Genomic DNA, 114,345 nt, shown 5'->3' on the forward strand with positions numbered 1-114,345 from the left:
TCCCAACTGGGCAGGGGGAGGCTAAGCTTTCCTGAGTGTGGCTACCAATTGTCACTGGCCGCTCACCAGCTTCCACCTGTCAGGATCCAGTACTGTATTACTCACCAGGCTATACAGACCAGTTGGTTATTAATAAATTGTTCAACTAGATGAGCTAGGCAATGCTTGGCCCCAAACCTATAATTTTTCAAGATAAAAAGAGGAGGAATCCAAGAGTCACAGCATTTGCAGGCAGGGAGAAGAGACGATGCCGGGATGGGGAGATAACCCAACAAAATGTGGCGCACTTTGCAGCTGAAATCCTCTGGTGTGTCAAATCCCGAAAGGTTCAAGTCAGCAAAAGGAACATAATGAGGAGGGAAAGAGCGGGGCTGAGCTCATGCTACCTGCTACCCCTCGTCTGGGGGGGGGGGAACCTCAACCCACAGTGTCCGTACCACGCATCTTTAAAACGGGTCCACATGCAGCAAAGAAAGTACAAAAGTGCAAGTTGTTATGTTGTCGTGGGATCTCCCAGGAGAGACTCTGGCTGACTTGAGACAATTTCAATCAAGAGAGCAGCAGAGGATCCTTGACTGGTTACGGAGGATGGAAAAAATGTTGAAATCTTGCTTCACAAGTGCTGCTTGTGAATAAGCTCTTCCCCCTGCTGCCTATTTTACTCAAGCTTTTCGGTCCTCCTAGCCCCCTACGACATCTAGGGGTGGGGGGCACAAAAGAGCAGAGTGGCCGAAAACCCAACGCACACATACATTTGGAAGTTCTTTAAATCCTGTTGCCTTTGAAGGTGCATTAGCCTTTAATCTGCCCCACCCATTTCCCCCAGAGGATGTTAAAACAATGATTTTCAGTGAGGCTGCAAGGAGGATGACAGAGCCACCTGGCTGTGTTAAAAGGAAATTAGAAGCTCTCCTCCCCAGTGCTTAATGAACTATCTCTACGGCCATGCCAGACAGGCCCGTAAACAAGAGCTGATCGTCCGGGGATTGGAGCAGAGTGGTTTCATATGGGGAAACTGATTACGTGCCTTTCCAGGCACACTGAAGCGCTAAAGGACATGGGCCGTTCCCAGCCGCCAGCCCACCCTCAACTGCCTGATGCTTGCTCCTGCTCTTCCTCCTTGGCAAAGAAGCTTTCCAGGTCTGTCAGTTTCTGGATCAAGAGAACGTCTAGTTCTCTTCCACCCAAGGCGGCCTTCTGAGCCCGGGTGGAACCGCCCATCATTTTGACTCGGCTGCGTGCTCTCCTCTTCCGGGGAATGGTGAAATCTTGGAACTCCAAAATCCGCTTCCTCTTTTGCTGGCTGACGGAGATCAAGGACCCGTTCTTCTCCTTTGGCTCCTCAAAGATGGTCTCCAGACACCTAGGAAGGCCAAAAGAAGTAAGCTTAGAATGTCACTAACTGCATGACATCTCACGGACCACAGGAGTGTCAGGAACAGCCCTGCTCTGAGAGAGAAGGCAACTAGAATGACTAAACAGTGACCTCCTGTGATATCTGTGATTCTAAAAACCTCATATATCTGCCACACAGAGCTAAGCTGTACCTTAAGAGTTTCTAACCACAAACCAACCCTTTTTTAGAAATCCAATTGCCACCATCCCGTTGCTAGGACACTTCCCAGATGGTTTCCTGCTGGCATCTAGATATCCAAGCAGAATATCTTCCAAGCCTCTCCCTTTGCTCTAAAAGTGCAGCCAAAGATCAAAGTTACAGCAGGGAGGAGGGGTTGGGAAGGGGCTGAACAGAAGCTAAATCTAGTATATTTCCTCATATCAGTGTACTGTATATTTAGACATATTTTTCAGCGTGAAAGTGGGTATGAATACACTTCTGCACATCACAAAAAAGGCAATGTAACTGGTTCTCATTAGCTCACTACTTTATGACTACCCCCAACAACACAGCTCATGAACAAATGAGAGCTATTCAGTTTTCTGTGAATTCTCTTTGTACAGCAGATTAACATCCTGGAACTCAGCTATGGAGGCTTGCTATTCTGTCCCAGGATGGGTCCAGAGAGAGAGCCCTTCCACTGGTATATGTTGGGTGTAGTGAAGGGTTAACCTTCTGTGCCTCGAGCCTGAGAGGAGGCGCTTACAAGGGAAGTAAGCCAGGACGTGATGAAAGCAGCTTTGAATGCTGTGAGCTGAGTGGAGCTGCTAACAGAGGGAGAAGATGCAGCTTGAATCCGATGGTTTTTATGAACTGTAAATATGCTACTTTTGAGCAAATAAAGAGATATTAGGACAGAGGAAACGTGTGGGACTATTTTACTGCCCTTTCCAACACACGACCGCTGTGCAACTTTGCTATCTGCTAATTGCTTTACGACCTGCAGAGACTGGCAGGGGAGCGTGCCTGGACGCCAAACAATAAAGCAATAAATCTACCTAACAATATATGTAAACCAACCTGGTTGTAGGGGGAGATTTGTAGTTCTTGTTGGTGTATATTTCTTCCAAACTGAATTCTGTCTTCTTCAATCTGGAAGAATGATAATCGAGATACATCAGAAACAGCTGTAATCCATCAGATCTAGTTACTGCTGCGTTTGGTCAGAAGAAGAAAAAAGGAGTTTAAGAGGCACACCAAAACGTTAAGAGATTTGGGATACAGGTTAAGCACACAAGAAGAGCCCTGCTGGATTCAGGCCAAGTGGCCCATCTAGTCTGACATGCTGAGCAGAAGAACATACATTCCTACCTTTTCGGTCGGGGAAGTCCCATGGGGGTGAGGTTGGGATCTGGTTTAGGGATAGTCTTTCGAATCCGGATCTGAGATACTTTCTTTGGCCTCTTCTCCAGTTCAGCCTGGTGAAAAGAAGAGGATTATGCAATTACAACATGGCTTCAGATGCTACAAGCTCCAAAGGGAGGCATTCCACCAAGCTGGCCTCTGGCTCAGGGGTGATTATCCCATTTTATCCTCACAGAAATTATGGGACAGGTTGGGGCAGGGGGAGAGAAAGGAGACGCACACGTAATTTGCCCAGAGATATCCTCTGAGATGCACAGCCTGAGGGTGATCTGACTCACTGCCAAACCTGGCTCCCTGTGGCAGCTACTGACAGTCGCTCTTTACAATGGCTCACCTATAGACCAGCCTTCTCCCAACCTGGTGCCCTCCAGATATTTCAGACCACAATTTGCATCAGCCCCAGACAGCACAACCGTATGATGCCGGGGCTGATGTGTGGTGGTCAAGGCCGATGGAAGCTGGAGCCCAAAACATCTGGAGGGCACCAGGTTAGGGAAAGTTGCTGCACACATTGAAAAGTAGCATACAGTGGTACTTCTGGATACGATTTTAATTCATTCCGGGGGTCCGTTCTTATCCCGAAACATTTGCATCCAGAGGCGCGCTGTTCTGTGCAGGTGGCGGTAGCCCGCTTCTGCGCAGGTGGAAACCTTTCCTTTACTTCCGGGTTTGCCGTGTGCATAGCCCAAAGCATTCATATCCAGAGCGGTTTGTATCCAGAGGCACCACTGTATTAATTCTTACAAACAACCCTACAAAGTAGATCGGCACTACCTCCCATATTATGACAGGTGTGAGGAGATAACAGAGCTGAAAGGTAGAGTGGTCTGTTAGAGCCTCTCATTCTTTCCCCACTAGGGTAAATCGAAGATTATTTGATGTCAAAACGATAAACAACTACCTGACATTCAGAAGACATCTTAAGGCAGCCCTGTTCAGGGAAGTTTTTAATGTATGATATTTTAGTGTTTTCTGGTTTCTATGGAAGCTGCCCAGAGTGGCTGGGGAAACCCAGCCAGATGGGCGGGGTACAAATAATAAATTATTATTATTATTATTATTATTATTATTATTATTATTATTATTATTATTTGCTTCCATTCCCTCCCACTACTAAACATGCTTTCACCCACACACATCTGAAACCAAGATATATACCCGTCAAGCAATGGGAAGCACCATTCACCCTCCTTCCAACTTGTGTACCCGCCTTTCCTCAGGACATCACTCACCTTTTCAAGCCGGCTACCAGTCTTGGGCAACACAGGGACAGGAACGTCCAGTTCGTCCAAGGGAATGACCGGAAATGCAGGCACTGGAATTCCGAGAGGAGGTGGTGCTGGCTCCAGAAGTGAGCAAGATGCACGTAATGACGCAGAAAATGAAGGTTCCAGCCTAGGAGGAGGACAAAAGAGGCAGTGAGTGTGTGAGGGAAGAACAAGCATGCTGATTAAGGCCAGGGATTGATGATGGAGACAGCATCAAGATTGGTTCTGGTGGGACAAGTCAGAGGGCCAAAGCCAGTGGGGAGCTGGGGATCGTGGTTATGGCCGTAGCTTAGCGGTAGATCATCTGCTCTGCATGCAGAAGGGATGTTTGTGTGTGTGTATTCTTAATTTATATAATGCTTAATGCTAAAATAGGCTTCTCAACAGCTTCAGAAATATAAACTCAATTGCACAACATTATAACATGAACAACCACCACAATAAAACAATCCCAATGAAACATCAAAATATAAAACATCCATGATTAAAATATGCAACGAAAGAGTTGGGTGGTATATAAATACCAACAATAAATAAATTTGAAAAAGAGGGCCAACTGGGAGAGCAGAGGCCAAGGATTGAAGAGGCAACAGTTATATATGCACTGAGCGCCCTCCAGAGTGTTTTAGACTACAACTCCCATCAGCCCTGCCTGCACAGCTAGGAGCCGCAGTCCAAAACAAGCTCAAGGGTGCCAGGGTAGCAAAAAGTAATGCTGGGCAGGCATAAAGACATAGGAAGAGTCCTCCTGCATCACGCCAACACTCAACACTTCTAGGGGAGAATCCAATGACTCCTAGTCAGAGACAGACACAGTTTCAGGCAAGGTGTAAAATTGACCTCGAAAGGGGAGATCCTCAAGGCAAAGGCTCCTTTGTGTGATGGGGGTGAGGGGTGGGAATGCCCCACTTACCTCACAGCATCAGCGACCGTGCTGGGGTCATCCACACACTGGTCAGGCACCTGAGGCAACATGGCGGAGCTGGTTCAGATAGGAGAGAAAGCCACAGAAAAGCTAAAGTTAGAGCTGCATCAGCACAAGTTACCGTATTTTTCGCACCATAGGGCGCACCGGACCATAGGGCGCACCCAGTTTTTTTGGGGGGAAATAAAGGGGAAAAAATTATTTCCCCCCCAGGTGCGGGGCTGGGGCGGGGGAAGCTAGAGCTTCCCCCGACCCCAGCCCTCAAACAGGCAGCTCTCCGCAAGCAGCGGGAGCGTTCCCGCTGCTTGCGGAGAGGTCCGCGAAGCCTGGACGCGCTGAGCTCAGCGCGCCCAGGCTTCGGCATGCAGGCACCTCTCCGCAAGCAGCGGGAACGCTCCCGCTGCTTGCGGAGAGGTCCGCGAAGCCTGGACGCGCTGAGCTCAGCGCGCCCAGGCTTCGGCATGCAGGCACCTCTCCGCAAGCAGCGGGAACGCTCCCGCTGCTTGCGGAGAGGTCCGCGAAGCCTGGACGCGCTGAGCTCAGCGCGCCCAGGCTTCGGCATGCAGGCACCTCTCCGCAAGCAGCGGGAACGCTCCCGCTGCTTGCGGAGAGGTCCGCGAAGCCTGGACGCGCTGAGCTCAGCGCGCCCAGGCTTCGGCATGCAGGCACCTCTCCGCAAGCAGCGGGAACGCTCCCGCTGCTTGCGGAGAGGTCCGCGAAGCCTGGACGCGCTGAGCTCAGCGCGCCCAGGCTTCGGCATGCAGGCACCTCTCCGCAAGCAGCGGGAACGCTCCCGCTGCTTGCGGAGAGGTCCGCGAAGCCTGGACGCGCTGAGCTCAGCGCGCCCAGGCTTCGGCATGCAGGCACCTCTCCGCAAGCAGCGGGAACGCTCCCGCTGCTTGCGGAGAGGTCCGCGAAGCCTGGACCCGCTGAGCTCAGCGCGCCCAGGCTTCGCGGACCTCTCCGCAAGCAGCGGGAGCCCAGCGCTGGGCTCCTGCTGCTTGCGGAGAGGTGTGCGAAGCCTGGAGAGCATGAGGGGTTGGTGCGCACCGACCCCTCTCACTCTCCAGGCTTCAGCGAAAGCCTGCATTCGCACCATAGGACGCACACACATTTCCCCTTCATTTTTGGAGGGGAAAAAGTGCGTCCTATGGTGCGAAAAATACGGTACATTCCAGGCAAGAGGGGAGAAAACATTGGGCTCTCTCTCTGCGCTTCCTGGGGCCACGTGTTTCGGAGACCCCTTGACTAGGAGGAAGGGTTTCGGCCTGAGAGGCAGAAGCCAAGAAAATATGAAACAGGAGGGTGCTAGGTTTAGCCTGAGAGGCTGGAAATCATTTAAAGAAGATCCTGATGGTTTCAAAGTTACTTCTTTTTTAAAAAAAGAGCAAGTTCAGAACATCAGCCTTCCTCAACCTCGTGCCCTCCAGCCTACAACTTCCACCAGCCCCAGTAGGCAGAGCTGTTGCTGGCAGAGGCTGGTGGGTTGTAGTCCAAAGTACTTGGAAGGCAGCCGGTTGTGGAAGGCTGAAGGAAGTTGCAAAGGAAGCCGAGCACTAGGGGCATCTAAGGCTTCCAATCAAGGCTGCGACCTTTCATTCCCTCACCTCATCTTACTGGAGCACTTAATTGGAACAGCCACAGCAGGAGAAAGTGAGAAAAACCAGGGGCAGCAAACCTGAAAGCCTTTGAATGGAGCAGCCACCGTACATGGACTTAAGAAGCCATCTAAAGAGATACTGGAGAGCTGGACAGGGTTTGAAACTGCAGGAGAACTTTTGCAGTTTTGAAATACTGCATCCATTTGGATTGTGGGTACCCTGGGGATCCGGAGGAGGTTTGGGGTGCAGGAGAATGGAAGACAGGAGCAGAGCTTCACCATTCAGGACTCGGAGCAGCCCATGCTTGGTGTGCAGGATGGCCAGAAAGGCTGAGACTGGCCTCTGCCAAAATGTGCCAGTAGAACTGGATGAGGATTGATGACGTGTCCTAAGCTGGAAACCTCAGCTGATCCACAGCTGTGGATAACACTGTCTCACAAAACTGCATGTGAAATGGATTCCCAATTTTTGCCATTTGTCCTTAAGTTATCATTTTAAACTGTGGCACAGTGACAATAGTTGTACATTGTGTCTTTTCTACAAGTTGCAGAACCACCCTCAGGAAGGCAGCATACAAATTAAAGACCAGAGCCTCACACCAGCATCTTTTCCAAGCCTGGAAATAAGGTCAGGGAGGCCCCAATGCGTTAAGGGAGATTCCCTCACAGCATCTATGGAATGCTCTCCACAAAGAGGCCCTCCAGGTACCAACCTTGTCCAGGCACAGAGGTGTCCGTTTTCCTTGGCATTTGGACATATCCAGTGATATTATATTGTTTAAAATGGGGTGGCTTTTTTAAAAACAACAAACAAACCACATTGTTATGCAATTTTATTACTTGCATGCCAACCGCTTCAGGACATTTTAGTGGGAAGCAATATAAAGGTAAGGTAAAGGGACCCCTGACCATTAGGTCCAGTCGTGACCGATTTTGGGGTTGCAGTGCTCATCTTGCTTTATTGGCCGAGGGAGCCGGCGTACAGCTTCCGGGTCATGTGGCCAGCATGACTAAGCCGCTTCTGGCGAACCACAGCAGTGCACGGAAACGCCATTTACCTTCCCACTGGAGCAGTACCTATTTATCTACTTGCACTTTGACGTGCTTTCGAACTGCTAGGTTGGCAGGAACAGGGACCGAGCAACGGGAGCTCACCCCGTCGCGGGGATTCAAACCGCCAACCTTCTGATCGGCAAGTCCTAGGCTCTGTGGTTTAACCCACAGCGCCACCCGCATCCCTGGGAAGCAATATATGGATTTAATAAACCTTAAAGCCGAACTAATTACTGCAGAGCTAGGGGAAAGGGGTGGGAAGCCTCATTAACAGAGGCTCTTTTGCGCTCTGACCTGCCCCAAACAGACACTCACTGCATGGTGAAGTGTTGTTTTTTAAATGAATGGTTCTGGTGTGACTTTCCCTCGGATATAGCCATAAGAAGCTCAGGAAGCGATCAAATGCCTTCAATGCCTGGGTGTTCCTTCTAAGCCTTGGCTTGACCACTGTGAGGTTCAGCCGGGGTGGGGCGATTCCCTCTGCCAACCTGCTTCGGTGAGGTAAAGCAGTAGAGCAGATCTCGGTCTTAAAAGGGGCTGTCTCTTTCCAAGACACCAAAAAGGGGGGGGGCAACCCACGGTACCTTGCTTTTAGCAAAAGGATGTGCAGGAAACTGCTCCACAATCTCCACCATAAGGTCAAGAATTTGGGAGGTGGGGAAGTCAGAAGAGTGACAACACACAGTTAAATCTAGCACTCTCTGCCCCTCCAAAGCGGTACATTTCTCAAGATGGCCTCACAATGATTCTGTATTTTGTTAGAATTGTATTTTATCAGCTCAGGCAGCATTCCTTCAGAGCATGACACAAGCACCTTCATTTGATAGTAAGAGAGTTACAGATAAAACTCACTTTTTACGTTGATCCTCCCAACTTGCTTTCTATATGCTGAATATTGTCAAAATCTTGAGATTAAATACTTGTGGAAGGACACAGTTTGGTGGCAAAAGCTCGTTTTGTATGTAGAAACACCGGGATATCATCCCAGAAACCTGGCTCTTATGTAGGACTACTTAAAAATATGCTTTAATAATCTCCCAAACCTTACAGCAGCCTGGTGCCTTCTAGATGCTTGGACCGCAGCTCCCATCTGCCCCAGCCAGCACAGGAGTGCTGGGAGTTGGAGGGTACCCAGAAGGCAGAGGCTGCTGCCTTAGAATCACAGCAGATCGCATCAGAAAATGCTGTGCTTGAGAGTTCCACTCGGTATTAAACAGCTTCTTCACATGTTCTGCTAAACCCATTTTCAAAACAGGTCAAGGAAGGCAAAAATACCTATTTTTAGAGCTTGGTTAGTTCTTAAAGTTCCTCTTTTGCAAACCAACAGGTAACTGAAATTGTCTCACAGCTGAGCCACATGCAAAAGGTTTATTTCCTCCCAGTAGGCATAGCAATCAACTGCTTTATCCATTTTTATTTCTGGCCACTGAAAGCACAGAATCGGCATTCTGTTAAGCAAACCTACAAGCTATTTCCTTTGCTTGACAGACAGATGCAGCGAGTAAGCCCCTAAAGGGCGAGGAGGTGAAGTGAATTATTTAATTTTTCTCAGAGGAGTGGGACAAAAACCCAACTTAATAATTTTAGATCACACCCCACTGCCTTAGAATTACAAAAGCCACAAGTTGAAGAGAGAATACTACTTCAACTTCCTCTGCTTAATTCTGTTTTTAATTCAGGTAGTCAACATTTCCTGCTGACTTTTGGTGATGCCCATGGAGCAACATTTACTTACAAATTCCCCATGCTATCCTGCTCAAAGCTCTATCTCTGAGGCGCATGTAGGTTGTTTTCAGTGAGGGCAAACACTCTCCATTTTTCATTCAGAAGCAGAACCTAGGCCAGCCTCTTTCCCTACCTGGTGCTCTCTAGTTGCTTCAGACTACAACTCTCATCAGCCTCAGCCAGCCGAGGTGAGATGGGAGTTGTAGTCCAGGGCAGCTGGAAGGCAGCGGGCTGGGAAAGTCTGGCCTGCAGGACCCATTATGGAAGTCCAAAGTCTGTGCTCTGTAGTTCCAGACTCTGAAACCTCTCCTACCTCACACCTCCGGGAGCTCTGCCACCAGATTCTCACCTTTCCGACATATATATTCTGGCACGTGGTGTGGGGTGTGTGGCCGGGAGGGGAGAAAAATGAGAGTTAGTGGAGCAAATAAACCAACCAAGCCTGGCTCCGCTCCAGCTGACAAGATGGCGCTCTGCAGGGGAGGCATCTTGAGTGAGCAGGTCTCGCCAACGGCAGGCACACACACATGCAAGGTGGAATGTGAGCCCCCCTCTCAACCTCCTACAGTTCCTAACGCTGCGCTCCCCTCCCTCTGCAAGAGACAGAAAAGTACATAGAATCCTAAGAGTTGAAAGTGACCCAACGGGCCTTCTAGTGCAACCCCCTGCAATGCAGGAATACACACACACAGCCGCACAAGATGGGAGTCTCGGAAATAAGGGGGAGGGAGCTTTACCTGTTCCCGAAGCCCAGCCTGGTGGTGGCAAAAGTGGCTGGCTGCCACTTGCAGCGCTTGGAATGGAGAGGAGTGAATTCGGAGGGACGGCTGGGGGGAGGACCGTGCTGGCTCCATATGGACAGAACTCGACCCAGCGAATAGGGCAAAGAAGAGAAGAGGTCAGCTGACGCAGAAGCGGAATGTCTTAACCCCTTCAAGCCCTGGGCGAGCTGAAGTGCAGCCAGATTCTGGACCGCTGGGAGGTGGCTGGTGAGGCTCCTTCTTCTGGTCCAGATCCGATAGCAGCCGGGGGAATAGAGGGCCAAGACGGTGTGGAGGCCGAGTGGGGGGCAGCCTGCCCTCCTCCGCTGAGTCGTGATGGCCTCGCTTCGCCAGCTCTTTGCTGCGCTGAGAGAGGCCAGCGGTGCGGTGGTGTGCGATTCAGCAGGGACCCAAGCATCTCTCTGGACTGGTGCGACGCCGAGGCAGCTTTGAGGCAGGAGGAGAGAAAAGGTCCACTTGGAAGGCTGGAAGCTGTGGGCCTCCCCCAGAGCCAACCGGTGGCTGTTGCTAGGGTTGTTGTGCGGTGCTGTCAGCCCCGGGAGGTTCCTCGCTGGGCTAGAGTCCAATTTTATATGGAAAGTCACAGGGAAAACAGGGGCACTGAAGGCCAGGGGGGAGTTATTATTGCCCAGTTCCAAAAAGAACAGGTTGGTCAACTCCAGGGGATAAAGTGCCAAAGATTGAGAGGTGAACATCTTGAAGCTGCAGCTGCTGCCATTAAACCATGGAGAGTTGAGCTTCAAGTCCACGCAGGAGAAAACTTCCAAGAGCTTCTTATGTTTGAAGTGGCTGTAGTTTTCAGGGACAGAGAGAAGCTCTGTAGAACCGAAGAGCTGGTTGCGGTTTTGAGGGTTTCCCGGCAGTGCAAGCAATTTGTTAGCCAACGCTGACAGCTTCCTCAAGAGTGCCGGGTCTTTGGTAAATTTGCTAAGCCTGGGGCTGTCCAGCAAGCTACTTTGGCTGCCTTGTTGCTTTGGCATTTGGTCCCTGACGGTGCCTTCTCCTTTGTTTCCTGTGACAGTGAGCTTTGGGGCAAAACAGACAGAATCTGTGAGCTGGCACTCAGGCTTTAGAACAATCGCAGAGGAATTCCTGAAGGAAACAGAACTTGCCATTAGGTGACGTTTTCTTGCTGTTCTGAGCTGGTCCGGCCTAGAAATCTTGACCCAGGCTTTTCCCAGCTGCCTCCTGAATGGATGAGATGATCTTATTCTGCGAGTGCATCTGAGGGAACTCCTGCTTCCATCGTAACTAAAGTGAAAGGCTTGTGGCAACATGCAAAAGACTACAAGGACAGGACTGTCATTGGTGGCTGATGGCCGGCTTTGGCTCCTGAAAGGCCCTAGGCTTTGGCTTTTGGCCTCTAGGTAGTCCAACCCATCAAAGTCCTTGGCTCTCTTTGGCCTTTTCCATCCCCTGAAAGTGCTGCCAGGACTTCCATTCTCACTGACCTCAACTCCGCTCCCTGAAGCAAAAGCATGTGGCTTCACCACCATCTCATGGTAAGAACGGCTTAAAGGTGGTGAAAGGCAGAAGAATCTCCGTTTCAAGAGGTTTCTGGATTTCACCTTCACTTTAGCTCTTCTGTCTTGAACAACTGCACCACAGGAGGCAACAGGCAGAGCTGGAACTTCCTCAGCCTCCTCTTGCAAAGGTTTCTGGGTAAGCATCAGACAAACACCTGATTCTGAATCTCTCGCCTTCTCAACAGGTATTTCAATGACCAAGCGATCTTCCAATGGCTTCTTTCCGTCTCCTGCTGGCTCCTGGGTGACCTCTGCAGCCTGCCAGCTTCTTCCTTGAGTGCTGAGGCATTTGGGGGAAGCTTCTAACCTATGACCACCTGAAGAAGGACAAGGCAGGATGCTGCTGCAAAAGATTTCCGGAGACAGTCTTGTGGAAAGTAAGCATTTAGTTTGCAAAGCATAGTGTACGTTCTTTAAACGCTGTCGAGCAACAACAGTTGGCTTTGAAGGATCTCTGATTCTGCGAAACTTGGGGTTGTGCAGCAATTTGTTAAGTTGCAAAATGTGCTCAGGTAGGGGGACAAAAGAAGGCTGTGTGGGAATCTTGAATGGGAACACAATTTCTTCTCGCCCTTCAGAAAACCTCAAGCCTTGCAAGAGAGCTCCGGAAGAATCTTTAATGCCTAGAGGGTAAACTGTTACCTCCGTTTTCTCAGTGGGCAGATTGAGTGCTCTCTGGTTACCTTCCAAAGACTGTTTCATCTTTTTTGAGGGGTTAGGACTGTCAGAAATAATTGATATGATGTCTTTTACTACTTCCGCTCTTCGCTTCATACCTACTGCACATACGGATGTTTCCTTGCTATCTAGAGGAGAATCTCTGGGTGTATTTTCTTTAACAGAACAGCTTGCCTCTTCATTCTCTGAATTTAACAGGTTAACATGTTGATAACAGAGTCTACTGAGAGAGAAGCTGATTGTTCCAGGGTGTTCTTTGGGGAAAGGACAACAGCAACTACATGGAGGAAAAGACGGAGATGTCCATGGATCATCTTTCTGAGACAAGCAGATGGCTGGATTCTGAGCAAGCTGCACTCCGAAACATATACTTGCCAAAGTAGGCACTTCTTTGTTCTCCAGCGGCTTTGAACACACTCCCTCCATACTTTTCTGACAGATTACAGAGTTTCGCTGGAAAAACATTTGACTAGGAGATGAGGCAGGCCCACTGTTACCCTGTAAGAATGCTTTTTCATCTAGTACTTCGGAAGGACTCCTGCTGACTGCCCCAGAGGCAGATTCATCAGTTGTTGCTTGAGAGGCCTGATCATTAACAAACCCTATTGACCTCAGAAGTTCAGAACATTCTGAATGTGAGTCAACACTTTTCAGTTCTATGGACTCTTCTTTCAATGGATTGCCAAGAGATTCTGACACCATTTTAACAGATAAGCAACTGCCTAATGTAGTTCGCTGAAATGTTTCTTGAACACTCTTTTCTTCTATTAAAAGCAACGGAACTGGAGCTTTGCCGTGGCCCCTCTCCCAGCACAGAGAGTTGTTCCGATTACAGTCAACAGATTTTTCAGTGTCTTCACTAGAGGTCACAGCCTGCAGAGCGTGATCCACCTTTTGCTTCTCTGAGGACATCAAGGGAGGCTGCTGGCATTCTGAATCATCTTTTTCTGGGGATTCATTTTTCTGATTCAACAAAACCAGTCTATTAAAAGGAGGATTCTGATGTGGAAAGGGCTGGACTTTTGCCTGACAGATTATTTCCCCTGGCTGACCTGGATTGTCAGCACATAAATCCTCCAAGGGCAAAAAATCAGGCTGTTGCTCTGTGTGACCTGGGAAGCCGGAGTGCATGGCAGTCTTCATACTGGAGGGTTCAGGTGCAAAGGAGGAAGAGGAGTGGTGGTCTTGATGCTGCCTTTGTTCTTCCTCACCTTTGTCTTTTACAAGTTTGCCAAGTACAAGGCAGTTTGTTTTGCCAAAATCTCTGTAATCTGCCAGTTTCTCATTTCTCCAACTCTCACCACATGTTTTTACACTTTCAGCTGCTCCCATTCCATCAGATTCAGCCACCAGCGAAGCTTTACCTAATTCTGGGTTTGAATCTGCAGGGAAAACACTGGCGTCAACTTCCAACGCAATGTGTGATTTCACAGAAGTATCATTGCCGTCAGACCTCTGATTTCCAGCTGCCACATCTGACACTTCTGAAGCTTCAGGAGAAGCTGCATCCCAGATTCTTCCAGCATCATCTGAGTCATCACAGGGATGATGGTCCCCTGCCTTAACAACACTTCCAGGCTCCTCGGGAGGGACACCTTCCCCGGCAGATGCAGAAGAGTGACTTGCTTTCAGTCCATCAGATTCTTCACTTCTGCTTTTGAGAACACTGTTGCCGTCAACATCATCATTAGCAGCTAAGCAAATACCTCCCAATGAGGTGAAGCAAGTCTCAATGGCAGAAGAGAGGTCATTCATGCATGGGTTCCCAGGACTATATGCTTCGATTTGTGCCATTTCCTGATCAGCTGGCTTCTGCTCTGTATCCTTCAGCATAAGGCCTGTGCTTTTCACGGATGCTTCCCTTGTTGTAATACAACTCCCAGCATTCTGACTTGGCGAAGGTGACTCTTTCTTGGTGTGAAGTACGAAGCTGGTGCTCTGCAGCTTCAGCTCTGCAGGGAATTCTTCTCTGGGCAAGCTGTCTAGTAACCCGCTGCAATTTAAAGTCCTCTCGGTTTGCTGGGCAGAGGAGTAATTGTCACAGAGTTGAGCTGTTGAGGGTTTTTCTTCTGAGTCAACATCTGCTATGGTGGTAGAACACAGGTGTGTAGCTGAAGGATTCTTTCGGATTTCTGTCTTTGGACCACTGTGGGATCCCATCTGTGGTACATGTTCACCTAATCTGGAGCCACAATCCAAAGAGTCACAACTGGTGGGATTTGAATCATTGCTTGTGCTGCAGCTGTTCTGAATGCACCCAATGTTTCCCACTTCCGCCATGAGAGACCTGTTTTCTTCTCCCCCAACAGCCATGCTTATGTCACTAGAAGCACATTGATGATGCTTATCCTTTTGGATGCTGTCAACCTCTATAGAGGCCAGTCTTAATCCATCTTCTGGATGTGCAGGTGAAGAGGGAAACGTGTTCTTGGCCACTGAAGATGATTCTGCAAAGCTGTTTTCCTGTGGCTGAGAATTTTCTTGAATGTCTTTCCAGTAACATTGAACAGCACCCCTTTTCTGGATTTCAATAGCTCCCTCACAGGCCAAACTGTAAGCGTGGTCCGTATTTTGAGCATCCACCTCCTGTTCTTGGTTGCTTTCGATGGACATCTCTTCACTGCTGCACGCTGGGGACAAAGTTTCATCCATATCCGGCTCAGAGGCCCATTCTTCCAGCAGCTCAATTTTTTCACAGCTCCTCAAGTCTTCCTCCTGCATTTCACAGACAATTTCAAAAGCATCCATGTTCTCTTCCCAGAGTATGTTTCCAAACTCCAAATTGTCTTCCAAGTGATGTCCTGAAGCTTCAAGGGCTGAGTTTGACAGCTGAGCAGCAGTGGTAGTCCCACTTTGCAAAACTGGAGAAGAGCTACTGTCATTAGGCACGTTTGTCTTATCTTGCACGGAAGCTGGATCACTGTCAAGGATTGGGTTCGCTTCCACATCTCGATTGAGGGACTTTTCTCCCGCAGCTCCTGAGCTAAGAAGGATACACTTCGTTGCTGACAAAGCAACATGGCAGATCAGAGCTTGACAATTCTCCTCCACTTCTTCGTCTTCCTGCAGCAGCTCTCTTGCTGAAGCATCATTCTTGGCGCTCACAGGTTCTAGAGAGACTAAAGTGTTGCTTCCTGAAACCTCAACTTTGGCCATGACTGTGTCTACCTCTGAGGACTCACTGCTCTCAGGTGGGACACCTGCAACCTCTCTGGCACTGCGCTCGCCTGCATGACTAAACAGCCCATCAGTCCCCTTCGCCTTCATACCTTGTGCTTCTTGCAGGAGGTTTGACAGATTTTCAGGGGTCACCTGCACATTTGCTTGGCTTTCTTCTGCACAAAAGAGAAACGGGGAGGGGAGGAGTTAATGTGCTACATGCCTTATTCATCCATTTCTTTAGTACTGGAAGAATAAGGTTATAAGCAAACTTAGTTATAAGCAGGGTGGATAAAAATCAATGATTTTTTTTAAAGCGGCTTTTTATATTTAAATCGGCTTTTTTATTTACATTTGATCTGTCTAAAGATAGTTTTCTATTAAGTTAAATTATAGTCCAAAGGCTATTCATCAGAAAATAAGGATTTGTTTTAAGTTTTTCATGTGTGCTAAAACTCAGTCTAAGGTTTTTTTAAAAAATAAATTGTTTAACCACATCAGTTACCAAACATGGATACATATGCTATAATGTTATTGTTTAGTTAAATAAGTAGTTTAAATTGTTATTAAGGAAATGATTATTTTTCTCTTTTCAATAAAGTACAGCAGAAAAGTTGTCCAAATATAAACAGTTAACTTATGAATCCACACAATAATTTCATAATTATCTGCCTATGTATTTCCAATAGTATTACCAAATCAATATTTTTTTATATAACTGTAGAAACCACTCTGAAAATTTTTTATTCCAAAAATGAAACCTTCCTCTGGTTGTAAATATTAAGATGATTACCAGCAAGAACGAGTCTTTCTGTAAAAAAACGATTTAAATCAAGGGGGATGTAAATGCAATAAATAATTAAGAAGTAAATAATACTCAGCGGGTGACCTGAGAGGCAACAAGAGCAAGATAGCAAAGGAAGCAAATAACTAGTTCGCAAGTAACTAATAGCCAGACCAGATCAACCCATTTTCTTGACTTCTTAACCCTGGCCTAACTAGTTCACACAGAAAGGACTGCAGGGTCCTTTCCTCTGCTCAGTCCTTTCCCTGAGCAACAGTATTCGCTCCAATTTACTCCAAGATACCCACATGTTAATTCTGACAATGAAAGTCAAAAGCCTGCCAGCACAACTACTCAGGCCTTGTAGAGACAAAGGCGATCTCAGCTGGGGTTGGCCCACGGTCTCTCTGTTAGGGCTAGAACTCTGAGGAGGTTCTAGAATTCTGAAGGCCCCACTTTGTTTGTGACGAGGATACGGGTGAAACCATCTCCAATCTCTCTCACCTGGTGTTAACATCATAGAAGAGATCCTGCCTTTTGCAGATTAAACAAAGCGGGACCCCACAAAAGGGTTACGGAGCTGAAATCTCTAGTGGGTACATTTATGAGCCCCTGCTCCATTGTTTGGCCTCAACAGGTATTAATAAAGTTATACTGGCTTTGAACACAGAAGTTCTCCATTTAGCCAGAGAAATGGGTAAATTGAAGCTTTCTCTCAGCAGGGAAAAAGAAGCCAAGTTACTCTACTTTATCATGTAAAACAAAATGATGATTAAGACAGTGACCTGAATGGTGGATGGTATTTCTGGAAAGCATTGGAATACACTGCTTTCCTTGTCAGGGAGATGGAAAACCATACACAGGTATGCTGTAAAGGTAAAGGTACCCCTGCCCGTATGGGCCAGTCGTGTCCGACTCTAGGGTTTTGCGCCCATCTCACTTAAGAGGCCGGGGGCCAGCGCTGTCTGGAGACACTTCCGGGTCACGTGGCCAGCGTGACAAAGTTGCATCTGGCGAGCCAGCGCAGCACACGGAAACGCCGTTTACCTTCCCGCCAGTAAGCGGTCCCTATTTATCTACTTGCACCCAGGGGTGCTTTCAAACTGCTAGGTTGGCAGGCGCTGGGACCGAGCAACGGGAGCGCACCCCGCCGCGGGGATTCGAACCACCGACCTTTCGATCGGCAAGTCCTAGGCACTGAGGCTTTTACCCACAGCGCCACCCGCGTCCCTCAGGTATGTCGTAGGTGACCATAAAGAAGCACTCTCTGCCCCGGTCAATGAGGCCAATGGTCAAACACCCTCTCATGCTCTGTTCGCAAAGCAAAAACCGTGGCAATCTGTAAACACGGTTTTAAAGCAGACATTCCTGGGCTCACACTGTTTCGTTTTATTAGTTACTGATAGTCAAACTGATTCAATCCCAAATGGACTATCCAGGCAGGGAGAAGCAGCTTGGCCAAACAAATTACCTGGGTTCTTCTGCAAGCCTGCTGCTTCAACAATGGAAGGGCTTGGAAGAAATCCTCTTCCCATGTGGGTTAGCCAAGGTTCCTTCTGAAACAAAAACACACACAATGCCAGCCATCAAAGCAGTAGCAGCAGCAGAGACAGAAGGGATTAATTATTACTTCCACAAACCTTCCCCAAGCAGTGCAGGTGTTAGGTCTGTGGAGAAAATCTGTCTCTGGATATTCTTCATTAAATGTGCTAGATTTGTTTCTAAAAAGATACTTTTTCGCCACACTTATTTTGTGCTACCAATCTGCTGGCACCTCACACAGGAGCAAGGTGTCAAAACCAACCTGACAAGGATAACCCTGCTTTACCTTTTATTCTACTAATAATCGTATTACTGATTTTTACGAAATATTTGCACCAATGTTTACACTCACCGCTTGGATATTTTGACAACAACAAAGAGCTAAATGAATTATTTCCTCCCAGTGTGCGTACAGACTCAAACAACTGCCTGCTCTTTTGAAGGAAGGGCTGTGACTGAGTGGTAGAGCAGTTTCTTTGCATGCAGAAGGTCCCCGGTTCAGCCTTCAGCACCTCCAGGTAGGGCTAAAAACATTCCCTGCCTGAAACACTGGAGAGCTGCTGCCAGTCAGTGTAGACCAGGAGTGTCCAAACTTTTTCCAAAGAGGCCAGATTTGATGAACTGAACATACGTGAGGGCCGACCAAAGTTGCTGACCCTTTTTTTTAGGAATGTTGAGTTGTTGAGGTTTTTATTGGATTGCAGTTGTTGAGCTTTTTTTTAGGATTTTAGCCTTGGAAATAAACTGCCACAGGGGCTGGATTAAACCGATGAGCAGGCCACATTGGGCCCCCGAAACGGACTTTGGACATGCCTGGTGTAGACAGTACTGAACCAGATGCATTTATTATAAGGCAGGTTCCTATATTCATAAAACATAGAATTAAAATATCCACCACAATGGAAAATTTAACTACCACAACACCACCAAATAGATTCCAAGGAGGAGGTGCCATTTCCTTCGGAGCAGTATGTTTGCACGGGGGACAAGATACAACAATTCCCTCATCTAAACCCTTCTGTTCTCTAAGCTGTTGTTTCCTTGACCGGTCTACTGCATTTGAGTTAATTTAATTTGTTTTTAAGAAGCCAGTTCCCATTTAACATACAGAGTGGTCCTCGGATGAAGTATAACACTAGCTTCATGCCTTAGAATATTTTAAAAAGTAACTTGTTATGAATTTTAAACAGACATTATGAGCAAGGCTAGTTCACAAGGCTAGTACAAAGAAACAAGAATTCTGAAAGGAAAATGGGAAAGAGAATGTGCTGTTTTATACAACAATGAATCATAACAAAACACAGTTCTCCACTAGCTGTAGATTTTATATTTCAAGACATTCCATTAATAGTGGCAAGCAATATAACTTCATGATTTAATTGAAGAGGACACCCAGTAATTCTCACAGGCTGCAATCCTCACTAACTACACCCACTGACCTAGGAGTTATTCCCATTGAACTCAAGTGGGCAGAGGTGGGTTATTCTGACAGGTATAGGATTGCACAGTCAACATTTGATTAAATACATGCAGCAATTCTTAATCTGATATCAGCCTGTACAACATCTCCAGTATTTGGAACCGTTCCATTTCTAAATCCTCTGTATCTTGTTGGGGGCCGATCTAACGCAATTGCTATGTTAACGGTTTTCTTCTAACACTGACACAACAGGCAGATCCCAATATCTTTCCCCATCTTAACTTAAAGATATTTCCCCCCACATCTCTTTTCCAGAGAAGTGTCATGTTAACCTCTTATGAAATAAGTGAAATAGAGGCTAACAAATTTATTACGGTCTTCAAACCAACACCAAATGGCGCGGATTCTTACCTCTCTTAAGCAACATATTTCCTTTGAGGCTAGATAAGACTGTGCAAGGCCTTCCTCGTCGGCAACACTCCCCAATTCCTTTGTCCCTCCCGTGTCTTCCCTTGAATGTTGGTGACAAGGGTCCAACTCCATCACATCCTTTTTTGGGGTATCAGCATCCTCAGCCAGATCTCTGGCTTCTGCAGGCTCTTGAGGAAGCAGATCCATCAGCCCAGGGCAAGAGGCTTTGCCTGTGCAATCCAGCCTTTCAGCAGAGTCCTGAGAACAGGTTTTCAACCCATGAGTCCGGTGGGGCTTGGATGGCAAACTGCTACATGACAGCACAAAGGTAGATGCTTCAGGTTTAGCATCAAGTACAATGGTGGGATCCGACAGAGCTGCAAGGTCAGTGGAGAGGGTGACTGGCAGACTCGTGTAGAGTTCTTGCACCACAGCAGACATGGAGGAGCTGAGAAGGTCAAAATGGCTTTTTTCCAGGGACTCCACACCGGCAGTGAGCATCAGGACAGTTGGACCAGCCACCTTTCACAACGGAAAAAGACAAGTGAGCAGAAATAATATTAGAAGAGCCCCCTGGATCAGGCCAACCACCAATCTAGTCGAGCACCCTGTTCTCACAGTGGCTAACCAGATATCTATGGGAAACCCACAAGCAAGACCCAAGCACAAGAGCACTTTCCCATCTTGTGGCTTCCAGCAACTGGTATTCAGAATAATTGCTCCCTCTGACCATGGAGGAAGAGCACAACCATCACAGCTAGTAGCCATTGTCTAACCCTCTTTTAAAGCCATCTAGGTTGGTGGTATCCATCACTGCCTCCTTTGGGAACAAGTTTTATAGTTCAAATATGTGCTTCGTGAAGAAGTATTGTATTTTTGGCTCTATGAGACTCACTTTTTCCCTCCTAAAAAGTAAGGGGAAATGTGTGTGCGTCTTATGGAGCGAATGCAGGCTGCGCAGCTATCCCAGAAGCCAGAACAGCAAGAGGGATTGCTGCTTTCGCTGCACAGTGATCCCTCTTGCTGTTCTGGCTTCTGAGATTCAGAATATTTTTTTTCTTAGTTTTCTTCCTCCAAAAACTAGGTGTGTCTTGTGGTCTGGTGCGTCTTATAGAGCAAAAAATACGGTACTTTCTTTTACCTGTCCTGAATCATCCTACATTCAGCTTCATGTCCACAAGTTCTAATGTTATGAGAGGAAGAAAAACTTTTCTCTATCCTCTTTCTTTCATGCAAGGCAAGGTGAACCATCCTACTATGCCTTCTTCCAACGTCTGTTTTTCCAGGCTGCTAATGATCAAGGCCTTCATTATGGCACAAAGTTCTCACCCCTGCCTCCACCTTGTCTTCTGTGCTCCAATTGCTGATCCCCTCCTCTAGAAGCAGCTCCTTCCTCACATTCCATCCTGAAATTCCCACCTCACTTCACCCAGTTTGGGGAATTTTATCTACTAGAGGAGGAGGAGCGGTGGGGAAAGAAAAAGAGAAGGATTTGGGGTGGAAATGTTAGGGTTCTGATCCAAAGGTCTCTGGAGTTCTAAGGCACTCAGGATTCCCTACTCACTTCAAGATTGGGGGAGGCTCAAGAGGTGATGGACCTGAACCACCTTCATGGAGGCACCATAGCACAATAGTAGAGCCATAAAGGCCATAATGAATATACTCCATCTCCATGGTAAGAGGCCAAAATGCTTCTGAATGCTAGTTACTGGAAACCATAGGATGGGCGTTTGGGTCCTGCTTGCTGGTTTTCCTTTGGGGCATCTAGTTGTTAACTGTAAAAACAGGAGGAGGGACCAATCCTTTGTCCCAATCCATCACCATCTTCTTATGTCCTTATCCCTGGCAGGTGCAAAACGCCCCCACCTGAAACCTTGCACAGCCACCAGCCAGTGTCAACAATACTAAGCTAGACAGACCAAGGCTCTGACTTTGTATAACTCAGCTTCCTATGTTCCTTTTAAATTCAGCCCTTCAGAACTATGAGGACAAGAATATATTTTTGTATACGCACCCGTAAGTTCCGTGGCAGAGCATTTACCCGGCAAACGAAAGTTCTCAGCTTTAATCCCCAACAGCACCTCCGGTCTGGGTTTCAAGAGACCTCCTACCCGTCCCAAGAAACCCCATAGCTGTCAATGTTTCCCTTTTTTAAAGGGAAATTCCCTTATTCCGAATAGGATTCCTCGCAAGAAAAGGGAAAAGATGACAGCTATGAAGAAACCCCGGAGAGCCACTGCTGCCAGTCCGTGCCAACAATAATGAGGTAAACGGACCAATGCTCTGCCTCTGCAGAAAGCAGCTTGGTATAATCCTGTTGAAATCTCTTCTCCGCAACACTTGCGAGCCTTGTCGGATTTTCTACCTGGTTGCCCTTAGCTGACTAAGCCCTCCTCCGCCTGGGGGCCCACGCCAAGGCCCAGAAAGCTGCCCTGGAAAAGCTCCCTTTCCCTGGGAGGCTTGCCAAAGCACTTTCGGTGGGCGAGTTCAGGATGGGACCCTCAGAGGATCCTCATCGTCATCACAATATTCAGTCATTTCTTACCCAAGGGTTTCCTAGCCACCTTCCATACATTTAAAAACATATATATAAATAAATTACATCATAAAAAAGAAACAAAACATTCTCCACAGGAGGAGCCTGAGTGGGGGGATGACCCCAAAAGTCTTATTAGCTAATTAACTAATTAAGCGCCCCCCCCCGCCTCGAGCTGGAGCGAAGGCGGGGTATTGGGGGCGCCTCCTAACTCCCCCCCCCCCGTTTTACTCTTCCGGGGCCTCCACTCGCCCTCGCCCCCCTCGGGTGGGGGGGGCTCCGCCCCGGCGTCTTCCCCCCCCCCCTTCTTCACCTGAGCGCTGCTCCGCAGGCCGCAGCCGTCTCCGCTCCCTCCGTCATCGCGCCGCTCTCCCCCCTGCGTCTCTATGGGCAGCGCCGCTTCCTCATCCGGGAAACCAACCTGCGCCACCATAGAGAGGGAGGCGGGCGGAAAAGCGCGCGCGAGGCTCCCGGATGAGGAAATCAAAAGGGGAGCCCAGGCGCGTGCGCTTCGTGCGGGGAGCGGGTGCGCCACGCCCCCCTCTCCGGTGCTGTGGGTAAGTGTAGCACGAGAGCCGTCGGTTCCCCTCAGCCCAAGAGCACGGTCGGTCGCGGGTAGGCATGAGTTAATCTACCTCTCTCCCCCCCCCCTTTTGGGGGGTTGAGTGCGCTCGCCCTCCTTCTTTCGCCATTGGGTTGGAGGCTGAGTGGACTGTACTATTCCGGACCACGGGGGACGGCCAGAAATGTAGTGTTAATGGGTCTCGCATGGTTGTTGTGGAGATTAAGTGAGGACGAGGAGAGCCACGAGCTCCTTGGAGCAAAGGGTGGGATATATATGCAACAATAAATAGATGATAAATGACATATTCCCTGCAAGTAACAAACTAGTACGCCAGGAAATATTATCTCATATGCTGAATTTCTGTTAGATTTTTTTTTTAAGTAGGGTAGCCTTCACAAAAGAGATTCCCACCCCCAAAACAACAAAAACACCCACCACCACATGAAATCTGAAGGGGGTATAGATGAAACGGCCACTCCAGTAATTTGCACAACACACCCCATTTCTTGCTCTGGGGTAGAGGTGAAAGTGCCCCTGAGTACAGTTTGTGGAATTTGCTGGTACAAAATGTGACGATGGCCTTATTTTGAAGCTGGGCTGTGGTGTTATTTTCCTTGAAATGTAGAATGGAAGGCAAGTGGTTTTGAATGCTTTGCTTGCTTATTTTGCAGAAATGCAAGACCTTGTAAAAATGCCTGGTGTCTAATAACCGAGAAGAGCAAGAATTCAGGATGAAGACCAGCAAAGTCTACAAGCTCGTCATTCACAAGAAAGGCTTTGGAAGCAGTGGTCAGTAGCCATGGAGGTGGTGGAAATGCCCTCAGGGCTCTTTGTGTAAAATGTGCAATAGAATAATCTCTATTGAAATAAATTCTTTGCTATCTGGAAATGCTGCAGGTACTTCTAAATAGTAAAACAGCCTTACAGATTTATAACCCCACCTCCCTAATTTCTTCCCCCTTTCAGATGATGAGCTTGTGGTGAACCCCAAAGTATTTCTTCAGATCAAGCTGGGAGACATTGTGGAAATTGCACACCCTAATGATGAATACAGGTGAATCCTTTTGTATTGGGGCTTTTGCATGCAGCAATTTGGGGGCATGATGCAGGAAAAGGGGCCATCTTTGCAGACTCCGCCAAATGGTTGGCAGCTTTGACGTAGGTTTGATAAAGGCCTCTAGCTTGACAAAACTAAAGTTGACATTTGTGAAGGAGTACCGCATATGTGTGTGTACAGTTGTGAACGGGATCTGTTTCAGAGGTCTGGCCGGATCCCGAGGTTTTCACAACCTGAGGGTCACTGTTCCGTGCATGCATGTGGCGAAACCTGGTCTGATACTTCCGGGTTTGGCGCTTTCGTAACGTGAAGTTTACGTAACCAGAGGGTTACGTAACCCTAGGTGCTACTGTATTTAGTTGGTTACAAATGTTACTCTGCTGTGTTTGGCATTGAGGTAAGAAGCTCCAACTCCATTGGGCAGGATGGTATGTTAGCTATTACTCCAAGACTACTAGGACACATTCGGGTGGACAATACATGTTAGAATTAGTCTTTCCACCTCTTGGTCATTTCTTTCACTATACAGTGAAGTATTTGAATGTTGATCTATGTCTCTTGCTGGCTCAATGGGAAACGTGTACTTGGAGGGGGGTTGTTTTGTATGACCACCTTTAGCTGCTGTTGTATGTTTTTAATATTTGTTTATTATGTAAGTTGCCTTGATGCCTTTGTGTAGAAGGTAATACATAAAGTTATTCTATATTTTTTAAAGTTATGCTGTGCTTTGTAAGTGCACAGAAGACATCATGCACCAGCTCCTTTAAACTCCTAACCACTAGAGGTTCTGGCTTCATAAAGAACCTTGTCCACATCTCCTAAACCACAAAGGACCGAGCGTTGAAAGCATGGTCTTGCTTGGGTGGAGGTTCATGGAGGTTGGTTGTTGTTTTCCCCGGGAGGGACAGGCCTTTGACTGCTGCCCTAACCCTGTGCAATAAAAGAATGTCCCACTTCTAATCCAGGAGGTCACCAGGCCTATGGAGACATAAAGAGTGTTCAAGCCAACTACCTCTTGTGGTTTTGGCATTCTTACTACTTCCTAGCCTCCTCCTTCCCAAATCAGTTCAGCTTCTGGTTGCACAATGCGAATCTTGAATTAAAAGTGTAAGGGAGATGCTGATCTCTTGAAGCAACTATGATGCCCTCCTTGGATGTCAGTGTGGTCGGGTTAGGGGATACATTAGAACATCTCAGCTTCTTAGAGTATGTTGTAAAGGCCCAATTCATGCAGCTGTTTATCTCTCTTGTGTTCCAGCCCTTTGCTCCTGCAAGTGAAGTCACTTAAGGAGGATTTACAGAAAGGTAGGGATTTTCTGATCTTTATTTGGGTGCTCCTTAATGAGTGCAGTATAATCAGCCAATAGTGTTGTCTGCTGTCAATCAGCTCTCCATCTAGGGATTGACAAGGTCTCTGTGAGATCTTTGCTGGGGTGACACAGCTGGAAGCCACCTTCTCTCAATCACCTAATATTTCCTTCTTTTCACAGAAACCATAAGTGTAGATCAGACTGTGGCACAGGTGTTCCGACTGAGACCTTACCAGGATGTCCATGTGAACGTTGTTGACCCAAAGGTATTTGTGGAACTGCAGCCTTTGCCCTGAGGCATTTCCACCTGGTCTGGTTTCTAAGCATGTGGGGATTGTCTCCCAGCCCAAGTTGCAAAAGCAGGTTAATCTGCTCTGTGGTGGCATTGAAACACTTTTGCAAAGTTGTATTCAGCAATTCTAGCAGGAGAGTACGAGATCTTGGACTATGGCTGTTATACTCCTTGCTGTAGGGCAGCCTGCCTTAGATGGATGCCTTTACATGCTCTGAGTACTTTAACAAGCTGCCTACTCAATTACAGGTGGTTTATATAAAATATGATCCAAAATATAGACTATACAAATAGCAGGCATAATAAAGTCATCAAAATGCAGTCAAAACTAACTGTTTTAAAAACTAGTATACCTAAGCTTAGCAGTTCTGCAATGGGGATCATATATGCAGGTGTTTATCTGTCATAAAGCTTATTTTCTTTCATTTTTTTTTTTTGTGTAAACTGCTTTGAGGTTGTTGGAGTTTTTTAATCAAGCGCTGTATAATAAATTTTCTGAAATAAATAATAATAAATATTTTTTTTGTCGAGAAATGAAAAGTTCTCTCCAGCTAAGTGGGGAGATCAGGGAAGCTTGTGCTTGTGATCAGGAGCCTACAGATTTCAGCGCCAGGCCTCCACAGGAGCAGAATGGGGCTCTCAAACACCTAAGCCATCAAGCTTCTCTGCTCCCCTCCTCTTTAGGAAGTGACCCTTGATCTGGTGGAGCTGACGTTCAAGGATCAGTACATCGGGCGTGGGGACATGTGGCGACTGAAGAAGAGTTTGGTGAGGGCCCTGCGTCTGATCTGGGAGGGAAAGTGCTCTTTGTTCATTCTCAGTTAGATTGTGATGGACTCGACTTGGGAATCTGAGGCTGCTGCTCTGTGCATAAAGTGGACAAATACTGACATTCGAATTTGTTACAGGACTGGGGCAATGGGAGACAACTGTGAGGGTCAAACGGGGTGGGGAATATGGCCCCCTGAGTTCTTTGTCTGGCCCTCAGAACCCCACCCTAGCCACACCATTTTCCCAAGCCGCACACTTCACCAGCCCTGCCTGGCTTGAATGTGTCATTGAACTGTTATAATGTGCTTTCCTTGCCTAGATGGAGAGGTGTGGCTGTAAAAGCCTCCGGATTTGGCATGGCAGAAATGTGGCCTGCTGTACGAATGAGAGAATCGCAACTATTGCTCTGCCTACTTTTGTATTTGGCCCCACTCTACTCCCAACCACTGGCATGTAGCCCACAGGCATTAAAAGGTTCTCACCACTAGTGTAGAACATGGGATATTTTTTGGTCAGGGTATGAGAGGATGGCAAAGAGAGGTGGGTTCTGGGCTGAAATAAGACGTGGTAGGAATAGAGGGCAAGGAGATGAGGTGATAGCGGATGAGAGCTTTTGGGCCGTTCATAAGCATGTTTACAAATGCAGCCATGAGTGCTAGAAACCAGTTCCACCCCCCTCTCTGATGTGCTCAGGGATAAGAGGTATGAAGAGCAGTTGTCTCCTGCAAATTCACACTGCCTTGAGTTCTCATTCCCCCTCTTTTTCTCTTTTAAACCAAATGCCTGCTAGGTTGGCACGTGTGCCTATGTCACTCAGAAGGTGGAATTTGCAGGTATTCGGTGAGTATCCAGCCACACCCCACACATACCCTTTGCTCCCTCTCCACATCTCTCTCTCTCGCTCTCTCGGAAGTGCTTTCTTTAGAAATCTGTCTGTGCAGGCAATGGTTATGTTGCCCCCAAAGTAATAACACAGAACCATAGAATTCTAGAGTTCAAAGGGACTTCTGGAGGTCCTCTGTCCCAACTCCCTGCTTGATGCAGGAGCCTTGCAAATACAGCATGTGCGGGGAACTTCTGGTCCTCCAGAGTTTGTTGAACTACAATTCCCATCAGCCCCAGCAAGTGATGACAGAGGACCTCCAACATCTCTTCCAGCTCTAGAATTTTGTGGTTCCAGTTTTGAGGTTTTAATAATAAGCAGAGCCGTTTGTATGCACCAGATAAATTGATTAATTGAAATTGAAATAATTGAAATATTTTATTGTCACTTGTACAACTTGTATACAGTGAGATTACACGAGCACCCCCCACTCAGCTCTCTTAGTCTTAATTCGCCTTGTTTACTGATGCACACCCACCAAACCTGAAAGTCAGTTGCCCTGTTGTTATCTTTTCATTCAGCAGCCTAACAGCCCGCAGATAGAAGCTGTTCTTTATGCTGTTGGTGTGACTAATCATGCTTCTATGTCTCCTGCTTTAATCAGGCTGATGATACCATCAAGTTAAACATTGAGCTGCAGCTCTAGTAACAGTATTTTGGAAATCAATGCCCTTGAGGAGCTCTTGAGACTCATGCATGTTCCAGGAAGTTTTTAGTGTTTGATGTTCTATTGGGTTTTTACTATTTTTTGTTGGGAGCTGCCCAGAGTGGCTGGGGCAACCCTGTCAGATGAGTGGCATATAAATAATAACCTATGATGGTGTTGCACCTAAAAAGGCATTTCCTTTTTGTTAACCCAAAGCCCAGGGACAGGGATCAGTCCTGGTACTTTCACCTCCCGCCAATACAGCCCAGCCAGTAGCAACCCCAGTTTTCATGTCCACTGTTTCGGAATGTGATAACGGATTCTCTTTGACTTTCTTCCAGGGCTCAAGCAGGTGAACTTTGGGTCAAAAGTGAGAAGGTCACGTGTGGCTACATCAGTGAAGACACCCGGGTAGGCCTCTTTATTCCCCACCCCAGAGTTTTCTCTCTCCCTTTTTCAAGTGTTTGTTCTACGCTATCAAGCAGCAGCTAGAGCAGTAGTTTTTACTGTTTGTGTGTCTCTCTTGCAGGTTGTCTTCCGCTCAACCTCCGCCATGGTATATATCTTCATCCAGATGAGCTGTGAAATGTGGGATTTTGACATCTACGGTATGGAGAAATAGGAGCCTTTGTGGAGATCTGCCTGTCCCACACCTGCTGTTAGCACTGTGCCTCCATGAGAGCTCATCCCACTCCCACATGGCTTGTTCTAACCTTGATTGGGTCGACAAGCAATGGGTTGTCTCTTGTGACCGGTCAACCATGGTTTGTTACTGCAAACCTTGGTTTGTTTTCCAGTTGCCTTGTGACCCAAGCATCTTGGGTGGGTGTGTCCAAACAACTCTTGTGGTTGGTAAAGCTGAGCTCCATTTGCTCTGATGAACTGCAAACACGGCCCCTCCCCTGTTGAACAAACACCTGGTGGGAGGAGCGCAGGTTGCAGTATCAATGCTCCTTTGAACAGAAATCACTCTTAGTCTATCTCTTCCCTCCCCCCCCCGCCCCCGTTTTATTACTCTTCCCTTTGCAGGGGATCTTTACTTTGAGAAAGCTGTGAATGGTTTCCTTGCTGATCTCTTCACCAAGTGGAAGGTAACTTTCTGTGTCTTCGGCTGCAGCAATGGAATAAGAGTGTGCTTTTTACTTTGTGACCCTGGCTCATATTCAGGCCTGCTTGCAACTGGGGCAAGGAGGTGTTCCTACACTTCCTTACCCTCAATAGATATTTGAGCTTCCCCAAATGTAAATAAAACATAATCCAGATAGGAGGTTCCTTGGTGGAAGTTGCTGCCTGGTTATGGGACAATTGGATCCAAAGGAGGGAAGGGAAAGGAACCTGGGGAGTCCACAGGATGCTGTAATGCAGGGAACTCCAATGTGAAGCTTACCTAGACATGATGTACTTCCAGCTCCCATCAGCTGCAGCCAGTGACTAAGGATGATGGGAGTTGTAGTTCCCAATCATCTGGGTGGCTCCAGGTTGGCAACCTCAGCTTGCAGGACCTTGGAGGTACATAGCATAGCAAAATATGTTTGTCCACTTGCTTAATTTTTTTTTTTACGGAGAATTGTAGCAGTTCTTCCAAAGAGACTTTGGATAAGTGACTTTCAAGTAAACGAAGAGCCATAACCTTAGAAGGTAAAGAGAAGTCCAGTCCTGTCTTGACATTTGTCAGGTTTCTGAATAGATACTGAATAGACTGAGTTTTTATTGCATGTTCATTGCTGGATTTCCACTGTAAATCAAATATTAAAGAGCCTCATTTAGTGGCTGTAATGCTTTTACATTTTTCAGGCATGAGATCAGGGTTGCCTTCCATTCAGCTTTCTAGAGAAGAAGCTGTAATTGTTGTTTGGGGGCGAGAGTTGTCCTGTGTGTGCTTGGAAATGCCCTTGCCCTGGTAACATTCTCCTCAAAAAGTTATTCATAAGGTTATGTCAGGAGGTGTTAGACTCTAACATGGTGTCAGATTCCTCCGACGTGGAGCCTGTCCTCATGGTCAGGTCATTCTTCATTGAGACCAAGACCGAAGCAGCATCGCCATTGATTGAAGCAGCTGTTTGTGTCTATGTCCATGCGCATGCAAGGGGGTCCCATGAGGGCTGTGACTGAGGCTTTGTGCAGAACATTCACCTCCTCCCTTTCCTCTTGGTCAGGAGAAGAACTGCAGCCATGAAGTGACTGTGGTCCTGTTTTCTAGAACGTTCTATGATGCAAAATCCTTGAGTGAGTAGCTACAAGATAAATGTTTCTCTTCCTCCTTGCTTGTAAGGGTGCTGACATCTTCCTGCCTCTATTTCTCTCTGGAACTTCCCTCTGTGTCTCCCACGCCCTCCGAGCTTTGAGCTGTTGCCTCAGTCACTACTCTGCATAGAGGAAAGGGATGGTTGCCCTTGGTGGGTGTCTAGGGCAAGTGCTTTTGCAAGGAGTTGTATTACCGTACTTTTCCGTGTATAAGATGCCCCCATGTATAAGACACCCCCTATTTTGAGGGACTCACATTTAAGAAAATGTGGGGAGATGGCTCAGATTTGCTGAGCTTTTTTTAGGAGGGGTTGCCGAAAATCCGCCTCTCATTTGTCCCCTTGCCGGCAGAAGCTGCCAATCGCCTACCCAATTGCCACAGCGTCAGCCAATCAACACCAGCCCTTGACACAGCAACCAATAACACACCCAATAGCCACTGACAGCAACCAATCAAAAGTCCACCCTATGCACTATCCATGTATAAGACGGCCACCATTTTTTAGCATAATTTTAAAATAAAAAAACCCAAGTCTTATACATGGAAAAGTATGGCACTTTGAATATTGCTGGTCTGCAGAGAGAGGGGCTTGGGACAGATGCCTTTTGGGTGCTTTGGGGATGGTCTTTACATCTTGCTGCTGTCTCTTGTAGATGAATTTCCAGAGACACAGCGTGCCTCAATTCAGCAAGATCATGAAGGAAGATTCTATGAAGATTTTTACAAGTAGGTTTCCCATGTGGTCCTTTCATTGAGTATCTGTGGTCCATTTCCAGTCGTGTGTGTGTGTGTGTGTGTGTGTGTGTGTGAGAGAGAGAGAGAGAGAGAGATGCACAAACACATACATATCACCCCTCATAATTGTTCTAGTAACCTATATGGGGAAAACATGGCAGGTGCTAAAGAACTGGAAGAATTCCATTCCTTTTCAACAATTGTTTTTTCTAAGCTAAAACCTGATGTGTTTATGTTCATGCAGGGAGTAACTGTTATGTCTTACTCTACAGTATCCCAGAAGTTTTGTAAGCATCCTAAGAAATCTGTATTTTGCAACTGAAATGTTTAATTTGGAAACTGGCGGTTGGCTACAAAATAGACAACTTTTGCAGTATTTTGGAGGGCGAGGAGGATATAGATTGAGGTCCTTGAGGGACAGCAAAAGCTCCATGACTGAACGTTTTTGCTGAAATATTTCTTAAATTTTAGTAGAAACTGCAGGTGCTTGGGTTTTTTTGCCTCATAACCTTGAGGACTAGCAACTTGCCGCTATCCTGGGGAATTTCCCCTGTATTGCAAGATGCTGAATTTGTGTTTGCAGATGTCTTTAATGTTTGGGTTATATGTTAGTACCTTGTAAAGCAGCATTTGGATAAGTCCCCGCCAGAAAGTCCATTTCCCTAACTCTAAGCTCCCACAGGGAGGAGAGGGCTATCGATGGTTATTTGCCATGATGGCTGTGTTTCTGAGTACCAGTCACTGAAATCCACAGGCAGGGAGAGGGCTGGATTAGGTGGGCCTTTGGCCTGATCCAGCAAGCTCTCCTTGCTCCCTTCCCTTTCCATCCTTAAGTCCTTACATTATCTGTAAAGGATTGTGCTGGTTCCATTTCTCTCCTACTCAGTCCCAGTGCTTCCTTACAGGGTGGTGGTTCAGAACGAAAGACGAGAGGAGTGGACATCGTTGCTTGTGACCATTAAGAAACTTTTCATCCAGTACCCTATCCTCGTGCGTTTGGAGCAGGCAGGTAGGGCATTCTTACTATTTTTACTATATTATTCCTGATGGTGGTTATTAGAATTTCAAAAAAGGTAGTATTCTAGATCCGGCGTTAGTCAGAGCAATGAAAATAATATAATAATAATAATAATAATTTATTATTTATACCCCGCCCATCTGGCTGAGTTTCCCCAGCCACTCTGGGCGACTTCCAATCAAGTGTTAAAAACAATACAGCATTAAATATTAAAAACTTCCCTAAACAGGGCTGCCTTAGATGTCTTTTAAAGAGAAGATAGCTGCTTATTTCCTTCACATTTGAAGGGAGGGCGTTCCACAGGGCGGGCGCTACTACCGAGAAGGCCCTCTGTCTGGTTCCCTGTAACCTCACTTCTCGCAATGAGGGACCCGCCAGAAGGCCCTCGGTGCTCGATCTCAGTGTCCGGGCTTAATGATGGGGGTGGAGACGCTCCTTCAGGTATACAGGACCAAGGCCGTTTAGGGCTTTAAAGGTCAGCACCAACACTTTGAATTGTGCTCGGAAACGTACTGGGAGCCAATGCAGATCTCTCAGGACCGGTGTTATGTGGTCTCACTGGCCACTCCCACTCACCAGTCTAGCTGCCGCATTCTGGATTAGTTGTAGTTTCCAGGTCACCTTCAAAGGTAGCCCCACGTAGAGCGCATTGCAGTAGTCCAAGCAGGAGATAACTAGAGCATGCACCACTCTGGCAAGACAGTCCGTGGGCAGGTAGGGTCTCAGCCTGCGTACCAGATGGAGCTGGTAGACAGCCGCCCTGGACACAGAATTAACCTGCGCCTCCATGGACAGCTGTGAGTCCAAAATGACTCCAATACTCTTGGAACTTGTCACAAGGCAGCCTTCCCCAAACTTTGGGCCCTCCAGGTATTGTGAACTGCAATTCCCATCAGCCCCAGCCGCCACAGAGATTCTTTTATCAGCCATGGCAAAATACAGCAATGCTGTCTTGGGTTGATGGGAGTTGTAGTCCAAATGTCGCAATAGGCCTTGAGGGGGGCCACATAGGTGTGCAGCATGCACCAGGGTTGTTGTTTTTTTAATTCTTCTACTGTGTATCGACATGGTCATTCAATTTTGTAGTTTTTAAACTGTGTCTGTACTTGACTAGGAGCTCTAGGAAAAGGAATGCTGAAGGGTGGGGTGGAAAGGGGGAGCTGGAAACCTGCAGAGATGCCCCCCCCCAACTTGGATGGCTTTATCACATATTTATTTATTTTTATTAAAATATTTATAAATTGCACTTGGGCTGTAAAATATCACAAGGTGGCGTGCAACCTAAAAAACCCTGGTGAAAGCAGTTATAAAATATCAAAAAACCCCCAGCAAAAGCTGAGATTAGACAAATCCCTTCCGGTGTCGAAAGCAGCATGGCTGTCTGAATATCAGCTGCTGAGAATCACTGCTGGGAAGAGCACTGTTGCTGCTGCTGTGCTTATGGGCTTCCCAGAAGAGACATCTGGTCTTCCGCAGTGAGAACAGGATGCTAGACTATATGGGCCCCCTTTGGCCTGTTCCAGTTCTCCTTACGCTCCTCATTCATCAGGCAAATAAATAATAAAAATGGGCTTCAAATATTATAGCTGAAATATGACGATCTCTTTCTCCTTTTCTCCTTTCTCCTTTGTAATTGACCCTCTAGAGGGCTTTCCTCCGGGGTGCAATTCTACCTCTGCTCAAGGAAATTATTTGGAAGCCATAAACCTCTCCTTCAATGGTGAGTAGAGGGAAAAACATCTTGTACCACTCTAGCACGAAGGAGCCATCCCTACACAGGCAGTGACTGGGTTCCTCCTCACACAAATGTCATCTGTTCTTACAGGATAGATTGGATTGGAAAGGCCAGTAACTAGCACAGTTCTAACTTAGGGGATAATTCAGTGGCATTCAAAGTTTCTGTCTTCAGGTGGATTTCTACCTTGTTGATTTATCTGCCAAGAAACTTCTGAGCATTTGGAATGGAATTCCTTTCATGCTGCTGAGGACTCTTGTTTAATTTCTAGTGCGCATGCTCTGTGACTGTGGGACGCTAGCCTAGCCTGGTGGGTTGTGAACTGAGAGTGACCAATAGGAGGCACCCAGTACTTACCTGAGTCTACACCAACCTTCCCCAATCTGGTGCCCTCTGGGCTACAGCTTTCATCAGCCCCAGCCAGCGTGGCAACTTTGCCTGTGTCTCACAAACAGCCCCCAATCCTCTTCTGTACATAAACACACACACACACACACACACACATATACACTATTTTGGGTTGGTGGTGAATGACCTTGGAAATGCAGGAGGGGATTTTTTTGACCCACCTCTAGTATAACTGCTGAGGGTCTTCATTAGTGAAAACAGCAGATTCTTGACTCCAACGGATTGAATATCCAGTTCAGGACTTTTTAACTGTCTCATACAAGTTTCTGTAAGCTGGTGAACTGCACGTCGTTGTTGTTGACCTGCCTTCACCCTAAGGTCCCAGGTCCTCAATTAAAACTCAGTATTAAAAAAAAGCTTAAAGTACCTTACAAAGTTCACATCTGAACTTTTAGGAAGCTGTCATGGATGAGAGCAAATTGTCCCTTGATAAGCATATTATGTGTAAAAAATGTTCTTTTGCTTCTGACTTTTCCTGTTTTTAGTGTTTGACAAGCATTACATCAATCGAAACTTTGACCGGACGGGCCAGATGTCCGTAGTCATCACGCCTGGCGTGGGAGTCTTCGAAGTGGACCGGCTCCTCATGATCTTGACCAAGCAGCGCATGATAGATAATGGTAAAATGGTCTTAGCGGCAGGCGGTGGGAAAGGGCTGTGTAGTTCAGTGGGGAGAGTAGCCTCTTTGCAAGCAAAACCTCCCCGGTGGCATTTTCCAGGGAGGACCTGGGAAGAAGAAAGACTCCTTTCCTGTAACCCTGGAGAGTGGCTCCCTGCTGATGTCCACCAGATGTGGGGACCCTTCTCCAGATGTTGTTGGGCTCCAGTTCCCATCAGGCCCTGTAGCCAGCATGGCCAGTGATAAGGGATGGTGATGAGAGCCGCAGTGCAGCAACATCTGGTTCTCCATTGCTGGGGACGCTGAGCTGGATAGGCAAGCAGCCTGACTGCTGCATAAGGCAGTTCCTATCTGTGTTCTTTCTCACTTTAGAGCATCTCCAAAATGTAGAGATGACCTCCTTTTTTTAGGCGTAGCATTGAGAGTTGGGCCCTTTGGAAAACCAGGTGGCGAAATTCTTTTGTTTAAGAAGCATCTTAAGTGATGGGTGACCAAGCGGGAAAGCTTTTCATTGCTGGTCTGTGAGTGGCAAGGGGAGGCGCCAAATCCAAGCTCTCCCCTCTCTGCTGCGGACCTTCCTTGTCCAGCACCAGGACAGCACGTGGCTATTAACAAACTCATCTTCCTCACCCTGCTTTGCTTGCTTCTGTAGGGATTGGGGTGGACTTGGTGTGCATGGGAGAGCAGCCCCTCCACGCTGTGCCCCTCTTCAAGGTAAGGCCCGTGGGGTCCTATGCCTGTTTTCTTTCTTCCTCCTCCGTCTCTGCCACACCTGCCTGCTAGCTGTTTCCCTCCTCCAGCTGATTCTTGTGCCAGAATAAATCCAACCAATTAAATAGAAAGCCATAATTCTGATTCCACACTACCGGCTCTTCAATTAAAGCACACCCTGTAGTAAGGGTACATAGGGAAATAAAAGAGATTGGAGGTGGGGGTGGCAGGAAGGAAAAGGTATGGGAAAGGAACAAAGTGCTGAACACCTGCACCTGCCTAATTACCAAAAGCCAGGCTTGTTTCCAGGATGCCTGTTAGCCTCTATCTTTCTCCAAACTATTGAGGATTAGGAACTTTCCCCTCCTAAATCAGACTCCCTCAACATGGCGCCATTCAGATGTTTGGGGCTATAATTCTCATCTGCCCCAGCTAGCTTGGCTGTATGATTCCCAGGACTGGTGGTAGTGCAAAGTATCTGGCGGGCACCAGGTTGGGGAAGGCTGTTTTAAATGAAGGCTTGAAATCTCTGGACCACCGGCTTCTGGGTTGAATCCAACGACATCACTTCATAAGCAGAGTGATTTCTGCTCCCATAACGTAACTTCTCCTCCCTCCTGTACTGTCCCAGATCTGCTCCATGGGGGTAAGGGAACCCTCAGGGCATATATGGGGGGGTGCAAGGGGTGTGCTGTGGGGAGGAGAGGGAGAGACAGTTCTGCTGGATTCATGGCTTCTTTGGCTGCAACCCTCTGTATCCGGTGCCAGATTCCTTTCTTGCAACCGTCCATTACTGTGGATTCCCAGAATGCAGTACAAATTAGCTGCAAAAAGCATCCGGTTAACATGGTGCCTTTTCCAAACTCTTCTTCTCTTAGCTGCACAATCGCTGCAGTCCTGGGGACTCTCGCTTGGGAGATGACTACAATATACCACACTGGATAAACCACAGGTGCGTGTTTGAAGTTGGAACTGTTGCAGCCAGGGCTCCACCTTGGACAATGCTCACATGGGTCTTTCCTCTCTGCTTTTGATACTTGGGAATTCTCTCTGCTCTCCCTCCCCTCTCAGACCTCAGCCCTGGGCAGTCTTGTCCTCAGCCTCCACTGAGTCTGCTCTGGTGTTGCTTCGAATGCCTGTATAGGTGTTTCCTGCATTGCTTTTCTCCTTAAAACATGGAAGGGGGTTACTTTTGTTCCCCCCTAATCTTAGCTTGTCGTTACATGTGAATCCGAGATTGTGGGTTACAACAAACTGTGGCTAGTTTAACAAGCCAGATCCAGAAACCATGGTCTGAAGTTGAACTGTTCTGAACATGGTCAGTTTGTTGTAACCTGCAGCCTTTGGTTTATTAATATCAGGTTGCAGATGAAATGCTACCACCGAGTCAGACAGGAGATGGAGTGAATGTGCAAACCTGAGTCTCCCTTGGGCTTAATCCAGTTTGTGTGTGTAGTCGCCAAACCATGGTTTAGTGTTACATGCAAACACAGCCATTGTCTTTCTACTTCCCTTTTCCAGTTTCTACACCTCCAAAAGCCAGCTCCAGTGTAACAGCTTCACTCCACGGATCAAACTGGCTGCCAGGAAAGTAAGTGGGCTCTGTTAAGACGGGGCTGCCAAGCTTTTGGGGGGGGGGCAGTGGGCACATCACGAAGTTGCACCAGTCACTAAACAGCTGTGTAAAAAAAAAGGATGAGCTAGGACAAGCAGGAAGAGCAAACCGTCTCTCATGCCTTGTTGATTTTTGAGGGGCTATTTACTGAGACCTTTTGTGGGCGCCATAGGAAGTACCGGTGGGCTCACTGACACCTGTGGGTCCTCCTTTGGCAGTTCCTGATAGAAGGGCATTTTCCTTGACTCACTTCCTCTCCCCACACCCTTTAGCCAAGTCATGTTCTCATAGTGAGCAGCTTTATGAGTTCCGCAGTGGTATGGGGGGGGGGGGGCTCAGCCATCAGGGGTGATCTTTATTCATTTGCTTTGGCTGTTGCATGAAATGTAGCAGATGCTTCTCTGTAAAAATGCAGTCGCCACAGGCAATTTCAACCTTGCACAATTGAAAGCTGTCTGGTTGATGTTGCGTGAAATAATTGCGTTCAAGGTGGAGACCTTAAAAGCTCCATTTGCACCAGGTTTTCCCAGCACAGAAATTACTTTTAAGCTCTGCATCGAGCTTACTGGGTTCTAGGAGTCTTTTTCTCGACCTTGCTTGAAATGTAAGGATAGACGCATGGGGGGGGGCATGTTCCATATGAACCATATGGAACCATATGAACCATATGTTCATATGGAACATGCCCCCCCTCCGATGCATTTGTACTGTAGGCTTTTAAAACAGTAAGAGTTCACCAAGCACTTCAATGTGAGATATTGCGGGGGGGGGGGGTGCATTGGGTGACTGCATGAATTGTCAGAATACTCCTGGTCTGAATCTATTGCTTACTGTAATGCAGTGACCGTTCCATGGCCAAAGCTAATTTAAGTTTCCATTGCTTTCTTTCCTTTGCCATTTTTCGTGCCGCTTGGATTCCAGCCGCAGAGTGAAAAACTGAAAAGCAGCAGGGATGCCTGTGAGTAGTTATCCCAGGTTGTTATTGTGAAAGGGTCCTACCTCCATTGATCGTTGACAGATTGGATTTATATCCTCCAAGGTGGCAGACACGTTTCTCCTTCTTCCCATTTTATCCTCACAACAACCCTGCAAGACAAGTTCAGCGGAGGGGCAGTGAACCGGCCCAAGGTCACCCAGTGAGCTTTGTGGCTGAGTGGGGATTTGAACCCTGCTCTTCCAGGTCCCAGTCTGACACCCTAACCACTACACCACGCTGGCTGTTAGAGGCATACAATGCCTCTGAGCACCCATTGCTGGGAATCCCAGGTGGGGAGATAGCTGCTGTTGCATTCAGGTCCTGTTTCCAAAGGGGCATCTGGTTGGCCATTAGGAGAACAGGAAATTGGACCACATAGGTCACCTTTCGTCTCTACCAGCAGGGGATTTTTTTTTTTTAATTAAATATTTTCTTGACTTACAAAAGTGTGTGCAATGTCTCTCATATTTTCCCCCCATGTACCATTTTTACAAATCAGTTTCTTTTTTTTTTTAAAGATTTTTATTGATACAACAAGAAAAAAACAAAACACTTAAGACTAAAGACCCAACCTCCCATCTATTCCATATTTCAATTTCATATTACTTATTGCCAATACACACTTTTATCATAATTAAACTTATTCTTAATATATCTAATTTCTTATATCTACCTTGCAACTATTACTGAAGTTCCTTGAATGCTGCAACAGAATTTTACAAATCAGTTTTATTTGTTGAGACATTAGAAAGAAAAGGGGAAAAGAGGTGGAGGGGGAGAAAGATGGGTGGGGGTGGGTTCGGGTGGCGATGTTTCTATTTTACTTACTATATGTAGGGTTTGGTGTCAGCGTTGCTTGTGCAGGTTCTTTGCTGTTCACTTGTGTTCCTTTGGTGGTGAGAGAGGTTGGGGTTGTTTGTTTGTGATTAGCTGTGGTGATCCTTGTTTTCCTGTGTGAGTGGGGTGGGTGGGTGTTTTGGCTCAGGTTAGCCATATTGATTTGTATGCCGTTGGTGGATTTTTGTCATTGTCTTGTTGGGCTGTGTATGTGATAAAGGGGAGCCATACCGGGGTGAAGGCGTCTTCTGTTTGTCCGCAGGGGAAATTCTCACGCTGATATCATGCCGTTTTGCCCAAGAATGGAGACCAGGTTCTTAAAAGCTGCCCCAGTCAATAACGTGCTGTTACTGCCTTCCAGCTTTGGGAGCCCCCAAAGAGACAGAGAACACTCTCCCCATCCAAGTGGATTACGATGGTTACGACGCCCAGGTTTTCCGTCTGCCGGGGCCTTCCAGAGCTCAGCGTTGTCCCATCTTTAGGTAAAGAAGCTTGTGAGGCAACGAGCCAAATTGGATGGTGTGCTAGTGAGCCATTACCACAATATTAAGAATCTGGAGCAGCCTTTGCAAAGGAGGGAGCGTAGATCAACACACACACACACACACACACACACACACACACACACACACACACACCCTTCTCCATCAGCTTCACACTTCTGCTGGACCTCCAGCCTGCATCTGCTGTTTTAACCATGAGCTCCATCAAAGCACACCTGGAAAATGGTTTCCCGCTGTATCTTCCCATGGAATTTCTTCCCCATTTCTTCTTCCTTTTTTAAAAAAAAACCTTCATAATCAGCTTACTGTGATTGGTTAATTCAGGGGTAGGGAACCTTTTTTTTACTCTGAGGGCCACATTCCCTTCCGGGCAGCTTGCTGAGGGCCATGTGCAGAGAAGCAAATGCTACATATGTCGATGTAGGCTTATTTCTGAACACTTAACACCATCAGAGTTTTCGGGAGCACATCTCAGCCAGGCAAAAATGCTTAGGCTGCAAAGCAGGGCCCGCGTGGCCTGGGGAGCATTCCAAGAGCCAGCTAGAGATCCTGTGAGGGCTGCATTTGGGCCCCAGGTCTGAGGTTCCCCACCCAAGTTAAGTGACAAAAGGTCTGTGTGATGTGACTGGAGCTGGGCCTCTGCCCTCCCTTCCACCTGGTGCTTTTTGCCAGCAGGTCCATCCGGGAACGAGAGAGCCGCCCCCGGAAGAGCTCCAGCTCCTACGACGTCTCCTGCAGCCCTTCCCTGCAGAGCCGGCCTCTGCCCCCGGAAGAGGTGAGGAGCCAGGCCTCGGACGACAGCTCCCTGGGCAAGATCTCCAACATCCTGATGATCCCCCGCCAGCACCTCCACCTCCAGTACGAAGTCAGCAGCTCGTTGGGCTACACCAGCACCCGAGGTCAGGATGAGGCCCGATGTGAAGCGGGAGCAATTCATTCCTTTTGAACATATCGGCGTTTCATTTCTTACTGTGGATTATTTCATTAGACGTCGCCTGCGTGTGTCACCTCCCAAAACATACAGGTTTCAGAAAAAAGAACATGTTTTTAGGGGGAGGGCAGCATTTGACATAAAAGGCAATCCTCATTTTGCACGGGGGTTACGTTCTGGACCCCGTGCGTGTCAGCAGAGCGAGCGTAAGCCCACTCCCTTTTCATGTCCTTTTGAGGTTTTCCTGCTAATTCTGGGTTTGGCGCTGTGCATCATTCAGACATGCCTAAACTGGTCGTTGCCTGTAATTGTTTTGGTTCAGACCATGGAACCCTTTACAATGATAGACAACACATCCTTTCCCTCTTAGAATGCTTTGTTATCAAATCAGTAAATTTCATAGTTGCATCCTGTATTACTTTATTGGCGATGATTACAACTTATCCTTTGTAAGTTAAACCACACAGCCTAAGACTTGCCAATCAGAAAGTTGGCGGTTCGAATCCCCGCAACGGGGTGAGCTCCCGTTGCTCAGTCCCTGCTCCTGCCAACCTAGGAGTTCAAAAGCATGTCAAAGTGCAAGTAGATAAATATCTACCGCTCCGGTGGGAAGGTAAACGGCGTTTCCGTGCGCTGCTCTGGTTCGCCAGAAGCGGCTTAGTCATGCTGGCCACATGACCCAGAAGCTGTATGCCGGCTCCCTTGGTCAATAAAGCGAGATGAGTGTCGCAACCCCAGAGTCGGTCACGACTGGACCTAATGGTCAGGGGTCCCTTTACCTTTACCTATCCTTTATATATATATTAAAAACCTTACTTTTCCTTTCATTTCTCTCCCCCCCCCCCGCCCCTGAAATCTGTTTGTAGATTGTTCTGAACTGTCCCCAGAGAGACCTCACTTCCTGAGCCAGCCTTCATCCCCTTGGCTCTGGGCACCCCTCCTGTCTCGCCTGCTCCGTCTTAAGTGCCCTTGTCCTCCTTCTCCAAATAACAGCACATGGACTGGGCGGCCTACTTCTCTGACCCACTTATCAAATCATTTAAGAAGGTCAGCTTAGTTAGGGAGCCCCTTGGGACACCCCCCCCTTCCAGCCTCAAACTGTGGAAAAAATAGCAGCTGTTTTCCCAAGTGGATTTATTGTCTTATCATAACTTTTTCTTTTTTAGGACCTCCCTTTTAAAACATCCCTGTGAGGTCCAGCATTCTCAGGGGTTAAGTAGGGAGCTGGACTTGTCTGGAGGGACTCTAGGATTCACGGGACCTTGAGCAGGTGGTTGTTTCTCAGCTTCAAGTACCCAAAGCCTCACTGTGGCATTTTGAAGGCAAAAAAATATAGCGAGAAGAAGCTAAAGATCTTGTTTCTTGCCGCTGCTTTTAGTTTAATTGTTGGTTATTGTAATTGTGCATTTATTTTAATCTTTTGCAAGCTGATTTGGGTGGCTCCCTTTCGGAGGAAGTAAATAGGGTGCACATTTATGCATGCATACACATCGTCGTCTAATAACTGGCCTGAAATCAGAGATCTTTGATTGAAAAAGTCATCTGTGGAGAGCCAAAGAACTGCCTGCGTTAAGACTGGTTCTTTCACTAAAATAATTCCAATTAAGTTAATTCACTGAATTGGTTCAAAAGTATTCGAATTGCCCCTGCGAGTAGTTCCTCTGTTTTCCGGGTAAAGTGAACATGAATTAAGTTCCCTTTGCAGTGGACCTTTCTGTGATTTTAAATTCAGTTTAGCTTTATAGCCATTGTATTTACCATTTTTACCTGTTTGAAGAGTTATGCTGCTGTGTAAACTTAAAGGTTACAAGGAAAAATAAATACAACAATCATCCGTGTTTAATAATAATAGAAAAAAAAGACGCTAAAGAGCACTAAGTAATTAAACAGCACCCTCTGGACTTAATGATTTTTCTTATTTCATAAAATTGCTTTTTTTAAAAAAACTTGGTTTGTTAAAAACAAAGAAACCTTCAAAGCAGTTTAAGATCATTAGTAAAAACAATTTAAACGTTCAGAAAGTTAAAACCAGCAATAAACTGAAAGCACATCAGCCATTCTAGACGTCTGGGTAGGCTCAATAGGCAGGGAGTTCCAAAGTGCAGGTGCCGCCATACTAAAACATAGATAAACTTGGGTATTGTCAGGGGTTCAGGGAGAGAAGAGCAGATGAGGGAGGAGACAGAGAGCGAGGGGGAAGAATCCCAGAGCGACGAGGAAGAGGATGACAATGACCAAAGGTCGTCCATGAGTTTGTCCAGTGAGTCAGAGGATTCCCAAAAGGAAGCCCCCCTGGTCAGGCCAAGGGGAGCCAAAGGGGGAAGCAGTCAGGAGCAGGGGAGCGAAGGGAGAGCCCCCAGTGGGAGTTGGAGATCGGGGCCGGCTTCTCCGCCGGAACGGAGTGAAGGGGGTGGAGTTACCAGTGTGTCAGAGGGAGCAGAACAGGAAGCAGACAGGGGAAGGAGATCGGGGCAAGACGTCCTGCCGGAAGGGGCGGAGAGTAGTACCGGGAGCAGTGTAGCGGTCGAGAGGAAGGTCAGGAGCAACGTACGCGCGCCAAGTTCAAATGTGGAGGCGCGCGGAAGTGAGGGGAGTCCTGGGGAGGAGCCTGGTCCCAAAGTGCGAAAGAGGGGGGAACAGGCGTCAGAGGAGTCAGCCTCTGAGGAGTCCCGGCGGGAGGGAGCCCAGGGGGGCAGAAAGACCCTGCGGAAAAGGAAGGAGAGGAAGAGGTGGTCCAGCACAGGACTCTTAAACTGGTGCAGGGGCGGTACTGATTCAGAGGGTACTTCAGCGGTCTGATGTCACAGATGTAGAGCCACGGAGATGGAATGTAAAACCAGCAATGTTCTTCAATAAAGACTTTTGTATATAAACTGGATTGGACTTGGGTCTCTTGTGAGCTGGGACCACGGGTGGCTCTGACAGGTATGTTGCCTCCAAGATGGGTCCTCCTCTCCCCCCACTTTTGCCTGGGCTGGCAGAGCAAAGATGTTTACATGCCTGAGTCAGAAACGCCACCCACCATTCCTGCCCCTCAGTGGGGCACAATCTCCTCTGAAGCTGTTCAGGTTAAGCCTTGTTGGGGTGAGTGGGCACTGTGTCTGTTTCCCATTACAGTCCCACCCACCCAAAAAAATCTGTGTGGGGCATGTGTCTTAACTGCCTGCTTGGTAGACTCCTTTTGTGCCTGTCGGATTCTCCCAATTGATGTGAAGTTTTTGTTGTCGTCATTTCAGATGCCCTTGAGAATATGATGGAGTCCCAGCAGCGAGACTCCAGTGCCCCAGGGAGATTTCACGTTGGGAGTGCCGAATCCATGCTGCACATCCGTTCTGCGGGGGGCTATGCGCCACAGAGGGCCCTCATCAACCCCTTTGCCCCCTCCAGGATGCCCATGAAACTCACATCGAACCGGAGGCGCTGGATGCACACCTTCCCCGTGGGTAAGGAGACGGAAGGCAAGGCTGTTGTGGCAGATTGATTATTTGGGACTGCAGCTTCCACCGACTCCAGCCAGCATAGCCATGTTAGCTGAGGCTGATGGAAGTTACTAGGCTTAGGGATACTGGATTGGGTCAGGGTTTCCCAAACTTGGGTCTCCAGCTGTTTTTGAACTACAACTCCCATCATCCTTAGCTAGTGGTCAGGAATGATGGGAATTGTACAGCGGTACCTCGGGTTACAGATGCTTCAGGTTACAGACTCTGCTAACCCAGAAATAGTACCTCGGGTTAAGAACTTTGCTTCAGGATGAGAACAGAAATTGTTCGGCGGCAGTGGGAGGCCCCATTAGCTAAAGTGGTACCTCAGGTTAAGAACAGTTACAGGTTAAGAACGGACCTCCAGAACGAATTAAGTTCTTAACCCGAGGTACCACTGTAGTCCCAAAACAGCTGGAGACTGAAGTTTGGGGAAACCTGGGTTAGATGAACTCTTGGCCTAGTCCAGCAAGGTGCTTCTCATGTTTGGTTCAGGCTATTCATGTGAAAGATTGCACCCCTTTGACGAACTGCACATTTTTAGGCTGTGGCAGGAACAGCTCAGGGGACGCAATGTAAACTCGGCCACCTCTGTGTTCGATTTGGTGGGAAATTGCTGCTTCAGATGCAATCTTGTGGTGTGGAGTGTGGGAAGAGCTGGTTGGCAAATGAAGTGGTAACTGAATCATGTGCTTGGGCAGGTCCTTCTGGAGAAGCCATCCAGATCCACCACCAGACGCGTCAGAACATGGCCGAGATGCAGGGCAGTGGGCAGAGGGACTGGACCCACTCCTCTGCAGAACTGCTGGAGCTGGCCTATCACGAGGCAGCCGGGAGGTGAGGCTGCCCAAAGGGAACGCATAGGGGTGCTTTCCAATAAACTTAAAACCAAAAGTGGGTCTCGTTGATGGAACTTTCAGGCATTAGGTCCATAGCAAGTCTGATTCCACCTCAAATTACTATTCTCTGGGGGTATAGTTTTTAATTTGATTTTAAAAAGTATAAACATACAACAAAAAACAGTTCTGAATCCAAATATCGAGATTGCTCTGAATCTCCTGACTTCTCCCCATCCTTTCCATGGGTCCTAACGATATTTTTTTACAGCTGCATATCAATACTTATCCAGATTTTTAATCCTTCTAAATTTTCCATACTTTCCATTACTTTACAAGTGTGATTAAAATCCTGCTAATGTTTTAACCTGTTTGCAATGGTCTTGTAAATAAATTATAAACTTTTCCCATTCCTTGTTAAAGTTCTGGTCTTCTTGATTTCTGAGCTTCCCAGTTAATTTTGCCATTTCGGCATAGTCCATCAACTTGGTTTGCCGTTCTTCTCTGGTCGCTACCTCAAATTACTCTTCTCTTGGCCTTTGCCTACAAATGTTTGAGCTGCAGCTCATTCTGCATTTGTAAGAACTCGATCTTTCAGCATGGCAGCACATACACTTTGGAACTCCCTGCCTATTGATATCAGGTGGGAGGAGCCCTCACTGTACCTTTTTCAAACACCTGCTTAAATCCCTTTAAAAAAAAAACCATCTTAAAAGCCTCTCTAGACACATAGATGTTAACATGTTTTAATCTTCTTTTTTTCTTTTACTCTTAATTATCTTTAAACGCTTTCCTTTCCTTCTCTCCAGGCATGGAGTTTCTCACCATGCAGATGATGGCACTTCCTTCATGAGCTTCAGTGGCATGGAAGATTACTCTAACCAGCTCACTGGCAGCCATGCCACAGGTGATAACAGTTGGCACAAGGCGGGTGGCGGGCGGGCTTCGGTGATGATGCTAGCCTGTTCCAAAACCGACCCATAACATACACCTGTCTGGGCGTTCTTCATGGAAGAGCAAATTGCAAGGGCTGTGAGCATTATGTCCCTGCAGTTAGTGCCCACGTGGTTAAACTGTGGAACTCACTCCCACAAGAGGCAGTGATGACCACCAACTTTAAAAGAGCATTAGACAAATCCATGGAGGAGAGGGCTATCAATGGCTACTAGCCATGATGGCTGTGCTCTGCCTCCATGGCCGAAGGCAGCAGTGCTTCTGAATGCCAGTTGCTGGAAGCCTCAGGAGGGGAGAGGGCTCTTGTGCTCAAATCCTGCTTGCTGGCTTCTTCCTGCTGGAGGATCTGTTTGGCCACTGAGAGAACACAAGGCTGGACTAGAAATGTTGTGTGGCTCACGAAAGCCCTCTCTGCACCTCCTGCCATGGCGAAGGTCTCTTTTGTCAGTGAATTTCTACTCAGTATTGATGCAGAGTAGATTCCAATGTATAGTTAGCAGAGTAAAAACTTAAACACGTTGCAGGATTCCCAAGAAAATAGACCAGAGGCAATTAATATTTCATCCAGCAGAGCTTTACTGCTACTGAAGGCAAATGAGCATAACGGTCACAAATCCAATAGATTCAGGATTGTCACAGTCCATAAGAAATCCAGTTGCAGCAGGCTTAACTTAAACATAACAATATCTTATAATAAGACTAAAACCTTAACACTAAGCGTACTATATATATAACACCACACCAGAAAGAAAGACAGATAGAAAAGAGTGAAACCCAGGCTCCTTTTGGCCTCACTATTATAGTCAGCATGACTTTGACAGAAAGAGATAACCGAACCAGTTTAAGCCAGCTGTGCTCAGCTTCTCTGAAGGAATAACCCAAACATCGTGAACCTTCTGCTTGTTTCTTTCACACAGAGACGCTCCCTGAAGCTTCCAGAACCCTTTTGAATTTATTAGAATAGGAAAGATAAGATAAGATCATAAGATCAATACTCTCTGTACTAAGAAATGCAAGCTGATATCTTTCCCCTTCTTTCAGGAATGAATGCCCGAAGCCAGAACAAGGACTCCCTGGAGAGCGCCGTCTCTAACTCTCCAGATCCGAGTAAGAGCAGTGATGACAGGGTTGGGGAGGAGGAGGTTGGTCTGTGTAGATGAGGGCAAAAGCGAGAGAAGCACTTCCAGAGTCCCAAGGGCTCCCGATCGCCTCCAGTTCCTTTTGCTCCCTCTCTCCAAAGTGGTAAGTTTTGGGATAGGGCTTTCCTTCCGTCTTGGATTTTCCCATACGGAAGCTGTGTGGACACAGTCCCACAGAGGAAGGCTTCTGGTTGCTCAGTGACCAGATCTTCAGCTGTCTGGAACATCCCAGAATATTTGTCTGAGAGCGAGCAATACTAACCACAGTGTTTAAATAAATCTGCCTGGGTGAGGGAACTGGGGGACGCGGGTGGCGCTGTGGGTTAAACCACAGAGCCCAGGACTTCCTGATCAGAAGGTTGGCAGTTCAAATCTCCGCGACGGGGTGAGCTCCCGTTGCTCGGTCCCTGCTCCTGCCAACCTAGCAGTTCGAAAGCATGTCAAAGTGCAAGTAGATAAATAGCTCCAGCAGGAAGGTAAACAGCGTTTCCATGCGCTGCTCTGGTCCGCCAGAAGCGGCTTAGTCATGCTGGCCACATGACCTGAAAGCTGTACGCCGGCTCCCTCGGCCAATAAAGTGAGATGAGCGCCGCAACACCAGAGTCGGTCACGACTGGACCTAATGGTCAGGGGTCCCTTTACCCTTTAAGGGAACTGGTGCAAAGGGTTGTTTGACTGTCTCCTTATTTACTATCTGTGAACCACGAGCAGGGCAAATGTATTGTTAAACAGAGACTAATGAATGTTGACCTGTGAAAAGTGGGGGGGGGGCAGCACCCCCCTCCTGGGACCTTATCTTCTCCCCCTGGCATCCCCGTCTGGGTTATTGGGCTCACCATGTCTTAATTCTAAGAACAGGGTGACATACTTAACTGGCTTTTCTGTTCCCGCATACAGGAAAGCTTTCTCCTTGACACACTTGAGTGCCTTGATATTGAATCTTTTAGAAGGCAGACGTAATAAAGTTGCTGGACAGTCCTTGTAATAATGAAGAGGCAGTTTTACATCTCCTTTTCAAATGCAGTTTTTATTGAGGAGGCTTGGAAGTGGATGGAGAAAACTGCTGTACCCTCTTGCACAGACTTTGGCAGGTTGCCCGTTCAGAGACTGTTTTATTGGAGGGCTGCAATTCTTCAACCACAGAGTCAATTGCAAAATTCTTAAATGGAAGGATTTTGCTTAGGCGGCCTATGATTGTTTTTCGCGTTTCCCCCTCAGAGAGCTGTGAGGCTCTTGCAAATTGCAGCCATTTTGGGTGGAGACCAGAGCACAGTCTGTGCCCTGGGATGGAAAGAAGGAAGCTAGATTGCTCATGCTCTGGAACCTGAGTATAATTCCCACTCCACAACGAAAAACTTTGGTCCTAGGGCTTGATCTGCCTGCCATTTAAAAGTTGGTCTCCGTGTAAATTTGCCTTCTGATTGGATTTATTGGGTCCATCTTCTGTGATCAATAATATCTGCCAAGCCCAGGGTGTCTTCCGAGGCTCACTCCAATGCAGGAATTTGCCCTTGATGGCTTAGCCTTGGGACATAGGTAGGACTTGAGGGAAGTGTTTCTCTGAGCATGTGTAGAGTGCTTTTCCCTGATGGATGTGGGAACCAGCCCAAGTAGCTGCTCTGACAAACTTGGATGGCAGGAGATGAGCCCCACGAACCCAGGAACCCTCTCCAGGGTGCAGATGCCATTCTCCCCTTAGATTGGCTTATGTCTTTCATGCTGTTGAGCCAGACTTACACATCAGGAGAGAGCACTATGGGAAAATGAGTCCCCCATCTTCATCTCCTCCTTCTGCACCTGTCAGCTGGCTCAGAAGGTGCAAAGAATGTCCTGCCCTGGCCAATAGGCTGGGGATGCAGAGGGGCTTTTGTAAAACAAGAGGAGTCTCGATGCAGCCCGTGCCCAGAGTCTGGAGCAACTGGCTGCTTTGATCCTGTGAGCTCTGCTTCCTTGGAAGCTGCTCCCCTTTTAGGCCAAATGGGGGGCACTGCGCCACCAGCCATATCCTCCCATGTCTGCCTTCCTTCTTACTGGGTGGCTCTGCCTGCCTTTGGCCTGGGTGCCTCCTACCACTGGCCTCCCTGCCAGTGGCGTAGCGTGGGTTGTCAGCACCCGGGGCAAGGCAAGTAATTTGTGCCCCCTAACCCGTGGATTTGCGCCCCCTAACCCGTGGATTTGTGCCCCCTAACCCTAACCCCCAGATGTTGCGGCCGGCCCCCCCTGCACCCCCCACGCCACGCCACTGGCCTCCCTGCCAGTTCCACCCACTGGCAAGGGTCACCCCAGCAAGATCCCCCTTTTCACTATTCCCCCAGATCCCTTCTTACCTCCCTGTGCTGCTCATTCTTTCCTTTTAATTTTTCCCCCATGCTTCCTTTTCCTGCTGCTGCTGCTGCTGCTGCTGCTCTAATGAGTGTGCAACTTCTGCTGGGTGCAGGCCGCTCTGCTGCCCTCTCTTAGCCCTCCTCTCTTTCTCTGGCACTTTGACACAGGAGGGGAAGGGTCTTCACCCTCTCCTTTTCTGGGCTTGGAATACGGGTGTTGTCTTGCACTTCTTCATTACTTCGCCTCGGGATGCTTTTAATAGCTGTTGTTGTTTTTTTAATTCCTGCAGCTGCTGTACTGGTTCGAGTTTACAAATCGAAAGGGGAATTGACCTGTTAATTAACTTTATTTTTATTCCCAGTTGCATGATGGGAGTGAATCGGCATGGCCACTGTGTTGTTTAACAAACTCTGTCTTTCTTTCCCTACCTTCCTCCCCTCTTCCTCGAACCCTCCTCCTATCTCATTTTCCCATCCTGAACAATTTTCATTCTCCTGCCCCATGCAAATCTATCTTCCTTCCTTCCTTCCTTCCTTCCTTCCTTCCTTCCTTCCTTCCTTCCTTCCTTCCTTCCTTCCTTCCTTCCTTCCCTTTTCCCATTTTTTGCTTCTGTGGCACTTTATTCTCCTCCTCTCTCTTTTTCTCTCTCTCTCTCCTTCCTCCCTCGCACTGATGCCCAACCCACCCCCATTGCCTTCCGCCCGGTGACGAAACGAGGCAGTTCTGACGCTGTCTGCTCCCCCCGTAGTGCCAGGCTTCTGTTGTACAGTCGGGGTGGACTGGAAGTCTCTTACCACGCCCGCCTGCCTCCCCCTCACCACGGATTATTTCCCGGACCGCCAGAGCCTTCAGAACGACTACACCGAAGGGTGCTATGACCTGCTGCCCGAAGCAGATCTGGACAGGTACGCTTACCCTGCGGCTGAAATCGGAGAGCTGTCCCTGTCCCATTGGGTGCTTTGGGATGCTGAACTGACTGGGCTAGGCTGGGCCTGGCCACCAGTGGCTGGAGAAATAGCAAGTAATTGGGGGGGGGGCAGGGGGGGTCACGGCCAGGCCAGCTTCTTCCAGGTAGTGCCCCTGGTGGTGAACATGAGAAGAGCCCTGCTGAATCAGGCCCATGGCCCATCTAGTCCAGCCTCCTGCCCTCACAGTGGCCAACCAGATGTCTTCTTCTGGAAAACCCCACGAGCAGGACTTGAACAGCAAGAGCCCTCTCCCCTCCTGGTGTGAGGCAGAGCATAGCTGTCATGACTAGGAACTGTCAATAGTCCTCTCCCCAACAAATTTGCCCAATCTTCTTCTTTTTTTCCTTCAATTTTTTTTATTCATTTTCTAACACAAATAATACAAATGTGAAGATTCTTGTGGTAAAAGTAAGTGTGATAAAGGGATGCAGGTGGTGCTGTGGATTAAACCACAGAGCCTAGGACTTGCCGATCAGAAGGTCGGCGGTTCGAATCCCCGCAATGGGGTGAGCTCCCGTTGCTCGGTCCCTGCTCCTGCCAACCTAGCAGTTCGAAAGCATGTCAAAGTGCAAGTAGATAAATAGGTACCACTGCGGTGAGAAGGTAACGGCGTTTCCGTGTGCTGCTCTGGTTCTCCAGAAGCGGCTTAGTCATGCTGGCCACATGACCTGGAAGCTGTATGCTGGCTCCCTCGGCCAATAAAGCGAGATGAGCGCCGCAACCCCAGAGTCGGTCATGGCTAGACCTAATGGTCAGAGGTCCCTTTACCCTTTAAGTGTGATAAAAAAATAGTTAAAAATTATGATATATGAAACTGCTAATGATGAGGTAAAATGAAAATCAGATGGGGGGACTTGAGGAAGCTCACCTAACAATGTTTAGAAAAAATAAGGATAACACAAGAATTTGTTTGTATGCCCAATCCTCTTTTAAAGCCATCCAAACTGGCAGCCATCACTGCCTCCTGTGGCGGCATGTTCCGCAGTCCAGCTATGCACTGTGTAAAGGAAGACTTCCTGAATCTTCCAGCCTCCCCCTTCATGGAGAAAGCCGTCTGGTTGGCTGCTGTGGGAAGAGGGTGTTGCCTGATCGGCTGCCTGAGGTGGGGGACAACTCACTGCCTGCCTTTTGCCTTCTCAGGAGAGACGAGGAAGGTGTGCAGATGACGGCCCAGCAAGTGTTTGAGGAGTTCATATGCCAGAGGCTCATGCAGGGCTACCAGCTCATTGTGCAAAGCAAGCCTCAGAAGCCGCCTGCAGCCGTCCAGCCTCCTCTCAGCAGCAGCCCCTTGTACAGCAGAGGTGAGAGCCTGCCCAAGACCCTCTCTTCCTTCGCCTTCTCCTTCTCCTTCTCCTTCTCCTTCTCCTTCTCCTTCTCCTTCTCCTTCTCCTTCTCCTTCTCCTTCTCCTCCTCCATTTTAAGGAGGGAGATTAATTAGTTCAGATTAGCCCTTTGCTGACTTGGAAATGCAGTTGAGCAATGGTGGGAGACCAGCCCTCTTCCCAGGCTGTGCCTGTGCAACACCCCTCACCAGCCTTGCTCTGCACCCTCCCGGAGTGTTTTTGCCTGACTGGGATGTGTCATTGGACTCTGATTGTGTCTCTGGCTTGCCGAAAGGAGGGGAGAGTTGGTGGCGGTGCATTCATGTGTAGAAAGCAGCCTACTGTACGAAGTTAAAATGCTTTTATGTTTTTATTGCTGCAAACCACTTTGAGAGATATATGTATTTACGATACCCTTCCTACACACCAGGCCTCGTGTCACGAATCCGGGCTGAAGAGGAGGACCAGTACTGGCTGAGCATGGGCCGCACCTTCCACAAAGTGATATTGAAGGACAAAATCATTACCGTCACTCGGTATTTGCCAAAGTGAGTAACTTCGGCAGCCTTAGGTCAGGAGGGAGGAACCCTTTTGGCTCTGTGGGCCAAAGTCCATCCATTCTTCCTTCTTTCCTTCCTTCTGTCAAATCTGATTGAGAGGTGGGTTTTATCACCCACCTGTCAGAATCTCTTGCGTGAGGTTTCCAGGTTCGGGAACCATAGCGCAAGGGGCGTTGCCAGCCATACATTTTGCAAGCCTCCCACGCTTCTCCTTTCCACCTTGGATGATGGAACAAGTCCCTCTCCTACAAGACACAGTGTTTGGTTCGTTATATATAGGAGGTGAGGTGATCTTCTGGTTATTGATCTTCAGATGGAACTCCAGGGCCAATATGGACTAGCTGCTTGGCTTTTTAAAAAATGAAAACAAAAAAGCATGTGGGTTTGAGTTGCCAAGGTTTTCTCTGTTCTCTTTAGGTATCCGTATGAATCAGCCCAGATAAACTACACCTACAGCCTGTGCCCTTCCCACTCTGACTCTGAGTTTGTCTCTTGCTGGGTTGAGTTTTCCCATGAGAGGTTAGAGGAATACAAGTGGAATTACCTGGACCAGTACATCTGCTCCGCAGGTTCAGAGGATTTCAGGTAAGTGCTGAGCAGCCTTCAATGACCTGGTGCTCTCCAGGCACGTTTGAAATTCACCACGTGCATGTTGCACCTGGCTATTGGCCACTTGCGACCAAGTGAAAATTCCTGCCTGACTTCTCCAACATCTGGAGGTACATGCCTGGGGATCCTTGGATTTTCCCTGTTTTCACACACATAACAACATACCCTATAGAATTCTACCTGTGATATTTTATCTGCATGATCAGAACAAATTTCAGGAACCAAAAAGTTGCATTGAAAAATATGACTTTTGAGCCGTCCGGCCACAAAGTGGCAACAAGAACTTCTGTTTTGGCAACTGTAACCCTGGTTTAAAGAGACATTTGGTACCTAGCTTATATATCTTGAGTTTTTAACACTGATCTCCAGCTGTGTTCGATATCAGTTCCTCAGAAGAATAGGATGAACTCCTAAAGCAGCATAAAAGTGTTTCTTTTGATACTTTTAGGCTTGTTTTCTCCTAGTTATTTGGGCAATTTGTCTATGTCTGGCTGGCTGCTTCCCTATATTGCATGGAAAACCTACTTGTGTTGGATTTGTGTGTGTTCTGGTTGTGACTGCTCTGCATCTTTTTTTTAATGTAACAGATTTATTTTGCTTTTTTTAAAAAAAAGAAAAGAAAGAAGCCAACAACTCTGGTCTCCGGAGCGTGGCAGCAACCCAATACAGCCACTGCAGCTCCTGCATCAAGCTTGATAAGGAGATGCTTCGATGGGGATCTTTTTGTGTGCAGCCAGAGGGACCCATGTTGACCTCTGGGCTGCAGGCTGGTCAGCAGCCCCTTGCCTGGTTGCCCCACGTGGCCAGGAAGCATTCCCTCCTGGCACCCAAACTCTGAAGTAGCGTTTGGCTCCTCCTTTTCTGCCAGGCTGCAAGTGGTGAGCACAGATGGGTAGGAAGAGGTGTAAAAATCTGTAAAATATGTTTGCAAGGTTGGTTGACTGATACGTACAGTGGTGCCCCGCAAGACGAATGCCTCGCAAGACGGAAAACCCGCTAGACGAAAGGGTTTTCCATTTTGGAGGTGCTTCGCAAAATGAATTTCCTATGGGCTTGCTTCGCAAGATGAAAATGTCTTGCGAGTTCCTGCGGGTGTTTTTTCCTCCCCCCCCTTTTCCCAAGCCGCTAAGCCGCTTAACAGCTGATCCGCTAAGCCGCTAATAGCGCTAATCCGCTAAGCAGCTAATGGGCTTGCTTCGCAAGACGAAAAAACCGCAAGACGAAGAGACTCGCGGAACGGATTCTTTTCGTCTTGCGAGGCACCACTGTAACTCAATTTGAGCAGCTTGGCAGACGTTTGCTGTACATGACACAGAATCAGAAAATTTTAGAATTGGGAAGGGTCATCCTGCAAAGCAGGAATCACGGCCAAAGAATCCCTGACAGATGGCCATCCAACTTCTTGTTTAAAAACCTCCAGTGAAGGAGAGTCCACCACCTTCCAAGGGAGCCTTTTCCTGTGTCGAATGTCTCTCACCATCCGGAAGTTCTTCCTAATTTTTAGTTGGAATTTTGTCACCTTCATCCATCCTTTACAGTGGTACCTTGGGTTACAGATGCTTCAGGTTACAGACTCCGCTAACCCAGAAAGTTCTCAGGTTAAGAACTTTGCTTCAGGATGAGAACAGAAATTGTGCGGTGGCGGTGGGAGGCTCCATTAGCTAAAGTGGTACCCCAGGTTAAGAACAGTTTCAGGTTAAGAACGGACCTTCAGAACGAATTAAGTTCTTAACCCAAAGTACCACTGTATTATCCAAAGACATATGCACATTATGATTCCATGTGTTTCTCCACCCCACCCCCCTTGGCTTCCCCCCAGTCTCATTGAGTCGCTGAAATTCTGGCGGACTCGCTTCCTGCTGCTGCCGGCCTGCATCAGTGCCACAAAGCGCATCATGGAGGGCGAGGCGCACTGCGACGTCTACGGGGGCAAGGCTCGCTCGGACGAGGAGGAGTGGCAGCTCCTGGATGGCTTCATCCGCTTTGTGGAGGGGCTGAACCGTATCCGCAGGCGCCACCGGTCGGACCGGATGATCCGGGTGAGCCGGTGACCTGAGCCAGCGCTCTGTGAATTTTTGTGGGCCCGTTCACACATTCTGCAAGGTGTATCTAGACCTTGTAGCCAGCGTGCTGATGTTTGTCAGGGAGCTGCTGCCAGCCCCGGCTCCCTTGCGAGCCTACCTGCTCGTGATGCTCATCAGTCTTTGTACCACTCATGCTTTTTCTCCACACCTTTGCCAGATTTTAATTCTCATGGGAGTCAAACAGGTATAAAACTGATGTAACAAGTTCCTGGTGGAGACTTGAGCTGAGGAGGGATTTTTCTAATCACAGTCCTACAGTTGAAGAGCTACAGAAACATCATGTGACTTAATACCTGTGGCTCCATGGTAGAATACAGGCCTCTCCCCACAACATGGGAGTTACATTCCCAGGTAACACACATGTGCATGAAATTGCGTATAGTGGGGACAGCCTCTGGAAACCCTTGGAAAAAACCCTTTTAAAAACCAGCAGCACTTACCAGACTGGCACAAATCACTCTCTACAAACCATTCTCAAACTCCCAACTCTCTACAGGCCTCAAAGGTCAGTGCAAAGGCTTATGGGATTGAAGTTGCCAAGGCTAACCATTTCCCCGCTGCGCCATTTTGCAGTTTAAACCGATTAATGATTTCCCAGTGCTGCACGTATGCATGGCCGCATGCGAGTCAAACACACGTAACTGGGGAGACTTCTATACCGGCTCTGCATTCAGAAAGTCCCAGGTGCAGTCTCTATTGGTTTATCCAGACTCCCTGCCTTAAAAACTAAGGAAACACTGCCAGCCAGTGTAGGGAGTACTGAGCTAGCCAGACCAATACTCTTGACTTAGTATAAGTCAGATTACGATGTTCTTGTGACCTGTTTGTTTTCTCTGTGTGTTTCCCCCTCTTCCCTTTCCATTGCCCCCCAATGATCCCTTTCTATTTAGAAAGGGACCACTATGAAAGGCTTGCAGATGGCGGGTCCGCTTTCTGCTCATTCTTTGGAACCATCCGGGCCTCCCCCTCTGGGTAAAAAGGGGACCTCTGCGCTCTCGGCTCTGCTGGAGATGGAAGCCAGCCAAAAGTGAGTTGGGACACTAAGCAATGTGTTGAGTGTCATGAATTCTTCTTTTTTTTTATAGTTTTTAATTAATAATTTCAACATAACAAATTATCAAAAACATATCATCTTCATTTCCCCCCTCCAAAGAAAAACCCTCCCTCCCACCCACCCCCAGACTTCCCTCAGCTCCTCTCTCCAGTTTTTCAACACATATTATTCTCTGCATATTAAAAAATTGTAAAGATCTTTAAATTAGCTATCTATTGTGCTAACAATAATAAATTTATGTATTATGTATGTTCAAAGAGTCTCATGAATTCTGCTCATATTGATCCAGAGCAAATTTCAGCATATAATTAGCAGAGTAAAAACTTAAACACGTTGCAGGATTCCCAAGAAAATAGACAAGAGGCAATTAATATTCCATCCAGCAGACCTTTACTGCTACTGGAAGGCAAATGAGCAGAACAGTCACAAATCCAATACATTCAGGATTGGCACTGTCCATAAGAAATCCAGTTGCAGCAGACTTGACTTAAACTTAACAGTAACTTATAATAAGACTAAAACCTTAACACTAAGTATACTATATATAGAACACCACACCAGAAGGAAAAAAGAGATAGAAAAGAGTGAATCCCAGGCTCCTTCTGGCCTTATTATTATAGTCAGCATGACCTTGACAGAAAGAGATAACAGAACCAGTTTAAGCCAGCTGTGCTCAGCTTCTCTGAAGGAATAACCCAAACATCATGAACCTTCTGCTTGTTTCTCGGCTGCATAGGAACTTATGTGTCAGCTAGAAACTTCCAGCTTGCACCTGTTTGTATCATGCAGAGAAGCTTCCAGAACCCTCTTGAATTAATTAGAATAGGAAATATCTCTCCACATCAGATCAATAATTTCTGAACCAGAGCAACTGATGTGACTTTGTGTAACAGGCCACATTCTGCACAACATGCAGGTTGAAATGGTCGAGTGGGCAGGCAAACTGTTCTTGTGGTTACTGCCCGCAAATAAGAAGTGTGAGTTCATCCCTCCGTTCTGCCTGCACTTTCTTCTCCAGGACCCTGGGAGAGCAGCAGGCAGCAGCGGCGGCAGCAGCACTCGCCGGGAAGAGCTCCAGCCAGCCAGCTGAGAACAGCAGCAGCATGGCCATGACACCGACATATGTGGACAGTCCACGCAAGGTAAGGACACGGCCTCTGGGGCTTGGTTTCAAAGAGGCCACGTTTGCCCCATGCATGTTGCTGGCATGGACCCATCTGCTAACTCTTCCAGCCGAGCTGTAGCCTCACTCACTCCATGTCGGGTCATGACTCTGTTGTCTGTGTGAGTGAATTCCAGAGGGTTTGACCACACCGTCCGGGAAAGCATAAAGAGACATACAGTGGTACCTCAGGTTAAATACGCTTCAGGTTACATACACTTCAGGTTACCGACTCCGCTAACCCAGAAATAGTACTTCGGGTTAAGAGCTTCAGGATGAGAACAGAAATCGCGCGGCGGTGCAGCAGCAGCAGGAGGCCCCATTAGCTAAAGTGGTGCTTCAGGTTAAGAATGGACCTCTGGAACGAATTAAGTATGTAACCAGAGATATCACTGTAATGAGGAATCTTAAGGGGTGTGTGTATCAGCTTCCAGTTTGGATGACTTTAAAAGTGGGGTTCATCCCGTTCACTGAGAATAATACCATCTGCGGCTGCTAGCCAGTGATAGCTGTGCTCTCCCTCCTCTGTCAGAAGCAGTACGCTGGGGATCCACAAGTGGGGAGAGCACTGCTACGTTCAGGTCCTGCTTGTGGTTGTCTTCTCTTTGGACTAGATGGGCCACTGGTCTGATCCAGCAGGCTCTTCTTGTGCTCTTACATGTGTACGTAGCCTTGTGCAAACGAGTGTCCGTGAGAAACTCTTTGCAGCCCTTCTGCTTCAGCAGAATCCATCCAGTCCAGTTGGCTTGGTCCAGCTGCTGTGTTTTTGTTTTGGTTTTACACTGGCTTCTTCAAAACTTAACAAAAACACGGGTGGACGGGGAGTTTCTCTGGGTCAGCCAGACTACCTGGATTTGTGCATCCTTTAAAGGAGAGAGGGTGAAGGTGTGAAACAGGGAGCCGGTTTGGAAAGGACGTCGGACGGCCGTCCTCCTAAGCCTTTGTAAATGTTTGCCATGCAAGGGCCTTTGCATTGGTGTTTCATTGTGATCTATCAGCTGTGCGGAGCAGTTAACCAGGTTGAAATTAAAATAAGCTGAATTCGTTGGCATTCTATACCTTTTCTGATAACATCGTTGGCCTGGATAGCTCAGTTGGTTAGAGCGTGGTGGTGCCAGGGTTGCAGGTTTGATCACCATATGGCAGTGGTGGCCAAACTTGGCCCTCCAGCTGTTTTGGAACTACAGTTCCCATCATCCCTGGCCACTGGTCCTGTTAGCTAGGGATGATGGGAGCTGTAGTCCAAAAACAGCTGTAGGGCCAAGTTTGGCCACCACTGCCATATGGGTACAGCTGCATAGTCCTGCAATACAGGGCATTAGACTAGATGATCCTCAGGGTCCCTTCCATTTCTACAAATCTGTGATTCTATGAAGGGCAGAGGATTGGAGCTCTTGGGAGTTTTAAAAGTGCATTGCATTATTATCCCAGTATTGCAGAGAATGGGCTGAAGCTGAAGCCTGGTGCCTTGCTCCTGCTACCAACTGGCAAAGTAGCCTCAGGCAAGGTTTAAGATGGAGTTAATGCAGTTCCCCTGTGTCAGGGGCTCAGGAGCAGAGGCACCGGAGAGGGAGGAAATGGAGAGCGAGGGGGAGGAATCCAAAGGGAGCGTAAGCGATGACAGTGGTCCGAGGTCCCTGAGTCTTTCCAGCGAATCGGAAGATTCACAGAAGGGGGCGCCCATGGTCAGAGCAAGGGGGGTGCCTAGGGGGACACCCCAGGAAGAAGGGGCCAGAGGGGACTCAGAGAGCAGCAGTTGGAAATCAGGACCAGCTTCCCCACCAGAGCGCAGTGGGGGGGAGGAGTCCCAGGTATCGGGATCAGGCTGCTCACCACCAGCGGGAGGAGATGAGTCAGGATTGACCACGCCTCCATCAGAGAGCGCGGAAACGGTCAAGAGGAAAGTTGGAGGCTGGGCGCGCGCGCCAAGTTCAAATGTACAGGCGAGCGGCACAGCAGGTAGCCCGGATAGGGAGCCAGGTCCTAAAGCCCGCCGAAAGGAGGGACAAGAGTCAGGGGGGTCAGCGTCAGAAGAGTCCAGAAAGGAGGAGACCCCGGGGGGCAGAAGGACCCAGAGGAGGAAAGAGCAACGGAAGAGGTGGAGTAAGGCTAGAGTCTTAAACTGGTGTACAGGGGGTGGAGACTCAGACGGAGCTTCGCCGATCTAGGTTCTAAGACGTAGAGCTGCACGCTGCGGCTTGGAAATGGAAACTGAACTTCAATAAAGACTTTTGTACATTATTACTGACTAGCGTTGGTCCTCTGTGAGCTGGGACCTAGAGGCAGCTCTGACACCCTGCTTAGTCACACCATGCTAGGAGTCACCTTGGCTCTTAAGACCCAGGTTGCGTATCTAGGAAACTGCTGCACCAAGAAAGGCGTTAGATGCGCCGTCATGGAGCAAAAGCCTCTCCTGTTCACATGTAAAAAACCTGGAGAAACTCCACCCTCCCAGTGAAACTGAGAAATAAAGTTATGCATGGCAAGGAGAGATGCTGCAACTCACGGACATACAGTGAAACTGAATGTTGGAGAATTCAGGGTGGGCAAAAGAAAGTTCTTTTTCACACAAGAGTTAAACTTCCAGAGGCAATGATGACCAACAGCTTATAAGAGTCTTTAAAAGAGGATTCAACAAATCGATAGAGGGGGATAAGGCTATGTTCTCACTCCACTGGTGGAGACAGTAAATGCCTCTGGATACCAGTTGCTAGAAACCACAGAAGGGGAGAACGCTGTTGTTGTAAGTCCTGCTTGTGGGTTTCCCTTGGCAACATACAGTAGACCTCCCCGCTCCAGGAAAGACACCCCTTTGCACCCCTTCCCCATACTTTGAATGGATGATGTGCTTGCAGGAAAGCGGGCGTGTTTTGCATGCCTTCCCATTGCTATGCAACCTTACTTGCTTCTTGAAATTAAGAGCCCCCATGCTGTTATGCTAGGACCTTGTGCCTTTTGCTGCAGCTCTACAGGAGAAGTGGAAAAGTCCAGAATGTGGACAAGGATTGAGCACAAAATCTGGTTTGCTTGGAATCTCGGCTTGCTTGCTTGTTTGCTTGTCCGTTTGTTTGAAGGGCGAGTTTCTAGCCCTCATGCCTGAGAGGAAAGCATGCGGGAGATGCCTGACGAAATCCCAGACACCAGAGGGATGGTGGAGTTAGATGTTTAATGCCTGCAAGAAGCATCTGTGTCATTTCGCTCTTCCGGTGGCAAGCAAAGCAGATTCAAGATGCAGAGGTCATGCATGCTGCAGAATCCTGCTTTCTTCAGTGCAGAATTTTGATTCCCAGGCTGCATGGATCCCTAATGACTTCGTTTTCAGGGTGGTGAAGCCCTCCTGGCCCGGCATGTGGTGCTTCAAAGTGCTTGCTCTTTTCACCCTGGGGGAGGCCCCTCTCTGGGTGCTGGAGGTGTTTCCTCCCCCTTCCTTGCCGCCTCCTTTGCCCTTCCTCCTCTTCCTGATGGTGACAGTTCTGCACAAACATGTGTCTTCCTCCCCCATCTTGTTCCTGCTGCTGCCACCCACGGCTTTTTGCTCTGATGCCTTCAGGATGGGACCTTCTTTGTGGAGTATGTCCGGAGCCCACGCACAGCGTCCACCTTCCACACGCAGGTCAGTTTCCTGACAGGCTGTCCCTTGGCGCAGCTGGTCTTTTTAGCGGAGCCCTATTATCTCTCCCTCTGCTACCACTTCTGTTCTGCTCTTCCTGGGTTCTTATGGAACTCCCTCCCACTGGAGGCAGTGAAGCTGGGATTGCTTTAAAAAAGGATCAGGCACAACAACAGAGGATGATAAGGATATGAATGGCCACTGGCCATGACGGCTATGCTCTGCCTCCATGATCGGAGGCAGCGATGCTTCTGAATGCTAGTTTCTGCAAACCACAGGAAGGGAGACTCGTCTTGCACTTATCCCCGGCTTGCAGGTCTCCCAGAAGGGGCAACTGGTTGGCCTCCTTGAGGAACTGGAGGCTGGACTAGATGGGCCACTGGCCTGATGTCCTCTCTCCTATTGGGCCCTGATGGTTCTGCATCCCAGGAGGCTCACACCGTCTTCTGCGGCCAGGCAAGACCTTTTTTCCGGTGCGTGACCTGCTTCTAACGGTTTTGAGAGGCAGAGGATGCTGGAATTGCAGGAGGTGGAGGGAGGGAGGACGAAAGTGCCATCGGGAACATGCAGTACCGGTTAATATATAATGAGAGCTGTTCGTTCCTCTTCAGAGAAGGCTGGAGGGGATCCAGGGCGAGGCTGGCTCTGCAATTCCAAGCAGAGCATCTGTTCCTCCTGGCTGCTGAGACAGTGTCATGTAGGTGGTGAGGGGGGAGGGTGCGAGGGTGTGAAGTGCGGGCAGCGGGGAGGTGTCACATAAGCTGGGCCTGCAGGAAACCATCCGTCCCCAGGTGGGGAGGGGGCTGCAATGACGCTATTCGTTCCTCTTTCCCCCCACCCTCCCTTTTTAATCGTTTTTTGTTGCCTTCTTGCAAAGTGAAATAAGAGTCAATAGAACTTAAATAACTGCTTAAATAACCCGAAGAGGGTTTCTTGTGTTCAGAAAGATAATGAAGGTTGCAAATCACTCCACTGTGGTGTGAATTGAAACGCCTCTGGGAAAACAAAAAAAACAGATCCTCTCTCAACTCGGAACCCTGATTTAGAGATGGTGGTGGAGGCTTTTGAAAGCGGCTGAGATTTTATTTATTTGTCGCCTTCATCTCCCACCTTTTTCTCCAAGGAGCTCAAGGTGACATACATGGTTCCCCCTTTCCTCATTGAATCCCCACAACACCTCTGTGAGGTAGGACAGGTAGGGACATACCTGAGGCCAGGCCAGGCTTTGGCGTTGAGTGGGAAATTGAGCCCTAGTCTCCCAGGTCCAAGTCGGATGCTCTACCACTGAACCACCCCTTCAAAGGAATTAGGAGGATGGTATCCGTTAACGATTGCTTATGAAATTAGATGGAAGTTTTGCTCAGCGTCGGAACAGATTCATAGGTGCTCAAGACAATCATTAATTTTAAGACCTTAATTTGGACTGTGATGGCTCCCTCTCTTCCCTTAGCCCCACTGCCGGCTGAGGCCTTCAGTGCTTCATTTCTGCGCATGCACCCCAGTGCCTCATCTACCAAAGCTTTGACATACTGTGTTGTTAGCAGCAGATGGGATCCGTTTTGGGGGCAGCTGGCCTCGTTTTGACGCGGAGGCTTTTGAGGCTCGCATTCCTTCCAGAAGGTTCTTTGTTGTTCATTCCACCGCAACTCCCAAGCCTTCCCTTGGATTGTCCCACTTTCCAGTCCTTGGGCGGGGGGAAAACATTCTGTGTCATCACACAAGCTGCAAGCCCGACTGGTCGGAGGGGAGGAGGAGGAGAATGTCTCAGCTCCTCTCCCCTTCCCCGAAAACTCAAATTTTATGTTATCACATTTCAAACCACCTTTTTTTCCTCTTAAGGAGCTCCAGGTGACATACATGATTCCTCATTTAACCCCCTAACAGCCCTGTGAGATACCGTATTTTTCGCTCTATAAGACGCACTTTCCCCCTCCTGAAACGTAAGGGGAAATGTGTGTGTGTCTTATGGAGCGAATGCAGGCTGCGCAGCTATCCCAGAAGCCAGAAGAGCAAGAGGGATTGGTGCACAGCGATCCCTCTTGCTCTTCTAGCTTCAGGGATAGCCACGCAAAGCCTCTTGAGCGCAGCTGGAGCGCTCCTCCCTCTTCGCTCAAGAGGCTTTGCGTTGCTTTCTTTTTTCTTGTTTTCCTCCTCTAAAAACTAGGTGCGTCTTATGGTCGGGTGCGTCTTGTGCAGCGAAAAATACGGTAGCTTGGGCTACGAGGCAATGATTGGCCCATCCAAGGTCACCCTGTGAGAACAGGGTGCTGGACAAGATGGGCTGTTGGCTTCATTCAGCCAGGCTCTTCTTAATGTTCTTCTGTGGACCCTGAATGCCACTGCCAGATAGGCTTGCCTCTCATCACCTCGCGACACAATTCCTCTCCAGGGAATGAGGAAGGGGCCACAGAGTGGCCATTCCCAGCACCCTTAGCAAACCACAGTTCCCAGAATTCTTTGGGGGCAGCCATGTGCTTTCGATGATCATCTGGGCAATTGCGTTTGAGGTGCTGCGCTCTACAAAATACCACAGGGTGGTGACTCCAAAATGGGCATTTCCCAGCACTCTGAAATGCCTTCCTTCTACCATAGGCAAAGCATCATGTATTGGTTGCTCCAGGTGTCTTCTAAAGTCTAATCTTCTTGCCCAGGTTTTCCCTGATCCAGAAGACTGGAACCTGAAATTACTGAATGTCTGTTTCTATAATACTGTTTTCATGTTTTGTATCTCTGAGGTTATTTAAAAAAACTTTTATTGTGTTTTTATGCCGTATTTATATATGGCTTTTCAATATCAATCAGTTTAGATTAATGCTGCTAAATTAAATAAATGAATTGTGCCCACAGAGGAGTCGCCTTTCTTTCGCTTCTCAGGTCTCGATTGATCAGACAGCCTCTGCCACTCTCGAGGGCCTTGCACTGAGCAACGCAGGCCAGTCCACAGACAGGAGTATCAGCCAAGCCTTTGCCAGCTCTCAGAACTTAGGAGATCAGGGATCTGCCACATCTGGTTCCGTCGAGAACAGGTGAGCTGGTTGCCACAGGTTGTTGTGGGTCTGTCTGGTCTGTATACCTACGAAATTGCCTTTTCCCATATCTTCCCACTCGGCCACTCTGATCAGCGGAACTGTGCCACGTAACCACTGTTCCTCATTTGTTAAGCATTTTTTTGTGTGTGTGTGTGGCAGCATCTAGACTTTGGAACTCCCTGCCACTTGAGATCAGGCAGAAACCTTCGCTATATTCTTTTTGGCGCCTCTTAAAAACATTTTTTTTTAGACAAGCCTATCCAGATGTTTAGAGAGTTTTAATCTGCTTTTAGCCTATTGTTATTTTAACTTGTTGAAAGTTTTAAATTGTGGTTGTTTTTCTCGATAATTTGATTGTCTTTTTTGTAAACTGCTTTGAGAGGTTTAAAAACAAACAAATCAAGCAGTGTATAAATTTTATGAAATAAATGTAATAAAATAAATCTCCCGGGCTGTCCCAGTCTTGAGATGACACAGCTATATTGTCTAGAGTTAACTTTTTGTAAGATCTGTATGGGCAGCAGAGCAACTGTACCTGAACTACAGAAGCTGGTAGATGTTTAGGCTCCTGCTTTCCGAAAGCTCTGGCGTGGCCTTGAAAGGAGAACAGACTTTTGATAATGGAGAGAGACTGAAGGAGAGAGACAAAGGTAGAGAAAAGCAAGTCCTGTTTCATGCAGCGCATAGCTAATTAAACTATGGGACAGGAGGCAGTGAAGTCCACAAACCTAGACTGGGTTTAAAAGCGGATTGCACAAATTCGTGGAGGAGGGGCTTCCTGATGACTACTAGCTATGATGGCTATGCTGTGCTTCCATTTTGGAGGGCAGCAATGCTTCTGAATACCAGTTCCTGGAAACCACAGGAGGGGAGACAGCTCTTGTGTTCAGGTCCTGCTCATAGGCTTCCCAATGGGGCATCTTGTTGGCCAATGAGAGGAGGGGAGGACGGACGCCCCGCCCCTGCTTGGCCTGATCCAGCAGGTTTTTCTTACGTTTGAAGCAGCTGGAGGACCTTAAGTAGTTAGGGAAGGCTGCCTGAAATGAGCCAAATTGAGCTGGTGGCTAAATATATTTATATAGTGTTGGTTTTTTTAACTTTGCAGCTCTCAGCCATCCTCAGCAAGCTCCCTGACCTCATCGTCTACTTTGATAGAGATCCTTGAAGCCATGAAGCACCCCACGTAAGGGCAACCCCTCTCTCTCTCTCTCTCTCTCTCTCTCTCTCTCTCTCTCTCTCTCTCTCTCACCTCTTAGGCAGTCAACATGAAGCTACCCCATGCAGAGTCAGGTCATGGGTCCATCTAGCTCAGTATTGTCCACACTGGCTGGCAGAGACTCCAGGGTTTCAGTTGGGGGGGGTTGTCTCTCCCAGTTCACTTTAACCTGGGGACCTTCTGCTTGCAAAGCAGATGCTATGGCCCTGCCCCTAAAAATAAGGGTTCTAGTCCTCATGCTTCTGAATAAAGGGCCAATGTAACTGGGAAGCAGCCTCATACAGAGTGTCGCAGGAGCGTGCCAGTCAGTAATAAAGAGTTGGAGTTAACTCATTATTTCCAAAAGCACGAATTCCACAGACTTGGTTGAGTGTCAGGCCTAGTAAACAGAGCAGCTCATTCTTGTTGGTCTTACTCCATGAAAATCAGTTGCCAAGACTGAAAGTCCCTGCTTCCTCACAGCCCATCTAAGTCCCTTCCTCTCCAAGGCTTTTTCCAAACAATTGGAGACTGTGCCAGCGTACATCCAACCAACCTCTCCTCTGCCCTTTTACTGTCTCTCCTGGTTCTGGGAGACAAGGCGGGAAGAGAGTTTGTTGGAGCAGGAGGGGGAGACACTTGTGACTCTTCGCCAGCCTGACTCATCTTTGCCTCTTGCTTCCCCCTCCTCTTCTGCCTCTGATTCTGGACTGCTCTCTGTCACAGACTCCTCCAGCTCACTAAGCTCTGACACCTTTTTCCAATCTGCTCCCTCGGATCACTCATCATTGCCCCACCACCACCACTCCCTGAGCTCTGAGCGTTCTTCCCTCAGTGGCTCCCCACCTGGTGCCTCCCACCACTCCTCTGCAGCCATCCGGTTCATGACACCAAGCTAGACCATTGGTTCAGCTTGCTCAGTATTCGTGTACCCAGACGGGCCTCTGGACTGGAGTCTTTCTCCCAGCCCTACCTAGCAAGCCCATTAGGGATTGAACTTGTGCATGCAAAGCAGATGGTCTGCCACTGAGCTGTAGCCTTCCCCAGCCCAGATAGTCTTAGTATCCTTCTCCAGAAGAGCTTGCATGCCCCATTCAGTCAAGGGCTGGAGAGGGGAACAATTTTATCGTTGCCTGTGTTAACACTCTGTCCCTTCTGCTGGGTTTTAGCACAGGGATCCAGCTGCTGTCAGAACAGAAGGGACTCTCCCCATCCTGCTTCATCAGCGCGGAGGTGGTCCACTGGCTGGTGAACATGGTGGAAGGGGTGCAGACCCAGGCCATGGCCATTGACATCATGCAGGTGAGAAGAGCGCGCACACATGCCTGTGTGGCTTGCTACCCTGAATCAGCTGCAGTTGAGACCTTTGCTTTACCGGGGTGCTAATGGGCAGGAAAAGTGCCTCCCTTGGGCAATAGGAAAGGCAAAAAACTTCAGCGATGGGCAGAGGGGTCCCAGGCAGTGTTCAAGAGAGGAAGATAGAGGCCTCCACCCCTGCCATATTTTCAGCTCTTCACTTCACCCCATAGTGCTGAATGCATGCATAAACACCCACTCAAGTCATAGGGGGGTGGAATACAAGGTGCAGTTGAGAGGACCCCTACTAGGATGGTGAGTGAGCCTGCCCCCCACCAGGCCCTGGAGACGACGTGCCCTCCTGCCATCCCTGGAGACCCTAACCCTGCTTCTGTCTGCAGAAAATGCTGGATGAGCAGCTCATCACCCATGCCTCAGGAGAGGCCCTTCGCACCTTCATCTATGGGTTTTACTTCTACAAGATCATGGAAGACAAGGAGCAGGAGAGAGGTCAGGCTATGTGTGGTGAAAGGCAACTTGCACCCCTTGCAGAGGCTTGGGTGGGTGTTGGGGGGGGGGGCTTCCTTAGGGATCCTGGTCTTGCAGTGGTAGCTCTGGGCATCCTGCAAAGCTGACACAACACACCATTTCACAGGGATCTTGCCTCCTTTTCTTCTCTTCCTGCAGTGGGAATCCAGCAGCCAGCCATGTGGCACACGGCCGCTAAGGACGACTTTTCTGCCTTCCAACGGAAGTGGTTTGAGGTGGCCTTCGTGGCCGAAGAGCTCCTCCACTCTGAGATCCCAGCTTTCCTTCTGCCTTGGCTACCCAGCCGCCCGGCCTCCTACGCCAGCAGGCACAGCTCCTTCAGCCGCAGCTTTGGAGGACGGAGCCAGGCAGCTGCACTGTTAGGTGAGATGGTGACTGCAGGTGGCCTGGGGAGAGTTGAGCCCTTGCGGCTGTCAGAAACGCCACAGTGTTCATGATGTGTGCATAAGAGGAAGAGAGGGTTTAAACCAGTCACCGTCAAGCAGGCACCTTCCAGATACTGGTTGGGGGCAGTAGCCCAAAATATCTCAAGGGCAGCAGGATCATTGTAGGGCTGGGTAATCTAAATCTAATTGCAACACAGTGGTACCTTGGGTTAAGAATTTAATTCCTTCTGCAGGTCTGTTCTTAACCTGAAACTGTTCTTTACCTGAGGTACCACTTTAGCTAATGGAGCCTCCCACTGCCGCCATGAGATTTCTGTTCTCATCCTAAAGCAAAGTTCTTAACCCGAGGTACTATTTCTGGGTTAGCGGAGTCTGTAACCTGAAGCATCTGTAACCCGAGGTACCACTGTATACTGCTTCAACAAGTTTCCAGAGTGGGGCTGAGAAACTGGAAGTTTAGATGGTAAAATCTATCCTGTGGCCTCACTTTTCAAGACCACCAACAAATAGAGATAAGAATTAATCTCCGATTCGGGCAGAACGTGAAATGTGATTTAACCGAACTGTTCATCTTGCCACCATATAATATTGGGTGTAGTCCATCTCCAATGTTCTGATTCCCCCCCCCCCAATAAAAATTGCATTAAAAGGAGGGGGTAGAAATGTATGGTTGGAAGGGTACTTGTAAGGGTCCTCTAGTCCAATTGGCTGCAAATCGCTGGCAGATGGCCATCCAACCTTCATCTGAAAACCCCCAGCGAAGGAGAGCCTACCTTGTTCTGAGGGGTCCAGTCCACTGTTGGCAAAGGCTGGTTAAAACAGCTGCCCCTAAAACCAGCAACTCTCACTGAGCATACATGGGAAGCTGCCTTATGTACAGAATCAGGCCCATTGCGGAGACCCTTCTGTATTGTTTACTCAGAGATAAGTCCTGTTCAGCAAAGGTCCCTTGCGCCTTTCATTAGAAGCTTCCCCCTTGTAATTCCCCCACTCTTAACGGCTTCCTGCTGTTCTGGTTCCCTGACCCACGGCAGCTGCCACAGTGCCAGAGCAGCGGACGGTGACGCTGGACGTGGACATCAACAACCGCACAGACCGCCTGGAGTGGTGCAGCTGCTACTACCACGGCAATTTCTCCCTCAACGCCGCCTTCGAAATCAAGCTGCACTGGATGGCTGTGACGGCGGCCGTTCTCTTTGAGATGGTAAGAGGGGTTGGGCAGGAACGTTCCTTGCTGAGAACTGGCAATAGAGAGTCGAAGGGTGGGCCTGTTTCTTTGGTGCGAAGAAATAACAGCACTGCTGTAGTTAGGCCTAGAATTGTGGAGTTATCTAGGTTTCCGTTGTCCAGCTGAAGAATTTGGTCGTAAACCACAATTTTGTGGAGTTGCTGTGCCCTCATATGGCCCCTGGCCAGTGGCTCCTCTAGGCCTTTCTACCCCCCACCCCCTCTCTCTGCCTCAGTGTGGCTCTGCTCCTTCTCCTTCCAGGTCCAAGGTTGGCATCGCAAAGCCACTTCCTGCGGGTTTCTGCTGGTTCCTGTCCTCGAAGGCCCGTTTGCGCTGCCCAGTTACTTGTATGGAGACCCCCTTCGAGCCCAGCTCTTTATCCCTCTCAACATTAGCTGCCTGGTGAAGGAGGGCACCGAGCACCTCTTTGATGGTAAGGAAGAGAGGGAGGCAGTGGCACCTTGGTGACTCAGGTGAGAGTGGAGGGTCTGCCCTGTCCCCCCAGCACAAAGTCCAGCAGTGTCGCCCTTGGCTCTGCTTGGGTCCTGTGGAATCTGAAGTTGGGTGCATGGGATATTTCAGTCTTGTGGAGCACTCTACCGATAGAGATTCAGCGGGTGCTTTCTGTTCCAGCTTTGAAATGCCTGCTGAAAACTCTTCTATTCTGCCAGGCCAATGCTGACGATTAAGAGTGCACACTTCTGCAATGGTTAATTGATGTCTGTTTTAACTTCTTCATGTCTGGTTTTATGCCTTTATTGCTGTAAACTGCTTTGATTTATTTTGTTGACCAGCAGTATACAATTTTTTTAAAACAAATAAATCATAATAATTAAATTTGGAAAGGTGTTGTTTGCACCTGCTGGTGACAGGAGGAGATTCCCTTTGCTCAGTTTCAAAACTCTGTTCACTGTGGCGCTTGGATTTGGGCAAGGAGGTAGACAGTGCTCATGCATTCCTCATTTTCAGTCTCTCCCTCCTTCCTGCCCTGTCTCAGATTGGCATGGGCGACACTCACTTAAATTATTGTGTGTGTCCTAATTTTCCCAAAATTTCCCTGATAAGTCACTCATAGATTTGTGTAGGCTTCTCCTCCTTCTGGCTCCTCCTCCAGTTTTAGTTCCTGCCTTTACCAAAAGTTGATGGGTTTCCTCCTCCTCCTCGTCATCTGGTGTATACTCTGCGGGAGCATTTTGGAGGTGCTGTATTTTTCCCTCCTCATTTCCTGGTTTAAAAATCTGAGCCCGTGTCCCTCTTGCACCCAGGACACAGCTCTCTGGCATGTAAGATCTGAGAGGATGATCTGCCTCCAAATCTGCCTCTTGCTCACCTGACTAGAAGGAAGCCTATAGGGCAGCAACTCATACAGAGGTGCAGCAGGTGCACTCCTCTGAGGGCGGATCATTCTACTGCATCTGATGTGACTGATGCCATTTCAGTAGAGACAGAATCTCCTTTTGGGCTACACCTCCCATCAAACCCCAGCATCTTAATGCTGGCTGGGGGTGATGGCAGTAGTCCAAAACTTCTAGAGAACACGAAGTTGGTGAAGACTGGAATTTGGCAGCTTTCAACACTCTAAGAGGAGTGGGGCGCTGTAGTCTCCCAAGAACCACAAATGGATTTCTTGTTCTAGCAATGACTGTGTTAAAGCAGTGTCCACCTCTCCATTTGAGACTTCATGATGAACGTCCTGCCAGGTGGTCATGTCCCTCATTCCACCACCACTACCCCCGCCTGCCTCCCCCTCCCCACACCCAATATGGAGTGATCCAGACTTCTGCTGTGCAATTGCTTCCACTGTTACCATAGTTACCTCCCTCCCATCCCAAAATATTTCAGACTTAAGGTGCTTTCTGGGAACATGAAAGGAAGGGAACAGCCGGTGGCTTTTCCCTGCCCGGTGATGAGCCAAAAGGCAGGAGGGGCTTCCTCGTCGCAAACAAGAGGCTAAGATCCCCAAAAAGGGGAGTGCCCAGTTACGAAAGCTAATCTGCTTCATTTGTCTGTCTCCAACCTGAGTCTTGCCAGCTCTTGGAGCTAGAACCTTTAAATATGGCATAATAATAATAATAATAATAATAATAATAATAATAATAATAATAATTTTTTATTTATACCTCACCCTCCCCAGCCAAGGCCGGGCTCAGGGCAGCTAACAAGCAATAATAAAAACAAGTTGAATGAATACAACTTAAAAGCAAGATTAAAATACAACATTAAAATATTGAAACATTAAAATATTAAAATGCAGCCTCATCACAGGAGGAGAAAGGAAAAAGGAAAAAGAAAGAGGGGGAGGGAATCAAATTGGCTCCAAGCCAAAGGCCAGGCGGAACAACTCTGTCTTACAGGCCCTGCGGAAAGATGTCAGATCCTGCAGGGCCCTGGTCTCAAGAGACAGAGCGTTCCACCAGGCCGGAGCCAGTGTTGAAAAGGCCCTGGCTCTGGTTGAAGCCAATCTAACTTCCTTAGGGCCCGGGACCTCTAGGGTGTTGCTATTTATGGACCCTTTTCCTCCCTCCACCCAGTATTAATACCGTCTCCCCTGAGACCAGCAGCATCTCTGGAAGAGAAGGAGAGGGGTCTTTCCTACCCGCCCCTGCTGCTTTCTGACATGAGTTCCAGCACTAAGCTATGGCCCTCCCACATGCATGTGCTTTAAGGAAGGAGGGCTGGTGCAACAACCTGGCCCTCCTCCCTACACATCCAGACGTCTTTAGGTGCAATCTGATCCTATCCTGCTAGCAGGATTGGAAAGTCACCCAATTGTTCTCTTCCAGGCTTTGAGCCAGAGACCTACTGGGACCGCATGCATCTCCTTCAGGAGGTGATCGCACACAGGTAAGCCTAGAAGAGGGCAGGCTGAGGAGCGTCTGTTTAACCCTTGAGCCACAAGAAGGGCAGTCACTTGTTGGGGGGGGCATGGAGAGTGATCAGGGATGGGGAAATGAGATCAGTAAGGTTTTCTACAGGAGTCTTAGCCAGTGTGGTGCAGTGGTTAAGAGCGGTAGACTCGTAATCTGGTGAACCGGGTTCGTGTCTCTGCTCCTCCGCATGCAACTATTCTTCTTCTTTATATAACCTTCTGCAAACAAGCTGCCAGGTTCCTGCTCATGTGCAGAATGCAGTCATTCCTCTTGTCACTTAGGAACATAGGAAGAACCTGCCTTACTCTTTGTCAGAGCACTGTGTCTACCTAATTCAGTACACCGACTGTCAGGAATTCTCTAGGGTTTCAGGCAAGGGGTCTCACCTAGAGATGCCAAGGGAAAAACCCAGGACCTTCTGCAGACAAAGCAGATTATCTCTACCCCTGACCTACTGCCCTTGCCCTATCCTAGGAGGCTGCCTTGTTCTCCATTGGCCCATCTAGCTAAGCACTGCTCCCACTGAGTGGCAAGACTGGCTCTCCAGGGTTTTAGGAAAGGAGTCATTCCCCAGCCCTACCTGAAGATTCTGCTGGGGCCTGAGTTTGGGACCCTTCTGCAGGAAAAGGTACAGCCCTTCCGCGATTCCTTGCTAATTTCCTTCTGCAACGTTTTCTTCTCTCTAGGTTTGGGTTTGTGCAAGATAAATATTCTGCCTCTGCATTCAACTTCCCTTCAGAGAACAAACCCCAGTACATTCATGTCACAGGTGAATACTCTTTTCCCCCCCCTCCTTCTGGGATTGTGATCCTCAAGACACAAAGCGTCCTGTGAGCAGCTGGCCTTGTATAAAACCACCAGAACATCCAGCAGAGAAATATGCTGAATGAGGAGATGAGTCAGCAAAAGGCCCCCAGCAAGCGATAACTGCTTTATCATTGAAGGCAAAGCTTTGCAGCAGAGTAGTGGGCTAGGTCAGGGGTGGGCACAGTGCTTTTTTTAAAGAGGAGGTACTCAAGGGTACGCAGTACCAGCACCTCTCTCTTTTTTGTTAAAAAGTGTGACACTTACGGTAACAACTTCATGGTGAGTACCGGCACCTATTTTTCTAGGAAAAAAGCACTTGGAGGGCAGAAAGGAGACTGGCTAAGGGAAGGGGTTGCCAATCTGATTTGCAAAAGACGAGCAAGGGGTGCAGACTCCCAAGGCTGCAGCAACAACAAAACAGTTTCTCATATCAAGACTAGGCTTCTGAAATAAAGAATGCTTCAAAGTAGCCAGGATTGGACTTCTGGCATCTATTCGATCCTGGTTCTGAAAACCAGTTCCAAGGCTCAGAATGTGCTCAGAGGTACCCTTTTCTCTCATTCTAAGTTTGTCTTTTGCTCTTGATTCCAATTGGGCAGGGACTGGTTGGTAAGTGTGCTGTAGAGGAATCCCATAACACCCAAGTGCCTCTGCCAATTGAGTCCCTTACAGCCTGCCTACCAACCAGTCACCAGAGAGAGAAAATGAGTAAGTTGCTAGAGAGAACCCTGGAAGGCAGCTGGCAGGAGCTCTGTCCTTCTCCAGAAGGGAGTGAGCTTAGGGCGAGGTTTGTCTTGCCCTGGGGGCCCCACCCATCGGCTTTCCTTCGTCCAATGGCACAAGCTCTTTCTCAAAGTTCTGGCAACAGGCTTGTATCGCTGCATCTGATTTGCTCCTCAGCTGGAAGGGCCTATAGCAGTGGGGAAGGGAAAAGCAGCCTCGGCCCTGCATACCTGAAGGAGTGTCTCTACCACTGTCATTCAGCCCAGACAGAATTCCAGCACTGTGTGCCTTCTGGCGGTTCCCTCACTGCAAGAAGTGAAGTTACAGGAAACCAGGCAGAGGGCCTTATTAGTGGTGGCACCCATCCTGTAGAACGCCCTCCCATCAGATGTCAAGGAAATAAGTAACTATATAACCTTTAGAAGACAGCCCTAGATAGGGTAGGCAGCCCAGTATAGGGAAGTTGTTTAACCTTTAATGTTTTATTATGCTTTTATATGTCTTGGAAGTCACTCAGAGTGGCTGGGGCTACCCACTCAGATGCGTGGGGTACTACTACTACGGATAATAATAATCAACGCAATAAATATTATTAGAGTTCAAGGGTAGCCCAGTGAGGGGTGTGGCTCGGGGGGGAGTTCAGAGTGCCTGATAGTGAGGCCTAAAGTTTTTGACTAGCCTTTCTGACTTTAGTAATAAAAAATTAAAAAATGTGATCACCAAGCCCCTCCCTCTTTGAGCAAGCTTGTGGCAATAAGGTTGATTGAGCAGAGATGTTTTGCAAGAGCTGTACTGCTAGCTAGCTCATGCTGGAGCTGTTTCCAAAAACCTCAGCAAAGCCAGGTTTTACAAAGGAGGCAAGCTCTCATTTAAGAACAGAACTAGTAGGCTTGCTAACTCTGCTGTAAGTTGACCAGGGTCCCAGTATGCATCACACACTGACGTGTACCCATCACTAACCTAACTGCAATATGAGATTGTTGCTGCTTTTTTAAAAAAACGTGCTCCTCTTGATTCAGGGACGGTGTTCCTTCAGCTGCCATACTCCAAGCGGAAGTTCTCTGGGCAGCAGCGACGGCGGCGCAACTCCACCAGCTCCACCAACCAGAATGTCTTCTGCGAGGAGCGCATCGGCTATAACTGGGCCTACAACACCATGCTGACCAAAACATGGCGGTCCAGCGCCACTGGGGATGAGAAGTTTGCTGACCGGCTGCTGAAGGACTTCACCGACTTCTGCTGGAACAAGGACAACCGGCTGGTCTCCTTCTGGACAGGCTGTCTGGAAAAGATGCACGCCAGCGCCCCTTGAAGAATCCCCACCAGCCACAGAAGTCAAATGTAGCTGCAGTTAGCTGTCCTGGAAGAGTGGGTGCAAAGAGCATCTTGAGAAATCCTGGGCAGGCTCCTGGGAGCAAGGTCTCAGGATGCCACAAATGGGCGCTTTTCACAGGTGCAAATGGATAAGTCTTACTATGGGAAGGCGACTTCCTGCCCGAATGGAGGACAGCCTGATGAACATCAGACAGCAGTGGAAGAAGAGCAGAAGCTTTTTCAGGAAAACGAGCAAAAACTTTTTCATCTTCTGAAAATGCTCATTGGGAGTTTTTTGTGCATATGTAAAATGTTGTACAATATTTATGGAATAAAAACACACTGTTCTCCTCCCATTGTCGGAGTGGTGTATTCATTGGCTCTCGCTGCTTGCATGTGGCTGCTGGCAGGCAGCAAAACAGAGCTGCAGATGGTTGGATCCAGCGACTAGATGATACAGTAGAAGCAGGAAAAGCACATTAAAGGGGAGTGGAAACAGCACCTCTTTAGGAACACAGGTTTTACTGTTGCCTGGCGTGCAAACTCACTTATCTATCTGATGTCATTCATTGGCTAAAAATGACTCAGGAGCAGCCAGGTTTACCTTCCCGCTGGAGCGGTACCTATTTATCTACTTGCACTTTGACATGCTTTTGAACTGCTAGATTGGCAGGAGCTGGGACCAAGCAACGGGAGTTCACCCCATTGCAGGGATTCGAACCGCTGGCCTTCTGATCAGCAAGTCCTAGGCTCTGTGGTTTAACCCACAGCGCCACCCGCATCCCTTACAATACAGTGGTACCTTGGGTTAAGTACTTAATTCGTTCCGGAGGTCTGTTCTTAATTCATTCCGGAGGTCTGTTCTCATCTTGAAGCAAAGTTCTTAACCTGAAGCACTATTTCTGGGTTAGCAGAGTCTGTAACCTGAAGCGTATGTAACCTGAAGAGTATGTAACCCAAGGTTCCACTGTAATAGAAAATATCTAAGGATAAGAGCTATTTGACAACGGAGAAGCCTGTATCAGAAGGTGATGGATGGGTTATTTCTTAGCTGGTGGAGACATTTAAGTAGAGGCTGGTTGGCCATTTGTCATTGTTGCTGTGGCTGGATCCTGCATTAGAAGACCCTGCACTGAGCAAAAAATTGGATTGGGGACCTTTCCAACATGATTCCATGAAGCTAGATAAGCAAAACTGGAGGAGAGAGTGCATCTCATCTTTCTGCATCAGTGCATGTCCAAAAATTGAGTAGATCCATTTCCTCACATTCCCAAAACTACCTGGGACTGTCAGCAATTATGCATGAGTGATGATGGAGCTGCATTCTCACATCACCGAGCTCAATCCTTGCCTGACTTGTGTTACTCAGCGCTTTCCTTCAAAGTGGGTGGTTGCCATGCTGGGCTGTGTGGCTTCCAAGAAGCTTCTGCTTGGAAAGGTGTGTGCAGAGAGACTGAATTTCTCTCTCTTATTTATTGCTTTTAATAAATCCCTTTTGCCGAGTGGGGAGTCGGTTCACGTTCTAATGAGGTTGAAGGTTTGGAGGGGAGAGCCTTTCTGCAGGTTCCTTCTCCACAGACAAAGTCTTTTCAAAACCACAAAAAGGGCTCCAGCCCCCATGTAGCTTTCAAAATACAGTGGTACCTCGGGTTAAGTACTTAATTCGTTCCGGAGGTCCGTTCTTAACCTGAAACTGTTCTTAACCTGAAGCACCACTTAAGCTAATGGGGCCTCCTGCTGCTGCCGCGCCACCGGAGCCCTATTTCTGTTCTTATCCTGAAGCGAAGTTCTTAACCTGAAGCACTATTTCTGGGTTAGCAGAGTGTGTAACCTGAAGCGTATGTAACCTGAAGCGTATGTAACCCGAGGTACCACTGTACAACCAGGCTCCTCAGATGTGGTTTGCTCTCCAATTGATGATGATTACATTTATAGCTCACCTTTTCCTTCAAGCAGCTCAGGGTGGTAGACTTGGTTCTCCAACTTCCCATTTAACCTCACAACACTGGGAGGTAAGCTAGGCTAAGAGTGAGTGTCTGGCCCAAGATCAAACACTGAGCTACATGGCCGAGTGGGGATTCGAACCCTTGTCTCCCAGGTCACCAACTAGCTTTGTCTGTTGACATCTGCTTTATATACCGCTTGACTGCAGAAAACCACAAAGTGGTACCATGCACACACAGGGAACACTGGGCTGCATGGGCTGTGTTGGCAATGCCCCCTCCCACTCATTATATATATTATTATATATTGCTTTTGTGATAGGAATTTTATGGTCTTAGATATATGGCAACGTTCATAACCACACGTACATAGATCAGCACAGGAAAGCCAACCTGGAACCATTTTGATTCCTAAACTGAGCAAATGTTTCTCTGCATGGTCAAAATGGAAAAGCCTCCCCATTGTCTCTTCCTTCACAAATCCTGTCTTAATCTGTGTTTGAATAAGGGTGTGAGCCTTATCATTACAAGACTGCCCAGGCTCCCCAAGAAATCCAATCAAGTAACCTGCTAGACAGGAAATAAACAAAGCGACAGGAGAAAACAACATGCAAATGTTCTGTTTTAGACCGCCTTATCTGAGGGGTGGTCTTAGGTTACGCCCCTTCTGTGATGAATGCATAATGTTTCTGGGGGTGCTCTTGATCTAGGTAAAAGGTAAAGGTAAAGGTACCCCTGCCCGTACGGGCCAGTCTTGACAGACTCTGGGGTTGTGCGCCCATCTCACTTAAGAGGCCAGGGGCCAGCGCTGTCCGGAGACACTTCTGGGTCACATGGCCAGTGTGACATCGCTGCTCTGGCGAGCCAGAGCTGCACACGGAAACGCCGTTTACCTTCCCGCTGGTAAGCGGTCCCTATTTATCTACTTGCACCCGGAGGTGCTTTCGAACTGCTAGGTTGGCAGGCTCTTGATCTACAGGGTGGCAATTTCAATAGTCTCTATAAGGCCTCCTTGCAGGCCATTGTTCTGGGTCCTCTTCCTCTCCTGCGTGTGAGGGGAGCACCCTGTTGCAGCAGATCAATAAAGATCAAGCTTACTAGCTGCTTTGCTTCTCAATATTCTCTGGCTTACCTCTGTTATTTTCTCCTACCAATAGGGAACCTATGTAAGGACTCTATATGGGCTCTTGGATACCCCATAAGGGAAAAGGGCATATTTTTATTTACAACAGTGGGGGGGAAGTCAGATAAATAACTTCATTGTTGTGGCTTAAGTGGGGGAGTCCACTGATCATGGGGATACACAGTATAGGGAATCCCCATTTATTTTGCAGCTCAGGGAGGTATATAAGCAGCTGCAGTAGGAAGAGGAAAGAGTATGAATAACAGCTGTGAGTGGAGAAGGCCTTTTTCCCAACCCTTTGAAACACCCGGGAAACTCCACAAACATGCTGCAGCTGGAACTGGGGGCAGCTGAATGGGACACAGCTGTGGGACGCCTGAGAAAATACCATCCACCTGGGCGGGGTAGGGGGTGGGCTGCCTATAAAATGGCGAGTCTTGCATGAGAGTCGCTAGAGGTTGGCTTTTTCCAGGCACAGCAATTCTTGTGGAGCTTCTGTAGGTGAGTTGAGAGTTTTCTGGACCCTGTGTGAGATCCCAGAGGCTGAGTGGGTTGGTGGATCAGCAGGAAAATGGATATTGTCTCATATGCATTAGTAACTTTGTACTGGGTCTGAAGAGTTGTGCATGCACACGAAAGCTTACACCCAGAACAAACTTAGTTGGTCTCTAAGGTGCTACTGGATAATTTTCTAATTTATTTATTCCGACTGCGTCAGACCAACAGGGCTACCTACCTGAATTTATACTGCGTGTAACTCTATTTTTGCAATGTTTTTGTTTAAGCCGTCTGTTGTTGCTTCATCATTATTTTTTTGTACACCGCTTAGAGATATTTTTAAAAGATATTACAGAAACGAAAAAAATCAATCGGCATAGATTTTTGGAGCTGAGACGTTTGTAGCAAATACAGTGGTACCTCGGGTTAAGTACTTAATTCGTTCCGGAGGTCCGTTCTCAACCTGAAACTGTTCTTAACCTGAAGCACCACTTTAGCTAATGGGGCCTCCTGCTGCCGCTGCACCGCCGGAGCACGATTTCTGTTCTCATCCTGCAGCAAAGTTCTTAACCCGAGGTACTATTTCTGGGTTAACGGAGTCTGTAAGCTGAAGCGTATGTAACCTGAAGCGTATGTAACCTGAGGTACCACTGTAAAGAACTGGGAACAAGTCAGCACCTTTTTCTAGGAGAACCCCCACCTCAAAGCCGTCGCCTGCCCCCCCCCCCCCAGCTTTGCAATTGCAAACAGGCTGAGCTACCCCACCCACGTGCTTGGGTCCTGCCTTGGGGCGGGGCTGATCTTGCATCTTTCTCGGCGTGTGGGGGGGGGGGCAGCGAGGCCGGCGCGCCCCAGGGCGCCTTCCTGTTGCCGGGGTGGGGGGAGAGGCCAATAAGAGAAACGGGTGCCGCTGCTGAGTTGCCCAGGAACGGGTCATTTGTGTTTGCTGAATTTATACCCCACCTTTTCCCTCCAAGGGGTCCGGAGTGGCAAGCCTGATTCTCTCAGTCCTCGGTTCATCATCACCACAAGAGTAAACTGTCTAAGAGGTCATGATTGAGGTGTGATTTTAAATGAAAACCTAATTTTTCCCCTAGTTGGGAGCCTGCAATTTGCAGGTGGGAGCTGGCTAGAGACCCCAGACTCTAGTCTAGAAAATCCTTTTAGCCATGGTAATAGTAACTTTTCCTTCAGGGAGTTGTCTAATTTCTCACACCTGAGAAAGTTTTGTCTCTCCGCTCCCTAATTTCCTGATTGTGCTAGTATAAAACAAACCACCTTGGTGCTGTTCCTTCCTACCAAATAATTTGTCAGAAGCTGAGATTTGAACCCGAGGCCAGAATTCTATTACTCGCTGGTGCCTGTGCTTTTGTTCCTGTCTGCCCTTCCCAGTATTGATATAAAATAAAAAGGGACCCAAACAAACCACATTTTAAAAACAGTTTCAAGGGCCCCGCTTTGTTCAGATAATTCTGTTGGCAATTTCCATCTTCAGAGCCACAGTCTAATTTACTAGATAGTCCATTTTAGTTAAAATGGTTAAAAAAAACCTAGGAGTTCAAGCATGGTGTGAAGAAAGCAAATAGAAATAAGCTTTTCTCCCAGTGCAAGAACTTAGAATCATCTCTTATCTTTCTCTCCACACACAGAGAGAGAACGAGAACCAGTTATGGAACTAGCACCTGGGAGACATGGGTTCAAATCCCCACACTGCCATGAAACTCATTGGTTAACCTTGGGGCAGTCATTCTCAGCCCTGACGTACCTACCTCACAGGGTTGTTGCAGAGATTAATGGTTCCTTGTTCCCCACAGAAGAGGACCAAAAAGGTGAAGTGGTTCACAGCCCTGCTGAAGAGGAACCCAGAACCATGAAGCAGGAAATCTGTTCAAGCTCTCCAGCAATCCCCTTGGGGCCTGGCAAGATTGGCAGGTACTTGGGGGGGGGGGATTCCCTTCTCACAGCATCTATATCCCTGCGAGAATCAGCTTTTAATGTTTAATAGGTTATTGTATTTTAGTGTTTTGTTGGAAGCCGCCCAGAGTGGCTGGGGAAACCCAGCCAGATGTGCGGGTTGTAAATTATTATTATTATTATTATTATTATTATTATTATTATTATTATTATTATGCCAACTTCTGGAGGCAGGAATAAGACTCAGCTTTTTTTTTGCAGAGAATACAGCTGGGGAACTGGTAATTGCCTAGCCTAAGCCAAAGAGAGGGTGCACTCCTAAGCTTCTGAGAATGTTTTTGGTTTCTTTTTACTTTGTAAGATTTATATACCACTTAATGATTTAAAAAAAAAAACTGGTTTACAAAGAGAATAAGACACTAAAATTATCAATAAAAGCAACTCTTTAAAAGCAACATTCAAAAAATGTGCTGTTGAGGTGTCTTTATATACAGTACTGTGTTTTTTGGTTCATATACCACCTTACAGATATTTTATATGGAAGTTTGGTTTATAAGTATTCAGACAACCAGATAACCGTGTGTGGGTGTGTGGGTGTGGATTTCTTCAATGCAGGTTGTGCCAGGATGCCTCCAGGTGCGTCAGGTCAGAGACAGTCAGTGAGCAGGACTTGGAGAAAGATAGCCTAGTGCTTAGATACAAGGAGTGATGGTGGCCTGATCCATGAACCTGCAGCCTCAGAGGAGCAACTGCGTCAGGTTCCTGCCCTGCACCATTGAGGCAGTGGCACCACCTGAAGCCATACTGATTGGACTTGAGCACCAGGAAACGGAGGGTGCTTCCAAACAGATACTTATTATGGGTGGGTGTTCCTCTCACACGCACATTTTTCGCACAACATGAGCAACAAAAAAGCCAACTCGTATTACACCCTCCCCCCAAAATAATAATCCAGATTTACCCTTTCCAGGGGAAATCCAAACAGTTAACAAAACATGTTGACTAGTCGCCCGATCATAGAGTTATAGAGTTGGAGGGGATTCCCAAAGATCCTCTAGTCCAGTGTTTCCCAACCTTGTGCCTCCAGTTGTTTTTGGACTACAATTCCCATCATCCCTTGCCACTGGTCTTGCTAGTCAGGGATGATGGGCGTTGTAGTTCAAAAACAGCTGGAGGCACAAGGTTGGGAAACAACCCCTTACAATGAACCACAGCTAATATTTCTCCCTCCCCTCTTCAGCTCTTCTATCCCTGTGCTTGGCCAACCTCAATGCTGCCCCTGTCCTGCTCAGAGAATAGCCCTGCCTTGGCACAACAGCAGGTAAGGACTAGTTTCTTCTTATTATTTGCATTGATGTCCCCCCCTTTTTTTGCCAAAGAGCACAAGGTGATGTACATGGTTCTCCCATTTTATCCCCACAACAAGGTAGGTTAGGCTAAAAGACGCATTAACTGGCCCCATGATATGGTAGGTGTTCTAACTTATAGAATGGCTGTGGCTGGGGGTGGAGGGGAGGCTTTTCAGCCCAAGGGCCACATTCCTCTCAGGGTAACTTTCCGGGGGCCAAATGTAGGGGGAGGAAAGAATGCGAACGTTACTTTTCTACTAGTTTAGACACAGGCATAGTGGCGTAGCGTGGGTTGTCAGCACCCGGGGCAAGGCAAGTAATTTGCGCCCCCTAACCCTAACCCCCAGATGTTGCGCCCAGTGCGGCCGGCCCCCCTGCACCCCCCACGCTACGCCACTGCACAGGCACACCTTTCTCCAGCTTTGGATCCTGAGATCTGAAGATGAAGGGCGTTGTGCAAATGTAATAAAAAATAAAAATAAAATCCAGGCACACGAGAGTCCACGGTCACCTCCCAGCCAGGCAAAAGCACCCAAGGGGTGAAGCAAGGCTGGGATTGAACTTGGAATCTTGCACCTGGGTCTGGTTGGCAGTTTGTGGGGTCCTAGCAAAAAAAAAATCAACCACCCCAAAGTTGATCCAATAAGCCTGAAGCCTGCCCCGCCCTGCAGGACTGGCGCAACTCATCTTCTGCAGTGTCTTGGGTGGGAGGAAGGAGGCTTGCGCCACTCAGCCGGGTGGTGGGGGTGCTGCTCCTTCTCGAAAGGGCTCTCTGTCCATGTTCTACCTGATGGCACTCTTCTTCTTCGTCTTGGAATGTGGCCCTCTCAGCGGCCATTAGCAGAGCAGGAATGCTTTTAAGGACATCAATAATGAATGTGCTACCTCTGTGCACACTGGGCTGCTGCTGCTGCTTTAGTGTGGCTCTGGCATTTTTTGCCACGTTGGCTGGTGGAAAACGAGAAAAGTTGGCTGCGCTTGGGTAGCTTAGGGCAGTTGCCTCCCACACTGGGGGCTCGCAGGAAGGGCCACACCCTATGTCTGGATCACGAAGAACAGGCAGGTAGGGGGCAAGGGAGCCTGCCGTCAGTGCCATGTTTCCTTGGGGTAACAGCAGCACCGAGGATGGCACGTGGCACGCAGCCCAGGTGAATCTGGTGGATCACACAGATCCAGCCCCTCCAGGGGTTCAGAGCCCGCCAGCTTCACAAGGCGGTTGCCATCTTGCAAAGTGGCCCGTAAGTCAAGCATTTCTCGAGTTTTAAAAGAACAAGCTTGAGGCTGTTGTGAGTGCTAAGCTACAGGCCTGCTGTACAGTCATGGGGACGAGATATCTGTGGAAGGGGTGCCCCTAAGATAGCATAGGAAATGAGAAAATGGGGAGCAGATTTAATCATGCGGGGTGTCGTTTAAACTCTGGAATTTGGTCCTTTTAACATGCTTGCATACTTACCTTCCCCATTTTCTCTTTTTTTTTATAATAATTTTTATTGATTTTTCAAACACATAATAAAAGACAGACGCATTACAAAACAACAACATACACAACATTAAACATATACCGACTTCCCCATACCTCCCTTTCGCTGCATCCTTATTCCAAAGTTCTTTAGCAACCCTTTAACCAAATTATCTGTTAATTCCCTTTCATTCATCTGTTAATTCCCTTCCCATTTTCTCATCCGTTTTCTCTAGGAATTGAAAAGAAAAGGGCGGCGATGGAGGGGAGATATTGCTTTTTAATAAGCCTTCCACTGATCCCTTCCTGCCTCTCCTTGTGCTGGATCCAAAATGTACTATGTCCTGCAGTTGCGAAGACCCACATTCTCCATCCGTTGCATCTGTGGAAAACAGTGCCAGGGAACTCTTTTCAGGTGGTTCATAGTCTAAACAGAACCACTTTCGACATTGGGGTCTGCAAAGGACTCCCAAGATTTCTTGTAACTATTTTGCAAAGCTTGTTTGCGGAGGAAGGCTTTCAGCGCTCATTGAGGTTCTGCTCAGAGGTTCCACCTGGACAAAGGTGTATTCCAAGCCTCACAGGAGGAGAACAAGACCAACATACATGGCTTTCCTTAAAGAATATTGGGAACTGTAGGTTCCCTATTGTAGCTGTGAGGGTAAAGTACAGTTCCCATGATTCCCTGAGGGAAATAATGTGATTTCAGTGTGTGGTGTGCCCAGCAGCTAGCACGCCCCAAGCCACTCTGCTCTCTTTCCTGTTGTGGAACTTCTGCTGTGAGCTGAAATAATGGAAATGGTGTCTCTTTGCAGGCAAGAGAGAGGGAGGGGCATTTGCCACATGCCAGAGACCATAGAAATGTAAGATTGTTATATGGCCTTTGCAGTAATTTTATCAAATTGTTTACTTTTTAAGCAGGATTCCAGATCACAAGGTCCATTGAGGTTTTAATTTGCTTAACTCAAATGTGAGGCCCTCCAGATGTTCTGGGCTACATCTTCGATCATCCTGGATCGCTGGCCTTGCTTGGTTTGAGCTGATGGGACACCAACATCTGGAGGGCCAGCAGTTTCATCTTTACTGTTTCTCTTTTAATCTTGTTTTTTTTTTTTGTAATTTTCAGTTATATACATTTCAATAGTTTTACAGTCATTTAAATGTTTCAAGATTCGACTTCCTTCCTCGTCTTTCTGTGGGTCCCTCTGGTAATTTTCACCATCTTAAATGTTTCTCAATGGGATATTTGCCTCTTGCATGGACCTTCTGTTATAAAAGAATAATTACAAATAAAATTTCTTTGAAAATGGCTGCCTGTCTTTGCATGGGTGGTATTCTGGTTGCTGTTGTTGGTTGGGATCTGAGCCTGGGTGTCTTTTACACCAAGCACTGGATTTTTTTGCCCTTTCCCTTCCCTTAATTTTTTAAAACTTTGCTAGGACTAGGCTTGGGTGCCTTGTAAAATATATTGCTGATGAGACACACACACACACACACACACACACACACACACACACACACCTTAATTTGCCCAGAGATGCCTATACATAGAAATTAGTCAATGCAATTTTTTATGTGAAGGTGTTTTTTTTTTAATTGCCCTCCTTTCAAACCTATAATTGGAGACAGAGAGACTTCATGCAAATTGTCTTAAGGACATATGTAGCAGGGAAAACATGAATGGAACAGTATTCAACCCGCTTAAAAAAAATTTTAGGGGGTGCATTTTAATGGAAACCTAATTCTCATTCCCCCAAAACAGAGGTCCTTTGAAATTTGTACTCTGGATTTAGGTCTCCAACAACAGTGTGTATGAACGGTATATGTTAGAGGAAATGACATACAAAAAAATGCATTTTATTACAGCAGATTATTTGCAGCAACAAAAAAGTATACAGTATTAGGCAACATGCCCACTGAAATGCTGACAATTTTTTGTGAGGACTTGAAAATGGTAATTGCAAACTATTTTGCAGTGTATTTCTCCAAAAAAGTGTACAATAATGCATGCCTGTATGCGATCCCCCTAATATATGAATTGCTTTAGTGGAAATTGTGAATTTGAGGATTTGAACAAAAACTGTAAACTGATGTGGAGGATTGGGAAAATGGGAAACAGAAAAAAAACCCCAAAAGGGGCTGATTCCTCTCCTTCCTCCTTAACCCATAATCTTCTGGCAAAAAAAGAACTGGGGGCGGAGGACAGCCCTTGCCAGAGACAACCCCTACAATGACGATATATAAGAACGTGCAGACTTGGTCCCACCAGAGAGCTGATGTTGCACACATAGTCCTGCTCCTGCTCTGTGCGGATAGGCTGGTCTGCCTCCTTTGCCTTTAGCAACCGGAGACAAATATATCCATCTTCCCCCTTCCTCCTGAACCATGGCAACAGATGGGGGTGACTCTTCTCCTGGCTCAGGCTGCAGCCCCGACGTCTGAGTGCCAGGGAGAAGGAGAAATGGGCACTTAGAGACAAGCTGTGCATTAATAAGTCATGCTTTCCCGGCAAATGAAAGGAGAAAAAAATCAAGTGTGCAAGCCAGGTGGAGGCGAGTTGGAGGCTCGGAAGTCACTCAGGCTCGTGGGGGAACATTGAGCCCAGGGCCAATATCTGCCTCCCAACCTGCTGCCCTTAATGTCACAAACACCCCTTTGCTTTTCCTCATGTCCTCAAGATGTTGGACTCTAGGCCCCATCAGGCTGGGGCAGTGTGGTGTAGTGGTTAAGAGCGGTAGACTCGTAATCTGGTGAACCGGGTTTGATTCCCCGCTCCTCCACATGCAGCTGCTGGGTGACCTTGGGCCAGTCACACTTCTCTGAAGTCTCTCAGCCCCACTCACCTCACAGAGTGTTTGTTGTGAGGGAAGAAGGGAAAGGAGAATGTTAGCCGCTTTGAGACTCCTTTGGGTAGTGATAAAGCGGGATATCAAATCCAAACTCCTCCTATTCTTCCTAGTTCAAAATACAGTAGTAGTACCCCGGGTTAAGAACTTAATTTGTTCCAGATGTCCGTTCTTAACCTGAAACTGTTCTTAACCTGAAGCACCACTTTAGATAATGGGGCCTCCTGCTGCCGCTGCGCCGCCAGAGCACAATTTCTGTTCTCATCCTGAAGCAAAGTTCTTAAGCCGAGGTAATATTTCTGGGTTAGCGGAGTCTGTAACCCAGTGGCGTAGCGTTTGGGGTGCAGGGGGGGCTGGGCGCACCGGGCACAACATCTGGGGGTTAGGGGGCGCAAATCCACGGGTTAAGGGGTGCAAATTACTTGCCTTGCCCCGGGTGCTGACAACCCACGCTACACCACTGCTGTAACCTGAAGCGTATGTAACCCGAGGTACCACTGTAGCTGGAAGGCAAAGCTTGTTTACCCTGTGAAAGGCTCTTGCCACCTTTGCAAGGAAGGGCTTCTCTCTGCAGAAGAGAGCAGACAATGAGTCCTGTGAAAGGCACTCCCGAAAAAGCCCACCTCCCAGCAAAAAAAAGAGAGAACATTTCAAGTCCTACGCTTCTTTCAGCGAGCTCTTCCCGCCCCAATTTCACACTCGCAACAACAGCCCTGCGAGGTAGGTCAGGCTGAGACCACTGAGCATCACGACCGAGGGAGAGGATTTTTGGGGGGGAGGTGTTAGGGAGGTCAGCCTCTAGATCTACCAACCCTCCTCGTGGGACGCCTCCCTCCTCCTCCGCCCTGCCTCCCTCCGCAATGCCCGCCCACCCCTTTTGCAATGCAGCACCGCTACTGCGCATGCTCCGGCCTCCCTCTCCCCGCCCCGCGCACTCCCGCGTCCAGCGCCGCGGAGCTATTTATAGCCGATGACGTCAGCTAGAAATAGAACGCCGGGGCCAGCCGCGGCTCACGCGCGTGACTGATGGGCTGACGCACGGGCACGCGCCCTCCGCAACCCCTCCCTTCCCTTGCGGTCTTCTTGGCTCCGCCCACTTTGCCCGCTTTTTTTTAACTATAAGGGGAATGCCTCGTCAGGCGTGCGCACGCGCAGCTTTTTTTTTGCCCTCCTTTCCCTTGAGCGGCGGCGCTTTACTCTCTGGCGCATGCGCACAGTGTCATGCAGTGAGCGTGTGTATGTACTGTATGTAGGTGGGTGAGTCTCTGCCGGGCGCTGGCCGGTGTGTGGAGCGCGCACGCGCGAGAGCGAGGGAGTAGACGTTTGAAGCTGCGCGTGCGCGAAGCAGCCAGTCGGTCCAGTCAGTCACAGAGTGCGCGCGCTCTCTCGCCTGAGGTAAAAAAAGAGGCGAAGGAGCGAGAGCCGTTGCTGCTGCTGCTGCTGCTTCTTCTGAGGCGACGCCGCCGCCTCAGCCTCGCTCTGTCTTTGGCCGGCCCTGAAAGGAGCTTCTCCTCGGAAGGGCGCGCACAGCCCCAGCCCAGAGACCCCACCGCCACCTCGAGCCTCCGCCTCAGCCCCCCGGACAACGACGACGATGAGCGACCGCGAGCAGCTGCTGCAGCGAGCCCGCCTGGCCGAGCAGGCGGAGCGATACGACGACATGGCTTCGGCCATGAAAGCGGTGAGTGGACCGAGCGAGGGGAGCCAAGAAGAAGAAGAAGGGGCTGCTGCTGCTGCTGACCCACCGCCAGACCCACCCACGGGGAGGAGGAGGATGGCGGCCGCCCCCCTGGAGGAGGAAAGGGGGTCGGCGATGGTGACCAAGACTTCTCGCTCCAAATGTATCCCCCCCTTCTCACCTCCCTTCTCAGTCCCCCTAACCCTTAAGGCGGATGCCTTGCGATACCTGTCTCTTTTTCTTAATCTGTGGCTGCCCCCCTTTATTTCTATTAAGTGATCTTAATAGGGTATTGTGGGAGACTTTCTCGGGGAGGCGGGTTTCTGCTTTTCTGTAGTTGGAGCTGGGACGAGGCTGGGAGGGGGGAGTTCAGAGGGGGTGGGTGCTATCCATTGAATCAGCTGCTGTGGCCCCTTTCTCTCAGGCCTGGTCTAGGTGCCCCCCCTCTCTCAGCCCTCCCCCTGAAAGTAGAAGTTGGGGTGTGGGTGGGGATCCCCTGTAAAAGAATGAACTGGTTCTAGCCAGTGAACAGATCTCTCCTCTCAGCCTCCCTTCTAAGGCATGCTGCCTGTTATTCTCCATCCTCTGGGAATGAGCTGGGAAAGGGGAAGGGTCTTTTAGCCCCTTTTAGTCTTCTCGCCACACCACACACATATGTTGTGGCTAGGCAGGACAGGAGTGTGTGTGGCTTTCTTGAGGTGGGGTTAGTCAGATTATTTTATCATTTCCCTCCCTGTCTGCTTATCAGCTGACATGGGCATTGTCAACGATGGAGTGGGTGTATGTAGTGCACTAAGGGAGTGCCCTTTAACAGCTTGGCGTGTCTGTGTGTGCCAGAAGCTGAGGACAAGCCCTGAGCCATGCGGCAAGGTGGAGCAATGGGGATGTGGGCACTGTTTGAGTGGGATGGAGACTGATTTGAGCCATGGGGCAGATCTGGCTGGGAAGCTCTTCTCTGCAAGGTTTGTCAAAGGGTTCTATTTCATGTGGCTTTTGTTGGAGAGCTTCCTAACAGTTTGTCCCTCGTGCTAATGAGGCTCTGCTTCTAAAACATCTTGAACCACTTTGAAAAAGGGCCTTTTGGCCATAGTGCTATCCATCTCCCTTATTTCCAGCAGCCCCCTTTTGCATTTATATGGTACTTGCCTCAATAACCTTCCAAATAACTGGTTCAGAATTTTATTTTTGCCTTTTGTTGATGTCATTTCAATATTCAGCAGCATAAAAAGGATTGAAATTAATTAAGTTTTGATAGTATTCTATAACATAACATGATTCTAATACAAGTCTGTTTTTCTTATTGCCACTGGACAGGCTGCTTTTTATTTGGCCCACCAAAAAAAATACCAGATTGCATGTAAATGCAGGGCATGTCAGTTTTCTTCTGTGTGATCCAGGTGGTCAGCATTCATCCTCGCTCTGCTATCTTGCTCTAGTGAGTATCAAATACAAGGGACCAAAATCAACTGACAGAGTTCTTTGGAGGGTTTCCCCTCATACATTGGCATTACGAGTTTTCCATGAAAGTATACTGACTGAATAGTATTTATGACTACTCAGTTTCCCCATTTTTGCTTGCAGGGGATTTTGCACACTCACCCCCTCCTCCCTGCTTCCTGTCTGTTAACACTCTTGATTCTACCTCAGATTCTTTCCTCTGCACAACCTTGGAGATAGTCGCAGTGCTGAATGATTATGTTTCTGCCCATCTGTCTTGCCGCATGCTGACTCTGAGCCTGAGCTACTGTAGCACAAGCACACCCTATTGCTCTGAGGCAGGCTTCAGTAGCAGTGGGGATTCAGTCTTTAAAACAGCTACTCTTGGATACTTTTGCTTCAAGATCCATTTGTCAGTCTGAGCAATAGTCTGACATGTAAATGGTGCAGCTCTGGGGCATCTTGTGGGGTTGGATTGCTGTTTATTCCTGTCTGCTTTTGACCTACTTTTGAAGTTCCCACCATAAAAAGAGCAATTTCATGATTCCGGAATGACTACACATGTATAGTAGTGCACATGCATACCTGGATGACATGTGTTAGGATCTTTACCCAAGGGTTGCAGTGCATCACAGCAAACATGTTTTCTGAAGGGGAATTATCTTCAAGACAACAGTGCAGTTTTAGAGTAATTGAATATGCAGTTTACTACAAAAAGGGTAGTAAAAAACATCCATATCACTTGAAGCATTGTGGGGTAACTTACTTAAGAGTTAGAGAGGCAAGAAAGGAAACAGGGAGGGAAAAGAGATCAGTGTGGATACCTGTCCCAAGGCAAAAGATATAGGAAATGACTCTTTCAAAGGCATCTGCCTTAAATCTAGAGGTTGTCAATTGCACTAGATTTGCATTAGTTATTCTTTACATATACTAAAATGATTAGACACCCTGACTCTTGATAACAAGGGGCACCATACAGAACATTCCTGGGTGAAGGCTGTGAAGGAAGAACACAAATGTTGGCAAGCTGTAGGTTCCTTTGGGACCCTTTTAAAACCAAGTGCAAAAATAAAATAAATGGAGAAGGAGGAAAGAGAAGGATTGGGGGAGGGGGAGTTAGGGCTATCTGTAAAAGAAAGAACCTCCACTAGGGATTTCTCTTATAGGCTCTGTTATGCGAGGGAGGAAAAGAGTACTGTATTGATAGTGCTCCTGTCATGGGGTGATGAATGTAAAGGTCTGGGGAGTGCAAGAGGGGTCCCTTGCATACATGGTTTGGGAGGAAGTCCCTAGTCTTAATGTGTGGCTTAGTTATTTGCACTATCATTCTCCAGCGCTTCCTGCTTTCCGTCTCCAGGGCCCTGCAGTGCGAATCACTAGGTGCACTGCAAGGAAGCAGGGTGTGCACATACTCCAGAGGTCTCTGGCCTGCTGCATAGAGGGTGTCAACACCCTGTGGTTTGTGTTAATGGTGACAGCCAGCACATGCTTGCTCCTTTCTTGCCCTGGGTGTCTAAGCCTCTGCTGAGGAATACATTTTCAGGCAAAATTTAGATTTTGGAGCCAAGGTGCTTAGAGAAGTATATAAAATGGGGACAGGGCTTGCATGCTTGTTAATAGAAAGGATGGCTTGTCTCACGCTACAAAATACAGTACCTGGCAATGTCATCTTTGTTGTTGGCATAATTTTCCATTTATGTGATGGGCTCAAACTATTATTGTAGGACTGTGAAATGGTTATAACATCATTCCTTTCAACTGCTCATTTGATTCTGCCTTACTCTGGCCTCATCTTTTTGGAGACTAGAAGTGATGGGAGTCTTTACCACAATTCTGCATACTAATTATTGGTTTTAGAACAGATTCAACATTGTATAACATGGTTTGATACTCTAGGGTAAGGACATCCATTTAGAACTGTGTCTTGCTGAAATCAGTGCTACTAGTTCAGGTGCAGCCATATTTAACCATGCTAGTAACCTTAATGCTTTCTGCATGTCTAAACAGGATCATCTTGCTGGTGGTGGGGTGGGGTTTGAACATTTTCCCCATTTGAAATTATATTGGTTGATGTTTCACAAGGGAATTTATATTGCCTCTTATATTGCTGTCTGCTACATATTCTATCCTATTTCACGAGAAATTGAGATGCTGATCCTAATAAACAGTGAAATTAGAACATGCTGCCACTCCAAAGAGAAATATAGAGAACTTGCACATTCTTATCAGTGTTGTGTAAAAGCCAGCCCCATCTTGTATGCAAGCCCCTGCCCTACCTCTGGGTAGAGAGGGGGGTAGCATGCTAAGTCAGAGTGAAGGTGTTTGGAGGATTTCTGAGTGCTTTTGAGCAGTGTTGCCCAATGGGCACCTGCACGAGAATAGGTGGTTGGCCAACACTAGTCAGAGGTAGTGGCACCTCCAAGCAATGTTGCCCATCAGGAGAGTGGTTTGGCATAGCTTCAGGTTGCTGTGTCCAGTCTTCTGCATCCTTCTTTTTTGCTCCAGAACAAGAAAGGACAGCAAGGGGCAGAGGTTTACCTCTTTAGTTTGCATTGCTGGCTGTGTGTCATGCTTATCGGAGAACACCACCACACTTGCCATGGTAAGCAGGTTTGCAGAGGCTTGGTTCTCATGTACAAACTTCAGTCAAAGGTTTTCAGCTTAAGACATCTTTGCTTTATGGTGAGGATTTTTGTCTCAAGAAAGCATGCATAGCATTGTGTGGAGAGCTGCCCAATTTACTTGAATGTGACCCATATCGCCTACATTTAGTAGGCAAGAAGTGAGCCATACTGTGAAAGTGGAGCTGTATCTATCCTTTCAGAAGACAAATGGACAGTAACAGGTAGGGGCAGGATTCCCTTAATCAAGACACCCTCCTGTCTAACTAGTTCCTCACCCTTACCCCTGTGGTAAAGGAGCTGTGGAGCAGTATTCTGTTAGAATGAAAGGTGGAATGAGTTATAAATGTGAATAGGAGCAAAGGAATTTTATTTGGTAAAAAGTGCATTATTCCTCCAGTGGGGTTACTATTTGCTTGTCATTGAGCCTTTTGCAGTGCTCTGAAAGGAGCAGTGCTTTGCTCTTTTTTTTTTCTTTTTTTTTTTGCCTGAGCTAGATTTTAGTACAGGGTGTTCCATTGGTCCCGTACACACATATGGCTAGCTATTTATACTAGAGACATAAGTAGAATTATTTGTTAGTGGACAGGACTGCCACATGCCACGTAACTTGTGACGTAGACAATGAGTTCATATCTACATTTCCAAGATGAGGACTCTGTTCATTTCCAGATTCCTTATATAGGGAATTTCATTAGCTGTAATTTAGGAGACGGAAATGAAAGAAAATCAATTTTAATAATACAAAATTTCCTCATTTATATTTCTTCCTCAAATTGAGTTAAATGTTATAGAAAAACTGTGATGTTACTTCTTGGTTTGTACATTTGTAGCTGGTTGATTGTTGCATTAATTATGTCTCACACTGAGTAAGGTTTGCACCTCCCTTAGTTGGTCACTTAAAGCACTCAACCCTTCTAATTTTTTTTCTTTATGGAAGTTGCAATATCTTCTTCCCACAACAGGATGGCTTTGGGCTAATTTCCTTCCACACTTCCACAGTGGATGCTGGGGAGCTAGAAGATATTTCTCTTTGCTCTACTCCTGCTTCTTACTGCATGCTGCCTCCAGTTTTCAGCAGGGCAGTTTCCATTGTCTTAGCAGCCAGATCATTCCTTCCCTAAGCAGTCACAGACTCAGGGAAGTTATAGCTGCATTTCTGATTCTCAGCTGATGTGACTCTATGCAATGCAGGGATCCTTTTTCTCAGTCTGTGAAAGATGAATCAACTGGAGCTAAATATGTGTTCCAAGGTGCTAAGATTATGTTTTTATGAGCAATCACTGAAAAAGGGCTCATGGACTTTTAAGTCCCCAAATCCTCTGTCTCAGTAAATCTAATGGGCCTTAGGTGCTGTTCTTTAATGGCATTTATTTATTTAGTAGCAAACTAACACAGCTGCTATTCTAGCCTCTTTTGAAGGCATAAAAATTGAAGGTGCCAGATCTGTGTAGGAATAAACATTATAAATTCTTAGTCAGCCATACCTTAATTTTAAGTGCAAGAGAATTTTCCAGCCCTGTAATCTGTCATTATTATTGATGTTGCTTTGCGCTGACAATATGAATGTTGTCCTCTCAATACTTAATGTAAAATCATTCCGCTTCTGCCTGAGGGTGGAGATACACTTGAATCATTCTCTGCTTCCTACGGTGTCCTTACTATGTTCATCAATGCAAGGCAGAGTTACTTTAAACCTCCAAATGGCTGATGAGGTGAAAAACTGTTGTTCATGTGTTCCATGTTCAGAGAGCAAAGAGAGATCTTTTGTCCTTCTATTGATTAATGGAATGGAAGTTCCAATGTTGAAAGACTAGTTTCTCTGCAACCATAAGGGCCCAGAGAGTCTTTTGGCTTTTGTAATAGATATGGGTGAAACTTGTACATGTGGTATGGTTTGGAGGATGGTATATTTGGCCCCCAAAACTTGTCTTAATATCTCTATGTGCATTTGCAGGTGACCGAGCTGAATGAGCCCCTCTCAAATGAAGACAGGAACCTGCTGTCTGTAGCATACAAGAATGTAGTTGGTGCCAGGCGATCTTCCTGGCGAGTCATCAGCAGCATAGAGCAGAAAACCATGGCTGATGGGAATGAGAAGAAGCTGGAAAAGGTTAAAGCATACAGGGAGAAGATTGAAAAGGAGTTGGAGACAGTATGCAATGATGTTTTGGCCCTGCTAGACAAGTTCTTGATCAAGAACTGCAGTGACATTCAATATGAGAGCAAGGTCTTCTACCTGAAAATGAAAGGTGATTACTACCGCTATTTGGCAGAAGTCGCTGCAGGTGAGAAGAAGAACAGCGTTGTGGAAGCATCAGAGGCTGCCTACAAAGAAGCCTTTGAAATCAGCAAAGAGCACATGCAGCCCACGCACCCAATCAGGCTGGGGCTGGCACTCAACTTCTCCGTCTTCTACTATGAAATCCAGAATGCCCCTGAGCAGGCCTGCCTTCTAGCCAAACAAGCCTTTGATGATGCCATTGCGGAGCTGGACACACTCAACGAGGATTCCTACAAGGACTCCACACTTATCATGCAGCTCCTTCGAGACAACCTCACTCTCTGGACAAGTGACCAGCAGGATGAGGAGGCAGGGGAAGGCAACAATTGAAGAGCTCCCCAGATCACGGCTTCCCATCAACCACCACCTCATCACCATCACCAATACTTCTTTGCCACGATCACACTATGTATTTAGTGCTAAGCATAAATGTATTGTTGGCACAGCTGTGAGGTCTGCCAGATGCTGCTTCAGATGGGGCTTCATGGGCATTGCTGGACTAAATGGTGTATCAGCCCTGTTTATCATAGTGGCATATTGTGCAGGAAGAAACTTAAAATGAGGCATTTTAGTTTCATTTGATTCATATTATATGGGTTAATAAAAGAGTGGAAATGATTTTGGAGAATTGATCAGAAATTGAATCTTTAAATATTCTGCTTGGAGGGGATTATGTCAGTTCAGCAGTACATCTTATACATGCAAAACATGGAAGTGGCTCTAAGCAGATGTGAACTGATTTTGTCCTGTTCATCAATTTTAAAATGTGAGGTTCTATAACAATCTGTGTTTCACTCTTAATGTGCACAGACTTGATTTCAGGCAATGCATCTTGAGGTTTTGATTTTGATACTTGTAAGCTTTTTTTGCAGTTTTGAAAAATCATGATTTATTTTTTGTAAATTCTTTGGCTGTTCAGTTGCCTGTGTATTCTGACAGCGCAGTGTCAATGTTAGCCCATGTTAAGATGGATGATGAGATGCCAGACTTCTAAATTAAGTGTTTTGGAATTAAAGAAAATAAACTGCTGCTTGGGGGAGATAAGTTGTAAAAAGTTGTGTGTTTGTTTGAGAGTATTTAAACCCGCCCACTAACCAAAGTTCTCAAGGTGACTTACAAAGCACAATGAAATAAGAATTTCTAGAGAGGGGCAAAGGTATATTCAGATTTACCTGCATTCCTCGGATGTTCCTTTTGCTGCTGCTGAATCTCTGGGCCACAGCATATCTCAGAGGAAATCGCCATCACCTCAAAAAGGATGTTAGCCTCTCAAAAAATGGGCTTCTTAGTGATTTCTCACAGCTTCTGCTGGCAGATACAAGATGGAGCAAATAAATTTACAAGCCTTCTTCAGTTCTCAAATATTTGCAAACTAATATGCCCAAGGTGTGTAACTATAGGAATTAAATAAGCTCGTTAAACCTGCAAGCCCCTTCTCACTGATTAGCTGGGTTCCAGTAACGGAAATGCAGAGTGAATATTTTGCCCCAGTTGCAATGAATGCCTGACTGATCTTACTGCTTGTGGATGAGGCATGAGGTTTTCTTCTGTCCCATGGGTGCCATAGAACTCTGCTGGTATGCCAACCTTACACAGCTTCACTTTAAAGTATGACCAATTGCATAAGATCCCACCCTTCTTTTTGACCTAGTTACCTACTGGAGTATCACATTCTGGAAGTTAAAGGCAGATTCCTGGAACATTCCTTTGTTGGGAACAAGAGACAATAATATAAAAGTCAGTTCCTTATCATACATGTCACACATGTGCACTTCAGAGGTGGAGGTCTCCCAGGCTGCAGAGAGATCTGGCCTGACACAATTGGAGTATCATGAGGAGGATAGCATAGCAACAAGAGACAAGAATCTGCCCAATGAGGCTGCCTGAAGACTGAGCAGACATAAATTCCTCCCTCTAGCCTGGGATATTCCTAGTGTCCTTCACAGGAGGTCTTTCCTGAATTTAGTCCACCCCTACCATTGCCAAATCAGGTCCTATTGGTGGTGGTGGGGACTCTTGATTTCAACTGGGGGTGGTTGTTTTTTTTAGAATGCTGCTCAAGTGTTTTAAGACATGAGACACAACCATTCTGCCATAATTGTTATTATTTATTATTATTTATTGAATTTATATACCGCCCTATACCCGCAGGCCTCAGGGCGGTTCACAGAATAAAATCAGAATATAAAACCACAAAATAATAAAACATAATAAAAGTAAAAACAACAAGCCAATCCCCCCAACACATTTTAAAAGGGCATAGGATACAGAAGCCCAGTCCTTAATTTCTGACAAGTGGATATGAAGGGGTTTGGGGCCATATGTTTAGAGTTGCAACAATTCCACTGCATGCTTAGAAAGGGCCCAATGCAGCCTGACTGTGACAGGAGTTGTAGTCCACAACATATTGAGGGGACCCAGTTGAGGAAGGCTTCCCAAAATTTTGGAAGCAAAGCTTTATTGGTTTAAAATGTTGAGTTACCATAAAAGGTCTGAGTCTGAAGCTCTGGGAACTGCATTTGGGCTGACTTGGGGAAAGGGCTGTAACTCTGTCATGGACCACCTGCTCTGCACGTTTGTTGTTGTTTAGTCGTTTAGTCGTGTCTGACTCTTCGTGACCCCATGGACCAGAGCACGCCAGGCACTCCTGTCTTCCACTGCCTCCCGCAGTTTGGTCAAACTCGCTGGTAGCTTCGAGAACACTATCCAACCATCTCATCCTCTGTCGTCCCCTTCTCCTTGTGCCCTCCATCTTTCCCGACATCAGGGTCTTTTCCAGGCAGTCTTCTCTTCTCATGAGGTGGCCAAAGTATTGGAGCCTCAGCTTCACGATCTGTCCTTCCAGTGAGCACTCAGGGCTGATTTCATTAAGAATGGATAGGTTTGATCATCTTGCAGTCCATGGGATTCTCAAGAGTCTCCTCCAGCACAATAATTCAAAAGCATCAATTATTTGGCGATCAGCCTTCTTTACGGTCCAGCTCTCACTTCCATACATCACTACTGGGAAAACCATGGCTTTAACTATATGGACCTTTGTTGGCAAGGTGATATCTGCTTTTTAAGATGCTGTCTAGGTTTGTCATGGTCCCACATCCAATCTGCAGACAGGGCTGGGAGAGAACCCATCTGAAACTTGGGTGATCTGCTGCCAGTCAGTGTAGACAATACCTTTTCCATCTCTTTGGCCTGAGCAGAGCAGGAATCAGGAGTGGAATGTTAATTTCCTAGGAGAAAAACACTCTTTAATGAAGGAAAAGCAAAACCTTCAGCAGTGGTTATTGATTGGTGTTAAATCTTTTACAACTGCTTGTTAGCTAAAATAAGTCAATGCTATCTCACCCTATTTTGAGGTTGTTAAAACAAATCTCAAGTAGTAACATGATTTTTGGGGGGTGGGGGGGATCCCTTTGCCACAACCAGAAAGTTTTTCATTGTTGTCTAAAGACAGAAAGGCAGGTATGTCTGGGACTTATGGTACTATGGATAGTCATGGGACATACCCAGCTTTTGGTCAGAGTCCATTGCATGGCAAATCATGTTCTTGATTTTAATGCTTCTGAATTACACTCAGTGGCGAAGAAGCTGTTCAGAGAGTCATGTTGCTGGTACGTAAGGATGAATGAATGCCCATAACATTTTCATTAGTTTGATGAGCACCCTAGGCAGGCAGTTAAAAATCCCTCCCAGAATGGGTGGGGTTATGTTCGCACCATTCCTCTGGGCATTAATGAACAGTCTTCTGAGTTCTGGTCAATGTCTGCAGGAAAAGCACAAGCACATCTCAGCAGCTGGTCCTGAAGATCCTTCCTGGCCCCTAGAAGTAGAGATAAAGTAGAATTGAGAGGGTTGGGGTTGAGCCCAGGGGAGACCATGATGGCTAGGTATGGAGAGACCAACAGATTCTAGAGTTTTCATAGACCCCAGTCATGAGCATCTGACATAGATTGTGGTTTTGTTGGTGTGACCGAAAAATACTACCAGGTTAGTAACTACCCTGCTGGACTATGGAGGTTCTGGTGGGCGAGGAGTAGAAAGAACCTCTCGACACTGCAGCCAAACACCCAATTCTAACAGTGCTCTTGCTTATGTGCTCAGCAGGTTCCCACAGGCTTCCAGTTGCCTCCTGGTGCTAATCAAAATTCATCCCTTAAGTTTTGCCCATTAATTTATGTATTAAACTTGTTTGGTATGTGAAGCATGTAATATATTCTTCTGGATGTTACTGAACCAGCTGTAGAGAAAACCAGCCTTCAGGGTGTGCTGCAAGTGAGCAAGTATTCCCAAACACAATTGCTTAGAGAACAGCAACAACAATTATGGAAATCACAGAGGGCAGGAAGAGTACATTTGTTTCAAAACCAAACAGGGCCGCACAATGATTAATTCTTCAGCCGGGCCAAGGGATATGTTAATTCCTCCTGGCAAAGATGCATGGCGATCCTTCCCTCTTGATGCCTTACAAACCTTGTTTGTTAGCTCTTCTTCATCCTCCCTTTCCCTGTTTCCATCTCCCCCTCCCCTCCACACCAGTCCCTATTTACTTTAGAGTATATTTTCCCCTTGACTTTCATGGAGCATCTCCATGGCAATGCCATGATGTCATTGCACTAGCAACTGTTGCCTTGGAGACAGCATGACGTGGTTGCACTGAGGAGTGTTGCTAGGGTTACGGAGCCAGCTTGCTGAGGAAGTAATGATATCCAACCCGTGTCCGGAGATGTTCCTGTTCCACTGGGGGGGGGGGGCAGATGCACACAACAGAAATAAATCATTTGATGTGGGAGGGACCTGTCAAAAAAATTTAATTGCCTATTCTGTCTCCTTTAGACTGCTCACGCTATGTGTAGAAAAAGACTGGCTGCTCTAAAGCAGCAGCCATCCGCAGTGTTAGATAGCAGATTCTGTTTGAGATGAGATGGTTCCTTATGGCGGTGGCTTTCAAACCACCTTTCTTTGCCTAGTTTTTTCCAACAAGGATGAATCTCAAACTGGATTGTGTACATCTCTATTGGTGATCAATTAGATGCCAGCTGGACATTCTACATGGAACATTGTACACTCTGCTCCATGTTACAGAGGCCTGGCTGGTCTCAGCTGGAAGCTGGGCATTGAGTGTCGCTGGTCCCATGCTATGGAACAGTCTTCCAGCAGAGATGTAGCAGACATCCTCACTTTTAACTTTCAGGTGCCTCAAAGGCTATTTTAAAAGCCAACAGGCCTTTGCAGCAGTTTAATTTTTACTTTTGATTAGCCAATCACTTTAATGATTAACTGTATTTAATTGTTTTATAAAAGTGATGCTTTATGTTTTAACATGGTACACTGCCCTGATATTATAGGATATGGTGGCATGAAATTATTTTTATTTAAGCAGCTTGGCGTCCTCCTGAACCCCAAATATTTACATCTTGCAATTCCCCAGTGACTCTGCTGGAGGCAGTAAACCCTTGCAGATGGAGGATGCTCTTGCCTGAGGAGTTTCTAAAAGAAGCAGCAAAGCGGATTGCAATCTTAAGATCTTTCCATTTCCCTGTGAAAGCATATCACTGCCTTGTCTTTGTTGGGGAGAGGGTGAGCTGCCGGCCAGTTTAATGCAACTTCTTTGTTTAAATCTTCTTTTTTTCTTGCTTTAAACGCTTCTAAACCGTTCCAGGTAACATGTCATCATTCACCATGTCTTAAGAACTCCCAAAGAGCCTGGAGATAGGTGAAGCTGAATAGGGCGGCCATTCTGTCCTGAACAGTCTTCTTGCTGTGGCCCAGATGCCACTTTTGCCAAGCCCACACAAACAAGCCCTCTCCCACTTGTATATATACCAACAACTGGGAAACACTTGCCTGCAAGTGCTCCAATTGGAGAACAGCCTTTACCAAAAGTGTCATGGGCTTTGAAGACACTCAAACTCAGGACGCAAGGGAGAAACGTGCTAAGAGGAAGGCACGCTTGGCAAATCTACACCATAGTCAACTCCCACCCAGAAACCAATGTCTCCACTGTGGAAGGATCTGTGGATCCAGAACTGGCCTCCACAGTCACTTACGGACTCATTGTTAAAACCGTGTTTATGGAAGACAATCTTACTCGGCTACAAGTGATCGCCAAAGAAGAAGAAAGGTATATTGTGTACACAGCTTCAGCTCATTACTAGGACAAAGGTGGAAATAGCTAGAGGTGGAGAGTCTACTGCTGTGGTAGACACCTCTCCACATTTGGTTCCATAAACTCATCTCCAGTGCCCCCTACCGTAAAAAATCATCATTCAGAATAGTTGTTTGCACAACCTTCTAAGAAAGATAACACAATAAAATTCAGCAAAGAGTATTGCATGAAAATTATTTTTACACATTCTTGTTAATGAAAACGTAAGAGTGAAGAACTTATCTCTATCACTATTTACGAAACATGCACAAACCTTCACCTACCACAAATGTGCATCAACTAATTTATAAGAAAATCAATAGCTATTACTAATAATTGGCTATCTTGTGACAACTCAGAATTGTAAATGCAAACAGATATGACCAAAGGAAATAACTTTGAAAGAGATAAGAGCAATAAAACTATAAATAAAAGCAAGGAAGGTGTTTTGCTCTAGGCTGTAGCCTGATCAATTAAAAAAGAGTGATCAAACAAGCTCGGAGGGCTCTGGTCTACCGATTGCTGTACAAGCTAAGATGTGGGGCATAAGAGGTTCAGCAGGTCCACAAGGGAGGCCTGAGATGTACTGGGGGGATGCTTGGATGTGAACAAGTGCATATTTATTTAAATAAATCTCCCAGTTACTTTGGTTACAGTATTATTATTTTTTTAATTTTTACAAACAGCAATAATGTTGTGGGTGGCTTCATATCTGTGGACTTGGAACTCATACCATTAAACTGATCAAAGTACTCTCAGAGTAGCACAGAATGTCCTGGCATTCCCCTCCTTTCAAGTCAACCTCATGATCTCTTTCCAGATTGTGGCCATTGCTGAACAGGAAGGGCAACTTTATATGGGAAACCTCCGACTTAAGGTGGCTACCAAATTTCCCCTTTGGGAGCAACACAGAAGCTGGGAAATGGTGCCGGCCACAGCATCCTTCAGGCAAAAGCCTGGAGAGTCTGGGACAGGGTGCTCCCTGGCAGTAGTGGGGAACATCTTTGGCTACTCTCCAGATGTTGTTGTACTCCAGGCACCAGCAGCCAGCATGGCTAATGTCCAGGGATGAGGACGGGAATTGCAGACTAACAGCATCTAAAGAACCACAGCTTAGTCCCCCTGGCTCTATGGCAACAGAAAGTGGGAGAAAGTGAGTAGGCATCATGGATTTTTAAAACAGTCCTATCGCATAGTGCAGTTATGCACATGAGAGGTTCTTGACATGCTCTTACCAGGTCAACCAGGGTGACAGCCTTGTTGCTTGCTTGCTTTCCTGGCAAGGCCCCAGGGCAATAGGGTGGGCATACATCAGCATATGCAAACCCTTCCTATTTTTGGGTGTTGTACAAGTTTTACACTTCACCCCCCAAAAAAAACAACAAGAAGAGGAAACAGATTCACATAAAATTGGAGATGCTTATTTCTACACACGGATGCAAATTGGGACATAATTACCATCATTAAAAAAACCCCAACACTCTGGTGAAAAAGAGTGTGACCAGGTGAGCTGTCTGTTCAGCCCGGGAGTCAATTCAAGGCCTTTCCTTCTCCTCCTGCTCTCCCTTCTTAGGGTTTTCATTATCGTTCAACCTAATTTGGACTTGAGGGCCCTTCCAGAAGAAGAGAGGACTATCCTCTGTAAAGTAGGGCACTTTATTTATTTATTTATTTATTCATTCATACATACATACATACCCTGCCCATCTGCCCGGGTTTCCTCAGCCACTCTATGCAGCTTACAATACATATAAAAACATAGTACAGTGGTACCTTGGGTTACGGATGCTTCAGGTTACGGACTACGCTAACCCAGAAATAGTACCTCAGATTAAGAACTTTGCTTCAGGATGAGAACAGAAATTGTGCTCCGGCGGCGCAGTGGCAGCGGGAGGCCCCATTAGCTAAAGTGGTACCTCAGGTTAAGAACAGTTTCAGGTTAAGAACGGACCTCCAGAACGAATTAAGTTATTGACCCAACGTACCACTGTAAAACCTCAAGCATTAAAAACCTCCCAATATGGATGCGTAAACCAGCAGGTGACAAGAAAAGTGGATTTTGTGAACAATTATGGTTGTGCTAAGAGATACAGACTTTAAGGCTGGAAGGATAAACACCCACCGTCTATTGCCTAACGGTTTGAGGCCTCCCTGCCCTGGCTGCATTGGAAGATATTTCCCCAAAAATGTCAGTCTCATGTGGATACCAATTTGAACATCTAAATGGCTTATCTTCCCTTAAATGTTTAATTTAAGATGGATGCATTGATGGTTCTTGTGAGCTGATGGAGGTTTTTGTTGTGTTTTTTTGCTGGGGTTTTCCCCCACCCCTTCATTTTTTCCCCTTTATCTTTTTAATTCTTTGTTAAATTCACTACTTTTTAAAAAAGTAAATCCGCACATGACATTTCCCCCCTGGGAATGGCAATTCTGCAATGATGGGGAAAGTATCATTGGCTGTTGGAGCCACCTCACTAATGCAAAAGGCTGGCTGTCCAGATTCCTGCATGTGGACGCGGAGCAGCCTTGTTTCTGCTCATGTGTGCAGGATCCGGCACACTGAGTGTCCAAACGTGGAAAAGCGGACAGAAAGCATCCTAGGCGTTTGTGTCTGATGAAGATGCATTTGAAGAGGATGACTCGTCTCATGCAGGAGAAGGGAGGCCTGTTTTGTCTGCCTGCATCTGTGCTGAAATCAGGGAAACTGAGACCTAAAGATAGTTCCTTAATGAAAGGCACTGGAACAGACTTCTGGGAATTGTGGTGCTTGGCCTGCACATCAGCCTGTTGTTTAGTCGTGTCCGACTCTTCGTGACCCCCTGGACCAGAACACGCCGGGCGCTCCTGTCTTCCACTGCCTCCTGCAGTTTGGTCAAACTCATGCTGGTAGCTTCGAGAACACTGTCCAACCATCTCATCCTCTGTCGTCCCCTTCTCCTTGTGTCCTCCATCTTTCCCATCATCAGGGTCTTTTCCAGGGAGTCTTCTCTTCTCATGAGGTGGCCAGTATTGGAGTCTCAGCTTCAGGATCTGTCCTTCCAGTGAGCACTCAGGGCTGATTTCCTTAAGAATGGATAGGTTTGATCTTCTTGCAGTCCATGGGACTCTCAAGAGTCTCCTCCAGCACCAGAACTCAAAAGCAACAATTCTTTGGCGATCAGCCTTCTTTATGGTCCAGCTCTCACTTCCATACATCACTACTGGGAAAACCATAGCTTTAACTATATGGACTTCAGCCTAGAGACAGGCATTCCTTGCCTTTGGATGTAATTATGTCCTCTCTGCAAGGCCTTGCTAATGGCTGGGTTTCTCCTCTGAGGTTCCCAGACCGGCCCAGGAAAATGGCCTCCTTAGATCAGCCTTGGCAACGGGCACAACCCCTGGAGGTATTGTGGTTAATTACTGTAGCAATTTCCAAGTACTATGACAACATTTACTGCCACGTACAAGGACTTTCGCTTATTTGCTATTACTGGCACAACCTTCCTGTTTGTTTTGCTCTGCTTTATTTATCCATTTGTGAGCTTTCTTACCCGCCCTTTGCTGAAAGGTCTCGGGACGAGTGATAGCCGTAGAATCATCGTAGTGGAAAACAAGTAAAACAGAAACAAAGCAGTTTCTGTACAAGTATGAAAACAATTCCAAGCAGCAGCAGATCAACCAAAGCAAAGGAGGCTGGTTTTAACTGTCCAAGGCCAGGCGGGTGAAAGGAGACACATGACAAAAGTTACAGAATGAAGAAACACAACACACCTCTTGGTGCTTCGCCAGTGACATTGACTGTGTGTACACCACACATTTAAAGAACATGGCTCCCCCCCGCCAAGAATCCTGGGAATTGTAGTATGTTAAAGGGACTGGGAAGTGTCGCTCTGTGATGGGGAAACTGCAGTTCCCAGAATTCTTGGGTGGGAAACCGTGTGCTTTAAAAATATGTTGTGTATGCAACCGCAGAGGGACGCAGGTGGCGCTGTGGGTTAAACCACAGAGCCTAGGGCTTGCCGATCAGAATGTCAGCGGTTCAAATCCCCGCAACGGGGTGAGTTCCCGTTGCTCAGTCCCTGCTCCTTCCAACCTAGCAGTTCGAAAGCACGTCAAAGTGCAAGTAGATAAATAGGTACCGTTCCAGTGGGAAGGTAAACAGCATTTCCGTGTGCTGCTCTGGTTCGCCAGAAGCGGCTTAGTCATGCTGGCCACATGACCTGGAAGCTGTATGCCGACTCCCTCGGCCAATAAAGTGAGATGATCACCGCAACCCCAGAGTTGGCCACGACTGGACCTAATGGTCAGGGGTCCCTTTACCTATGCAACCATAGTTTTCTTTTAAAAACACTCAAGAGGATTCTGCCCTTGAGAATCCAAGAATAAGCTACTCTCTCCACTGTCAGAAGCAGCTTGCACCTGAACCAGCTGTTGGAAACCACAGAGCACTGCTGTTTAGCTCAGGTCCTGTTTGCAGGCATCTTGGGGGGGGGCATCTTATTGGCCACTGTGAGAAGGGGATGCTGGACCAGATGGGCCTTTGCCCTAATGCAGCAGGGCATTTACAACAATCTCAGATTGGATTTTTGGAGGTCAGGGCTATTGAAGGCTACTAGTCATGATGTCTAGGCTCTGCCTCTCCAGTTGGAGGCAACATGCTTCTGAATATACAGTTGCTAGAAGCCACAGGAGGGAAGAGGGCTCTTGCATTCAAATTCCTGCTCGCTGGTTTCCCACACACATCTGGCTGGCCAAAGCGGATGCTAGACTAGATCAGCCATTTTGGCTTGATTTAGCAGCCAGATTCTCATGTTCTTCATATCTTTCATTCTTTCAGACCTAATGCAGCACTAAATCCTCTTTCTGTGGCCTCCTGCCCCACGGTTGCCCTCCTGTCCTCCTCTTAGATAAGTAAGGCAAAGCCAACAACAGAGGAGACAAAACTTTCCTAAGCCACAAAGAGAACTGCGGATCAAAGCACCAACTGATCCTTCCTAGACTGCCAAGTGCAGAGAGGATTGGATGTGGGAAAGACAGGCTGTCTTTCTGCAGTGATAAGGATCCCTGAGTCGGAAGCAGCGCAAGAAGCCCCCCCCCCCACTTCCCAGTTACTTATTGAGCCCAGTCTCAAGAGGGCACCAAGACTGCCGACTTTTCCCTGGCAGGGCTCTTGTGCAAATAAAATTCTTTGGCTCCTGGGCTTAGCTCTAAACCAAGATTAGTTTGAATATTTACCTGGCAAGACCTCTTTGGCACGTCTCTCAGATACTGATTAGCAACATCCAACTTGTGGCTGTCCTGGGATCCCAGAGACAACTTTACGGGGACAGTATGATGGAAAGGTTGGTAACACTTGGCACCAAGGCTGCCCAGCCTCCATCCTGCCACAGCGTGGGCCATGTCTTGTGATCAATTATGTGGGGCGGGGCTTACCTGCCCCCCATATTTTATTCAAGCTGGCACCCCCACTTGGCAGGGACTGGGCCCTACTTTCCTTTTCTCTTCACCTGGGCTGAAAATTGAGATTTTGTTTATTTAATCAACTGATTTATAGACTAGTTAATTAAAAAAAACAAACTCTGAGTATTTGCAAAATAAAAACTTAAATCAACACTAGAATGCAAAACAACAACAACAACAGTAATAATAATATCTAGACTAGAATGCAAAGAAAATTGGACAAGGGGCAGTCAATAAAACTGTTTGGCACTGCTGAGCTGTGTCTCCTTCTACAAGAAGGGCCAAGGCTCTGTGGTGCAGAGCAGCTGCTTGGCCCTTAAAAGGTCTCAGGTTCAATCTCCATTGGCATTTCCCTATAGTGCTGGGAAATAAAGGTAAAGGGACCCCGACCGTTAGGTCCAGTCGTGACCGACTCTGGGGTTGCGGCGCTCATCTCGCTTTATTGGCAAAGGGAGCCGGTGGACAGCTTCCGGGTCATGTGGCCAGCATGACTAAGCCGCTTCTGGCGAACCAGAGCAGCACACGGAAACACCGTTTACCTTCCCGCCGGAGCGGTACCTATTTATCTACTTGCACTTTGACGTGCTTTCGAACTGCTAGGCTGGCAGGAGTTGGTTGGGAAGTAACCTAGTCTAAAATCCTGGAGGGATGCTGCCAGGCAGTACCAACAATATTTTTTACTTAATATATGGGGCTTGACAATTGGCCAATGTAGATGGATTCTCTGTGCCTTCGCATCTGCAAAAAGAGTGATATTGATACATTGGAAGAACAAAAATATGTCCCCCTTTTCGATCAACGGATAGATGACATGACAACTCTTGCAACCTACGAACAGATTGCTTTCATACGAAGATTATACATGGACAAATTTAACGATATTTGAAACATATTGATAGGGACACATGAATCAACATATACTTGAGGGAAACAACAAGTTTATCCATCTGCATATATACAATATAATTTTGTAACCTTAATTATATTTTATTGTTATTTTATTGGTGTTTTCCTCTGCTTTTTAAAAATTAATGTATCTTTTTTCCTTTTTTCGTTTCTATTCTTTCCCCCCCTTATTTACTTTAACTCACTACTGTATAATAATCTCAATAAAATATAAATAAATGAATGAATAAACAAACAGCTAGCTGGGCCAATGGAAAGGCACTGCCAGTCAGTGCAGACAATATTGAGTTAGATGGATTTAGTGGTGCCAATATAAGGCAGTTTCCTATGTTCCCAGTAGTGTGTGTGTGTGTGTAAGTGTAACTGGCATCCAGATGCACGATGCCATTGAAAGCCTTCTCCTCCAAGACTCAAGCGTTGTTCAATATGGATTACCAGCCCATTTGGATTTCCTAACTCAGGTATGAAAAAAATGTCCTGACTTGGCCCTCGTTGCAAGGAGTTGCTACCTGCAGCAGGTGCTTCTGGTGTCAAGTCAGGGCCGCTTGAGCTACTAATTAATCTCAGATGGGCTTTTTCCTTTGGGTTCCACACTCCACAGGTGCCTCCTCCCTCTCCCCATTCGCCAGCCAGGTTAGAGTCCACTCCGGAGAGAGCTATCTCACCAAACGTTTATCGGAGCAATTGCACCAAAGAGCAGTTCCAGCCACATGCCTGGCCTGCGTGAACATCAGGGATGCTCCTTTACCTCCCCAGTCCCATGTTTCCTCTCCAGACTTGGTGCTGCCTTTCCCCATCTCTGTGAGGGGTCTGTGGAGGACCCTAGTTCTCATTGCACTTCAGATATTTTGTAGAGGGTATATACCCCAGGTGGGAGACAGTGTTTGGCTGGTCCAGGGTCAGGGCCATGCACGCACATGCTCTGTGCCGGTCACTTAAAATTATGTGTTAGGAAGGAACATAAGAAGCTGTATTTACGCTAAATCAGATGACTGCCTGGGTAGCTCAGGTGTTTGAGGATGGTGCTGATAATGCAAAGGTTGCAGGTTTGATCCCCGTATCGGGCAGGTGCATATTCTTGCATTGCACCATATGATTCTCAGGGTCCCTTCCAACTCTACAATTCTATGCTTTCTATGACTGGTCTATCTAGCTCAGTACTGTCCACACGGACTGGCAGCAGCTCTCCAGGGTTTCAGGCAGGGGAAGTTTCCAGCTCTAACTGGAGATGCTGTCAGGGATCAAACCTGCATGCAAAGCAGGCGCACTGTCACCAAACTGCAGCTGGAAACACAGGACGCTTCATTACACTGAGCTGGGCTCTTGGTCCATTTAGCTCACCATTATCTACACCAGGCTTCACCAACCTGGTGCCCTCCACATGTTTTGGGCTATAGGTAAAGGTAAAGGGGCCCCTGTCCATTAGGTCCAGTCGTGGCCGACTATGGGGTTGCGGCGCTCATCTCGCTTTATTGGCCGAGGGAGCCGGCATACAGCTTCCGGGTCATGTGGCCAGCAGGACTAAGCCGCTTCTGTCGAACCAGAGCAGCGCATGGAAACGCCATTTACCTTCCCACCGCAGTGGTACCTATTTATCTACTTGCACTTTGATATGCTTTTGAACTGCTAGGTTGGCAGGAGCAGGGACCGTGCAATGGGAGCTCACCCCGTTGCGGGGATTCTAACCGCCGACCTTCTGATCAGCAAGTCCTAGGCTCTGTGGTTTAATCCACAGCACCACCCGCATCCCTTTATCACACTTTTACCACCCTGTTGCAATAGATCAATAAAGATCAGGCTTACTAGCTGCTTTGCTTCTCAACATTCTCTGATTGGCCTCTGTTATTTTTTCCTACCAATAGGGAACCCTCGTAAGGACTCTATATGGGCTCTTGGATACCCCATAAGGGAAGAAGGGGAGATTTTGTTTACAACAGTATGTGGCCTTGTGCAAACGAGTATCCGTGAGGAACTATTTGCAACCCTTCCGCTTCAGCAGAATCCATCCAAGTTCTGCTGTGCGCTGCTCCAGCAGCAAAGAAAACAACTTTTGGTAAGGCTTTTCTGGCCCTGAGGGAGGATGACTAAAAATGATTGCTGGACCAGGAAGCTCACCACCTGGAGCCCTGAGCTCCGCATTGCTCTGGCACCATGCAATAAGAACTTATAAAATGAAGCGATGAATGGGTTGCCAAGGTATCGCATGAGCCATTAGGCTTCAGGAGCAGGAACTATCATCCAGGCATGTAAACATCTAATTTCTCCAGGTGGAGAGAAACGCGTGGCGGAGAGTAAATCGACGAAGGAGCCTCAGCTTCTATCAAACAGCAACATGCTTTTATGGTACCCACAAGGCAACACACAGGCTCTCCTCTTCATGCTGTGCTTTCACTAAGCTGCCTCACAGGGTTGCTGTGGGGGTAAAACACTTTTTCCATCCTACAAAGTAAGGGGAAATGTGTGTGTGTGTCTTATGGAGCGAATGTAGGCTGCACAGCTATCCCAGAAGCCAGAACAGCAAGAGGGATTGCTGCTTTCACTGCACAGCGATCCCTCTTGCTGTTCTGGCTTCTGAGATTCAGAATATTTTTTTTCTTGTTTTCCTCCTCCAAAAACTAGGTGCGTCTTGTGGTCTGGTGCGTCTTACAGACCAAAAAATACGGTATGCTGTTTTGAGCTTCCCGGAGCACAGACAAGGGATGCAAACGTAGTAAATTAAAATACTTTCCCTGCAATCTCTTATCAGTCGTTCAAAATGGGCCTGAAATGGCCGTCCGAGCACTAATTGGACCCTGGAGAGCTGCTGCCAGTTATTGTGTACAATACAATCTAGATGAGCCTGTGGTCTGACTCAGCAGAAAGCAGCTTAATATGCAAATCACTGCTTCCTGCAAACCCTTGAAGCTCCCTTGGCAGACGGTTGCATTTCAGACGCTGTTGCTTTGAAGAAGCTGACTCTCTTTCCCAGAAGGTGCCTCCTCTTTCGTAAGAGGCACTGGGAACAAGTCCGTCCACACCGTGAATAAATGCACCGCCTAGTTTAATACCCAGGTCTTTTGTTATTATAATCCCTGGGTTTGCAAAAGTGATTTCATGTTGGTGACCTCGCCTAAATTCTTGAAAGGCTTTGTGGTTCACCAGCCTTGGGGAAGTCCTTCCGCAACGGGCAACTCCTTTAATCAGAGGGTCATGGCTCCCTTTTTACTCATGCATTTCCAGAGCAGCCACAATATCTGAAGCTTACTTTCTCCAGAAATGTTGTTGTTCAGTCGTTTAGTCGTGTCCGACTCTTCATGACCCCCTGGACCAGAGCACGACAGGCACTTCTGTCTTCCACTGCCTCCCGCAGTTTGGTCAAACTCATGCTGGTAGCTTCAAGAACACTGTCCAACCATCTCATCCTCTGTCGTCCCCTTCTCCTTGTGCCCTCCATCTTTCCCAACATCAGGGTCTTTTCCAGGGAGTCTTCTCTTCTCATGAGGTGGCCAAAGTATTGGAGTCTCAGCTTCAGGATCTGTCCTTCCATTGAGCACTCAGGGCTGATTTCCTTCAGAATGGAGAGGTTTGATCTTCTTGCAGTCTATGGGACTCTCAAGTGTCTCCTCCAGCACCATAACTCAAAAGCAACAATTCTTTGGTGATTAGCCTTCTTTATGGTCCAGCTCTCACTTCCCTACATCACTACTGGGAAAACCATAGCTTTAACTATACGGACCTTTGTTGGCAAGGTGATGTCTCTGCTTTTTAAGATGCTGTCTAGGTTTTTCATTGCTTTTCTCCCAAGAAGCAGGCGTCTTTTAATTTCGTGGCTGCTGTCACCATCTCCAGTTATCATGGAGCCTAAGAACACTGCACAGCTTAACTCTAGGCTACAGAGTCCTTCAACAGAGGATCCCTGGATGTTGCTGAAGTGCCAGCTCCCATCACCTGACCACTGAGTGACCTGGCTTGGAGTTGTAGTTTAAAAACACCTGGGAATGCAAGGTTGGATGAGACTGCTGTAAGGGAACCTCGCCCCACTGTTGCCCTGGCTCTCTATTTTGCTGGAAAAAAGGCTGCTGCAAGTCTGGAAGAGGAGGTACAACACTGGCATGTTTCTCCCCCCCCCCCAAAAAAAATGCACAGGAGCACAGTGTGGGTGATGTTAGGAACTTTGGTTTATGAGTGCCCCCATAATGTACCAGGAAAGGTGTAGATTGGCTTAGAAGCACAAGAGCAGGATGGGCTATCTTTTTGAAGTCAGTTGGCACCCTTCATCCAAGCCACCTTAATGCAGGTCTTACATTGGGAGAGTCAGTGTTGCTGCCATTTATTAAATTTATTGGTCACTTTTTCTTTCCAATGGCAACTCAAAGCAACTCACAACCAAATACAGTGGTACCTCGGGTTACATATACTTCAAGTTACATACGCTTCAGGTTACAGACTCCGTTAACCCAGAAATGCCAGGTTAAGAACTTTGCTTCAGGATGAGAACAGAAATCGTGCTCCGGCAGCGCAGCAGCAGCAGGAGGCCCCATTAGTTAAAGTGGTGCTTCAGGTTAAGAACAGTTTCAGGTTAAGTACGGCCCTCCGGAACGAATTACCGTATTTTTTGCTCTATAAGACTCACTTTTTCCCTCCTAAAAAGTAAGGGGAAATGTCTGTGCGTCTTATGGAGCGAATGCAGGCTGTGCAGCTATCCCAGAAGCTAGAACAGGAGGAAGGATTGCTGCTTTCACTGCACAGCGATCCCTCTTGCTGTTCTGGCTTCTGGGATTCAGAATATTTTTTCCCTTGTTTTCCTCCTCCAAAAACTAGGTGCATCTTATGGTCTGGTGCGTCTTATAGAACGAAAAATACGGTAAGTACTTAACCCAAGGTACCACTGTAGATACAACTCACAGGGATACATTAAAACGAAACCGCCCAAAAGACATTAGTGTAATGCTTAGAGTACTGGACTAGGGCCTCGGAGACCAAGGCTCGAATCCTCACTCAGTCACGAAGCTCACTGGGTGACCTTGAGGGCCAGTCACTGACTCTCAGCCTACCTCACAAGGCTGTTGTGGGGATTAAATGAGGAATTGGGAGAACCACTTTGACCTCATTGGAGAAAAAGGTTGTAAATAAATGCAACAGATTCCAAACTCCCTTGGGAGGTTGTGGACTGTTCTTCCTTTTTTTAAGCAGTGGTTGCATGGTCATCTATCATGGATGATTTAGTTGAAAGGCACGTATTCCAGGGGTTGGCAAATAGCCCTTAGGGTCCTTTCCATCTCTGCAATTTCTCGATTCTATGAAAATGGGCACCCCTCACTGCCCTGTGTTCAGATTCCTCTCTGGGCATGTTCCTGACGCTTTGCTGGCCATGTGTTGGAGGTGCTGAGCCGCAGAACGTCCTCTGTGGCCTGGAGTTGGGCCGTTCCCTAGAAAGAGGTCGGTGCATGTGACCTTCTTATACAGCAGCAATCACAAGATGTGGCGTGAGCAATTAAAGCAGCCCAGCTAATCGGGAAACTGAAAGCCCTGTGGGTGAAAGTATAATATCATTAGGCAGTAATCCAACTCACCGTTCGGAAACGACCGAGAGATAAGTGTCAATTGGTCCCTGGATGATTGCAGCTCTGATGTGGATTAATAAGCCAAGCTGTTGCAGGGCTCTGGAGTTAAGTTACAGGTCTTCTGGTGCAGTTTCTCTTGGGCAGAGTAAAAAAAATGGACAAAAACTCTTAAAGGGAGCAGGGAGGGAGTCTGCTGCGATTCATAACTCTCCCTTCCTCCGTTTCTGGCAGAGCTCCTGTGCCTTTAAGAGCTGTGTGGGATGCAGCAACAGATCTTGACCAGCTGCAGTGGTTAAAGGCCTAGACAGGTGCCGGCCCTGCTATGAGGCAAAGGGAAGAAGTTGCCTCAGGCGGAAGAAGTTGATGAGGGGCAGAGTGGACAGAGTCATGTGTGCTGGAGAGCTGCCACGCATCACTGTCATCAATAACAGGGTAGATGGGTCAGTATTCTGTCTCATAAGAACGTAAGAAGAGCCTGCTGGATCAGGCCAATTACCCTTCTAGTCCAGCCTGCTACTCTCACAGTGGCCACCCAGATGCCCCAGTGGGAAGCCCACGGGCAGGATTCAAGCACAGGAGCAACTTTCCCCTCCTGTGGCTTCCAGCAATTGGTATTCAGGAGGATTAGTGTCTCTAACTGTGGAGAAGGAACATAGCCATGGTGGCTAGTAGCCATCGATAGCCCTTCCCTCCATGAATTTGTCCAATCCTTTTTTTTTTTAAAAAAAAGTTTTATTAACAATTTCAACATAACAAAATATCAAAACATATCATATTCATTATTTGCCCCTTTTCCCCCACCTCCCCATCAAACCCTCCCCCAAAAAACTTCCCTCAGCTCCTCTCTCTGATTTCTCAACACATATTATTCTCTGCATATTATAAATCCTTATTTATACAATGCTGTATTTATACAATGCCGTATTACTTTTACTGTTGTTAGCCACTCTGAGCCCGGCTTCGGCTGGGGAGGGCGGGATATAATTATTATTATTATTATTATTATTATTATTATTATTATCTGTCTACCATGTTATCAATCAATAAATTTGTGTATGTTTATTCAAAACCTGCCAAGGAGTCCAATTCATTTTGTTGTCTTTTTAAATACCGTATTTTTCGCTCTATAACACGCACCCGACCATAACACGCACGTAGTTTTTAGAGGAGGAAAATCCGTAGGCATGCCACCCGTAGGCATTTCCTCCATAACACACACAGACATTTCCCCTTACTTTCTAGGAGGAAAAAGGTGAGTGTTGTGGTGCAAAAAATACGGTAATTCATAAAAAGTTACCATTCTTCTTTGAAGTCACAGTTGTCCTTTGTCTATCTAGGTTGGTGGCCATCTCAGCCTCCTGTGTTTATCTATGTGCTTTGTGAAGACGTACCTTCTTTTATATTCAGCTTCCGTGGATGCTCACAAGTTTGAGAGTTAGGAGGGCAAAAAACTTTTATCAGTTTTCTCCATGCCATGCAGAATTGTGCAATCTCTTATTCTGTCGCTTCTTACCCCCTCTTTCTCTAAACTAAAAAGTCCCAAACGCTGCGACTCTTCCTCATAAGCAAGTCTCTCTATCCCTTTGATCATTTTGGTTGCCCTTTTCTGAACCTTTTCCAACTCTACAATCTCCTTTTTGAGGGGAGGTGACCAGAACTGCACACAGTATTCCATATGCAGTCGCTTGTTAGAAAGACGGCAGGAATTGCAGAAAAAACCCAGTGCTGAATTGGGAACAAAGTCAAGAACTGTTAATTTGCTTGGAAGGAAACGTTTCACAGCAGTTGGTCATCGGACTCACTCTTCACCCCATCGTTTGGGCACTTCTGAACAATGCCTTGGTGTGGTGGATGGCTATAAGGTTTTGCTGCACTTTTGCATTATTCTCACTCCCCTGAAATAAATTTAAAGTCTAGAATAGTTTAGTTGCGATCCAGCCAGAAACTGTCTTGTAAATCCCATGCCATATACACTCACTAGTCCTTTGGACCTGATAAAGTTTGCACATTGTAATTAGATTCCAGTTGCACGACCTTCTAGCATGGCTGCTATTATTATTTATACTGGTGTAACCTTTTGCATTTGACCCCACCCCCTTCAGGTATGCAGAGTCCCTGGTTCACTTGTCCTTAATTTGCTTACTCATATATCCATCAAGGCCAACTCTCTCTCACACACGCACACCTTGCTAGCCCGTGACAAAGAAACCGAGAATAGCAAAATAATAATAACAGATTAAAGCAAGCCAGCTCATTCTGTCCTCCCAGACCGATCAGTCTGCCAGTTAATGCAGTCTCACTATTGCCAAGAAAGAGCTTTGTTCGTGTCCTGAGATCTTCAGCTCAATCTTCCATCTCTCCAGTTCAAAAAGCAAATAATAATAATAATAATAATAATAATAATAATAATAATAATAATAAATTTATATTCTGCTCTGCTAGGAAAACTTCTCAGAGCAACATACAACATAATAAAACCATATAAAAGAATGATTTTCATGCAGGGCGTAGTTAACCTGTGGAACTCACTCCCACAGGATGCAGTGATGGCCACCAACTTGGACGGCTTTAAAAAGGGGTTGGACAAATTCATGGAGGAGGAGAGGGCTATCGATGGCTACTAGCCATGATGGGCATGCTTCACCTCCACTGTCAGAGGCAGGAAGTGCTTCTGAATTGCAGTTTCTGGGAGCCACAGGAGGGGAGAATGGACTTGTGCTTGAATCCTGCCTGCTTGAGGCATCTGTTTGGCTAACTTGAGAACAGGATGCTGGACTAGGTGGTCCACTGGCCTGCTCCGAAAGACTCTTCCTATGTTCTTAATAATACTCTCTGGTACAGTGGTACCTCGGGTTAAGTACTTAAGTTGTTCCGGAGGTCCGTTCTTAACCCGAAGCACCACTTTAGCTAATGGGGCCTCCTGCTGCTGCCACGCCGCCGGAGCACGATTTCTGTTCTCAACCTGAAGCAAAGTTCTTAACCTGAGGTACTATTTCTGGGTTAGCGGAGTCTGTAACCTGAAGCGTATGTAACCTGAGGTACCACTGTACAGCTAATATTTTAGATCCTGGACTTAGATCCATAGTTTTATGTGGGTGGCCCTCTTCAGATGGTCAGGAGTATTTTACTTGTATTTCAATGTTGGGGTATAGAGGTGTTTTCCCTTCCCATTTCCATGTAAGGTAAACTGCCCTGGGAATTTCTCTTGAGAGGTGATTGCAGACAATTCTGGGATAACTAAATACCAAACCAGTAAGTTTACTCTCTTCCTTGGTTTGAAGAATAGTTCCTTAGCAACAAGCCACTACCCGACTCTCCGTCATGGATGTGAAGTATGAGGAAAACCGCAGCAAAGGGGTTCACAGCTGTCACAGAAACACCCAGCCAGGTTTAACTTGGGGATTGAGCAGTGTGAAGAAAGAGCATGTTCTTCAGAAAGTTGTCTGCTATGGGGAAAAAAAGTGCCCTTGCAGCTCAAAAGGGAGGTTTGCACTTCCTTGAATGGTGTGGGAGAGTGGCACATTTGCCAGGGCAAATGGCACTATGGAAATCTCAATGGGCCCCATCCATGGGGCTTTATGTAGGGTAGTTACTCTGGCATCCTCTGCTCTATTAGTTGTGATTCCTGCAATGA

The 114,345-nt window shown here is 47.4% G+C and overlaps 3 protein-coding genes and 2 long non-coding RNA genes across 14 annotated transcripts; 3 read left to right on the forward strand and 2 right to left on the reverse strand.

The window, feature by feature from the left end:
• Positions 1–775: 775 nt before the first annotated feature.
• PRR14L (proline rich 14 like) lies at positions 776–22,618 on the reverse strand. 4 transcript variants are annotated; one of them, XM_081893165.1, is made up of 9 exons: positions 22,484–22,618; positions 19,635–20,156; positions 17,733–17,814; positions 10,070–15,653; positions 4,943–5,011; positions 3,994–4,156; positions 2,708–2,814; positions 2,417–2,488; positions 776–1,363 (listed from the first exon to the last, which is right to left on the reverse strand). In XM_081893165.1, the coding sequence occupies exons 1-9, from the start codon at positions 22,601–22,603 to the stop codon at positions 1,087–1,089; spliced, it is 6,996 nt and encodes a 2,331-aa protein (XP_081749291.1). In that variant the 5' UTR covers positions 22,604–22,618; the 3' UTR covers positions 776–1,086. The 4 variants fall into 4 exon arrangements, with proteins under 4 accessions (XP_081749291.1, XP_081749290.1, XP_081749293.1 ...); XM_081893164.1 differs by having other exon boundaries at positions 17,733–17,817; XM_081893166.1 differs by lacking the exon at positions 776–1,363 and adding an exon at positions 1,371–2,040 and having other exon boundaries at positions 2,402–2,488; positions 17,733–17,817.
• DEPDC5 (DEP domain containing 5, GATOR1 subcomplex subunit) lies at positions 22,603–73,882 on the forward strand. 7 transcript variants are annotated; one of them, XM_081893183.1, is made up of 43 exons: positions 22,603–22,727; positions 23,407–23,524; positions 23,702–23,789; positions 25,051–25,097; positions 25,283–25,368; positions 26,079–26,162; positions 26,956–27,005; positions 28,036–28,105; positions 28,224–28,302; positions 28,724–28,785; positions 29,851–29,920; positions 30,593–30,665; positions 31,580–31,683; positions 33,338–33,412; positions 34,321–34,455; positions 35,107–35,168; positions 36,044–36,117; positions 36,687–36,756; positions 37,702–37,738; positions 38,955–39,075; positions 39,772–39,995; positions 43,264–43,470; positions 44,208–44,343; positions 45,152–45,249; positions 46,338–46,403; positions 49,482–49,665; positions 50,869–51,029; positions 51,481–51,598; positions 52,028–52,195; positions 54,039–54,258; positions 55,194–55,330; positions 56,376–56,499; positions 60,070–60,132; positions 63,004–63,155; positions 64,264–64,341; positions 65,523–65,655; positions 66,051–66,159; positions 66,337–66,561; positions 67,619–67,788; positions 68,074–68,245; positions 70,596–70,656; positions 71,369–71,451; positions 73,232–73,882. In XM_081893183.1, the coding sequence occupies exons 2-43, from the start codon at positions 23,467–23,469 to the stop codon at positions 73,522–73,524; spliced, it is 4,827 nt and encodes a 1,608-aa protein (XP_081749309.1). In that variant the 5' UTR covers positions 22,603–22,727; positions 23,407–23,466; the 3' UTR covers positions 73,525–73,882. The 7 variants fall into 7 exon arrangements, with proteins under 7 accessions (XP_081749309.1, XP_081749313.1, XP_081749314.1 ...); XM_081893187.1 differs by having other exon boundaries at positions 49,509–49,665; XM_081893185.1 differs by having other exon boundaries at positions 22,696–22,785.
• LOC309359659 lies at positions 71,473–73,220 on the reverse strand. Its single transcript, XR_014163904.1, has 2 exons — positions 71,927–73,220; positions 71,473–71,890 (listed from the first exon to the last, which is right to left on the reverse strand). It is a non-coding gene; the product is annotated as an uncharacterized lncRNA (long non-coding RNA).
• Positions 73,883–78,694: 4,812 nt separating the features above from the next.
• LOC309359636 lies at positions 78,695–82,325 on the forward strand. The gene is made up of 3 exons (XR_014163880.1): positions 78,695–79,022; positions 80,245–80,325; positions 82,049–82,325. It is a non-coding gene; the product is annotated as an uncharacterized lncRNA (long non-coding RNA).
• A 3,582-nt stretch (positions 82,326–85,907) lies between these two features.
• Positions 85,908–93,732, forward strand: YWHAH (tyrosine 3-monooxygenase/tryptophan 5-monooxygenase activation protein eta). Its single transcript, XM_081893500.1, has 2 exons — positions 85,908–86,339; positions 92,352–93,732. Exons 1-2 carry the CDS (start codon positions 86,253–86,255, stop codon positions 93,006–93,008), a joined length of 744 nt encoding a protein of 247 aa, XP_081749626.1. The 5' UTR covers positions 85,908–86,252; the 3' UTR covers positions 93,009–93,732.
• Positions 93,733–114,345: the final 20,613 nt, after the last annotated feature.

Source organism: Podarcis melisellensis, assembly GCF_964234715.1.
Source record: "Podarcis melisellensis genome assembly, chromosome: 16".
Classification (NCBI taxonomy): domain Eukaryota; kingdom Metazoa; phylum Chordata; class Lepidosauria; order Squamata; family Lacertidae; genus Podarcis; species Podarcis melisellensis.

Excerpts from the sequence above, each read along its gene's own strand:
- DEPDC5 (XM_081893183.1), top strand. The coding sequence starts at position 23,467 with ATGAAGACCAGCAAAGTCTACAAGCTCGTCATTCACAAGAAAGGCTTT. Across the intron at positions 25,098-25,282 it reads TAAGGAGGATTTACAGAAAG|AAACCATAAGTGTAGATCAG; the intron begins GTAGGGATTTTC and ends TTCTTTTCACAG. Across the intron at positions 71,452-73,231 it reads CCAGTACATTCATGTCACAG|GGACGGTGTTCCTTCAGCTG; the intron begins GTGAATACTCTT and ends CTCTTGATTCAG.
- PRR14L (XM_081893164.1), bottom strand. The coding sequence starts at position 22,603 with ATGGTGGCGCAGGTTGGTTTCCCGGATGAGGAAGCGGCGCTGCCCATA. Across the intron at positions 5,012-10,069 it reads AGGCTGGGCTTCGGGAACAG|CTCCGCCATGTTGCCTCAGG; the intron begins GTAAAGCTCCCT and ends TATCTGAACCAG. Across the intron at positions 4,157-4,942 it reads ACGGTCGCTGATGCTGTGAG|GCTGGAACCTTCATTTTCTG; the intron begins GTAAGTGGGGCA and ends TCCTCCTCCTAG.
- YWHAH (XM_081893500.1), top strand. The coding sequence starts at position 86,253 with ATGAGCGACCGCGAGCAGCTGCTGCAGCGAGCCCGCCTGGCCGAGCAG. Across the intron at positions 86,340-92,351 it reads TGGCTTCGGCCATGAAAGCG|GTGACCGAGCTGAATGAGCC; the intron begins GTGAGTGGACCG and ends GTGCATTTGCAG.